Source organism: Carya illinoinensis, chromosome 2, assembly GCF_018687715.1.
Source record: "Carya illinoinensis cultivar Pawnee chromosome 2, C.illinoinensisPawnee_v1, whole genome shotgun sequence".
Lineage (NCBI taxonomy): Eukaryota > Viridiplantae > Streptophyta > Magnoliopsida > Fagales > Juglandaceae > Carya > Carya illinoinensis.
In genome coordinates, this window is record NC_056753.1 from 22,125,878 (window position 1) to 22,270,056 (window position 144,179).

The window sequence follows — 144,179 nt, forward strand, 5'->3', positions numbered from 1 at the left end:
TAGCATGTTTCTCATGTAAGGAGAAATGGTAACACCATAGCCCACTTGCTAGCAAAAGATGCTCTTACCATTTCTGACTTTATTGTAACTATGGATCAGGAAGTTCCTCATTGTATCTCTTCTTTAGTTCAATGAAATGGATTAAGGATATTCCCATTAAAAAAAGAAAAAAGAAAAAAAAAATTCTTATCCTATGATGTGGCATTAGATGATTAGAGACTAGTTATTATATTTCACTTGTAAACCTATCATCTAATGCTACATAATTGAATGATGAATAGATTTTTTTTTTTTTTTGAAAATACGTATATAAAAATAAAACGTTAAGTCTACATGCAAATTTAAAATTGTACGTAAAAAATTGCCTGTATTTTATTATAAAAAGAATTTTACAGTTTAATGAATTGCATAAATCAGTGTATAAATTTCATTATACAAAATTTGTGTGTAAACCAAATAAAAAATTACCTTTTTTCATTTAAATTTTGTCACTAGTCGCACCCAAACAATATTTTGTAATATTTTAAGTGACTTTTAATATATGTGGTCACTAAAACTGTATCACATAATCAATCGTATGATAATAAATAACTTATTTTTACTGATAGATTCACATAACATTACCGGGAATAATGTGGGGAAAGGCCGCCGCAGCTGATAGTACCACACTAGAAACAAAACAAAGACAAATCATGTTTGCTTCTAGCAAAAGATCAAGAGTAGTACTCATTCGAAAAAAGAAAGTAAACAAATGAGCTGTTGTTGCTCGATGGAGCGACGTACGTGAGACCGCCACAGGCATGTACCAATAGGTGACAAGTGGGAAACACGTGCATTATCTAATTTGATTGCGGAGGATGTAAGGAATAGATCAGAAGTGGCATATGATGGCTGTAGGCGGATGGTTGGAGATTCTAGATAGAATGTTTTTACTTTTGGACAAAAATAGAGGACAGATGATCAGGAAACTATGATGAAAGATGATCAGAACAAAACACGAGTGCTAGAAAACATGCATGCTCGGAAACAAATAATTCAGTCAAACAATAATTAGGAGATAATTAACAGTACTGCGGTTGAATCTAGCGATCAGGGGACCCGGTGGATGGGATCGATCATAAGCTATTCCTTGAAATTATTGATCTTTAAATTTAAGTGGAGGGTCCGATCCTGACAATATTGCTAATTAATGTTGAATTATTCTTTGAAGTTTTCGTTGAAGCGAATCATGAGATCCACTTGAAAATTTTCCAAGCAGTAGTAGTACATTGTTTTAAAAAGAAAAGCACTGAACAATGTTGTACGTTATAATTCGAAGATTAGCCTATCTGCCGAATTAAAGCACGTTATATGCATCATTAATTATCAAACCATAGAATACTAACAATCTTCGAAAAAGCTTGAAATCAGTATATATTTAACTCAGTCAAATTAATTAATTCTTTGGTGGACATGATAAATAGCTAGCTAGCTAGCTAGGTTGTTTCCCAAATGATGGCCATGGTGCAACAATCGTGGCAAGTGGCAAGCCCCGCTGTACCCTAATTATTTACTTTCTCAGTGCTTTTCGACTTTATTGTATCACCCAATTAAGATAAAGATAGGAACAAGTAGCTAGGAGATGATCTTGATCTATATATTGTCACCTTTGGCATTTCTTCATAAACATCTCCAACCCCAAAAGGCTAGGCTAGTTGCAGCTTTGTAACAATCATATATAGTATTTGTAATAATATCAGGATCTCGTACCAAGTTTGATTGTCTTGATCATGAAAGCCCTAGTATTTCATGTTCTGATCTTTGTTGCAATTATCCTCTTGATCTTTGCATCTCTGCAAACTGCCAATGCAGAAAGGGCGCTCCCAGTAGTACTGAAGGAGATCAGTAGGCAGAAGCCCAACCGTCGTCTCCTGACCGCAGCGAGTACTACTGCTCTTCCTGATCAAACGGGCAACGCTGGTGCTAACAGCAGTACAAAAGACGAAACTTCCAACAACGATAGCGCAGTAAACACTGAAACTGGGACAGCCGACAACGAAGACGAAGAAGAAGAAGAACCAAACCCAGCGTATAAGAAAAATGGAAGTGTTCCTCCATCATCCACTGAAAGTAGTCGCCGTAATGGCAACTGTAACGCCCGTGAAGATCGAGATGAAAGACATGCCAAAGCTAGTAAGACAATATGCATCGTTATACCCAAATGAACCAAAGGCAGCTTTTTAAGAGGACTCATGTGTCATGCATGTTGTATATACTAGATATACTAGAGATAAGCTAGAATATCAAGTGGGCGCATGTCAATTATAAGTTTCACTGCGATCATGAAGTAGTCGATCGATATGTATATATACAGTACATATGTGTACGCTATATTCTAGCTCTGTGCATGTGACACGGTTTTGGTTAATTTCTGGGTACGTTGTAAGAAAGTGTGTGTGTGTGTGTGTATATATATGTAGTTCATCATGTAATTAGATGTAAAGGTGGACCATGCGTACGTGAATAATTAGGACCGGAGTTGCTGGCATGGCTTTGCGTTTGCTTGTATTAATAGAGATATGCTTTGTCTTCTTGGGCCAACGTATATAGCTAGTGAATCTCATCATTTAATTAGAATTACAATTGGGAGTGAAGAAGATCGATATGAATAATAAACGAAGAATGCTGAGGTTTTCGTCTGGAAGATCATACACTAATTATGATCTGATCGTGAGGTTAATATCGGTGGAAGCATCTGCAGGGAATTATTACTTGGTTTTGGAATGGAAAATTAAATATTGATATTAGTTCATCGTAAGGACGAATAGTAAGGATGAATTGAGAATTTGAAGGGGCAGGACAAGGCAACAAGATCAAAGACAAAATAATTACTATGTGCATTAGTAATCCACATAGACCCAATATTAATATAAAAGATTCTATAGAAAAAGTGTCCCGAGGTCTCCGCTCTTTTCTCCGGAGGACTGAGGTGGTGTCAAACTCTCCTTGTTGACTAGTCACTAAGGATGGTGGAAGGCAAGATTGCGTTTCTTTCAATTGTGAGGTCATGTAGCCAAATTGAGAAGTTACAAGCATTGTAAGGGAATCTAAAACCTAGTGACGAGGAAGATACAGCGATTGTTTTGGAGAATGATGTAGCACTTGAAGTTTAGCGTAAGAGGGAGTACTTGTGCCTCATTGGTAAAATTTGGATGGATGGATCCATTTGGAAGAAATTGTGAAAGCTACAATGGCGAAGATATAGAGGTTAAGTAAATAGGCAACGTTTATAGAAGTTGGAACTAATGTGTTTACAATTTCTTTTCCAATCATGCTAATTGACGGTGTGTAATTGAAGGACGACCGTGACTGTTTGGTAATCATATATTCGTGATCAATCTTTTTGATGTCTTCACTCAACCGACTTCTATGAACTTTGATACGATAGCTTGATGGGTGCAATTTCATAACATGCCATTGTGGGAATGAATAAGGAACGTGGTGAAAAGCTAGGTGGTTCTCTAGGTGAAGTAGAATATGTGGATGTGCAAGAAGATAATGTGGCATGAGGCAATTTCTGAGAGTAAGAGTCAAGTTGGATCTGTACAAGCCATTGGCTAGAGGAAAAACAATTACATTGCATGGCATGAAGTATTGGATTCCAATACAATATGAAAAGTTGCCTTGTTACTGTTTTGAATGTGGAAGAATATTGCATGAGTGGTGTTTGTGTGGTAGCAAAACAAGAGCACACAAACTCTTTTCAATTTGGGGCATGGTTGTGCGCTAGAATGGATGGAAGAAGACAACCGTTCATTGCCCAGGGGAAGAACCAATATGTTGGATAATTGGGCGGCAGGGGATGGTGGTGTGATGGCTGATGGTGGCTCAAATCATTGAAATGTAAGTTGCAATGTTTTTGGCGATAATCAAGGGGACAATTATGATAATGATGTAGCTGTTAATGGCAAGAATACGTTAGATGCAGAAGGGGGGAAAATTGTCTAATGGAGCATAAGATACGATAACTGTTAAGAAAGATGGGGTGGGGATTAATTGGAGTAGAGCAGGTGATGAATTTCAAATATGGTAACAGATATGGGAGGAGTAAATGATGAAGATGATGCGAGTCAAGGAAGCATACCTACTGGGCCTACCTCTCAGAGTCTAGTTATATCACAATCTCAAGCCCAACTACCAGTAGTTGCTAAGCAAGTCCAGCACATGCAATACAAGATCATGGAAGAAACGTGCACCATGTTTCAGGTACAATATCTAATACTCTTGTTGAGATACATAGTAAGAAGAGACATATAGTTGAATGTACAAGAGCTATTGCACTTAAGAAACAAAAGCTTAAAGGAAAAGAGAAGGTGGGGGAAGGGCAAGTTGCACTACTAAATGAATCGATAGAGGTTGTTACACAGCCCTACCAGGATCAATGATCCTCCTAAGTTGGAATTTACGTGGGCTTGGGAACCCATGTGGAATTTGTGTCCTTCTTGACTTGGTCAAAAGGGAAGTTCTCATGATTTTGTTTTTGCAAGAAACAAGGTTACATGTAAAAGAGATGGAAAAACTAAAATATAGGTTAGGGTTTGACAGTTGTTTGGCTGTGAGTTGTGATGGAAGGAAAATGGGTATAGCTTTACTATGGAAGAAAGAAGTGGACATTACAGTACTCAGTTTCTCAAGGCCACATATTCATGCACACGTTATGGGAGATGATTTGGCTAAACTGCTTGGTTTCTTATTGAAATATACGGACATCTTGACGCCACTAAAAGACATGAAACTTGGACTTTAATTAGAGCACTAAAAGTGGCTTCACCTCAAGCTTGGATAGTGATGGGGGACTTTAACAAAATATTGGGAAGCAATGAGAAACATGGGGGGTAATAGAGAACTGAGAGACACATGCAAGCTTGTAGAGATGTGATGGATGCTTGTGAGTTAAGGGATTTAGGATATATTCGCCCTCAATAAACCTGGTGTAACATAAGGGAGTCCACTCATTGTATTAGTGAGAGGTTGGATAGGGTCCTTACAAATCATAGTTGGTGCTCATATTACCCTATGGCTCGAGTTCAACATGGTATAGTTGTTTATTTAGACCATGTGCTTATAATTTTAAGGACTATGAAGAATAGGTTCAAAGATAGGAAAATTGAATTTTTAGATTTGAGGTTATGTGGGTGGAATCCTCAGATTGTAAAAACATTATTGAAGCTTCATGGCAGGTAGAACCAGGTGTTGTTGGGTGTAATGCTATGATAAGAAAGCTCCAAAGATGTGGTGAAAAGCTTACTGTATGGAACAAGTTAAAGTTTGGGCATGTGAAACAAGGTATTGAAAGGGTGAGATCTAAACTGAAGTGGCTACAAACTAGTGATCCATACTGTCAAAGAAGGGATGAATATAGGGAGGCAATAACAGAAATGCAAACCTGGTAGGAGAGGGAGGAGATCACGTGGGACAAAGGTCTAAAGCTTTATAGCTGAAAGAATGGGATACCAATGCAAGATTTTTCCATAACAAAGACTTCTAGAGAAAAAAAGAAAAAATTGATTAAGGGACTGAGAGATGAGGATGGAAGATGAAAATTGAATGAGGAGAGGGATAAGTTGATTATTGAGTATTTTAGTACACTGTTCAATGCTTCTGATGAGGTGGGGTAGTTGGACTTTTTAGATGGTTTGAGGGGAAGGGTGACTGCTAACATGAATGAGAACATGGTTAAGATTTCAGTGCAGAGGAAGTGGTTCTAGCCCTTAATCAAATGGATCCTACTAAAGCCCTAGGACCTAATGGCATGGCACCTCTCTTCTATAAAAAAAACATAGGTATGTTGTTGGAAAAGATATTACTTGAGCAATTCTAATGGCCCTAAACCAAGGTCAGTTCCCTCAAGAACTAAATCACACTTTCATCATTTTGATCCCCAAGAAGAACCAGCCCAAGATGATCTTTGATTAGGGCCAATTAGTTATGTACTGTCATATATAAACTAATTTCTAAGGTCTTAGCCAATAGACTAAAAGAGATTTTGCCTCATATTATCTCGAAGTCACAATCGGATTTTATACTTGGACTATTAATACCAGATGATATACTAGTAACCTATGAGCTTGTGCATTTTCTGAGGCAGAAAAGGAGTGGAAAGAAAGGATTTATGTCCCTAAAACTTGACATAAGTAAAGTATATGATAGGGTGGAATGGAGCTTTTTAAAAGCCGTGATGGAAAGAATGGGCTTAGCTGAGAAATGGATCAAGTCAGTTATTGTGTGTGTCAAATCTATCTCTTTCTCTATACTGGTGAATGGTGTACCAAAGGGCCTTTGTTTCCAACTCGAGGATTGAGACAAAAGAATCCAATTTCCCTTACTTGTTCCTACTATGCACTGAGGGTTTGATTTCCCTATTGCAGCAAGCTGAAAGATCAAAATAGATTGAAGGTGTGTAGATCTGTGTTGGAGCTCCAACACTTACCTGGCATATATGAAAGGCCATTAGGATAGAAGGTGAACAAATAAAAGACCTTGATGGTGTTTAGTAAAAATGTTAACACCAGCCAGCAGGAGGAGATTCTGAATTTTTGGGGAGCTCAGCAATACCAGCAATATGAGAAGTACCTTGGCCTGCCTCCTATGGTTGGAAAATGGAAGAAGCAAGCTATTTCTGAACTCAAACAAAAGGTATGGCATAATTTAATGGATGCAAATAGAAGTTATTGTCCTTGGGAGGTAAAGAAGTATTGATAAAGGCAGTTGCAATGGCCATCCCAACATACACTATGAGCTATTTTAAAATACCATCTACTTTTTATAGTGAATTGGAACAAATGATGGCAAAATTTTGGTGGGGTCAGAATAAAGAGGAACAGAAAACTAGATGGGTAGGCTAGAAGAGAATGTGTGAGGCTAAATCTTTGGGAGGCATGGGATTCAAAGATTTAAAAATTTTCAATCAAGCTCTTTTGTAAAGCAGGCTTGGAGGATCATGACAGATGAGACCACACTACTGCATAATCTCTTTAAGGCAAAGTATTTCCCATCTTCTACTTTCAATAACTCAAGATTGGGGTCTACCCCTTCCTATGTATGGAGAGGCATATGGGGATCAAAGGCAGATATGCTAAAGGGATGTAGATTAAGAGTTGGGGATGATAAATCAATCAAGGTGTGGGCTAATTATTGGATAACTGGTCATAGATTGCTACAGACCTCTATGTAAGAAATTAATGATGAATCCCTAACAGTTGATGATCTAATTGATGAGGGGACAAATTGGTGGAATGTTGAGAAGGTTATAAGGATTCTCCCACCTTCAGTAGTAGAATCAGTGTTGAAAATCATGCTTAGCTCTGAGATGAGGCTCGATTGCCTTATATGGGATCATGATAAGGATGGCATGCTCAATGTCAAAAGTTCATATAGCTATTTTCAAAAGCTAGCTAAACAAGATGGTGGGTGCTCTAATGCTGGGGGTCAGTGTAAGCTATGGAGAAACTTATGGAAGATGAAGCTGTCGAATAAAATAAAAAATTTTGCATAGAGAGCTTGTAGGAATGGACTTCCAACTCGTGGGAAACTAGAGGAGAGGAAGATCATTAGTGAAGCTCAATGTATTTGGTGCATGAATGAGGAAGATGTGGGGCATGCTTTATGATACTGTCTATCAGTACTTTAGTCATGGCAACATCATTTTCAAGGATTATTAAATACTGAAATGAGAAAGGAATTCATACAGATAGTAATGGATGTAATGGCAGCAAGACAAAATGGTGATCTTGAAAAATTCTTTCTCATAGCTTCGGGTATGTGGTATAAGAGGAACCAACAAATCTTTGAGGATAAAAATCTGCAACTTGCAAAAGTTATTGAACAAGTATTGACCATTGCTACTAAATACAAGGAAGTTAAAGATGTTAGGAAACAAAGGGAGATTCCAACTTGCTGCTAGCAACCTCCTTCTCAAGGGGTCTTAAAGTTAAATATAGATGGTACCATCTTTGAAGAACTAGATAAAGCAGGGGTGGGAATGTTGTTGAGAAATGAAACAAGTGGGGTTTTGTTCACTGCAAGTAAAAAAGGAAATGGTGTTACTGATCTAAAGGAGGTGGAACTACTTGCAATATTGAGAGGGTTGCAATTGTGTATTCCAATGGGCATTTCAGAGCTTATCATAAGAGTGATTCATTGCTTATGGTTTAAGAACTAAATGCTGCTACTGAATCAAGGTTTGCTTGGGGTAATCTGGTTCATGATGTGGCACCCCCAACTCCTACATACAGAAAGATGGGAATTGTGAACACCGCGATGATGACAACATGGATCACACACCCCAAACGACAAGTTCTAAGTTTGTATACAAATAAAAAGTGTGCAACAAAAGGTCACAGCAGATAAATAAAAGATAGTCAACTAAGTACCAGAATTTTAAATACAAATTAACAAAAAAAAAAAAAACCATTCCAAATGGTTATACAAGTATCTAGTAAAATACAATAAAAACCAAAATACATACTCAAAAGTGGGAAACAAATCCCAAGACATGAAAAGTGACCCCAGGTCACTCATCCGACAGAGTTGAAACCTCAGGCGCTACATCCTCATCTACATCAAAATTTACAATTCCATAAAACAGAACTGCAGGGTATGAATACCACGTGAGATTATGAGTCTCAGTAAGTAACCAACCAAACAACCCAAGAGATAAAAACTCATTGAGACAACCAACATGTATGCATACACATGTTGAAACATGCATGAGACCAAAACCATCATTTTCCTTGAAAATGATGACTATTTTTCCAACCTAAGCCAAAATCCCATTTGACCCAAAACAAATCCATTAAAAGAAATAGCTGACATTTTTCCAAAAAAAGGCCCAAGTATAAAACTATCATTTTCCCAAAAAATGATCCACATATCCATTTATCAAAATCCGACATTTCCCAGAAAATAACCCATTATCCAAATTATTCTGTATGCGCCATAATTCCCCCTAGGGACCATTCACACACCTTGTGTGACGCTCCCAAATTCTGTTTGGGATCGGACGGACATTTGAAGCGTCGAGACATGCAACACAAGATTACCTGCCCCGGTTCATGACATATAAGATACAATGTTCCTAACATGCATATAACATTATGCAATATTCGCAGCGGATAAATTTTTTCTTTAGCAATACTATGCACTAAATTGAAAATATCCTAAATGCTTAAAGCATACTTCATATATAAAGACCCATTGAATAACTAAGATCACAACACTAGTCCAAAATGCTTATGATCCAAAAAGTATTGGAGATGCAACTCCATAGTACAAGTAGTAATTTACGTTAACTACTATATTAACATTGACGTCATATTGTCGCTCAGTCAACTGTGTCTAGTTGGTCAGCTCCTGATTCTCCTTCAGGTCTTGTAACAAGATCTACCATTCGGGAGGAATGGTAGTTGAGACTACCACAGTGAGATTTGATTACAAATCTCAGTCAGTTAACAAAAAAACTTTCACACAGGCTAATGATGCATGGATGACAGTATAAACACGAATGCATAATCAAATTCATAAGTAATTAAAGCATAACTTGACGTACAACATAGCATAATTGACATAACTTAAATTGAAACGTGAATTGAACTTGACTTGACATGAACTTGATCTGAAACTTGACTTAACATGAACTTGCTCTGAAACTTGACTTAACATGAACGTAATCTGAAACTTATTCTTTAACTGTTTAAATACATACTCCACAGTTGTTGTGGCCCCATGTATTTTACGTGTCACAATGCAGTTAAATACATACTCCACAGTTGTTGTGGCTCCATGTATTCTACGTGTCACAATTGCTATTTCTCACATAGTGTATGCGTCACAATTGCTGTGGCCCCATACTTCGTGTGCCACAGTTGTTGTGGACCCCACGAAACTGAATGTAACTCAAGATGAAATGTGACTAGAATACGAAAGGATAGAAGTCCTGACATAACATAACGTGACTTGAACATAACTTGAAAGACATGATCAACTTGAGATAGGGTTTTATCATAACATGACTTAAACATATAACACACAATATTTCATAACATGATATCATATGTAACGGAAACATAATTAACCTAACATACTTGCAACAGTGAACATGACATGACATACATGTAATAGATGACATATTTAACATTATGTACTTGCAATATATGACAAAATATCTTGTGTAACTGATGAAACTCATGACAGAATAAATTCTGTGTAACAGACAAATATGTGATAACTTAGCATGACCTGCATATATGATAAGACACATACATACACTGTAGTTCATTTACTTAGCACACATACACAGTAAACTGCTAGTAAATTAAAAGCTAACTTACCTCGATCTCCGCGTTTCTTATAAAACTTCAAGCGCGATCACGAGAAACTGTAATTAGTGATTCTAAAAGTCATAACTAAATCACTAATAATTTGAAATATGAAAAATATTAACTTAAAGAGTAAAATGTCCATTTTACCCTCTACATATAGGAAAATGACCGTTTTACCCCTAATTTAAGGATTTTGTATGCTAACTCCAAAAGTCACCAAAATTTACATGCCTCGTGTAAATTTTATCCTAAACTCAAATATTAATTTAAAAAAATTTAAAACTAATCACAACTATTAAAACTCTATAGGGCCGAAATTTCCATATGCTATTTCCATTGATTTTTGTTTATAACTTGTTTTGATTAACCTTTTGATCTATGACTTATAAAGATGTGATCTTCAAACCAAACCATCACATAATTTAAAAAAATTTCCTAAAACATATATAAGCTTCTAATTCAAGATCACATGGCTAAACATTAACCAAAACATAAATTAAGCCGAGAACATCCACACTTAGGCCTATCCAAACATCTCTTTGCATAATATTTCATATATTTGAAACTAACTTCAAATATCTTCAAAATAATATTCTAATATGTATATAAGAGGCTTAAACTATCAAAGATTTAAACTTTCTCAAAACAGAAACTGTTTTTCCTCTTCTAGTTTCTAAGTTTCTAGATCTAAGAAAATCTTTCATAAAAACCTTTAATCATGCAACAATCCTCAACCAATAATCATATACACATGTTAACAATACTCCATAAAACTTTTGGACCAATATCTATCCATTAGCTTGGTCAAAAACTCCAAACTATAACATATTCTCAAGTTTATCTCCCAGAATGAACTTTCTAGAGTTTAAATAATATTTGACTGACCAAATGATCTTCAAATGGAACAAATAAGATATCCACATAAACTAGACTAAAAAAGAAACAACTTGTATGAAGGAGACTTTATGATAAAACACTTATAAAAGTTTCAAAATGGGCGTACAAAAGAATACTTGAAAGCTGTCTGAGAGAGTTTGGTGTTCTTTCAATGAAATGTGTAAAGGAAGATAATTTCGTGGGGAGTGACTGGAGGTGTTTATGAACAAAATATGGAAGAAGATGAGGCTGGAGTGAGAGTTAAGTGTAGGTCTCTCTTACCCAGAGTGAGAGTTAAGTGTAGGTCTCTCTTACCGAAGTGAGAGTCGAGTGTATGTCTCTCTTACCCGGAGTGAAAATTGAGTGTAGGTCTTTCTTACCCAATAATATCTACAAAAATCAACTCAAGATATTTTTACCCAATAATATCCATAAAAATCAGCTTAAGATATTTTTATCCAATAATATCCACAAAAATCAGCTTAAAATATTTTTTACCTAATAATATCCACGAAATTAGCTTAAGATATTTTTATCTAATAACATCCAAAAAATCAAGTCAATATATTTTTATCCAATAATATCCACAGTTTTGAACAAACATTTCGTCCAAAAATATGAAAAAGAGTTATTGCGTCATAAGACCTTAAATAACCCACCGAGTCTAATGGCACAAACCATAATACATTTTGACACTTCTAACTATTTCCAATAATCAAAAACACACTTTTGATACCATAGTAAATAATAACACTAACTATGTAGTTAGACTAAAACCTATACGATTAATGGATTTGTGAAAACTTATGGGGTCTTCACGAGGTTCCTAAACCTAATAGAAATTTCACAATTGAATTTCTAGCGGGCTGTTACACCTTGGCTCCTTTCATCACATCACGAGTAATGACTGTGTGTGTGATTTTGTAACGAGCGATGCCCATCTCCACGCCTAGCGCATTCGTGAAAAAGCATCCTCTATCCCCTGCCAGTAGAGGGGTTATGGAATCGGCACGTGAGCGTTACCATCTCCTCCGATCCTATTGTCGCCCAGCGACAACCCAAAAGACGTTACTCAGTTTTATCTGTTCCCGAGTGACCAGATGAGCTCTACCGAGATAATACCCCATCTCGACTTGGGGTCATAATATGCATGCACCCAAAAGTCATTTCTCAATATGGAAACTCAGTTTTCATCCTTAACACATGAACATGCACGAAACATAATAATGAATGACATGATGTACTACACAACAGATAAAAGAAACCCAAACACCACCAAGCTCCACAAATAAACCCAACTTCCAATCCAATCAAAAAATCTAGACTCCTCGGACTCAAGGCCCGGCATAACCAAACAAACTGTAAAAAAATATGTTAGCATAAAAATATACTTAAATCTCATTAAATTCTTTGAAAAATTACTTACAATGGTAGAAGGAAATTCTGGAAGATCAAGGGTGACATCAAAAGTGGCGGAGCAACGGCGGACAATGCTTTTCCAATGGGCTGGCTGTAGATTTCAAGCAAGGGAAATGGAGAAAGAGCTTGGCTAACTATGGCAGGGAATGACGGGGCTAAGGGAGGTGCTGGGAGGCAAGTGGTGGTGTTGAGGAAGGCGTACGGTGGTGCTATGGCAGCAGATCTAGGCTTAAAGGGTGAAACCCGTGTGATAGAGAGTGAGGGAGTGTGTGGTTGAGAGAGGCCAGTGGTGGTGCTCGATGGGGCTAGGACCGGTGTATGGCGGCGCTAAGGGTGTGCGATGGTGAAGCCTTGTAGAGGGGAAGACCCATTTTGGGAATGAAGGAGGGAGATGCACGTGGGGCTGGGTACATGCTAGAGGTGTTCGCTGATAATGAGGGAAGAAGCCGGCTTAAGGTGGTGGCCAAGGGTTAGCTCATCGTGGCTATGATACCCCATATTTTAGTGTATTTTAATTGAAAGATTATTTTATTTAATTAAATATTGGTTCTCTTGTTTTAAATTTATTGTATTTTTTGTTGGATTATTTTATAAATTTTAAATTGTGAAATTTATTTTGATGTGCTTTCTTGGTATTAATTATCGTTTTGTAATTAAATTACTCTTTACTTTAAATTAGTTTATTGTTGGGTTTTAAATTATTGTGTTGTTGGATCTTTACTATTATTTTATTTTAGCTAGTCACTGTGTTTAAATTATTTTATTCTTTATCGTTTTGAAATTCTTTTCGTTGGATCAATTTTGTGACCCAAGTTGTGAGATCTAGACCTCATTCCTTTTCCTTCATTTATCTTTTTCCTCTTTTCGTTCTTCTCTTTCTTTCTTCTCCTTCTTTTTCCCCTGTTTCTCCCCTTCCCACGCGCTAGCCTCTCCACCCCTCTCCCCCATCTGTTTTCTTCGTCCCCCTATAGCACTACCATCCGCCATCCGTGACCAATACCATCCCTTGCATTTTCTTCCCCTTTAGTTGGCTATCTCACCCACCCATTTTCAGCTCCTCCCTTACCACCGTCAGCCCCCACGTGTAGCCCCAAGCCTCGGCCCATTCTTGTTCCAGCATCGCCGTCACGCCACCATTGACCACCAACTTTTCACCACACCACTGTCGGCCCTTCAGCCACCCAAACCACCTTTCCTCAGCTTTGATCCGCCACCATTGAACCTCATCCATCTCTATCTCCAATTTGTACTTTTAGACCTTCAACTGCGGCCCATACCGCCACCCGCTGCCAACCACCACTACCATTAGCTTCACCCACACCTCTAAGCCCTCCCCTAGTCATCACAAGTTTTCATTTGCCCTCATTCAAAATTGGGTATTTTGAGACCCATGACCTTAGCCCAAATTGTACTGTTACGTTGTTGTGCCGCCATCTCTAGCACCTCCGTGATCCTATGAAAACTATATTTTAGTACTGTAAATAATTTTCCAAATAAATTTTTGAGATTTGAATATATTTTTGTAAGAACATATTTCTTGCAGTCTGGTTGGTTGTGCCGAACTTTGAGTTTGAGGAGTATGGAGGTCAGGTTGGATTGAAGGAAGGGTTAGTTTGTGAATTGGATCATGTTGGATATTTTATATGGGGTGCTTAATGTCATGACATTCATCATTGTGTTTCATGCATGTTCTGTAAGAAAGGATTTTGGGTATGTTTGTAATGAATGAATTGAAAGGATTGAAAGAAATGAAAAAGGGACTGTAGGGGTAGTGGTAAGTAGGGACGGTGGTAGAGTTTCACCTGCGATTCTAGCCTACAGTGTTCTGATAGGTACCCCTTGTGTGGAAAGGAACTGTAGGGATGGTGGTTAGCAGAGATGATAGTAGAGTTCTGCCTATGATTCCCACCTACGATGCACGCAGTAGGGATGATGGTAGTCCTGCTTGCGATTCTCGCCTATGGTGCACATAGTAAAGGTAGTGCTAAGCAAGGGTGGTACTGATAGAGTTCCGTCTGTGATTCTCGCCTACAATGAGTTGATAATTGGTTAATGGGCTATTTTCTGAGAAAATTACGGGTTCTTGATTAATGGATATGTGAACCATTCTGGGAAAATGATGGATCTAATGATTGGGCCATTTTCTGGGAAAATAGTGAGTAGTTATTTTTGGGGAATGGTTTTGGGTCACATGCATGTTTCATGTAGTGCATGCATACATGTTGGTTGCATGAATGTATTTTCATCTCTTTGGCTATTTGATTTATTACTTGTTGAGACTCGCAATCTCATGGTATTTGATACCCTGTGGTACCGTTTTATGGTATCGTAGTTCTTGGTACAGAGGAAGATGTTGAGTTTGAGGGATCAGCATCGCTGGAGGAGTGACATGTGGTCATTTGGATCACGAGTTGTGTATCACTCTTTGGTTATATAAAGAATGGTCTTTACTTTACTTTTACTGGATAACTGTATAATATTTTAAAATACTTTTATTTTGGCTTGCGTGTATTAAAAATTCTGGTACTTAGTCGAATTACTTAACTTATTCATTGCATTTTTGTTGTATACTTTTTGCATGTATACATACTTGGTACTCATCATTGGGATGCGTGACCTATGTTGTCATAATCCTGACATCACGATCCCTGCATTTCCGTACATGGGAGTTGGGGCGTCACAACAGCGATAGGAGCTGCGCACAGTGGAGCCATGTGAGGAGTTACGTGTGTGCATGGGAGAGGGCGGCGGCGAGGTGGAGGCTAGGCTCGGTGGGTGATGGTCGCAGGCATGAGGGTGAACAGGTGTGGTGGGCGATGACAAGGTTAGGCAGCGCCGGGCAAGGTTGGGTTGAAAGAAGGGATTTGATGAAGGGAGGGGGGTGCTGTGCGGGCTGAAGGAGAGGGAGGAGAGAGAGAAAAAAAAAGGGAAATGAGAAAAAAAGGGAAAGGGATTTGGGTTTTCATTCAGGCCTTTCATCTTGGGGTCTTCAAATTGATATAACGGTAAAGATTTAAACATAGAATAAACTAACTTAAAAATAATAGATAAATAAGAAGACAATAAAAAACCAACAACTTAGTAAAATAAAATAGTAAAACCAGCAATAAAAATTATTTGAAATAAAGAGCCAATAAATAATAGGCAATAATTGATAACAAGAAAAAGCACATTAAAAAAATACGCAACTCAAGCAGTAAAAATGATAAATTATAATAATAATAATAATAATAATAATAATAATAATAATAATAATAATAATAATAATAATCAATTTAAAATAAATGAACCAATAAAGTAATTAGTAAAATAACTAATTAAAAATAAAAGGAAATGATGGATGTCACACATGAAGTGCAAGAAATGATTAAGAGGTTTCCGAGGTGTTCAATACAAAATAAGGGCGCATGGCAAATGTTGCAGCTCATATCTTAGCAAAATATGCTAAGCATCTAGATGGTTTCAGAATTTGGTGGGACTTATTCCCTAAATGTATTTTACAAATTATTTGATCAGAATCTTTGATGTAATTTGTAGCTGTTAGTGAATATAAAGTATTATGTTGTTATAAAAAAAAACAATATATATAAAAATTATATATCTCTGCCGCATGATCTTACTGTGAGGAGGTGGAAGAAGTCAAAACCCTAAATCTAAAAGGATTATAAATAACAACGATATTTAGATTTTTTTTTTCCGATCGCCGATCAAAATTTCATTAAACTTGTTGTTTTAATCAAAATATATATTGATATTTAATTTCCTATATATAATAGGGGCGAAATTTTACTAATTAAGAGTCCGTTTGAGATTACATTAGGAGTCTTAAAAAGTTCTTAAATAATATTAAAATTACTTTAATAATAAAATTAGCTTATTTAGTTGATTCATATTTAAGTGCTAATTTTTAATATAAAAAGGCAAAAAAGTACGTTTTAAGAAAAATATCAAATTAATTTTGATTTAATATTTTTCCTCAAATGCACTTTTCCAAATTTATCGGAATGTAGTACTTACACTTTTAAAAAAATGTCAACAGATGAAAATATCTATATAACTTTCAAATAATTATAACTTTACCCTTATATTTATCTTATTACGTGACAGCCCCATTTCATTAGTATTTTTTATTTTAATTGGAATTTTAAATTTTAAATTTCAAAATTTTTATCATTTTTAGTAGTTGACATATCATCAATACGTATGGTTATATAAATAAAATTTTAAAATAGTATTTTTTTTAATTTGTTTATAAGCAAATGTAACATGTTTGAAAATACTTTAGATATACAATTACCAAATAATAAATAAATAATTTTTAATAATAATACTTATTACTTTAAACTCTATAACTATAAGCCTTAAACGAAAAACTATATTATCCACCCAATCCTAAACATTCACCAAGTCCGAATCTTGCCTTTCGAGTAGCTGGCATCAGTGTTGAGGCTTATGCAACAGTAGGAAAGGCTAATGCGAGTTAGATTTTGCAGGTTTGACTCGTTTGAGAATACATTTGTACGACGGATCTAGCATTTAGCATTTAGAGCAATGGATCAATAGTGATGTCGGTACATGATGTGGCTTATTATCACTTAATATACCAATATATTTATTTTATAATAAATTTAATAGTCCTTCTAGAACATCTAAAATTATACATATTTGAGATTAATGCGGTAGATAATATAACTTTTAGCTTAAAACTTATAATTGTACAATTTTGAAAATTAAACTCTATTATTAAAAGGTTATTTGCTGCTTGATAAACTATATATAAAACACTTTCCAATATGTTATATTTGTTTAGAAATAATATATATATATATAAAGTACTTTTTACAGTAGAAATGACATGAAGGACCTATTTGGAGTTGGATTAAGAGTCTCAAAAAGTGTTTTAATAGGCATAAAAGCTCTTTAATGAAAAAATTAAGTTATTTAAATGTTACATATTAAAATATTTGTTAATCTCAAATAAGCTAATAAGTATGTTCATGATTTTCTAATCTCAAATAAGCTATAAGTTTTAAGGATATTTTAAACACTTTTTCAGACATCTTAAGGCAACCCCAAACAAGCCCAAAGTAGTGGTGGCTGCCATACTGAGATGATCATAGATAATTCTAAATCCACACGACATATCTTAATTAGAATTTCTTTGAAATATGGTAATGTTTATTTATATAATAATTTCTAATCATTACAAGAAAATCAGCATTTCCCAGCACCAAAAATGGCTACAAAAGATCCCAAAATCGCTGTTTTAACTCTTTCTCAGCGATTTTTACAGTACTGAATGTTAGTCGCAATTGTCTACTCACTTATTAAGTTATTTACAGTGACTTTTCACGTTGTAAATAGCAAAAACAATCGCCACATTTACCCTTCCATGTTAGTTGTAAATCGCTAAGAAAAAGTTTTGCAACGTTATAAAACCGTTTAAAATAGCATAAATATCGCTGCAAATAGGTTATAATTATTTTCGGCGTTTAAAAATTTGCTGGGAATAATATTTTTCCAAGAGTTTTGAAACGTTGTTAAAAAAGTAAGGGAACATGCATGTTTTTTCACAGCATTGAAAAAATGCTGCAAATAAGATTTGCTACGACTAAAAGTTTCCTTTTGCGGCAACTTTTAGTCGCCGCAAATAGTCTTTTACAAAATAAAAAAAATAATAATATTAATACAGGTGAACCTAGGTTTTCATGCACCTATGCAAACAAGAGAGGTAGGGAATTGTAGTTTCCAAGTACCGTATGCAAGCAATAATAAAGTTTACAGACTCCTAAAGCTAAATGCTCCAAACGTCATGAAAACCAAAAGGAACCCCCTAATCTCCATCAAGTGTAGAATATTTAACATTTAACAAAAAGAAGTAATGCCTAAATAAAGTGAGAAACTGTCCAAAACACAACAGGGAAAAAGTTGTCATCAAATATATTTTGGTAAATTACACATTAACAGCTAACCATTATGTTAACAACATAAAATTTGGGGCCACTACTACATTCTTCCCTTTGGATTTGTTTTGGGTTTTGAACGGCAAGGTGCACATTAGGCTCACAAGCAAGCTATGAAGCCACTAAATTCTTAAGCAAGCTATGAAGCCACTAAAGTCTTCAATTGCTTAAAATCAAGGAAATAAATTTTCTACAATTTCTATGACAGATTTATCCAATAAATTCACATTAGATGCATCAGTTTGATAATATAGCAATACTTATCAAAAGATAGCATGGCAATACTACCATGGAGCTAGGTAAGAGTTTCCCAGCTTCATTTCTTTGATCTAACATTCTAACATTATTCTCAACCTTAGTAAAAGACCACCAATAAAACAACATGATGTAAAAGTAAAAGTTTTAATGATATGAAAATTTGCAGGAAACTTACCCATAGGTCCTGTCCCTTTTTCCCAGCTATAATCAATCAAGTTTTTCATACTATTAACCACTTCTGATATCTGCAAGCACGAGAATGATGGTAAAGAACAGAGTGATCAACGCTGCACATAATTATTAGTAAATAGTTCAAGAACTACTCAGAAGCTATTATTTTTTATCCTCCAAAAAATCCACAGTTAAGCATTTTAACCAGTGTTTACCATTGTGGTCTAATGACATAAAAGAAACTATAGCAATAAGGGATAAGTCCTAGGTACTAGGGCTTTGTGAGAAGCAAAAGCTGTGCAAGGATCCAAATGTCTCTCAAAGGCAGAGAAGATCTGAGCATACCATTGTGTTTGAACTGCTAGATTTTCACATAGAAAGAGAAAATTTCAAGTATTGACCTCAAACAAATGAAAGAACCTAATCCAACTCATGATGAAGTAGTTGATCCTAAAGGAAAAGCATATCCTTGACCACATAGTAACATGGAAAAAGTTCATCATGTCATGATGAACCTTGTCGACAAAAGTAGAAGCTTTTATTAGTAAGGTTAGACTGTGGCGATCATCCCACGATTTCCAAGGAACTCCAAGCTTTCTTGGCTCTTAAATTAAATGCTTTTAAGAAAGGGCACCTATAACGTTATCTTCAATGGTTCTTAAGGTTTGTGACAGGGTGATCTGTTGACTCCATTAGTTTTCATTATTTTCATGGAGTCGCTAAGCAAATTGTTATCAGCCACTATCAATGGAGACTCTCTGGTTAGATGGATAACACAATTGAAGTAAAGAATATGCAGGTACTTAGTTTAATTGTTGAAGGTAATGAAATATTGTATGATATTACTACATATCACTATGAGTAAAATTGGAACATAGAGATCTGAAGAAATTTTTGAAAGGCAAATTATATAATTTGTTCATGGAATTCATTTATGAAGATAATATAGGTGTACTTTTTTTTTTTTTTTTTTTTTTTTAAGTAGGCAAAGTATGTATACTTGTGCTATGCCTTTTGTTTATAGTAAACAAATTCGATTGTCTACAAAAAGATGAAGACAAGTGTTACAATAGGTGACCAAGGTGCAAGGGAAGACTGGGTCCTCCTTCGTATTTGTATTTAGGCAAATTCTTCTTTCTTCTTTAATGAATTTTGGGTCTGTTCTTCAGAAAAAATACCTTTAATTGGAAAGCTTTTAGTTTTATAGGAGGTTTAGGGTGGATGAGAGTTTGCTTACTCTTGGGTGTTACAAGGAGGTTAGGGTTTGATTTTCCTCTAGGATCTATTTGGAAGGCAAAAGTTTAGACAATTAAAGGTGCTTTTTTGAAAAATGTTTGACTTTATTTAAAACCAATTAGGAGCTTATCATGAATCAAAGGGACATTAGTTTGTTGTCAATGACAGTAGCCAGTTATGCTAAAAACTACTTGTTTCTCTCTACCTTTTCTTTCACATCATGCAAAAGCTTCAACAACATGAAAAATAAATTATATTAAGCCTATTGCAAAAAGCATTTACTTCTTTTAGAGACTTTAAATTCCCTAAAAATGTAAATAAGGGCAAAAAATGTCTCCTTAAACATCCCTCCCCTTTTATTCCTAGAAAAGAAAAACATTCACAAATTCACCATTTCTTTTACACATAGCACCAATCCATTACAATAAGTTCACACTTTCTCAAATTGTCCATAGTCAAGATTTTCCCAAAAGAGATAGTCCAAAGTCAAGATTTTCTCCAGCTATAATTCAACTTGGTACTATTTGATAGATTATGTATTTAATTAAAGATGTATTTAAGAATGCATGTAAACACACACCACACATAGAAAGAGGAATGTTGTTAATAAAATAAAACTACTACAAAGGACAACAACATTTGCGACCAAATAACCGAGGACACTAGAAACATACTTTACTTATATGCAATAAAACTGATTAGATACTTAAAAAACAGCATTTAATAATTTAACGCATAATGTGTTTTTGTACAAGTACTTTAATGCATAACATCTAATGAAACAATCACCACATATAACGGTGTAATAGTTCATACCAACAACAGGAATTGGTTCTGGAAAGTGAAGATCATGATTGACTCCTACAAGTCCAAACACATATGGACTACCTAGATACGCATGCTTGAATACTAAAAAATAACAAGTTAGAGCAAGACCTGCATGTAAGAACTTGTGAAAATAAAGATATCCAGCAAATAAACTGGTAAGGTAATACACAAGCTTCAATTTCGAAGCCCCCAATATCAGGAGATTTATTTGCATGATGTGAATAAATGCACAACAGCCATGCAATTTATATATATATATATATATATATATATATATAATTTGCATTTGCAATACATTATGTCTCAGAAGGAAAGGTGACTAATGAAAAATTGTGGTTTTTCATTTATGCCCACTGTAACCATTTCTTTTAATCTAAGATAAAGTGGGAGTAGTGCAATTTTTCAAGGAACAAATGGACCCTATTACATAGGCAAGTATTGGAAAAAGAAAGGAAAAGGGACTAAGTGAAATGAATCATTTTTCTTTTTCTTTTTCTTCTTTCCATTCAAATCCATTGTACTATATGCACAATATAAAATAATCCCACAACATGTAGATGGTACTTAACCAATCAGCTAAAATTATTACTGTGTAAGGAATTTTACAGTTTGATCATTCCCACCTAAGTTGTTCTTTGTTGATAGGTATTGTGTTCTCATGGCAGTGATCAGATGTCTATTTTTCAGTTTTTTTAAACATCTAGACACTGCAATAAGGCATAAAATAACCCCCCAAGAAAAACTAAAAAAGCAAAAAGGTATATGAATCTCATAATATCCTCCGATTGCACATATGTCCAATGACATGGGCACACCTGGCCCATTAGAAAAACATAGAAAATGAAATGCACATATCATGTTGTTTTAAGAAGTATTTTTTTTTATAGGTGAAAGTAAAATTTTATTGATATAAAAGTCGTTTAATGAAGCATTGAGGACATGGAATTTAGAAAGTTCTATATGAGTTCAATATTTGTCTTACCAATTGAAAACAAATTTCATCGAGAGCAACAGCGACACTAACAATCCCCAAGGCTTCCTGCACATCTCCAACCTCTACAACAAGGAAACCAAATCACGCAAGTTCTTACTTGAACTTCTCAAAAATTTCATATTCCACACATATCAAAGGAGCAGGGCTTATCCAGAAACTTAATAAAAAAGTATGAATTAGCAAACCCCCTTCCACCAAAGTAAGCGAGAAAGATACTTATCATTGAGTGCATCATTTGATGCTTTGGAATTTTTGGTGGTTTTTGAGCTTGCCCGCAAAACTTTGTGATTTTTTAAACAACAAGCCTGCTCCAATCGTTTGCTTCTGTAACTTTAAAAATAAATCTCATGATTTAGACATTAAACTAAAGCAAAACAAAAATTGATCATAAATTCAAAAGTCCCCAACCCAGAACAGAGGGTTACTCTGTTCTGGGTTGGCTTACGGCTTTGAAAGGGGAGACAGTGGAGAATGGGGGTGGCATTGCAGTCGTGTGGAGGGCTAACTTGCGGTGGTGCTGCGCCGTGGAGGAAGGCAGTGCAGGGCTTATACGAGGTGCTTGAGCGAGATCTGTGCGGGTTGAGAATAGATTGACGGTGAGAGAGAGGGAGAGCTTGTGGAGAGGCTAGGGACCTTTTGGAGGTAGCTACGCCTATAGCTGGAGGTGGTACGGCGGCTGAGGACACAATGGCACTAGGAACCCAAGAGAGAAAAGACTTCGAGGGTGAATTGAGAGGAAGATCTGCGAGAGAGAGAGAAGTGGCTAGAGAGGGGCTTGGTTGGATGGCCAGCAACGGTGAAGGTGGACAGTGACGGTGAGTCGACGACGACGTATAGTGGTAGCTGCATGGAGGCGTGAAGAGTAGAGATCGAGGAGAGAAGTAGAACAACAATGAGGGGAAAAGAGAGAGGGGAGGGAAAAAAGTGAGAATAGAATAAGGAGTTTTGGCGCCGTGTGATTAAAATTGAGTTTTTGCTACTATATTTACATCACTACAAAATTCTCTTTTTTTGTTTTCTATTATTGCGGCGACTTTTTTGTCCCAATAAGTAAAAAATCGTTGTAAAAGACCAATTTGAAACTTTAATGTAAAAACTTGCCGACCACATCAAAATCGCTGGAAATAAAGGTTTTTTACAGCGATTTTATTTCCATCAAACATAAAAATGCTGAAAAAAGACCTTTTTCTTGTAGTGAATTATTTTTTAAACAACTAATTCATTTATAATGGGCTGGATGATCAGTACTAGTATCAGAAATATTACTGGCTAATTTTAAAACAAAATTATTTTTTGAAGAATCATCCATTCTGATTATCATGTGTCCACTACTAATATTCAACTTGCACATATTGATATATTCACCATATTTAATCGCGCAAGTTGAGGATTATATATATATATATATATATATATATATATATATATTATCTCCATTAATGTTCCCAAGTTCAAACAATGATCATGATGATGATATTGCACGGTCATCTTCCCGTTTGAGGATCCACGTATCAACAAAGATATTTGTAAAGGGATCCAATTACATTAATAGATATTGGAAGCAAAGTTAATTATACTTTTGTATATTAAACATTGAGGCACATTAAGAAAAATATAGATAGGGTCATAAAGAGCAAAACAGAAGTAAAAAAAGTGAATTAACCACCTCTTGAAGAAGATTACAACCGCGTTCATTACCCCATTTACTTCTAGAAGCAGCTAGCTACACGTTTTCAGTTATTGACATCCAAAATCCCAATAAATTTATAAAAGATAGTATCTATTGTTAATTCTAAACATCAGAAAAACAAGAGACTGAATTTGATCCACCTAATTATTTCAACATGAACTGTATAAGTAACTCTAATTTCCATTTTCTTCTCATTTTCCTGCTTTTCCAGCAAATCAAGCGAAGTCTATGTGAGATATGAATAAGAAATTAACTCAGCACTCATTAATAAGTTCCCAATGTCCAAGAAAACAATCATAATGAAAAATTCTTCAAAATCCGAAGGATACCTAGAAGGAGCAACGGGGTTCAAGAGTGGAGGGATCGTGGACCATTTGGAGAATGAGTAGGGCAACAGGTGCCCACGGCACCAGGATGGTAGCCGAGGGAGAGGGATGGCAGCTGAGGGAGAAAACAGAGAAGGAGATTGAGAGTGGTTGGCTATGCGTGAGCCTTGCTATGGCTGCAATTCATGGCTACTAGCAGTGGTTAGTGCGAGAGAAGGGAGGCAAGGGTTGGAAGGCATAGGCTAGAGAGGACGGTGTATAAGTGGGAGGAGGTAGAAAAGAAAGAAGAGAATACATGGAAGGAAAGAAAGAAATAAGGGAAAAAATACGAGCATTAATCTTAAAAATATTTTTTGCAATTCATTAGCACCGCAAAAGCTAATAAATTGATTGCCACAAAAAGCTATAAGCAATTAGATGTCTTATCTGACAAAATTATTTGCATCGCAAAAAGTCGTTTTCCCATAAAGTTTTGCTCACCCGGACATGATCTTTCTGCTAAAGGCTTAATTTTTTTTTTTTCCCACAGATAGTTTTTGTGTTATCAGCTAAGTATTTGCCACAATAGTAGATCTTGGAAAAACAAACTCGTGGAAAAATGTCAAATTGCTTGCAGTATATATTAGGGTTTTTATGTGATAGCTAGCTAGCTCTTTGTGTAGTATACATTTAAAGTCTTCCAGAATGGTTGACGTCCGCCATGCATAAAGGATAAAGGAAATCAACTAGAAAGAGAGTGCCGGGAAGGGGAGGAGGAGATGAGTAGTTCATGTGAGATCACTCAGTGTAAAAGAGATGAAGAGGAAGCCGATTGGAAATACAAAGAACCAATTGGCCAGCCGGTATTGTAGAGATTTTTATATGCTTTTAAGTGAAATCATCATAGTTTCAAAAAAAAAAATTTAAGTTTATTGCAAAACAAAGGGGAAGATGACGGGGGAGGTGTAAACCCATGCTTTCAAGGCAAATCAAGATAAAAGATACATATTCTCAATATATAATTTATAATTGTGTGAAAAAAAAATGAATTATAATGGTAGTGTTTCTTTGAGTTCGAGATAATTAAGTCATATTCACTCACATCTACTTGATCGATTTAATATATTTCAAAGTAACATTTCACTAAAGTAATTGACCTAACATAAAAGAAGAAAATAATTGAGTATTTATAAATAAATATATATATATATATATATATATATATATATATATATATATGACTACATCAGGCTGCATATTTGGGACGGTTACTAATCACTGAAAATAAGCTTATGACATGAGGAAGGAAATATGGTTGCCGTTTTCTAGCAAGGCGTAGTGAGGAAGGTTGTGATAGAAGGTATGACGTATGATGTACTCCCCATGGAAATAAAAGGATTCTTGCAAGTGGAGCGATTGGGTTTGCCGGCGTATATTCGTAGGTAGTTTGGAAATTTTTATGTTTTATTGGTTTTAATTGGGATGAGTTTTGGTTGATTCATTTGTTTATATGGTATTATTCCACTATAAGTAAGAGTTTGTTTTCAATAAAGTTTGGAGGTGCTATCCTCCTTCGATAAAACAAAAAACAAAAAAAAAAAGTTTAAATTTGCAACAAATAGACATACACGTACGGTACCTTATACTCTTATATATGCGTGGATATATGATTAGTTTTTGGACGAGGGAACCCTTCCACCTTGGTGTAAATACGAGGTGGAGAACAATAATCCAATATCTAAGTAGGCCGATACATATAAGAAAAATCAAGATGATCATCAACTAAGTGCAAAATCTATAATGCCATTACACTTAAATAGCAATGCCAACTAGCTAGAAATGTGGATATATTCAGCTTCATAAAGGAAGAACAAAATGAAGTGGACGATGACAATCGATGTAATTTATATAGTACTGTTGTTAAAATCTTTTCTTTACGTGAATCATGAGATAGAGTACTACTAGAAAAGCTGGAGTAAAATATTAGGGAACCTGATTAATGCGATATTAATCGATCGATGGATATTATATATATGTATGTATATAAAATAGGTTTTGAGAATAAGAAAAACATGCGAGGTTGAACGCGCAAGTTGGATTAATTAATAATTAATATATGATCCCCTATCATGCTTCTAATATATATATATGTGTGTGTGTGTGTGTTTGTGTGATCTAAATGATAAGATAAGTCAATTTAATATCTTCACTCTCTAGTTTTCACGATATAGACCTAGAAATTTAATTTACTTGATCTTTTTTTTTTTTTTTTTTTTTTTTTTTTAAAGAAAGGCATGCATGACTAAATGTTAGCTAGCTGTTGTATGTCTTGCAAATAACTTAATTCTAGTGTTGTCATTTCTCCCCTGAAGGCACCTTATTCAGAAAAATCTAGGGTTGTCAAATACATACATTCATATATGAATCAGTAAACGCTTAAACCGCTTCCATTGAAGATGCTAGAACATTTGAGCAATGTTTTTCTTCATGATCTCGGAAAGAGGAAAGGAAGAAGTAATGACCTATTGATCAGACTAGAAAATATGGAGGAGAACGCGCGTAGAGACTAGTAGATCAAAGAGCTTTTAATTTACGTGTGTATATATGTGTGCGCCCGTGCGGCCTTTTGTAGCTTCTTTGACGAGGATTAATTCCATGGAGTCTCTGTAGCAAGAGCTAGCTATATATGATGAACGATCAGTACGGTCTTTTTCATGCAGCACGGAATTCGGTGCTCCTAATTCAATCATGCATGGCATGGATCTCCTCATTGGGATCATTTTTCTAAGTATGTTAATGTTTTACAGGTCGATGTACGAAAGATAAAATTAATGGATTGATTTAGCTTATAGATTTCTACTCATTTTCTAGGATCTAAACTGAGAGATTGATAATTTGTGAGTTTAACCATATTGATCAATATTTTATGATCTTTATAGGTGTCATGAAGGCTGTGATCATGTCAAATTTTAATGTTTACCATGTCAAAACGCTCAGCAAGCGAACATGCATAGAATCTGAATTGAAGTATATATGCTTCTACTATCCAAATTTGACCCAACATTAACCCTACCTATTTAAACGTAAGGATGCACAATTTTTCTTATGGGACTCGAGCATTATTTCAAAGATTCTTTCTTGTTGTCCCTGAAAGAAAACCATTGTGAGGTACCGATCAAGCCTATAAAACTCTTAACAGTTTTCTATATATATATAACTATATATAATATAGACCATCATCCTGTTGATTTTGTATGATCACTTTGTTCTAGGGTTATTGATATGGAGTCGGCCATTAGTGTGGACGTGTTCATTGGTCGAAAGGAATATTTCTAGGGATTTGGACGTTGTTACAAAGATCAAGTTGGCGATCATGGTGATCAAACTATACAAAAGGCCAAAAGGATTTCCCGAACTGTCACCATTGTAGAAATCGACTGGGTTACTCGTGGGATTTCAAGTCAGGTTTAGAGTCAGTAAAAGTTTTGTCATTGTATAAATCTGATTGTAATCAATTAATTTTATAGTAAATTTAAAGGTGGCGGCTAACCATCCAGAATGACATTTCATTTGCCACTACAAGAAATCAGGTTATTTACAGTGCTTAAAATCGTTGCAAAAGTCCCTCTAAAATGCTGCATATACTCATTTCCAGCGATTTTAAATTCCTTGCACGTTCGCCGTTATAATCACGTCTTTTTTGCCCATAGCAGCGATAAAAAAAATCTCGCTACTAAAACTACTTTTAGCAACGAATTTTTTTCCTTGCTAATAATCTCAATATCGCTGTAACTATCCTCACACTCAGAGAGATATATCGCTGAGAAATCTCAATTATAGCATTTGAAATCCTTGCAAATACTCTATAAATTGCTGCAATTAATATAAGGTATTTCTAGCGAAAATTTAAAAAATTGTTGGAAATAGTATTTTGCAGCGTAATTTAGATGTTGAAAATAGAACAAAAAAACGCTGCAAAGAAAAAAAATTGTTGCTAATGTGATCATTCTAGCGTGAAAAAATCGTTGTTAATGTATAAATATTGCAGCATTTTTAATTGCTGTAATTCCTTTTAAAATCGCTACAATTGATTTCCCTATTAGCAATTGATCATGATCAAGAGTTCTTCAAAAGTATTCCTTTCGTGATTGCCCAAAAGTTTTCTGTTGCATGTGCCATGATTTTTCACAAACTTATCTTCCAACTACACAATCTACAATATATTTGGAATAAAACTCAAGTTATTCATAATAATCATTGGCGCTATATTTTTCACCACACAGATTAATATGCATGCATGGTATAATAACCTACATTTATAACAAGTAACTTCAACGATCGATGGTCATGATCGTTTGAATATCGATCTCACAATTATCCTTGGCCGGTCAAATGCTCCTGATCACAAAGAATTATAATTTGGTTATGAAAAAGATTATGCAACGAATTACACAGTAAAATCATGATCCATGATTAATTATTAAACCGTAGAATGGTAAGAACGAAATGCTTGACCATCCATTTGAATCATAATTACTTCTTTGGTGGCAACAGCGCGCGTCTTCCCATGGTGATAGCTAGCCACCCTTACTTTTTCAGTGCTTCGATTTTATTCTAACACGCAATTAAAGGTTTAAGATCCGATCTAATTAGGAAATCATCTTATATATATTGCCCGCACCTTTGCCACCCATTTCTTCACTGCTGCTGATACTTATTATGATCTCCCAACCACAAAAGGATACCTGCAGGTACGTATGCAATATTATTGTAGCCCTAGCTCGCTAACTTCCATTCTAATTATTTAGTATTTATAGCCATGATCATTTAGCTAGTTTCCTTGAACGATAATCGATCCTAACACACACAGCTGCGGCATGCTTAATTCTCAGGATTTGGCCGTACGTACAGAGACTGATCATCATCATGAAAACCCTAGTACTTGTTGTACCCTTTGTTGCAATCCTCTTGATCTTTGCGACTCTGCAAGCTGATGCAGAAAGGCTCCCAGTAGATCAGAAGCCTAGGCCAAAAGCGGCCAATCGTCGGCTCCTAATTACCAATCAGGTTCAGACAGGCGACAACAACACCGACGATAGCAGCCCGGAAGCAAACCCATCGCACGGAAGACCTCCAGGACCATCCTATGATGATACTCACCGTAAACACCCTTGTCCAACAAAAGGTAAGGAAATTCATACTCCAGAAGGTACTACAAAATGCGAACACAGGCGCTTAGTCTAGCTAGCTAGCTAATTAATTAATAAGATGGTGAGGAGATGATCATGATCAAGGGAGATTATTATATTAATATATGATGTGGCTTTCAATAAATAAAGTGGAACCAAGATCATCGATCGATCCATGTTACTTTCCAAAGCTATCAGATATACGTTCTAGCAGCATGCTTTTAGTTTCATGACTAAGACGAAATAAGTCTCTCTCTGTATATATATGGGCTTTGTACGCAACGGGTTTCTGGCAGCTTGTAATCTATATATACATGCTGCATGTGAATTATAGCTGTTAAATAAAGGGACCATGCAAGCATTACTTACGTGCATGCATGGCGCGTGTGTTTGCTTATGTATATCACTGATATATTTTGGATTATTTGGCCTCTATATACTTCCATATAGATCTACTGAATTGGTGGATGTATAAGAGGGTAATATTAATTAAAATTTCAATTAATAGGTCATAATTAAGCTGGAATATATATCAAGGTGATGAGGTTTTTACAAGATTACTTAAAATTGTTTGAGAGAGAGAGAGAGAGAGAGAGAGAGAGAGAGAGAGAGAGAGAGAGAGAGAGAGAGAGAGAGAGAGAGAGAGAGAGAGAGAGAGCATGCATCTGATGCATGCATGGTTAATTCACTAAAACAAAATTACAATTACCTCTTTTTGGCGAGGGAGATTGTGGTGGGAAGAAGCTGCATTCATTTTACCACAAATTTTAGCCGTGGGATGCTCTAAAATAAATTGATGATTAAAAGTATTTTTCTTCACGAGAAGCCCAACTTGTAAGAAATGCATACATTTTCCCACAAGATTAATCACGAGGAAAAAATTATTTCAATATGGAAAATAGCCTTTGGTAGTAAATAGTGGGAAAAAAGTATTTCCAGAAAACTGTTTCGTGGCAAATGATAGTTCCAACAAAACATTTCATCAGAAATACTTATTTATGAAGAAATTTTATCACAGGAAATAATCAATTTTGGCATACACACAAAATGTATTTCCGACGAGTTACTATTCGCAGCAAATATTTTAAGATTTCAAAATATATATATATATATAAAAGCAAGAAAATGATATTGAGATCAAACAAAATTGAAAGAAATTGTCTAATGAAAGTTAAAACATATATATATATATATATATATATGAGCCCTGATGATCCAAATTGATTTAGTTCCCACAAATCACCATGCTTCACCACCATTGTTCTTGCATGATACACTCAACATTTTCAAATCTGTCAAATTCTTGGACGTCATGGTTCTCAATCATATAAATTCTAATCTATAAATCATTGGATGTGAACCTGCAGAATTGAAATCCTTTGAACCCATAATCAATTTGAAAATTCATCCAAGAAAGTCAAAATCAAGTAAATGGGTAGAGAATCTAGACTCAATGAAAACTCGTTTAAAGAATCTAGATTATATTAAAATCTAAGCCCGTTGAATAACATGTCTCACGAACCCAGATTACAAATGAGGAATGTCACAAAAGTTTTGATTTACCTTTAATAAGTTCAATCAAGAACAAGAAGAGTAAACTCAACTCACTAATAAAAATTCAATAATATCTTACATTCTCAAATGAGGCTATAAGTGGTTTAAATAAACAATCTCCAAAAATCCTAAGTGAATAGTATTGTAGGTACTGTAGCATGAACAGTGCACTACGGTACTTTTAAAACCTTAGTTCAAATAAAATAATAGCTTTTCAAATAAGCCTTTGGGCAAAATACAAGGTCTTCCCAAAACCCCTAATTGATAAGAAATATGACATATATGGGCTAAGCATCCTGAAGTCTACTTATTCTAAACTAATAATAAAAATCCTTTAAACAAATTAAAAGTCTTAACAACAACAAGCCCTATCTCTAAGTCATGTCTTCTAAAGCTTGGATCGAGTGGATCAAAACTGGTTCTTCTTCTTTCAAGTCCATCTTAAGTGTTGGACTCTTGCTAACTTCATTCCAATTGGATTGCACCAATCCTTGCATTGATTCCTTGATCTTGGCTCTTGATCTTGTAATTGATCCTTAAGACTTTGTCCGTCTTTGGGCCCATCATTCCCCCTCTCCTTAAAAGGACTCGATCTTGAATCTCCACTTGAATCAAAGGGAAAAATATCAGAAACATTGAAAGTAGCATAAATATGGTACTTACCTAGAAGATCCACTTGATATGAATCATCATTAATTTTCTCAAGAATATGAAAAGGTCTATCCAACCCACTCTTGTCATTAACAAGCAAAACATCAATACTAAAGGAGTAAGTGGATTAAAACCATATACAATTTCAAGATGAGAATAAAAAATGATAGTATGCACGGTCCTATTACATGCAAACTCTAACAAGGGCAGATGATATTCCCGCAAACGTTCATGCGAGAAGTCAATAGAAGGCAAATAATACTCCCATAAATGTTTATGAATCACATCTAAAGTGCTCCTTACACTAAAACGACAACTTCGATTATATGCAACCCCAATGAATAGCAAATAATATTCTCACAAACATTCATATGACATGTCAATGAATGACAAATGATATTGCAAAAAGTGCTCATGTAACACGTCTAAAATCTTTAGCATAGCCAAGTTACCCAACAAACTATCTCCACGTCTATCACACACAAGCAACTCACACATAAAACTAGAAGGCTCACATGTTCTATACACACTAGCAAAGTCATCATCATTAGCATGCAATTTCTTTTCATATTCAAATCTCAATAACTTTGCATGTAAATTAAAGATAAGGACATACTTTCTTGATAATGTATGAACCACAAAATTTTCCCCACCATGTTTGTATGTGATTACATGAGGAAAAATCTCAAGGCAGTGCTCCCACTTAGCATGCGTTCTAGTCAACAACTTACCTTGTTCCTTCAAGTGTGTCAAGAACTCATGTTTTTCAAAAAAAGGTCGGGTAGTAATTCTCATACCCGGCACAAAATCAACATAATGCTATATCTCTCTAATAGGAAGCAATCCACTAAACACACCACTAGGAATCATGATCTCATAATCCTGCAACAAAGATATAACAATACTAGGCAAAGTTTGTCAAGTTCATTAGTAGTAAAATTTGCCTTAGCATAAAAACTCACTTTTCTCTTTATTTTTCTCTCACTTTCTTCACTCTCACTTTTCTTTTCACTCTATTTTTTTCTTGAGATTTCAGCCACACCCTCATTTCTTTTCTCTCTCATTTTCCTCTCTCTCTTATTTTCGGTCTCACTATTTTTTTCCTCAAACTCACTTATACTCTTTCTTTTTTGTTCAATCTCACTTTTACTATGACACCCCCAAATTTCGTTAGGAATCGGACGGACATTTGAAGCGTTATTATATGTAACACAAAGTTACTTGCCCCCGTTCATGACATATAAAATGCAATGTTCTTAACATGCATATAACATTATGCAATATTCGCAGCGAATAAATTTTTTTCTTTAGCAATACTATGCACCAAATTGAAAATATCCTAAATGTTTAAAAGATACTTCATATATAATGTAATACCTTAATCTTACTACGTGAGTCTTTACGTCATTTTAATTTAATCTTTAAGTTAAATATTTTCATGTAAAGATTTTATTAGTTTATTAATTCAATTTATTTTATTTTAAGATGTGTGTGTTTTTATTTTATGTGAATTATTAAAATGAGATGAGAGTATATTTTTATATCCTTAATATACTTTTTTTTAAGTCCTTCACTTTGAATTAATTATGAATTAGCCCCTTTGAACTTACACCCTTGAATTGAATTAGGTATAAACTTTATCTTTTTAGGCTTAATCTAGGACATCCAACATGTACCTCAAGAGATAAGCTTTGACCCCTTTTCATTTCCTAAGGAGTTTCCACTTCTTCAAGCAATCGTACATCTCCTTCTTCCTTCACTTTCTTCTAGTTCAAGAGAAGAACCAATCATTCTTTCCATCACCTAAACCATGTGAGCTCCCAAAAGAAATAAAGAAAGTTAAATCTTTTCAAACAGTGCACTTTATCTATTTCTTTACCACTTTGAGGTTTCTTATAGTTGGAATTTTCAGGTGTTTTCATCTTTCAAGAAGTGAAGAAATTTGGGGTAAGGGTTCCTAACTCATTTCTTAGTGTAAGTGATATATGGATTTTTTTTTAAATACATCAACCATCTTATAAATATATATATATATATACATGGTTTTGAGGTGTTGTTAGGATAAACCGAACGATGTGTTGTATTGTGTCAATTTTTATTTTATTTTCATCTCTTTATGTTGTGGTTTGGTATGTATATATTGGATGTTGGATGAGTATTAACACACTTGTTATTTATTGGATTAGGATTTTCTGAAGTTAAAGAGATTGCAGCAGATCGAGGTAAGTAGCTATGACCATGCGCCCATGCCAAGTTCTCTTGTGGAAGAATATATCTCTATCTCTTTCCAAACGTTCCTCTAATTAAAGAATAAATGAATTTATATTATATACAAGTCTTTCTTGGTAGCCCCTGTTAAGTATCCTATTGATTATAATTGGTTGTATGTGTATATGGCAATGCATGCATATAGATTCTATGTCATGGAACTTTCATACATGCTTCTTGAAATAAATAAGGTTCTATTTATATGTAAACATGACATGAAATTATATTTTTTTTCAAAACAAATGCATATGCATCGGACTAAGAAAGATACTGAAAATGTTGATTTCAAAGAAAGAAAATGAATGAATTAATATACGAAAATATATAATGGCCACATAAAAGGAAATGATATCAAAGAAATGGGTAGATTGCAATGCCGGGTAAGTAGTACTGGTAGTGCACCCAGTGCTACTCCCTGACAGAAAAGGGTTCTAACCTGTGGCCATGGATGGAATCCAGGTCCAATAGGACCGCTAACCCCAACACACGGGACGTAATAGTGTGTTGGCCAAAAGAAAGTGAAAGATTAAATTAGGTTTATAGATGAAGATATGATATATAAGTATGTATGAAAATAAGAAATAAATATTATGCATGAAAGTATGGAGTAAGTATATGCATGGTAGTAAGAAGTAAGCGTATGCATGAGGTTATAAAGAAAGCATATGCATGGAAGTATTGTCAGAATTAGTATTGGTCTATGGATGTATGTTTTCAAAAAAAAATACTATATGCATATTAAGTTAACAGCATGATGTACAGCTTACTAAGTATTAGACTCACTTTGTATTTATGTTTTAAACGTCCAAGTATAGACCAATCTACTGAGGAGCTGAGTATTGCTGAGGAGGGCGGGGTCGACGTTTAGTAGTCCCTGGGTAGTTTGGTTTATTTCTAATGAGAATATATGTTTCTTACGTTTTAATATTGGACCCCACACGGGGATGTTTTATTGAGTTAACTTCTAGTCAAGATACCCTTGGGTATAAGGTATATTTTATAGTGGGGTGATGGAAACCCCTCCTGCTTTAAGTTAGTTTTCTTTTGTAAAGGCTGAAGGGACTGAGTCCCTTTTTGTTTAAAGTAGTTACGTTAAATGAATAGATGACAGACTCTGAGAGTCCTTTGTAAAGGAATATAAATGTATGTCTATTAGATGTTTCTTTCAGTTAGAATTAGAATTTATGCGTGATACGTTCAAACCGTCACATATTATCTTTAAAAAACAATAATACTAATAACAATATAGGCATTTATTTATAAATAAATTTATAGTTATAATAGGAAAAAAAACAGCTACGGGATCACGGTCTCACTCTTGATAGGGTGGGGTTGTGACATATAAAGACCCATTGAACAACTAAAATCACAATACTAGTCCAAAATGGTTATGATAAAAAAGTACTGGAGATGCAACTCTATTGTACAAATAGTAATTTACGTTAACTACTATATTAACATTGATATCGCACCATCGCTTAGTCAACTATGTCTAGTTGGTCAGCTCCTGATTCTCCTTCAGGTCCTGTAATAAGATCTATCATTCGGGGAGAATGGTAGTTGGAATTACCAAAGTGAGATTTGATCAAATCTCAGTAAGTTAACAAAAAACTTCCACCAAGGCTAATGATGCATGGATGACAGTAAAAGCATAAATGCATAATTAATTTCATAAGTAATTAAAGCATAACTTGACGTTTAACATAGCATAACTGACATAATTTAAATTAAAATGTGAACTGAACTTGACTTGACATGAACTTGATTTGAAACTTGACTTAATATGAACTTGTTCTGAAACTTGACTTAACATGAACATGATCTGAAACTTATTCTTTAACTGCTTAAATACATACTCCACAATTATTATGACCCCATGTATTCTATGTGTCACAATTGCTATGTCACACGTAGCGTATGTGTCATAATTACTGTGATCTCATACTTCGTGTGCCTGAAACTTATTCTTTAACAGCTTAAATACATACTCCACAGTTATTATGGCCCCATGTATTCTACGTGTCACAATTGATGTGTCTCACATAGTCTATGCGTCACAATTGCTGTGACCCCATACATAAGTAATCAAAGTATAACTTGACATACAACATTGCATAACTGACATAACTTAAATTGAAATGTTAACTGAATTTATTCTTTAACTGCTTAAATACATACTTCACAGTTGTTGTGGCCCCATGTATTCTACGTGTCATAATTGTTGTGTCTCATGTAGTGTATGCGTCACAATTGCTGTGACTCCATACATAAGTAATCAAAGCATAATTTGACATACTTGAGATATGGTTATGTCGTAACATGACTTAAACATGTATCACACAACATTTCATAACATGATATCACATATAACGGAAACATGTATTCTACGCATCACAATGCAGTTAAATACATACTTCACAGTTGTTGTGGCCTTATGTATTTTACGTATCACAATGTAGTTAAATACATACTCCACAGTTGTTGTGGTCCCATGTATTCTACACGTCACAATTGCTGTGTCTCATGTAGTGTATGCGTCACAATTGTTGTGACCCCATATTTCTTGTGTCACAGTTGTTGTGGACCCCACAAAACTGAATGTAAATTAAGATGAAATGTGACTAGAATAGGAAATGACAGAAGCCCTGACGTAACATAACGTGATTGAAACATAACTTGAAAGACATGACCAACTTGAGATAGGGTTATAACGTGATATGACTTAAATACGTAACACGCAATATTTCATAACATGATATGCTTGCAACAATGAACATTACATGACATATATGATAACACACATACATACACTGTAATTCCTTTACTTAGCACATATACACAGTAGACTGCTAGTAAGTTAAAAGCTAACTTACCTCGATCTCTATGTTTCTTATAAAAGTTCAAGTGCGATCACGAGAAACTGTAATTAGTGATTCTAAAAGTTAGAACTAAATCACTAATAATTTAAAATATGGAAAAATACTAACTTAAAGAATTAAATTTCAATTTTACCCTTTACATGTAGAAAAATAACTGTTTTATCCCTAACTTAAGGATTTTGCATGCTAACTCCAAAAGTCACCAAAATTTGCATGCCTCATATAAATTTTATCCTAAACTCAAATATCAATTTAGAAAAATTTAAAACTAATCACAACTATTAAAATTCCATAGGGCCAAAATTCTCATATGCTATTTCCATTGATTTTTGTTTCTAACTTGTTTTGATTAACCTTTTGATCTATAACTTATAAAGATGTGATCTTCAAACCAAACCGTCACATAATTTAAAAAGATGTCTTAAAATATATATATAAGCTTCTAATTCAAAATCACATGGTTAAACATTAACCAAAACATCAATTGAGTCAAGAACATCCACACTTTGGCCTATCCGGACATCTTTTTGCATAATATTTCATATCTTTAAAACTAATATCAAATATCTTCAAAATAATATTTTAATATGTATATAAGAGGCTTAAGATCCTCCAATAAAATTATCAAAGTCATTGGAATAGGTTTAAACCACCAAAGATTTAAATTTTCTCGAAATAGAAACTGTTTTTCCTCTTCTAGTTTCTAAGTTTCTAGATCTAAGAAAATATTTCATCAAAGCATTTAATCATGCAACAAATCCTAAACCAATAATCATATACACATGTTAAAAATACTCCTTAAAAATTTCAGACCAAGATCTATCCATTAGTTTGGTCAAAAACTCCAAAATACAACATATTCTCTAGTTTATCTCCTAGAATAACCTTTTCAGAGTTTAAATAATATTTTATTGACCAAATGATCTTCAAATGGAATAAATAAGATATTCACATAAACTAGACTAAAAAAGGAACAACTTGTATGAAGGAGACTTTATGATAAAATACTTACAAAAGTCTCGAAATGGGCGTGTAAAAGAATACCTAAAAGCTATCCGAGAGAGTGTTTGGTATTCATTCAATGAAAGGTGTAAAGGAAAATGATTTCGTGGAGAGTGAGCTGGAGATATTTATGCACAAGATATGAAAGAATATGAGGTCGAAGTGAGGGTTGAGTGTAGGTCTTTCTTACACAATAATATCTATAAAAATCAGCTCAAAATATTTTTACCCAATAATATCCACAAAAATCAGCTCAAGATATTTTTATCCAATAATATCTACAAAAATCAACTCAAGATATTTTTACTCAATAATATCAACGAAAATCAACTCAAGATATTTTTACCCAAAAATATCCACAAATATTAGTTCAATATATTTTTACCCAATAATATCTACAAAAATCAGTTCAAGATATTTTTACCCAAAAACATTCACAAATATCAGCCCAAGATCTTTTCTAATGGTAGAGTATAGACTTGGAAGAGTGAGGTAGCCCTTTGATTTTTTTCTTCTAGAACCTTCTAGATCCTCTTGACGACATCTGATTAGCCATGTGGGGGGATGAAATTACTTGGCCAAAATCAATGCTAAGGTGTCCAATTAAAACTTTTCTAACTTAATTTGGACATTCCACACTTCTGATACCATAGTGAGTAATAACACTAACTATGTGGTTAGATTAAAACCTATACGTTTAATGGATTCGTGAAAACTTATGGGGTCTTCACGAGGTTTCTAAAACCAATAGAAATTCTACAATTGAATTTCTAGCGGTCTGTTATATTTACTCTCTTTTTTGATCAATCTCATTTTCTCTCTTTCTTTGTTGATCAACCTCACTTTCACTCTTTCTTTTTTGATCAATCTCACTTTCTCTCATTTCTTTTTGATCAGCCTCACTTTCATTCTTTCTTTTTTGATCAATCTTACTTTTTAATTTTAGTTGGTCCATGAGGACCTGTTCATGGTTAAATAAGTGAACTTGGTTGTTTTGTCATCCTTTACAAAGTTGTACATGTTCATGACCCCATCATGGATTACCCTCCTATCATACTGTCAGGGCCTCCCCAACAAAATATGGCTAGCATGCATAGACACAACATCACAAAGAGCATCATCCTGATACTTTCCAATGAAAAAATAAACTAGCGCTTGTTTATTTACTCTAACCTCCTCACAATCATTCAACAACTACAACTTGTATGGTCTAAGGTGTTTCAAGGTAGATAAATTCAATTTCTCAATTAAAGTAGTACTAGCTACGTTAACACAACTCCCCCAACCAATAATCATACTACATGCCTTGTTGTTGATATGGCATCTAGTATGAAAAATATTCTCTCGCTATCGCTCTGTATCATTCATCTTAAACTGTGTATTGAGAGCACGTCTAGCAACAAGTGACTCACCATACTTTTCATATTCATACCCATTCTCAATACTACTAGGCTCGCGTCTTCTTCTATCTCTCCCACTTTGCAGATTTCTAATTATCGCATCTCGTTGATCCATCCTATCCCTCACTTCTCCAATGCTAAATTCAACTTTTCAAACTTTTGTTGTATGGACAGCAACACAAAGTATGAATCGTCTTCCATCTCCTTTGGTGATGTGTAAGACATCATAATGCACTGCACAAAAAAGTTATTAATGGTAAAAACCTCACACACTCTCTTACGTGTTTACGTTCAAATAATGGCATTTCCCTCATGTATCACTCTTAATTTTTTTTTCCCGGTAATGATCTTTCACTCTCTTGCCTTTTGCCTCAAAAGTTTTCTCACTCAAGTTCTTTAGGAAATAATTAAATTCAATCAAGACAATACAACCTTATTTTATTCCAACTAGAAATTAGGTCCAAAAAACAATAATAGAAACGCAGAAGGAAAAGAAAATGACACGAGACTCAAGGATTTGAAACGAGTGAAAGAGTAATTACAAAACAAGATACTAACTATAATGATATATTCAACCCCCTTTGATGATAAGGCTCAATAAAAAAATAAAAAAAAAATTTGAGTTTAATTTTTCTTTTCTTTTCTATTCTTTTCTCTTTTCTTTTTCTCTTCCTTTTTTTCACTAGTTCAATCACAAATAATTGATTCAATTATGAGAATCAAACAATTAAATTCAAACACACGAAATTGACAGGACTATAAGAGAATTAATAAAATGACACTCCAAGCAATTAACAAACTTAGAAATATCACTACAAAAAAAGACAGAATTCCCAGTGTTGGGTATGCACCGGCAAATATCCAAAAAAATGCCGCTAATTAATGCAAGAAACCCTAGAAATTTCAAACCTTAGATGGTGCAAATTTTGACAACCTCAGAAAAAACAAATTTCTGCACTTTTTTTTCACTTTTTTTTGGTAACCCTAGAACAATAAAACCCTTGAATTAAAGATACAAAAAATAAAAGATAGAATTAAACTTGATTAAAAACCTTGTTCTGAATACCAAATGATGTGAACCCGCAGAATTGAAATCCCTTGAACCTACAATCAATTTGAAAACTCACCCAAAAAATCAAAATCAAGTCAATGGGTGGAGAATTTAGACCCGATGAGAACTCGTTTCAAGAACCTATATTATATTAAAATCTAAACCCGTTGAAAAACCTATCTCAAGAACCTAAATTCTAAAAAAAGAATGCCACAAAAGTTATGATTTACCTTTGATACATTCAAAAGTTCAACAAGAGGAGTAAACTCAACTCACCAATAAAAATTCAATAATGTCTGACCTTCTCAAATTAGGTTACAAGTGGTTTAAATAAACAATTTCCAAAAATCCTAAATGAATAGTACTGCAAGTACTATAGCGTGAACAGTGCACTACAGTAACTTCTAAAACCCTAGTTTAAATAAAATAATAGATTTTCAAATAATCCCTTGGCCAAAATACAAAGGCTTCCCAAAACCCCTAGCTCATAAGAAATAAGACATATGTGGGTTAAGCATCCTCAAGCCCACTTATTCTGAACTAATAATAAAAATCCTTTAAACAAATTGAAAGCCTTAACAACAATAGGTCATATCTCTAAGTCATGTCTTCTAAAACTTGGATCAAGTAGATCACAACTGGTTCTCCTTCTTTCAAGCCCATCTTGAGTGTTGGGCTCTTGCTAGATTCATTCCAATTGGATTGCACCAATCATTGCATTGTTTTCTTGATCTTCTTGATTCTTGATCTTGTAATTGATTTTTAAGACTTGGTCTGCCTTAGGGCCTATCAACTTAAATAAAATCTAACCAACTCTTCAACTAAATCAATATACACATATAAATTAAATCTATTATCCATTTAAGCTCAATATCCAACAAACCCAAATAACTACATAGCTTTACAAATCTCAAACCAATAGAATCATCAACATATATATGGATTCCAATATTCACGAGTCGATTCAATACATAACACACTCGACTACTTGGCACCAAATTCAAAAATTCCTCTACACACTTCCATATACATAATTCAACTAATAAAACATACAACATGCTTGATGCCCATGTAATTTAATCTAGCAAAATCACACATACTCCATCCATCTAGCACTTGAGTTCAACACAAACTCATTACACAACAATATTCATAAAACTTCCTATTACATTCAATATGCATAAAATCTGTCCAACCAACATTTACAAATACTCGACTCAATTTAAAAGCCTCTTGATAATACATACATGTTTCCAAATTACCATCCAACACAAATACACATACTCCATAACAAGCTCCTAATCAATATATCACTTGCTAATAGCTAATCATAACCAACATATTCAATACAACAAATCTGCCCAATTCTTCCAATAGTATCCTTATACAAGTTTATGATACTTAATAGCATTCATACATCTCCAAATGTCCAAGAAATTTGACAAAGAAAATACATTACATTAATCACCATTACAGTTGTAAGACATTCAAAATAAATGACAAACACGTACAACTTATCGCATCTCACTTTTTCTACTTGCAGAAATTGCATAACAAGAAACTGTTAGTAAAACCATGAAGAGATAAATGGGCACTGTTTGAACCATGATGTAAGGTCATTGATTTCACCAATGAAGGGCCATCAGCCTCTGCTCCTTGAAAAGCCACATAAACTGCAAAATAACACAACAAAGACAAGTCAAGTTATAGATCAAGGGAAATAGCATGATAGAAATCGTGTGAAATAGAATTTGATGCCATTTATTTTCTTGTATTATTATAACCTTGGCACTGATAACGGAAGCTCTAGGTATAATCTAGACAACTACCTTGTGCAACTCATCCTTTGTATCTGCAAGTAGAACTTACAATCCTCGAGAAACTCTAAAGCAAGACTAGCCATACACATATTCTTTGAATCTTGTCTCCTTTTCAACTCAAAAGGAAAGTCTTATGGGACAAAAAGCAGAACCATTAATTTTTTTACATCAATTTATGGGGAAAATCATTTTTATTTACAAAATTTTCAATACCATTGAAAGAATATTGACAAAACAATACACAAGTTACAACAACAGTGCTTGGAACAAAATTTTCATACCTGCCAGTACCCTTTTCAGTGACTGGAGCATAAGTGTGGTTTCCTTTGAAATGCTTTTGATCAACACCACCAAAGACAATCTCACCACCTTCTTTTGCATCTGGATCCCAGTTAAGCCAAAAGGAGAAAACCTCCTCCTTTACAAGACCTTGATGCACCATATTGTACTTGTATTCTTGTAACAACTCAATTTAATCAAAGCACCAGATAATTTAAAGAGAGAAACAATTTGAGTACAAAATTTCACATCAATGTATAAAGAACATACCACACTAGCACAACATTCCCAATTGAAATCTCCTAAATTTGAAGAAATAAAAATAAAATATTACATGTAAACTCTTACTGTGGCCACATGAAAAAGCAGTTTCAATAAAAACTTCTAAAAAAAAACAAGGGGGAGGGGGGCCTACTTGATCCTTGATAGTAAAATCCCAAATCCATAATTTATTTTGAAAGTACTAGATCTCTCTTCAAATTTGCACCACAAATCCATGATTTATTTCACAAGATTTTCCTAGATCACAAATCGACAATTATAGATTCAATTTCAAAGCATATAAATAGTTATATGTACTGGACCAGCTTGACCTGTACCTAGAATGGAAATAGCAAGCAATCTAGAAATTTTATGGTCAATGCATACTTTTGTATTTGTGGATAGTGGAAGATGATAAGAAAAATATACAGCAAAACTTACACACACACACAGAGAGAGAGAGAGAGAGAGAGAGAGAGAGAGAGAAATAGAGAGAGACACTGATAGGGGTGTAAATTTTAACCGGTAAACCGGAAAACCGGCCCGGTTGTGCCGGTTTTGAACCGGTCCAGTCCGGAACCGGTTTCATAAAATGAAAAACCGGCCGAAACCGGTCCGGTTTCGGTTCCGGCCATTTTTAGACCGGATCGGACCGGTACTATTTAATATGTGTATATTTTTTTATTTATTTAATGTTATATGTTATATATTTTATGTTATATATAATTTTTTATATATAATATATAATAATATAAATTATAATTATATATAAGATAGTGTTATTTTAATTTATAAAATAAAAGTTTAATCTCAAACATGAAAATTTAATTGATCATATGCTTTAAATATATAATATTATAAATATATATTATTTATTAATAACATTTTATCATAAATTCATAAGAAGTAAGAACCTAAAAAGAAAGAAAATCACTCAAATATTATTACTAAATTTTAATGGCCTAATACACTTAAAACTCTTTATATTTTTTTTGATAAGTACATAAGACATTAGTAGATAAATATAAATTATATATATTAGCATATAATTTATATAAAGCCATACCAAAGCTATACTAATAGCATAAATTTTTTACATAGCACTTTTTTTTTTGCATAGCAGTCTTTTTATATAGTAGTTTTTTTTTAAGTAGAATTTTTTGACATAGCAGTTTTTTTTTTTATAAACAGATTTTTTTTTATAATAAATATATATTTTATTAAAACCGGAAAACCGGACCGGAAACCGGAATACCGGTTTAGGAGGGTAATCGGTGCGTAATCGAACCGGACCGGTTACACCCCTAGACACCGAGAGGAAAAGGGAGGGAGGTCGTCAAAGGGAGGACATCAAAGAGATGGAAGCTCACCGGCGAGGGCGACGCAGCTAGTGGCATTGTGCCTTGTGGAGAGAAACCAAAGGAGAAGAGAAAGAGTTTTGGTGGAGAGAGAGAGAGAGAGAGAGAGAGAGAGAGAGAGGGATGATCGAAGGGATAGGGTCATCGGCATGAGGTGGTGGAATGAGTGATGTTGGTGGTTTATGTGACAGACCTATTTTCAGCGATAACAATTCGCTGTAAAAAGTCATTTGTCATCACAAAAGTCATTTTTCCTCAAAGTTTTGCTCGTGGAATGTGATCTCGTTGCAAAATACTTGTTTTTTTTCCCATGGATAATTTTTGTACCTTCAACTAAATATTTACCACGATAGTAAATCTTGAATAAAAATTCGTGAGAAAAACTCAAATTTCTTGTAGTGATTATAACTATATGGGAAATTAAGCCTTGACACTCTTATATATATATATATGCAACTACGACTTTTTTGAACAACCTATATATGCATTAAAATAAATATCAAAGATATAAGAGATCAGGCCAGGGGAAATTAAGCATCCTCAATAAAAATCTTATTCCAATCGTGAAGATATATATATATATACAGAGAGAGAGAGAGAGAGAGAGAGAGAGAGAGAGAGAGAGAGAGAGAGAGAGTGAGAGAGAGAGAGAGAGAGTTACAAGAAAATATTGATAACAAATCATCCTAGCTAGCTCTAGCTGCAAATAGCTTGACCCAAGTAATGGCTCTCTTTGAATAATTAATATTAAAATTGGAAGCTGCAACTAGCTAGCCTACATGCTTAGCGTTAGTGAGAAGAGGTTGGGGGAATTAAATCTTTTAGATATAGGTATAGTTAGGTCAAAGATCATATCCATTATCATGACCATTCACCCATATACAAACTTGATATGGATATGTTCAATCTCCTCAATAACATGACCTGGCACTACAACAGAAGAGACTTTTTGCAAGAAAATATTTCATTTCTAAAAACTTCTTTTTTATTGTAAATGTCCCTTAGCAACGATCAATGTTCGTCACTCTACTTCAGAATTACCGCATTGGCATTTAATACTATCCAATGAGTTAGATTTTCGTTGCAAATATGCACTTTTAGCAATGAGAATCTTCTATTGCAAATGTATATATTTTTGTTACTAAAGTCCATTGAGAGATTTGGAAATTGTTGCAAATATATATTAGCAACAATTTATATTTATTGCCAAATAGAGTAGCAACGAACTTGATTCGTTGTAAACGTAATCCTGAAACAAATAAATTGCTCAAAAACAAATTTACAACGATTTTTATGCATTGCAACACTTGAATTTTGTTGCAAATGTATAACTTACAACCATTATTTTCATTGCAATTAAGCAGTAGTAACATATTCAATTCGTTGTAATATACCTCATTTGCAATGAAACTAAATCATTGCTTTTTTACACTTGCTACGAACTCATGCATTGTAGATATAAACTAGCAACAAAATCTACAATGCATATCATTACAAATATAAATGTTTCAATGAATCTAATTCATTGGAAAACTTCATTTCTAATAATATGCATTTGCTAATGTATTTCTACACCAAATGGATTCATTAGAAATGATTTTTTGTAAACATGTCATTGCAAATACACGAATTTGTCACATTTATCGTTATAATTATTTGTGTTTGGCTTTGGTAATTTAATTGGTGTTGGATTCTGAATTGGCTTACAAATTAAATGAGTATCAAATAATCAAATTTTAAACAAATCGTCTATATACCAATTATCCATTATTTTACAATGCAATTAAGTTCACTAGACAACTCCTACATATAACATCATGGACTTACAAAAAATACATGTAACCCGAAATGCACCATTGGATTGAAAGATCTCTTACAATCTCATTTCATATGATCTATTATATCATTAATAAATTCAAACATATAGTGCACAAGAACATGCATCATTAATTAGTTCTTACAATAATATTGTCATGTCTATGTTCCACAATCACATGCCTACAAGTGCATGCATTTCATTAATTTTATAGCACAATAGCCTTCATGCAAGCACTCTACATACACCATTTCATTGATGTCCACTACAATATCAAGGAAATCATTCTTGTTCGGCCACACAAAAATATTAATATGCAACTACCCTATATATATAGTCCAAAAAGCAGTTGCATACAAATGTAGTTCTTGCCTTAACCTAATTTCCAACACTAATGGTAAGATTTATCACTTGACTAACATTAAGTTCAACTATAGTAATGTAAGGCTTTTACAAAATATTCTACATCAGGCATTGTCAACCACATATTTACATCATTTTCTTCACTTAACAAAATAACTTCATCCACTCTTTCTTCTCATGCATCTATCCATTGTAAACATAGCCAAACATGGGACAACGATAAAAAAGAGTACTAGTATCCAAACTATCTCATAAACCATGTGCAAAATAACATATGTTCTCAAAACTTGTATATATTTACATTTGGCCAAAATATAAAAAAGAGTACTAGTATCCAAACTATCTCATAAACTATGTGCAAAATAACATATGTTCTCAAAACTTGTATATATTTACATTTAGCCAAAATTCACTGCATGTCCTTTCAAATATATCAAGTTGCCTACCGATTACTTTTGGATTCTCTTTGAGACTCCATGATTTGGGCCAACCTTACACATGCGTTCTGCATAGAGCCTTTGTTTCTCCATAATTGATTTCAATGCCCTTGTTAGTTATTCACACTTCTCTTTATAGCTCAAAACATTTTTTATTAGATTGGTGATCAAATGAGAGATTAGTTTAGGTTCCGGTACAACTGAATGGCCCAAACCTCGGACATACCTAGATCCGTCCCCTAGCACCTCTTTGAAGACTTCATTTGCTACATTTTAATCTGTGTAAGTGGCATCTCTTTCTTTCCATAAGCAGACCATTTGATTCCATTATATAAAAAAAAAACATATACCTTATGTAAATTAATTTTCTTTTAAAGATTGCATAACTAAATCCATGATAGTGTTATTGTTCTCTTCATTGTGCTCTGTAACAAATCTCCATTTCTTCCCAGACCAACTAGATAACTTATAAAAATCTATGAAGTTGTCGATTTTGCCACGCTTCAAAATAATTATAGTTAGATCATTACAATTATAATGATACACATGTTTACTAGCTACAGATACTATATATAAATTCCTTACAGTCTCAGTGATCAACCTAACAAATGACTTCGACTCCGCTACGTGATTTGTTCGTGCCTTCTCCCTATTTATCTTAATTTGACTCGATAATTTCTAGATCATCTAAACTATGGAAATGAATTACTATACTAAATCAAAATTAACATTGTTTTCCATCATACAATGTTCTTCCATAACATGTATTCCTTACAATTTCAATCCTAACAAAAATCCTACATATGTATATACAACCTAAAATTGGGACATTATTCCCACTTGTCTAATTTATTGAAACTAACCCTAAAAATGATATAATTAATGTTTTACCTAGAAGGTAGAAGATATTCATCGTTCAAATAACTTTTCCCACACTGGTGCATCCACCATTGTTGACCCTTTTGCCAAGGCCTCTGCATGTATAGTGCTTCTCTTATATTTTAAGTACAGTTGATAATGAAAAGGCATTGTACATAACTATTTTTTAGCTGTAATAGGACACATTCTCTATGATTTGGGTTATCCCAATCTAGAATCCACCTGATAACGTAATATAAGCAATTATAGTGGGGGTTAAGCAAAACTAGTATGCTCACAATCGGCTTCTGTTGGAAATAGGCATGACTATACTCTCCCTGACACGGTGAACTAGCTCCTCTTCCACCCCATCTGGACCAAACCTTTAGCTAGCATGTATCATGTTTGCGTGGTGCTTCACAATCATTGTCACTTGATGGTTATAAATCTTTGTGTAAATATAGAGGGTGAGGTATGTCCCTCAAGAATGAATCACCGGTGAAGGGGGCCCATAGAACAAAGCTTCGTAAACATCCTCCCACTCACTACCTCCACAATAGGGGTGTACAGAAACCGACGCCACCGGCCGCCTCCGACGGGAACCGATCGGTCGCGTCAGGAACTGGCCGGAACTGCCGATGAACCGGTCGGCTGATGGTAGATATTCTTCAAAACCGACCAATGTCGATTCGGCAACAGTTTGACCCTGGTTCAAACTACTGAACCGGCCGACTTAATAAGGTATATAATTTTTTATTAATACCTTACATATCTGAAGTTTAAAAAAAGAAAAAACAAAACCTAATGAAACGGTGCCGTTTGGCTTACACCAAACAGTGTCGTTTCACTCTAGGGTTTAAACTCCTTCTTACTCATCGATTTTCTTCTCTCCTTTGTTCATCAGACGCCCACCCCCTCCTCTCTCTCAAATTGCAGTGTCGCGACTCGCACCTCTCGGCTCTCGGCGTCATCTCTCACCCACTCGGTAGTGCAGCGTCATCGCCTAAAAATAGGCTCTGTCGCCACCAAAGACACCGACGAACCGACCGGAGTGACGCCAAGACTGATGTAGACGGTTTTCTCCCCTTTAAACGGCCGGTTTCGGTCGAGATTTCTCCTCTTTTAATGATATCGATTCGGTTTCGGTTTTAGTCCAAAATTGAAACCGAATGATCGGTTTTCACCCCTACCCCACAACATGCTTGGTTTTTTGTTGGTTGCACTACATATAAGAACACAATACAAACAAGTGTTTCACATTATACTCAATGTCAATATCTACATCTAGATGTTCTGTAATATGTACATCATCGATAAAAATAAGAATTGAGAAAGTTGTATGTTTCTTATTTTTCTTTTATAGTCAATGGACTGCAATATATACACATATACAAGATCAAATCACGATCCTATTAGCAAAAGAATCAAATAAGATCTCAACTAATTCCCTCAAATGAAGGAATTACAAATTCTTAAATGTGTAGTAAAAATTATCTCTAAATCAAAACTAATATAATCTCAACAAATCTTAACACTCCCCCTCAAGTTGGAGCATGCGTATCAAACATGTTCAACTTGCCTTTTAATTCCTTAAACATGTTTCCTCTAAGAGACTTTGTAAAAACATCTGCCAGTTGCAAATGAGATGGGACAAATTCGGTGACAATATGCCCATCTTGTATCTTTTCTCTTATAACATGGCAATCTAGTTCTATGTGCTTGGTGCGCTCATGGTATAATGGATTTGCTACTATATGAAGTGCAGCTTGATTATCACATAACAACTTTACTGGTCCTGCGGAAATTTGCATGTCATTAAGCAAAAATTTGAGCCAAGTTAGTTCACAAGTTGCTGCTGCCATGGACCTGTACTCAGCTTTCGAGAATGATCTTGAGACTGTTTTCTGCTTCTTTACCTTCCAAGAAATCAATGAATTTTTCAAGAGCACACAATAACTTGTAGTTGATCTTCTAGTCATAGGACATTTTGCCCAATTTGCATCACAATAAGCCTTCAAGTTGAAAGAACTGCTTAATGAAAATAGCAAGCTGAGACTTGGACTCCCTTTAAGATATTTAATAATACGAAGAGTAGCATCTCAGTGAGACTTTCTTGGAGCATACATAGATTGGCTTATGATATTGACTGAGTATGTGATGTCTGATCTTGTAATTGTGAGATATATTAGTTGCCCAACTAATCTCCTATAACGCTCTAGATCATGTAGCAAATCACCTGGATCATCCATGAGCTTTAAGTTCATTTTCATTGGAAACTTTGGGGTTGAGTACCCAAGTAACCAACATCATCTATAATCTCTATGGTATAGTTTCGTTGAGAGATAACGATACCTGCTTTGGACCTTGCAACTTCCAACCCAAGAAAAATTTTAGAGAACTAAGATCTTTAATGTGAAATTGTTGATGTAGAAAATGTTTGAGATTTTGTATAGCAATTGCATCATTGGCCGTTATTACGATTTCATCGACATAGATGAGTATCATAGTTATAGATGAACTTTTAGTCTTCACAAATAAAGAATAATCTGAATGTGATTGAACAAAGCCATCCTTTTTTATAGCATGAGAGAATTTTGCAAACCAATTACGAGGGGCTTGTTTAAACCCATAAAAGGACTTATGTAGTCAATATACATGATTCTCCCCTTGTCGAGTGGAGTCATATATACCTCTTCCTCTAAATCACCATGGAGGAAGGCATTGGTTAGATCCATTTGACGCAAGGGCCAGTGTTTGGCAGTAGTAATAGCAAGAACACATCGAACAATTGTTAACTTGACAACAGGGGAAATGTTTCAGTGTAATCCAAGCCTTTTTGTTAGCAAAATCCTTTAGCAACTAATCGTTCTTTGTAGCATTCAATCATGCAATTAGAATTGTATTTGATAAGATATATCCAGTTGCTACCAATGGGACAATGACCAGTAGGTAAAGGGACCAAAGGGTTTATTTGGAAGATGTAAACTCCAAATAGATTTCTAAAATAGTTTTTCAATAAGACCTTTTAATACTTGACCTAGCCCCAACGGAGTGGAGAGATCAAAGAGGACTCTCACGCGGAGAGATCGAAGATTGAAAATGTTGAATGGTTTGAAGTGTTTAATGGTTTGATTGTATTTCACATCCATCAGCTTCTTTAATTAATTGTCATCCGTATTATGCATAGTAAGAATGAGAATGAGAAGGAAAATGTGACCTAAATTGTGAGATTATATGAACAAATTAACTAAGAAATGCAATTGATAATATAAGCAAGTGGCCAATCCATTCTACTGATCTTAACGAAAGCAAAACTCTCGAATTCATCAATGTAAGTATCATTATATATTTATGCTCTCATGTTATTTATATCAGTTCTATTGATGTGTCATTATCTATTAACCATTAAATATATTCAATGCAGTGATAATTAGGAACCGTGACCTATCTTAATTCTCATGTTTGTGACTCAATTCTTATTGGACAATTTCTTTCATTTTGATTATTAAATAGAGGGTAGTTTTTTTTTTTTTTTTCCAAATTTCAATATCTATAAATATGATATGTCTTTATGAAATATATGATAAGTATATACTTAAATAGAGTTATTCTATTCTCAAGCTGACATGTAGAGCATACTATCTACATCACTTAAATTGTAATATTTGATTTGTAAAATTTAAATTTTAAAATTTATCTTTTAAATCAGATTATGGTTAAAGAATTATGTGTAATTTAGAGGGCTTAAAATTATCAAGTGCCACTTCGTTAAAAAGGCATGTATCTCACATACTTAAAAAACACATTAATTGAATTTTGGATGGCCTGCTTGTAAGGATAATCTATCCACAAAATTGAATTTGCTGAAGATGGGCATTCTTTCTAGCGCAGTTTGTCCTCGTTATATGATTGTAGTGGAAGATTGTTGTCACACTTTTAGGGGCTGTCCAAATGTGAAATTTTTTTTGGTTGTATGTTGTCCTTTTGTCTTTTGTTCTACCTTTTTTGGGGACTGTTGGTAATTATTTTGATTTGGTATGGGCTTTGATGCAAGTTAATTTCACTTTAGTTCCTCAATTTATTACTATTTTTTGAGATGTTTGGGAATATAGGAATATGAACTTATTTCAAAATTCTAATTATACGTTTCAAGATGTTGTTGATAGTTATTTGGCATATGTTAAGAGATGCACTACCATTAAATCGCATTAGTTGATTGTATGAAAGAAAACTATTCTCTCTTAAAAGCCTCCCTTACCAGGTATGGTGAAACAATTTTGATGGTGTTTTGTTTTATTCTTTTGATTTTGGGGGTGTAGGGGTTGTTATAAGAAATGACAAATAAGATATTTTATTCGCTTTGTTTGAAAAAGAGTTCAGGTTTTTTGAAGTGGAAGACATTGAGTCTTTGTTAGCTTTAAAGGGTTTACAGATGATCTTGCATTTACGTTTTTTCCAGTTTGGTATTGAAAGGAGATTCTTTATCTGTGATTGAAGATATTGGCTCCAAAAAGCCTAACTTTTCCATGCAGTGAAATATTCTATCTGAGATACAAAGGCTTCTATCTTCTTTTGAGAGATCTGATGTACTTCATGTTGGAAGGCAAGGAAATGAAGCAGCTCATTTACATGAGAGGCATGCTCACCTTATGGATATTACATTTCAATGGTGGTCTCAATGCCCGAATTTTATTCAGTTTAGAGTCTTATTAGATGGTGATTCGTAATTCCATGAATTTTGTTATTGTAACCATTTTTTCTATTACTGCTATAAATGAAATTGTTTCTATTATGGGTATAATTGATTTGATCAGGTTCAGGAGGTCCTGGATTGAAAATTTCGGTCCACCTTTTTTGCCAGATCAAACCGAACCGATTACATCTATTGACCAAGTCAGACAGGATCGTTAACTATCGGTCTGGTTAATCCGATTCAGTCTATGAACATTTTTTTACTCTTTGTTTTGGAAGATAAATTAATATAAAAAAATTAATTAAATTAGTAAAATTAAATTAAACATACTCTTTAATGTGGATTATATAATTAACTTGTTAAAAAATAATTAATTATAATTATATTTATGATGTTAATAGTTACTAATTTAGTACTTTAGTATTCATAATGACTTATATTAAAATTCTAGCATTTTATATATGGTTAATGAATATTAAGTAATTTAATTTTTTGTAAATTATTCATGCTTACTTCCAATCTAGGTATCTTAAAAAAAATTACCTAATTATTTTAATTAGGTGTAAATAATAGAGTATTTAGTTACATATAATAACATATATTATTATATGACATATTAGTTAATTGATATCATATATTATTTTACATTTTATATTGTCTAAAGGAAATAAAATATCTCAAGCCTAGATAACAGGTTAGGCCATCACAAAGGGTCCTAACTAGAAGAAGAGAGGAATGGGAGATAAAGAGGGGACAATAAAAAATAATGTGTCAAGAGGAAAGTAAGGAAGAGACAAAAAGGAAAAAGTAAAAAGTAAAAAGAAGAGAGGATGCCAAACACAAGGGAAAAGGTAGTCATTCCTCACCATTACCAAGAGGCACGCGGAAAGACGGGTATGATAAAAGGAAACAATTAGACGACTCTGGGGGGTTTCAACTTCTTCTTCGGCTTCTTTAACATGAGGAGAAGGATACAATGATGGCATTTCTTATATAAAAAGATAGAGTTTCGATCTCCATTATATATTGACAATGGGAGACAACAAAACAAGCATATTATAGAGGACTTCCCATCCCCAAACGCCCCATAGACGTAAGTAATATGGCAAACTATGTAAATCTGAGTGTCTACTCTTTTTTATTTTCCTTGCCTTTACTTCTTATTCATTATCATGAATGTACACATCGATACCATATAGTTGCATTGGACCACTACGAGGGGTTACAAATCACATCGATCGATGCTCCAATCGCCATAGCAAGTCGAGAATGACTCTTTTTTCCATTTTGGCTTATCGTGTAGTTTTTCAGAATTAACATGGTCAATGGTGATATGAACAATGCTACATACAGTCGTGGAATTGCAAACGCAGCGCAATCGCTTTGAAAAGGAGTGGGGTCTACGATTAAAAAGTTAGTTTTTTTTTTCATGTGGGTTCCATATTAATTCATTTTTTTCAAAGCGACTGCATGCCGCTTGCACAACCACGACTGCAAATATCATTTCTCATGGTGATATATTAGATGAAAATTACATAATTAACTTACGCAACTATTAGATAAAAAAAATATATTATATATAAAAAAAATTATAAAAATTTATATGTAAATATTTCAGTCTAATTCGGCCCAAAAAAAAACTATACCCGAGACTGAACAGAAAATCAAATTTCTTATACACAATGGATTAAGACCAACCAATATGATTTTCGGTCCGGTTTAATCCGGTTGATTTTTCCAATCTAGACCGGAAATCCATCCCCCTAGTTTTTGTTCTAAAAAAATACATTAATAATTTAAATAAATAAAAAAAGTTTTGAATTTTTATTTTGATCTCTCATGAATTTTTAAAATTTTTTACCTAATGATTAATGAAATGATTGTTAATAAATTTATATATTTTTTAAATATTTAAAAAGATTACACAAATGATATGGCTAACAATAAGCGCAAATAACACAGTTTAAAAAAAAATAATACTTATAATTGTGATTATGCAAGTGTTATATAATTACTTTAATAAAAATAAATAAATATAATAGCCATATTAAAAAAAATTAAAATTTTAATTATAAATTTCCCTCTTCTTTAAAATAATTGTACGTTATTTGTAAATTTACGTAGCATTATTGATCTAAGTAGAGGACATTCCTGTGACGTGTTAGATTCGCGGAGAAAGGGTGATCTGGTCTCCACCGTGGTACCTGTCTTCTCGCTCACTCTCATTTTCATTTTTTTTTTGCCGCCAATTCGAGTTCTATTTCGGTACTGCTCAGAGGGAAACCAAACCTCCCTCCCTTTCTCCCTTTTCCTCAAAAAAGAAGGTAATCGGACAGACAGGATGACATCGGAATCGGCGTCAACGCCTGGGATTGATGGCGATTACGAGGCGCTGATTTCGACTACCGACGTTGAGCTCCTGAAGAGGGCGTGGCGTAACGAGAAGGCTGCCCCGGAGATTCTTCACTTCGAGAGCGCTCTCATTCAGCGCATCAGAGGGCAGATCCAGTTGATGGTTATTCTTCAACCCGTACCTAGAAAAAAAAAAAAAAAAAAAAACCCTAATCTCCCCTTCGTCTGGTTCCCAGGAAAATTTAACTTAACTGCAACGCTAGATGTTGATAAGTAAAGTACCTGTTTGGTTAATGTTGTTCATAATGAGCCATGAATTGTCTGAATGGCTATTCTGACTTAAGTGTTAGATTGTGGTTTATCTGTGCTTTATCTATGACTTTTGAGAGCTTTGGCGATAACAATCGGGGATTGCATTGCAGTTTTCTTCCTTTGAAGGTTTAATATAGAACAGATTTATCTTTGAGTTTGGATTTTCATCTAGATGGAGAGGTTTCTGTTGTGATCTGCTGCTTGAAATTGGGAAGCCTAAAACTTATATCTATTTTAATTCACTTGACATATTGCATTTTTGGCTGAATGATTCTTTGTTTGAATTAATGCACTGGATAATTATACTTAAGTATCATGGATGCTTTTCAAGGGTTCTTTTATTGCAAAAGATAAGGCTAATCTTGAGTGTCATGGATGCGATGGGGGCTACTTCACACGCCTTGTTTTCCTTACATGTGGACATCGACTATGGAAATCGTCTGGACCTGTATTTAGCGTAATTATGGCATTCATATACTGTATCCACGACATCCTTTAAATCAAGTAGTGCCCCTTCCACGTAGACCTGGTTCTAGTGCATTTATGTTTATCTTCTTATTGAGACAAAAATTTTGGTGTTTACAGGAAGAAACCGTTGAGGAATTTTCGGGTAGTGGCATTGATCCTCTTTCAGTATCACTCTATCAGATGGACTTGGATAGGACTCAGTATTTATTGAGATCATATCTTCGGATTCGCCTCCAAAAGGTGGTGATTAATTAGCCTTTCTGTTGTATCTTTGTTAGTATCTCTATAATGTAGCTGCAAAGGAATAAATACCTGTACTAAACAACACAGAAAAGATAAATTCATTTTAATCTTGCCAACATGAGGAAAAATAGAACGTACTGAATTAAATTTTCATTCCCCAAGATCCTTTGCATCAACTTAAGATTAAATTTAATTCCCCGAGATCCCTTGCATCAACATAAGATTACATTGTGTATCTTGTTTCCTAAGTTAGTTTATTGCAGATTGAAAAATACATATTCCATATCTCAAATAACTCCGAAGTTCAGAGCCGGCTTTCTGGACAAGAGAAAGGATTTGCAAGAAGGTAGAGGCTGTATGGTTTTATCGATTTTGCATTTCTATCATGAAAGCACATATTTAAGTTTTTTTCCTCACAGTTGTTGAAGTTGAGGTTATGGTTACAGGTGTACTGAAGATATGGAGAGACATCTTGAGGAGAGTGTTCTGTCAAAATTGCCTGATAATTACCGGGACATACTAAAGCAGTCCATAATAAGTGAAGAGAATGACATGGGTACTCAATCATCCATTTTTTTTTTTTTTTTTGCATTTTAATTATCTACGGGCCTCCCTCCCTTCCTTGTCCCCTCTCTCATGTCTGCATGTAGAAGTTTGTGCATGCCTTTGTTATTGCTCCAATTCTAATGACTTTGGGGGTTTCGGTTCGAGGGTGATCATGGAGACCCAGAGTTTAGATCCCTTCTCTATGGGAGGAGGTTGCTTTCATATCAAGAGTATGTTGGGGAAGCCAGGGAAGACAGATTGGATCAAGAGGCGATGCTTATGCCTCTTCTTTATTGATAGGATTCCCATTATTTGCAGTCTCCATGCATAATATCATGAAAAATGGATACAAATTTTTGGTTGCTACATAGGATTCAAAATTTTCAAGTGGCTTTAATATGAATGTTTAGTAGAACATTGACATGAAATATGTTTCAGATTCAAGTTTATATGTCCAATATATGAACTAGAAGTGAAATATGAACTTCTAATGTAGGCATCTTAAAATTTTTTAAGATGTTTAAACTCTTGATTCTTCTTGTTTGGGGTCAGAGTTTTTGATTTTGTTTATGAGAAGATCTGGATTGCATGGGGAGAAATTATTTTCATTTACACATTTTATTAACATAACCATCAATAAAACTTTGTTGGAATGAGCTCTAAATCATTTTTTTCTAGGGGAATCACCATATGAACATTAATTTTGCTGAATTTTTGAATTTTTATGTTGGGGAACCTCTCCAAGGCAGGGCCTTTGGACCCACCCCTGCAGAGTAAACCTTGGTCCTGTGCACTGCACCCTCGGGCCCTTCTACTATCTTTACAGTAAATTTCTTTATGGTTGTAACATCTCTATTTCTGACAAAGTCTTTTCTTTCTTTCTTTTTTGGTTGGTCCCTCTGTCTGCTTTCTTTCATTTCCTGGTTGGTTGGAGATTTTTTTAGTAACAGGATGTTTCCAAATATATTGCACCTTTGCATTGTATGCTCGGCAGAACTCTCTCATGACTTTAGTCAATGACTAAAGATGCTGATATTGAAGCTAGTGGTTTAAAAAGGATTACTTGTTATGCTACTGGTGGCTACATGTTTTGTCTGCTGACCAGATCAACTACCACGAGGCTCTATTACCTGTGTTGGTTGAGCATTTAAGAAGTATGTGAGGAGATTGGAGGATTAGGAGGTGCAATGGATTTTTTAGGGGAGGATGGGGATAGAAAAAAGGGGTGATTATTGAATTGGAGACTATATTGTTAATGGAGGAAATTTCTTGGAGGCAAAAATCTAGGGTGTTGTGGTTGAAGGAGGGTGATAGGTGTACTAAATTTTTTCACCAAATGGCAAACTCTCATAGAAGAAACAATACCATTGAGGTTCTTCGAGATGGGGATCGATTTATCTCGGATCAAGAAGAAATAAAGGAACATATTGTGAATTTTTATGAGAAGCTATTTACGGAAGATTTTTCTTGGAGACCTAAATTGGATAGGCTATTTTTTTATTCTATTAATCAAACTGAAGCAGAATGGTTGGAGAGAGTTTTTGAAGAAGAAGTTCTTGATGTTGTTAAGGGGCATGGAAAGGGATAAGGCTCTGGGTCCGGGTCAGGACGAGTTCTCAATGTCTTTTTTTCAAGAATGTTGGGACATTGTGTGAGAAGATATTATGAAGGTGTTTCTTGAATTTCATATATGAAATTTGAGAAAAAATTTAATGCTACTTTCATTGCACTCATTCTGAAAAAGGTAGGGGCTGTGGAGATGAGAGACTTTCGGCCTATTAATTTGGTAAATGGAGTGTATAAAATTATTTCAAAGGTGCTGGCCAATTGTATGAACAGGGTGATGGAGAGGATCGTTGTGAAGTCTCTAAATGGGGAGACAAATCCTTGATTCAGTTTTAATGCTAATGAATGTTTGGAGAGTAGAATTAAATTGGGAAAATCTGGAATTTTAATTAAATTGGACATGGACAAGGCTTATGACCATGTTAGTTGGGAATTCCTCTTGTACTTGCTTAGGAGATATGGTTTTGGAGAAAAATGGCATTTGTGGATCAAGCACTGTGTTTCAACGTGGAGATTTTCTATATTGGTGAACGGTTCTCCGGTTGGATTCTTCAACAGTTTGTGTGGTTTGAGACAAGGTGATCCCATCTCTCCCATCCTTTTTGTTATGATTATGGATGCTTTGAGTAGGATGATTGAAGCTGCGGTGGATGGTAATTTTATGTCTGGTTTTGTGGTGGGTGATGAGCCTCGGAATTGTTTAAAATGATGATTATTTATCTTTAGTGAACCTAATACAGATCATCTTCATGCTTTAAGAGCATTATTGCTGTGTTTTGAAGCTGTTTCCTATGAGATATCTCGGTCTTCCCTTGGGGCTTCACATAAATCAATTACAATTTAGGATGGGGTGATTGAGAAAATTGAAAAGATATTAGCTGGTTAGAAAATGCTTTACTTGTCTAAAGGGGGAAGAATAACCTTTTGATAAAAAGCACATCATCAAACCTTCCTACTTATTTTCTCTCTCTTTTTCCTTTGCTGGCAGGGTAGCATGAAGAATTGAGAGATTGTTTTGGAATTTTCTGTGGGGAGGTAAAAAGAAGAAAAAAAGTTTCATTTGGAACAAGGTTTGTCAACCGTTTTCTTGTGGTGGGCTGTTCAATAAGGCACCTCTAGGGAAATGGCTTTGGAGATATCGATATGCCTTATGGAAAAATGTTGTTGATGTTAAATATGGAAGTTTGTTGGGTTTTTTTTTTTTTTTTTTTTTTTTTTTTTTTTGGTGTTGGGGGGGGGGGGGGGGGGGGGGGGGGGGGTGTTGGTGCTCTAAAGAAGCTAGAGGTGAGTTCATTCGAAAAGGTTGGAGAGAATTTTCTAAGGCGAGAGATGGGAAGAGGATTCTTTTTTGGCATGGCATTTGGTGTGAGGATTCTACACCTAAGTTGGAGTTTCCTTCTCTTTATAGGATTGCCAGGGACCAAAATGCAGCAGTGATAGATTCTTTCTCCTGTACTGATAATAATATTCAGTGGAATGTTGACTTTGTTAGAGATGTTAATGATTGGGAAGTGAATGATGTTACTGTTTTTTTGGGAAGACTTTATGGGTCAAACGTGGTGCTGGAAGGGAGGATAGTATGCTGTGGGATCATGCAGCAAATTACAGGTTCTCTGTTACATCTTTCTACAAAATATTAACGTGTCACCGGAGCTGTGAGTTTCCTTGGACAAATATTTGGAGAGTGAAGGTACTTACAAAGTTGGCTCTTTTCAGTTTGGTGGTATCCCTTGCCAAGTTTTGACCACTGGCAATCTTAGAAGGAGAGGTATGTTTATAGCTGATTGGTGTGTCATGTGCAAGAAGGATGGTGAATCTATAAATCATCTTTTTCTTCACTGTGAAGTGGCCATGTCTTTCTATAATGAGGTTTTTACTCAGACAGGTATAGTTTGGGTAATGCCTAAGGATGTGGTGGATCTACTTGCAGGTTGGTATGGATTTGAGGGAAGAAAACGTGGAGCTGCCATATGGAAGACGAGTCCTTCATGCTTGATGTGGTATCTTTGGCTGGAAATGAATGAGATGTTTTGAAGACAAAGAACGCTTGATGGGAGAACTTAGGGATTTCTTCTTTAGTACTTTGTGTTTGTGGGCTAAAACTCTTGTACTGAATGATGTTAATTTTCTGGATTTGAATTAGCTTTTCTTCTGTTTTCTAGAGAGAATTAGGTATTTCCGTTGTATGCATCCTGTGTACTTGGTTTTTGCCTATTCTTGGTAATAAAGTTTCTTAACCCCATGGGGTTGGCCCAAGTGGTGAAGGTCTTGGGATATCACTCCCTTCAAGGTCTAAGCTTCAACACCTCATGGGTGTAAACAATCCTTTGGGGCTACAACCCCTTAGTGACAAGCCAGTGATTTAACCAATTTTGTGTAGGAAAACTTCCGAGGGTGTGGTGCATGAGACCGAGGTTTACTTTGCAGGGGTGGGTCCAAAGGATCCAGCCTTGGAGAGGTTCCTCGACAAAAAAAAATTAAAAATTAAAAATTAAAAAAAAAATAAAAAAGTTTCTTATTAATTATATTAAAAAAAAGGTTTTTAGGTAGGGCAACATAGCATGTCTGTAGTGGCCTTCGGCCATGGACCATGGTGAAGGAAATAAATCAAAGGTTAGGAATTAAAGATAGCAGATTGATGTGGACATGCAGGTGATATTGTGTCAAGTTGTCTGTTGAAAGGGTAAGGTGCGGGTTGGCAAGAATTCAGAAGGGAGAGACAGGAAAGATGTCTGCAAATGAGGGAGCATGTCTAAAGGATGCGATATTAGGGTTTGAAGGGACAGCTGGGATGGATAGCCAGGACCCAATGGAGATTCAAAAGCCACACTTGACGTGGTGGTTGACAGCTGGGTTGTAGTAAGCAGGGCAGGCGGAGATGGCAAGGTCCCTAGCTGGATATCCGATCTTTTAAAATTTGAATTTAAATGTGTGGGGCCTGTGGTCAGGTCCACAATATGAGAGCTGTAAGACTAGGGAGAAAGACCGTTGAAAATCCTCAGTTTTCTTGTTAGCTTGGAGGCCGGGACTATCTCAAATTAGTCTAGAAATAGTCATTTTCAGTTCCTTAAGTGGTAACTCAGTGATTCACTTCAATAAAATTTTTTGTTTTTACATTCAACTCGCAATTTCTTCACCCAATCAATTAGAGCCCCATTGCAATGTATGTGTAGCCTTACCATTGGTAAGGCATTAGTATGGCTGTGTATTACCAGTAATGGACTTATCCCCCTGCCTTCCCTGATCCACTAGAGTTAGATATCTCTTCGTGCTAGCTACCTGTTCTGTTAATCTGCACTCTGGTCTTTGGTTTGATTTTCTAGCGTTGAGTATTGTCATTGGTTACAGTCATGATAATTTAGCTGTTGCCATATTTATATGAGAAGCGGAGCACATCCCCTGCTTTTCTATCTTGACTAAAGTAGTTACTGCTCTGATCAAATGGTGATATACACAACTTTCCAGTTCTATTTTTGTTTCAATGATCATTAGTTTATTGTTTCTCCAAAAGTAATCAGTTTGGAAGATCCTATATACATGTTGTAACTGCTGTATCATATGCTTGAGTGAAAGAATTGAGAATTCAACTCAACGTGACTTGGAATGAGATTTGGCTAGCTCGAGTTGTAACTGCTTGAATGACACATCACACATGTGAACCTTCAATCCATAAGGTTTCTCTGTTGTCATTTGCAGTCCCAGAGCCACATTTGGACACATTCGTTGTCTGCAAAAGCAGGAGATTTCTGGGTCCTTTCCAACTTGATGGCAGGTAATCCGTCATTCGTGCAATTTTCTAGTTTGGGCTCCTACAAATATTTCATCTTCTTAACCGAACCGGATCTCATTTTTGGCAGTGATGAACTCCTGGAGATGAAGCCTGATGATCTATGCATAATACATTACAAGTCAATAAGGGAGCGAGTACAGGAAGGAGAAATCGATTTGGTCTGAGAATTACGCGACTTGGCAGGGTGGGTTGTGCTAAAAGAGGAAAGGTACTCCTCTACAAAGGATGCTGCAACACGTGTATTTATAATTGGAGGTTTGTCATCAATCAAACACAGAAATTTTATTGGCCTTTTGTTTTTGAATTGGTTCTATGACATATTGACATTCATCACGAGGTTCATTTACTGCCAAGAATGTTGCGACCCAGCTTTCATTGACGAGGTTGTATACCTACCTATTGTCTGATTAAGCATATCCGCTAGGTATGATGTGATTAGCAGTCTAAGTGAAAAGATGGGGGGCCTATCTGACTATCTTCTACCAAAAATGGCAATTTTCAAAGGTTAGTGAGGTTACTACCCTATTACTAACCCGGGTAGTTCATTTCAAGCTTTTTTTTTTTTTTTTAAAGTATGTTTTTAACATCCTTAATCACTAAAAAAAATTAAAAAATATATATGAATTTACTAATAATCACTTTCTTAATCATTAAATAAAATAAAAAATTAAAATCAAATCAAATACAAAAAGAATAGTAGATGGGTAGTAGTAGAACAGTAACCTTATAATTATTCATTTTCAAATGTAACTTCCATCGACTCGCATTTCCCATCAGCCCTCCATATGCATTACATTGCTTTTCGTGAAAATTTGTTTCTTCATACCAAATACGTGTAAATGACATACAATGATAGAATATAGGCACTTTTTTTTTTTTTTATTTATACAATGAGAATGGTGCCATTCATTGTACCGTTAAGTGTAAATGGATTTATTTTATTTTATTTTATTTTCAATCAATTTTTTGTATATCTTTAAATATTTAATATATATATATCAATTAACTAATAGTCACTTCTTTAATCATTAAGTGGAAAAAAAAACAATTGATCATGCTTCTCGATCCATTAAGCATTTTAATAAGCTTATTATTAAATTGACAATACTTTCAAGAAATTAATTTTTTAGAGTATTAGCAACGGAAGACAATAGGAAGAATATATTACAAAAGAAGATAGGATGGAAATATTTTTTGAATGCCCCTTCTCTCTCTCCCTTCACGGGACTTCATTTTATAGGCATCTTAATAGTGCATTCGATAATGAGTAGCGCTAGAGCTACCGAAAAAAACATCTCAAAAAAAGCTCCTGAATGCACCTTTTTTTTTTTAAAGTCATTTTTTTATTCATTTTTTTATATTCTTAATTTTTTTAAAAAAAAAATTCACACCATCACTTAAAAAAATTTACTTAATCACTAAGTTAAATAAAAAAAAGCATTCGGTAAAAGAGAAAGCTCCGAGCTTTAGCATTTCTCTTCAATAATTGCTCTTGACAAAAACAGTGAAAGATATACAGTAACGTGATAATTGAAAGATATACAGTAATATGATAATGGTTACTAAAAATTATTTTATCTTAATGTGTCCATTGAAACAATAATAATAATAATTATTCTTATCTTGAAGTCTTAGCTGGCTTGAATAATTTTACCCTTTCATAATTAAAGATCCTACATCTTTATTTTGTCTTTTATGAAAAAAGATGTGGATTATAATCTCAAAAGTCTAAACCAAATGGGTCTTGAGCGTCTTGGAGAGGAGAAGCTTGTGATGGGTGCTGGGTTGGATAGGCCTGTCGAGCTGGAAATAATTGGGTCTGTTCAGAATGGCTTGATGGTAGACTTTTTCATCATCATTGTTAGAAACTTGTGACATACCTTCTACTACTTTCTTTAAATCCTTTTCCCACCGGTACACTGAGATTTGCGTGCTAAGAAATTGATATTGTTGCAAGAGGGATGTGGAGTAAATTTAATGATATACTCACACTTCCTAATCTAATTTTATTTTATTTTTATTTTACAAAGAAGAAGAAGAAGAGGAGGAGGAGGAGAATAATGTTCCAATATAGGAGAATAATAATTTTGAGAGAAGATTTTTGAATGCCAATTCTTCCATTACAAGCTTTCCTTCTATACGCATCTTAATAGTGCATTTGATGATTATTCTTGGCAAAAACAATAAAAGGTGTACAGTAACATAATAGTGGTCGCCAAAAATTGTTTTGTCTTGATCTGTCGGTAGAAACAGTAAAACGTATATAGTAACATGATAATGGTTGGCGAAAGTTGTTTTGTCTCGATTTGTCAATAGAAACAATAATAATAATTATTCTTGTCCTGGTGTCCTAGTTGGCTTGAATAATGGTACCATTTTATAATTGAAGATCGGAGTATATCATTATTCCACATCCATCTTGCAACAATAACAAGTTCTTAGCACACCAAGTCTCAATGAAATAGTGTGAAAAGTATAATTACGAGCATATTATTAAGATGCTCTCACAATTTACCAAACCTCTTGAAGTTTTAGTTCAGTGCAGCAGATTTCAAACCCAATTAGTTTCAATAACAAGCAAAAATGAACTTAAGAAATTAGCATAAGGTATGTCACAAGCTTTTGATAATGATGATGAAGAAAGTTTGTCATCAAGCAATTCTCACTAGACCCAATTATCTCTAGCCTAGCTGGCCTCTCTAGTAGGAGTGTGACAAGAAAAGGGAAATGATATTTCCACCGAGGAATATCACCGACAAAAGGTACCAATTGTAATATTTTTTTTACTTAATGGTTAATGAAGTGTTTTTTAATAAGTTTGTGATTTTTTTTTTCTTTTTAAAAAATGATTTAGGGGTTTAAAAAAAATGTTTGAAAAAAAAAAAAAAAGAATTTGAACACTCAGTGACTCTTCTCGATGGCTTTTGTCCGTGGATGTAGCAGTAAAAAATAAAAACCATAAAAATCGTTGAATAGAATTGAATTGGTGCGTTTGGTATCGGCTTTCATATTTTAAAAACTAGTTTGAACCAAATTAGATGAATATATATATATATTAATTTTTTATATTATATATAAAATACTTTTTATATTATATACAATTTTAGTCTTATTATTCATGCCTATTAATCTTACAACCAATAAGTTTTTTTTTCCAATTTTTTTTTTCTAATCAATTACAACTAATAAGTTAATCTCACTAATAAGTTAGACAATACAACAAGTATATAATTAGACACTAATGAGTTAGTAATTATTAATAATAGATACTAAATTCTAATAATTAAATTTAATATTGAGAAAATTATACTATATTTATACAGTACCACACATATAAATGGTAAATAAAAAAAAAAAATTGGATTGAACTGAAATAAAAAAATAAGAAAGTTTCAATTTCGATAATGAATCAAATCTCAACAATTCTTAAACTTAATATTTCGTAATAATATATATCAATTTAGTTTCAAAATTTATTTAAAACCAAACTGGATACGTTCATATTCTCTAGCCCAGTAGGCCGTCCCTTCACAAGTTTCTCCTCTCCAACAAACACAACTACTCCAAGATGCTAAAGACCCAAGCTTGCGCTACAAAAGACAAAATAAAAATGTTACGTCTATTATTATTATTTAATAATTAATATTATATTGTCATCTGCAATATTATTTTTTTATACATCCAACCCACCATTTGGATTGAGTCTCACAATAATAATAATAATAATAATAATAATAAAAGTAACCACCTCTTGATTATGTAACTATATTGTAGATTTAGCCATTTAGCTAAAAAATTATTAAATTTTTCTACTCATTATTATTATAACACACACCTGTTAAGAAAAAATAAAAAATAAAAATCAGTGTTTAGTGTAGAGATAATAAATAAAATTTTTCTTTTAATATTTATAATATTATTGAAAACAAATTTAAAAAATTGAAGAAATTCTTAAAGAACTAAAGAGCTTTGAATAGAAACGGTCATTTCGTAGACCACTAGTCTACTATTTCTTTTTATTTTTAACTTTTTCTAATATTTAGGTTGTCATTTTTATGAATCTAAAGACAAGAAAGAACCAAACGGGCTGTTGCAAATCCAATCGCTTGAGCCTACTACGACTCTGGACTATCAATTGGAGGCCCATGACGTAAAGCAGTCCAGAGGTCCAAAAGATTCACCCCGTCTTTCGTAATTTTAAGGATGATGAAGGATCTTCTAGCCAACACATTTGTGCAAAACCCTAATTCTTCTTATATTCCAGTATATAAAGCTATGAACCTAACAACACCACGCCTTCATTGCCTTGTGGCGTTACAAATTACCAAGCTCTCTCTCTCTCTCTCTCTCTCTCTCTCTCTCTCTCTCTCTCTCTCTGTGTTATATGTATTCTTGTTTATAATTGATGAAGATACCTCTTATTTGGATGCCTTTGATCTGATAGCCAATGGATTCAGGGTGTTTCCTTCCATTCTTATTATGGAGTATATAAGAGGCATAGTCATGTGCAAGGGAGTTGAGTCACTTTGCCTTAGTAGCATTTCCCAGGCACAGTGAATAACACCTTGCCAAATCCCCTTTTGTTTTTATATCTTACAAGAAAGTAATTAATTTTTTTAGTTAGATTTGGTTGGTCCTGAAGTTATCTCTTGTTTTCTGCTAATTATTTGTAGTTACCATTGTATATGAATTTCCTTCTCAACATCTTAGCATATGGGGGCTCCAATGATGGCATGAAATCTTTGAGACCTGATTGTCCAATTTGATGACAACTATAAGCATATTTTCTGAGGATGCCTTCCAATTATTGACCTTTTTTTTGTTTTAAACTGCAATCCTGGTTTTGGCTCGACTGGTTAATTACTTATTATTCTCGTTATCCAATCATTTTCTATGTTGGTATATAGAGGATAGTGTCGAGTTGACTATCCATGCAGATGATGAATATGCACTGGGCTCTGAGCAGTTGATTATCAGCTGTTAATTGATGGACAATGCAGCCCTAGAAAGCTATATCTGATGTTGTCCCTTTGTTCATCCAATTTTGTGTTTTTTTTTCCTTCTTCTTCTAATTGGGGTTTGTTTGGAATTAAAAGTTTATTCAACCAAGCTTCAGCCGAAGTGTTTTGCGATGCCAACATTGGGCTGAAATGTTCTGTTTAACGGGTTTTAAAATTGATATCTATTCATTTTGTGGATGGGATATTGTAAGCAGATTTATGCACCTTATCAATTGTGTATTTTGGTTTCGGTTATAAAGTTAAAAACTGTAGAGCCTCATGGAGAGAGAGCGTAAAGGGGTCGGTTTTATAACATGGTCTAGGTCTAAATCTTTTGGGTAGCATTAGATGATTGATAATGAGCTAGCATTAGATCCTGTTTATTTTTTCTGCCACAGGTTGCTCTCTTAAACGCTGGAGCATTTGCAATCTTTTGTCCCACACGCATTGATTAGAAGTTAGGTCCTTGGGATTAAGCTAACCCTCAGGGAATTAATGTGTCGCAATTTCAAAACGAATTTTGATTTGAGCTATAGCTATAATATCTTAATAGCTGATATAGCTCTTGGTACAACAGTAAGTAGCAGATTTCGTCAACAGGAGCATCTGAGCTTTGAAACAATGTCTAATTTTCCGTTCCATACAGGGCTTGAGGTTGGTTTGAGGTCAGTGCACGGGAGATGAAAAAATAACGACAAAAGGAAATATACGAAGATCCAGCAATAAAAATGCCCCCCATAGATGCAATTTGGGAAGATTCGTACTGGATCTTTTCCTTTCATTGACCAAGACGGTGTCTGGCTGCTGGGGGGATATCGACAAGAATTGAAAAGAAACTACTCAACTCGGTATAGCAGATATGTAATGGCCTCTTAACATTTGTTGAGAAGAAAAGAAAACACAAGGGGAATGATTGACTACAGAAACTATGCAAGATAACTTTGTAGAATTTCTGAACATTTCAAATTTGCATCTTGTAACCGGTGACAATAACAAGGACGCCAAATCTACCCCCAGTGTGTTTTAAATCGCATGACAAGTGAAACAGAGAACTTGAATTGAGGCTCGTGAATGACTTGCATCTGAGTACTTACTCTTAAATGCTAGGAGAAAGGTTCTGGCAGGTTAGTCGTTTGTGTAAAACTTCTCCATCCAAGTTCTAATGATACAAATAAAACATGCTTGAATGTAGGTTAATTCACCTGTAATGTATCACAATTCTGCGAAGTTCTGAATCTACAAGTGCATATATTGTCTTCCTCTGCCTATGAGGATACATATTGACTTCAGAGACTTGTCCAATAGAATATACATAAAGAGACATCTAATGTCCAGAAACATTATTTAAATTAAAACGACAAGTACTTTCTATTCATAAAACATTATGATGATGATGCGAGATAAACCAAATGGGCCTTACCAAATGCAAGATAAAACATTATGATGATGATGGATGATAAAACATAAAAGAGTATTTTCATGTCATAAGATGTGCCTTACCAATGCAACATCTTGAAGCAATTCACTGATTTGAGAAGTATTTGAGAATGTGACCCAAATGAATAACAACCAATAGCCCAAAGCCGACTGACAACAGCCCTCTCGTGTTACATAACAAGCCTTTTAATATGGGGAGCACTCAATCCACCCACAGCTTCTCTACCAACTTATGGTGTTGTCTATGATACAATTGCCTGCGTTCTCTTCGTTTATGAAACATAACTGCCCAACAAGACAAGCAATATTTTTTGAAAATCCTATTCTCAAAGGAAAGCCAGACAGACAATAGCATACTCAATCTGAGCTCATAGTGCAAGCAAGGAATGAAGAATGCCTGCACATTTACATTCTTATGAACATGCACTCCCGTCCAGTGCTGAGTGCCATATAATATGTGCAGAAAGGAAGACCTGCAACTTTGTTTAGTAAAATAACCACATCGACGAAAACAAGCAGCTCAATGTGGCCTGGCCATTACCATTCCAATATCGGTTCAATGATCCTCCGTCCAGAATCGAGTGACAAGTGTCAGTCCAAAAAACAAAAACGTAGTAAAGAACAAAGATGAATGACAGCTAATTTTTGTAAACACTTTTGTTTAACACATTTTTTAAAAACCTTTTTCAAAAATATGTAAAAGAATGGGTACCAAAGAACAGGGGTTCAAAAATTCCAAAGAAATATAATACAATTTTTTTTTGTAACACTCCCATCACAAACGTTCATATGATATTATATTCGAGATCAGTTCTTATCTTTTAAAATAAAAACAAAGTAATTAAAGTTTAGTATCTAGTTTTTTGTGTATGCACACCACTTACAGTTAAAAAAAAAAAAAAAAAAAGAAAAGGGAAGCGAGACTAAGCAGCATGGCCCTGTTTCAATTATCAACCACTCGTGAGAAGGCAATACTGTGAGTGGTTGGCTGAATAATCATCACCTCACCTCACCTCACCTAGTGCCCATTCAAACCCTCCCCCCAGTTAGACCCCTTGCTAGGTTAGCAAATCCATACATCATACCATAAAAACACAGCACAAAGCACAAGTTTCTTTCCACGTCTAAGTGATTTGGAAATCAAAAGGGAACATGCATTTTAAATAAACTATATCAGGGTATAACATGGTATTTGTAGTAATCAAAAGTAATTTCTCACAACATTATACAAATTTTTCAAAAGCCTCTTCAGATAAAGTAATCTCACTATAAGTATCCATGTCAGTGCTGCTCTGCTCTTCACCCCATGCACCATAACATGTCTTCTGGCGGTTGTGTGGGGTTTTCTCGCTTTTGCTTTTTTTCATGGATGTTGGCCAAAATAAGAGGATGCGGAAACGTGTTTGTTTTCCTCACATTATCACTGATCTCGAACAAAGCCTCTGGATATAAGGTCGTGCTTTAAGAACAAAACAATAACAGTTATATCATCGTGAAAATGGCGCCGAACCTTCTTGTCAATCTTACAAAGATCCGAGTATCTCATTTCTCGTTTCCTTGCCGCTTCTTGTAGCGCAGCCTTGACAAGCCTTTTGGCACTTCCCTGCAGTTAAGAAGCTGGTGAGCACAATAAGACCCCACAAAAACGTAATTAATGCAACAATATCCTACGAATAAGTACAAGCAGGGGAATCAAATCCACTCAAACCACCATGAATGAAAAAAAATATATAATAATTCAGCTCTGCTCCAAATATACATGGGATCTAAGTTTCTATCTTGGCATTTCGCTCACTGTAACAAAACTATACGAGTCCTACGACCACCATGCTAACTAAATGAATATAATAATGCAAAACCAAGAACAAGAAAAATTACAAATAACATAAATCTTAAGCTAGCACATATCCCCTCAGACACTTCAAAAAGGTTTCGAAAATAAATTTGTGCGCATCTTTAAAATGAATTGAATCATTAGATACTCGCAATCACAAAATTTATTTATTAGACATGCTTGTTTAAGATGAACACATTATATATGAAAAGATAAAAATACAGGAATTTTAATTTACATGAATATAAAAAGAGGAAATATTAAAAGAAAGAGATAATGTAGCGCTTCTGATATCAACAGTTTTTTTATAAGTAAAATAGTCAAAGTGCAATAGTGAGATACGAGAACTTCTGATATTAAAAGTTAATTGATTTTTTTTTTTTTCTTCCTCTTTTCCTTCATGGGTTGCTTTTCTTTTTTTCTTTTCTTTTAAGTATGGCTGAGTGGCAAGTTTCAGCCCAAGACATTTTTTGTGAGAAACCAAAACATGCTGAGGAGGCCGGGCTATGAGAATTTAGAAAAGATACATAATATTCTCACCCCATCCTTTTATCTTTCCTTATACTACTTTCTCCCCAGCCTAAGGGAGTGGGGTGGGGGTGGGGGGGTTGTGGCTTTACCTCTACAGGGAAGGCTGCACTTCCAGGCTAATATTATCAGAAGTGCTAAAGCCTTCCTAAACCTTCTACACCAGAAACTCCTCAAATAGGCTTTAGTAGCAATGCTAATTGGAAGCTAGCTTTAAATAACCACACTTTCATTCTTCCAGAAGAGCCAGGGGAGAGTTTGTACAAACTGAGAGTTAATAACATTACCGAGTACGAGACTGGCAGAAAACAGCAACACAAATAATTTCAATGATCAATAATTGAGCTATTTACAAGAAATTTTGTAAACCAAGCAGAACATTGTAATGGTCTTCACAGCTCATACACATGAACAATGAGAGTACGTCATGTGTAGCAAGAAACCAACAAAGAGAAACATTGGAAAGCATAGCCAACAGACCTGAATACAGGATGAAGCTAGATGACCACATATGAACGAGCATATGAAATTGTAAGATCAATGAAATAGGATGTATACAGGATAAAATCCCAGTTTTGTCGAGCAAAAGGAATATTGGCACATGAATTATGAATGCATGTTCTTTTTATAGCTGTATTAATGCATGTAAAATTAATTCCAGTAAATGGATTGTTATCATCCAACAGCTAGATGTTAGAAAAGTTATCAGGCCATTTACTGGAATTGATGATGGAAATGTCACAGTCGCATCTGACATGATTCAGCAAATCCCAATCAGTCAACAAGCTTACTGCACCCAAGAAAATAATGCTGCAATAATAACAGATTATAGTGAACAAAGTCTTACTGCTCGTGGATGACTGTGAACAATATCCACGGCCTTTTCATTGGTCAAGTGTTCCCATAAACCATCAGATGCAAATATAAGGAAAGAATCATCTGGATGGAGCTGATGAGAAAGAATAGTTGGAACCGCAGTCAAGATTGGCATGTTCATTGGTTCAGGAAGTCTGAATTTTTCATTTATCGGTTCTCTATTATACTGCGAATATTTCAGATATACGTCACCTATGGATCTAGAAACCTGCATCAAATAAAAAAATAGTCGGTTACAAGAAATCACTTTAGGAAGGAAAATAGTCACAATTTTTTTTAAAATATATTTTTAGATTGATGCAAATTAGAATAGATGCAAAAAATTCCTCAAAAGAAAAAAAAAAAAATACAAATCAAACTGTCGTTTCCATACTGAATTAGTTCAGATTTTCTTTCAGTCGACATACAGAATCTAACTTTTCTAAAATTGTAAGATTAGTATGTCTAGCCATTTCATCCATTATGAGAAAATGGGATATTCTATGGTCATCCAAGTCAGTACAACTCCATTTTTTCCCGTATTTTTCACTCTACTTAGACAAGGCCATTGAAAGATAAGGAACAATTAGGTAATAACACGGGAAGCGCCTAAGATCTCTTATTCAAGTCATTTCTGGAATCCAAAGCACAACGGAAAAACAGCATTCTCTCTAATCAAGGATATGTTGGAGATAACAACCACATTTACACAAACTCTAGTCAGTAAGTAAAACTCTGAAATAACCTGGATGATTCCTTTTACTCTCCAAACACCATGCTTGAGAACAACGATTTGAGGATCATTGGGGTGCAACTCCTTAAGCTCCTGCCTGACAGCTTCGATGTTAGCATTGTGTTCTGTTGATAACTGTATTGGGGCAATTCCTCCAGTGTTACCAACTTTCTTGCCCAACACAACACGCGAATCTCCAAGGTTTGCAATGAAGAGAGTCCGCTGAAAAATAACTCCAACTAGACAGCATGACCCAACTGTTGCTATGCTGGGTCGGGTACTCCATAACCGTGACACAAGAGCAGTAAACCCTTCTTCTGTTTCACGGAAAGCTCTTTGAATGGTATCGGTTGTCACAACTCCCTCCGTCTCAGCTGATACTGCTGCATAAACACAAAGCCTAAGATAGCCAACATAAGGGACTCTCCTCTACAGAACTAATAAAATTAAAATGGTAAAATCCCGCGGGAGAACTTCATAACTTCATGTCACATAAATTATTGTGAATCCGAAGAACTTTTCTTGCTTTTGAAAGCGAAAATTACAGTTCTTTAAACTATTAAAAGCAAGAAAAGTACTGACACAGCAGTACCACACATTTGAAAGCCTCTTGGAGTTTCAACCGTACACGAGACTCCGCAATCCAAAATCTCAAAACGCCCAATAAAAAAACTAGCTTTCCTAAAGCTCACGTAAAGTAAATTTGATCCCAAAAACTGCCGGTATAAGAACAAACAGTTGCAATCCATGAAAGCAAACAGATAACGCGCTCGCGCGCGGACATCCATGAGTAAGTTTGAGACGTGGCCAATTCAAGACCACAACCCTAAAGTTACTGTATATAAGAGGAAGTCAAATCAAAGAACCTTGGAAATGCCTGTACAAGTTTTCACAAACATAGCGAGCGGCGTCAGGGCCACCGTGGCCGTCGTAGACGCCGATGAAGGTCCCGAAGGGTCCAGACTCGATCTGGCTCTGATCCTCGAGGACCTGGTTGGCCTGGACCACGGCCATGGAGAAATCCCCGGCCGCGCACTTGCCCATATCGCGAGACCAAAGCAATCCATCTCTACCTTCAATTCCTCCACCGCCAGAGTGGCTGCCGATCACGGAGACGGAATCGTATCTCTCACCGACGTCCTGCCCGCCGAATGGCTTCCAGCACAGAGAGATCATATTCATCAATGCCTGAAGCATCCCACATCTCTCAAAAACCCTAACCCTAACCCCAGCCGGAACCCCGAACCCTCTTCGTCTTTTTCGCAATCGGAGTCTCCGTCTGGGAAAGGGTCCTCCAAGCTTTTGACGCAGACTCCAGAGAGAGAGAGAGAGAGACAGAGATAAAAGGAACAAGTAAAACCTCGGGTTATAGATGGAGTGTTGGGGGGGGCGATGCGTAGGTTAAGAGAGGGAGGGCGCGTAGGTTAGTAAGCGTGTTCGGTGGTAGAGGAACAGGAAAAGGTTCATTCTCTTGTGGGGAAGAAGATGGTGTGGGGAAAGCCTTTTGTTGGGTGTTATTTTCAACCTCTCTGTTGCCTCTTCTGTTTGGAAAACGGCAAATGCTCCTCCCCAACTCTTCCTACTTTATTCCTCTCTCTCCTCTCTCTCTCTTCTCTCTCTCTCTCTATTCTTTAATTTTGTCAAAATGTTAAAATAAAGAATGTGCATTTATCATTGTCTAGCTTTTCTATATCTTTTTTTCTTAAATAAAATTCTACTAACAAACGTTTCTTCTTTACTCACTGTAGATCATTAACTTTGGTTGCTTGAGGTTCTGTTCGATGTTTCTAAGAATCATAGATTATTGAAGTTAATAGTCATGAAGTTTGAAATTTTGAATTTGTTGCCCCCTCCCATCTTTTCCTTTTGGGGATAAATTACATTTATTTGCTGCTGACTTTCCTAACATTCGCACCTACATGGATATCTCAAACCAAAGTTGGAAGGAAAAGAAAAAAAAATGAGGAGTTGAAATATCTTACCAAACACTAGACACCCTTAACACTATTTAATGGGTGGTGATAGTCTATCAACTTTGATAGCTTGGCGTGCTATTAGTATAAATTTTTTTTGAAAAAATTTAGTTATAAATACAACTGCATATTAATATGTATATTAATATAATGTGATTGATTAAAAAATAGATTTTATTGAAATAATACTAATTTAAATTTTGAATATGAATGAATCAGTATTGGTACACATATTAGTATGCGACTTTGCTTCTACGTAACAAAATTTATTTTTTCTTCTTTCATTTTTATATTTTTTAACATATTTTAATATTTTTAAAAGTAAAAAAGTATATTAATATACTAAAAGTTAATTCCTTAATCATTAAGTAAAGAAAAAAAAATATAAATACATAAGCAATCAAAATGAAAGAGCAAATGTAGGACATATATTAGCATTTTCCTTATCATATTATCTAGATATTTTTAGAAATATTTAAATTTATTTTTTCTTTTATTATAATCCAACCCAATTTGTGGTCAAAAGTAGTTTATTTCAAATTGAAGAATTAAGGTGAAATCGAACCGAATCGAGTCGAAATTATACTCATTGGCAGCATTGTATTTAGAGTAACTCCGGAGCTGGGTCGGGTAAGTAATGTAAACTCTCTTGTAGGCCAATGCTCATTGCAATTGGAGCTTTTGCAAGTGTTAAAAGTTCAAGAAATCTAAACCACAATAACTTAGAAACCAGATAGTAAATTGAATTGAGCAAATATTTCTGTGTGCCTCCCTCGAGGATTTTGTAGAACATAGCAACGTGTGAGTGAGCAACGTGTCTTCTACGAGTTGTAGGTACGTGGGGTCGTTTAACCCACAGAAAGTATATATTACTTTCCATTCAATATACAGTTGCAGGTGCTGCACTTTTGCGGGACATGGAAACCGAAAACAAGCTGCACCATACATGATTGATCTGCTCATGGCACTGTCAAGGCTCTGTGCTTGGTTCCTACAGCACGAACAATGCCGACGCCACCCTGCAAATACTGGGCCACCTTGACAACATTCTGGATAGCAGATTATCGGTATATGCAAAAACTTCTAGGACATGACATGGGTCGAGTAACCCTTCGATATCTTTCGTTTTCAGTGTTGCTTTCTTGCTTATGTCATGGCCGGTTTGGTCGGCCGGTCGCCTGCTTCTAATTGGTACGCAGTAGCCCATGTTATCTATCATATTCGATGCTAACATGATTTTCGACACAAAGACTAGTCACTTTTTAGCTTGTAACCTTAAAACTCGAAGAAAATAACCTAGGGTCACTGTTTTTTTTTTTTTTTGAATGACCAAGGATGCCTTGAAATTAAGTCAAGGTACCTACAAGAAGAGAGTGTGGAATCACTGCAAGAAATCCTAGTTTTACTGGCAATTTTATAATCGCCGCAATATAAAACGCTGCCATATATATAAATTTGGTTGCGATTAGAAACTCGCTAATGAGTTCTAAAAATAGCCTGGCGCCATGTAATTAAATCTTTTTAGCGGTGACTACAAAACCATTTTACAACGTTCCACGCCGCAATATAGAATATTTTCATTTAGTGTCGGGATAGGACCCAAGGGCACCAAAACTCTTTCCCCCCAACTTATTTCCCCGCCCTCATCATCGCACGACCAGCTTTGGCACTTCGAAGCGGAGGAATCAGTGACCAAAATTGTCGTCGGCAGCCTCCCCCGACTGAAACCCCACCTCATTGGTGCCCATTTTCCACTCCTCGTTTTCCCACACCAGTCTTCTCCTACCTGTTCTAAAGCTTCCCCTGTTTCATTGTTTCCAAAATTCCACTGGTGTAGAAGACCCTCGTTTGCACACGCCGGCTGCCCAGGAAGAAGCCCAATCGTTTCTCGTCAACGCAGCACCACGCAAGGCAAAACCCAGCCATTTTGAAGCTGCTCAACATCTAGAGGCGCCTTAATCTTTGAAGCCAAAGCCACGGTCGTAAGTCCCTCCTCCTCACTTACTGTTAGGACCCCCGAAATTACTATGGTCATTCCTCTCCCGCTAACCTCCCAACCCCATATGAAACACCTTTCTTCCTCAAATCATTTGCCAGGAAGCGAATTTTGAAATAATAATTTCTCTTGAATTTTTCGTGTACCCCCTTTGTTGGTTTATAATTTTATTTTTCTGGTCTTGAGTGGTGGTTATGTAATTAGTCAGTGATTAAATTTTGAAGCTTGTTATGCTGATTGAAATGTGTTTATCAGAAAACACATATTTTTGAGATTTATTAGGAATTCATAAATTATTGGATGAGTAAATATCACACATATTTGTGGCCACACATAACAAATAAATTGGGGTTTCTGATAGATCAGTTTCTTGGTTTGATCAGCTACACCTGATAATTCAAGACATTCTAGGAGTCCACCTTCTTGATGCCCATTAGTAGAATGGTCGGCCTTCTCTCTTATCCCAGATTTAAATGGATATCCCACTGTCTGAAAGTACGGATTAGATGGAGGAAATGGTCTGTTAGTGCCTCTAACTAGGACATAATAATTCGATCTGTAATGCCAGCCAATTAAACTAAACAAAGGGAGAAATTACAGGTTTTTTTTAAATCTCTTGGTTGGAAACGTTAAGTTATTTGATTCTATATGTAATTCATAAGGCTTTCATAATTGTTCAACCCGTTTTAGCAAGGTATGATCGAGTGCTGCCATGTACGCTATTAATTTCTATAAAAGAATCAATGTTTAAATCAAATAGCAGAACCTGGGAACTCTTTGACTGATCATGATTAGCATCCACAGAGTTTTCCCAGACCCAGGAAGTAGATAGATCCTTCATTTTCACCTTGCTAATTTGAACAACACCAGAAGGATCACTGGATGCTGCAATGATGTTAATATCCTGTATGAAACGTATAAATATAAGCATCATTGTTATATATTGAGAAAAGAAAAATTCTACAATTACCTTTTCATCTGGATGATTGCCAACTCCAGTAGCAGAAGAATAATCTTTCTTCAAAAGGTCTGGGAAGAGATTGTAAGATGCAATCTCTTCCCAGACGTTTTAAGATGCAATTGATCAAAAGAATACAACTGATCAGATGTGTAAGATGCAAGACTTGTAAAATAAAGATCTGGAAAGAGATTGTATAACTGAATGCTTCAAAAGGTCCTATCAAGTCTTTCTTTTGTGAAATTGCTCCCTACTTTATTATTGCATGAGGTGAAATTGTCCCCTTTATAAATTCAATTCACTTAGTCCACAATCCTCCGCAACTTCCTTGAAACTCTCCATTTCACTATAAGGTCTAGGTGGTCCCCCATATTTCTCATTTAGCTAAAGGATTTCATTGAAATCCCTTATGCACAACCAGATAGTAGGACTATAAGGTTTTAAAGCTCTTAATAGCCTCAGCTGTCGATTCTTTTGACAGTAACTGGATCACCATAGAAACCATTGATTACACAGTCTTGCCTAGTTTCTTCTAAGGTTTGTTTAACTAAAATATGCTTTTGAGTTGAGTATATGATATCATTTCCACCTGGATATGAGAGGACCAGAGAAAGGCTAAACCACCACTGCTACCCTTACTCTCTACTACAAAGCTACAAACAAAGCCAATTCTATTTCTAATTTGTTCCACTTTCACTCTACTACTTTTTGTTTCAATTAAGAAAACTATAGATAGGCGCTTAGTTTTCACCAAGCGGTGAAGTTCTTGAACTGTACGAGGATTTCCAAACTCTCAACAGTTCCACCTTAAGTAATTCATTATTAACTCCACCAAATCATCCTGAATTATGCTCACATTAGGCTTGAGTTTTGTTTTGGGTTTCTTGCTAGGAGAGTGATCCATGCCCTCTTCTATATTTCCAAGTTTGTCACATTTCTTCATGTTCTTTTCATTAATCACCAAATCCATATTGAAAGAGTCAGTTTGAAAACAAACTTGATTTGCTCTAGCTCTCCTTTTCCATATAGAGTTTGTCACAACTTTGGTTGTCTGACCAATTTGGATCTCACATAAAGGGTCATTAGGCCTTACTATGTTTTCCTGTAGGATGGGTGAAAGACTTCCAATTTGGGGAATAGGTGAGCTATTTCCAATCTTCAGTACCCTTGTGCTCCACCTTTCTGGTGTTTATCTAAATAAAACATGCTTCTCTCTAAATATTATTTGCCCCTTAGTACTTGAGAGGCATACTCAAGTCAGGAACGTCACTCCCTTCAGTAACTTGGGAGCTGGAACTTTTGTTGTTTTATAATTCAGCCAGAGGTTTTGCCTCAGCTATCACCTCTTCGGTAACCCCAGTTCCTAGTTCCAAACCCAACTTAGATTCCCTTTCCTCCACTGTAACAATGGTGGTTAGAGTCACCATGCTATTTTCTTGGTCACCAGTTGAAGGTATCTCTTTATACAGTTATCGTTCATATTTCCTAGCTCCCTTCATACACATTTAGAGATACTTGTGCAGCTCGAAGCCATTGCCCATATTGTACTCTATTGTCTGCTGTGGATGAGTTTCTTTGATTCTTCATAGGACAACCTCTAGAATTATGTTTAATGACTCCACAGCTAAGGCAAAACTCTGGGAGTCTCTCATACTTAAATGCAATCTAGCAATTATTAATATTAATTTTTAACAATCTGCCTCTAGCCAAGGGTTTAGTAATATCAAGCTTCACTCAAACCCTTAAAAATTTACCCCATAGTTGACCCTATCATTGTGCCAACATCTTTTGTCATAGTAGCCAAAGGCATATTATGTAGTTGAATCCAAAACAGTTCCCTTGTAAATATTATGTCCGTAGGAGGAACACTACCACGAAATTCTTGAATATTGATTAGAAATGTGTCAAAATTCCATGACCTGCTAATCAACATCATTTCTTTGACAACTTTATTTTAGAATTCAATCAGGAACCTATTATCCCCCACTTCCTCGAAGATAATCCATACCTGAGTTCCAAACCTTAGTGATAGTTGATCTAAATGCTTCTTTATTCATCCCTTTCTCCGAAACAATCGTCACAAAAGAAGATAGTGTTGGCCTCTATTAAAGGATTTAATAACTACTTCTTCTGGCAGTAGCACTTCCATTTTCTCCTCTTCTATAAGTCAAAAACCTTCCCACCTATGAACCAATTCATCTGCCATCTCTAGTAATGTGTGCAATCAAAACATTCTATATTTTGTCCGAGCAAAGACTTCACCTTACCCTTCAGACACTACAAGAAATCGTAGTTTTACTGGCGATTTTATAATCGCCGCAATATAAAATGCTGCCATATATATACATTTGGCTGCAATTAGAAACTCGCCAAGGAGTTATAAAAATAAACTGGCACCATTTTCACCCTGCTAATTCGAACAGCACTAGAAGCATCACTGGATGCTACAATGATGTTAATATCCTGTATGAAATGTATAAATATAAGCATCATTGTTATATATTGAGAAAAGAAAAATTCTACAATTACCTTTCATCTGGATGATTGCCAACTCCAGTAGCAGAAGAATAATCTTGTTCCTGCTTAGCCAACATTTGGCCATAGGTCAGTAAATGCAACAGTTTTTGTAATGTCACAACTGAAGTATAGTGGTAATGATTTGAAAATTGGAAACAAGGGTGAGTGGTCGGGTGTAGGGTGAAGGATTGTGCATGTCAAAATTCCTGCCACATTAAACCCTTTTTAGCCATACGACTTCGCTCAGAGTCATATTTTGCAGCCAAATAACAATATCCTTCCTACCTTCCTTCTATATGTGGCTGTTTACACTTGATAGAAACTCTTAATTTACTGGTTCTCTTTTCCAGATATCTCTCTCCTATAGCAACTAAAATACATAGAGCCTGTTTGGAATTAGTCTATTAGATATCACCATCTGTATCTGGTACAGCTTCTAACAAATAAAGCCTACGTCATAAATGGGATAACTCAAGAAACGCCATTATCAACATAAGAGGTTTAAAGAGAAGTCATGGCTTTTTGTTAAGATGTTTAAAAAATTATAGATGAGTTTGAGATTGTTGAGACAAAAAAAAAAAAAAAAAAATCCCTTAATATTTCACAGGACCAAACCCTTTTTAGCCATATCTTTAATTTCAACATGAAGTATTATCCTAATCCCTCGTATAAATGTCGAGTATTTATTCATACGGAACTAAGACAAAACATCTCTAAGAAATTCCAAACTCCAACTTCTTTGATGGTTTACATGCTTAGCAATTTCACCCAAAGATATAGGTCAAAAAATTTCTCTCTCTAGAGAACAAAGCCGATAGTCCTCCTAAGAGGGAGGAGGGAGCCTCGGCTCCCCCTCCCTCCCATCCCTCTGTTTACTCTCGTCTTTGGTTTAGATCGTTTTTAGTTCTAATAATAAGGCTGGAGGTGGTTGTTTTATCGGTGGATTTAGGCTTTTTGGTGTATCTCTCACGCAGTGGTATTTCTGTGTTCTGGTGTTTATTTGGCCTCCGAATCGTGAGCTCTGCTCTCACCTTGGAAAGCAGAGGTTTGTTCACGTCCGGCTCTGCTCTCACCAAACCGAAGCATGCTTCGCCGGACTATTTTATGGACGTACGCTGAGCACATTCGCCGGACTGGGAGACTGGACGAACGGCGGCATGAGGGCGTAGTTGCTTGCGAGTGGTCTGTGGAAGTCGCTTGTGAGTGGACCGTGCCTTCCGGAGTTGCGTGCGAATGCGCCGGACTTTTATGGACGTTTTCCGAAGCATGCTGAGCAGATACACCGGACTGGGGTAAGACTGGGCAAACGGCGGCATGAGGGCGAGGGCCGGGCCGATCTTTCAGTAATCTTGTGAGGAGGCCTTCCAGTACGCTGGTGCAGGGGACTCGGCGGGGGATGATGCAGAGGAAGGAAAGAGGAGATACGGGTGGCGGCGGCAGTTTGTTTTTGGAAACCCTAACGAGTTTGGGCCGGGCCCCACTAGCACTTAGTCTGGGCTTTTGTCTCAGGCTGGGCCATTTGATTTTACAGCCCATAAGCCAGTTTTATTTGTTTTTGTATTTGTTTTTTGTTTTTTTAGTTTAGTTTAGTTTAGTTTAGTTTTTTTAATAAAAAAGAAATGGGTTTGTGTCCCACTCCTCTTTTGGAGGTAGAATGTGGGTGTTAGTCCTACTCCCCCTTTGGAGGAATGTAGGTGTTTGTACTCTTCCTCCTTGGGAGGAGAGAGTGTGGTGGTACTCCTCCTCCTTGGGAGGATGGAGCTTGAGTGTACCTCTCTTCTTTGGAAGAAAGGTCGTTAGCTCTGTTTTGACAGAGCGCTTTCTCTTTTGACTGCAGTCAAGAGTGAAGGTGTTAGAAGTTTAGACAATGTCCGTCACAAAGAAATTTGTTGACGGGGAAGCTCCTGAGCAGTTGCGTTAGTTGACTTATAGTCTGGTTTTCCTGTATTGATAAGTCACAGTTGTAACTTCGTTTATGAATGAATGCAGTGAAGCATATTCCCAATCAAAAAAAAAAAAAAAAATTTCACCCAAAGATGATCTGAATATACCACGAATTATCAACGTAATAAATAATGCTTCGAATGGTGAAGTGCTCACACTAATGCATAGGCAAGATCATATGTTGAGTACCTTTTATTTCATTCCTATTGTTGTAAATTAATGACGTAGCGTTACTGGCTTGAAAATGCTAGGAAACATATATAGACAACAAAGGTAAAAACTCTTGGAAGTTTAAAATTATAGTTTCCAAGATACCGTCCAGAGTTCCTTGGAAGTAATAGCATACTCACCTTCCTCAAACGGCACTGCTCACAGTCATACAAGGGCCGAAACTCTTTGGATTCTCTTTGACCGGAACAAGTAACAGAAATTGCAATGCAGAACACCGTCAGTCAGGAAAAAAATATTAAATTAAGCAATACCCCAAAAAAAAAAAAAAAAAAAAAAAAAAAAAGATAAAATTATAGTCTACCACATCTTTCTTACCACATCACATAACCTTTATATATTTGATTTACTTGATTGATTTTTCAGCAACTTCGGTCCATATGCTTTACTAATTAATATGTTACAAATTGTCTCACCAATCTGACAGATACTATTAATTGATCACTTTCATCTAGCTTGGTGTTTGTATATATGTATATGGCCAGCTGCCATTAATTATTGGAATTTGTGTAGCATTTATGACCTTAGATACTGGTTTTTAGACTTCTAAGATTGGAAACTTGTTGCTGCAATGTTAACAATCTCTGTTGTTACACTAACAACTGCTGGTGTTTGAATTTTACTGATATGTAAGTTATATTCCCTCCATCTTCATGAGCTATATAGGAATATGGCTTTCTCTGACAGACTTTAGAAGCATCAATACTTTCTCCCAATTCTGCATGATGTCTTGTTCTGTGTATGGACAGTGATTCTTCCCCTTTTCTTTGCTGTTAGCCTGTTATCTGCCTCCAAAAAATTATTACGACATTGGCTTCTCTGAAACTCTTTCTATTTTGATTCATCTTTCTTTCTACCACTGCCCATACGTTCATCAGATTTTTACATTACTTAAACTTGATTCTAGTTGGCCTACTTGTAATGGCTGCTTTGATATTTCTTTTTGGTTTATTATGAATGATAATATGGTCGAGTCGAAGCATGTTAAAATTAGGTTCACGAAAGCCAGACACAATATAGTTTCTGCAAAGCATGCTTTTAAGTGTATTTGTATTCTAATTGCAGCTTAAAATGGCTTTCCTGATGCACTAAGCACATATATTTTTCTGCACATGGGTTCTAAGTATTAGTTAAAACCCCAACTAAGCATCAAACTAAGCCCAAAATTACATCTGCACATGGGTTCTAAGTATTAGGTAAAACCCAAACTATAGACTAAGGTATATATATGGAGTTTTTTTCTTAAACTCCAGATTCTTCATTACCATTAAGCTTTCTCCACCATACTCAGCTCGACCGTGATTAGTGTAAAACAATTAGCTTAATCTTGATTGGTTTTTATTTTTTAATTTTTTATTCCCATCTCGAGTATATGTTATTCAACTATGGACAGTGATTATTTGTAGAGAATTGGCTTCATATACTTGATTTTTTGTCTCCTTTGTTTTCCATCATGAAACTCAATTATCATATAGATATTAAGTACCTAGCTATAAAAATATCTAGAGATGTTTCTATCCTTTTCAGATAGCTATAAAAATACCTTCTGGTTTCAACCTATCCCCATTTATTAGTTCACAGTTCTATTTCAAGCTTTTCAACTAAATGCAATGCTTCTCATCTTGCTTTTCTAGAATTTCTGAATACCAAGTCCAATACATTCTGAAAAAATGTTTTTTTGCAGCTACCCAGATCAGCTGCAGCATGTAACTTGAACGTAAAATGAAGCAAATGGCTCGTACTTGGTTATAGCAGCTGAGCATTAGAGAAGGCGTGTGCAAATTGACTCGGGTCTGTGCAGGTACTGTATTCTGAACCCAATTCCTAGTACTCATTTCTATCTTCCTCTAATTTGCACAGTAGAGATAGGGTCGTTCAATGCATTTCCAAGCCAAAAGGCACCTGTTTCTTGGGTGTGAATTAAACCCAATTTTGTAGCTCTTTGAGGAACTATGTTGATTCATCAAGTAACTGCCTTTTGGCTTATAAATTTGCATGTTTGATGTCTTCACCCTTTTATGAAAACCATAATATATAATACAACGAATTTTTAACAAGAGGGTTATAAATTTACTTAAAAAGTTTGAATGGGTGCTAAATTGCATTCTATGGGGAATGGTTGGTCTCTTCTGACCATTCTTGCTTTTGATATTCTGAATTTGGCAAAAGCAACTTCCCTGCATGACTAATTCCTCACCTCTTTGATGTTGGTGACTGGAAATGCCTATAAGAAATGCTTATCTTGGCCTACTATATGCATACCCCACGAACAAATCTTTGGTCTTTAAATATTTACTTGTATTTATGGATTAATACAAGTAAATGAAAAAATGTTCATGAACCGTGATGGGTTCGAGGTAGCTAATTGTAGTAAGTAAATTTTGTGAGGAACTAAGCTAACTTGTATTGGGAATGCTTAGTCACTTCTAGAAAACTGGGATATGTTATTATCTGCATCTTGCTAATGTATATCATAAAACTTCCTTGTTTTTGATTGGACATTACTTCCTCTTTACTTCTATTAGCTAGAGGTTGGTATCTTTGTTCAATCTCTAATATTACACGTTAGTTTTTTTCAAGACCATTGGTGACGCTCTATAAAACAATTGTGATCATGAGTAGTGCCTGAGGGATTTTGTTTTACATTTGTGGACAATTAAGAGACCCAAGCAAAAAGTTATTATTTTCTGTTTCAATAATAAGATCCTTGGCATGCCTTCGTTTGTGGACAATTATCTTCCACGTGGCATGGTTTTCATGCACCGAAATTTCTGGTAATGTGATTTTTTTTTTTTCTTTTTTCTTGCTGGTGGAATTGGGGTTTGCATAATGGACTTCCATACGTCTTGATGTGGCATCTGATTTTTCCTAGTGATGTCTCTTTTGTATGCCTTAATTAAAGAAAAATGATCTATGTCCCACAGTTTTTTTATAAGAGTAGTGTGACATTTACTTATAATTTTACTTACAAGATTCATTTTAGTTGTTTTATTTTGAAATTTAAATAATAAATTTCACTGCCAACAAGCACTACACGTACACGTACTTGTCAACATGTATAGGATGATACCAAGAGATATATGGAGACGGTGCTCACACTAAACTAATTTGAGTGACATCGATCATGAGTTTCTTTCATCATCATGTTCAGGAATGATGATCATGTTTTGCAGTTTTAGTTTCGAAGAGAAGGACAGAAACTAGGAGATTCTCTTCTCCCCACATTATATATAAATTCATGAGAAATGATATTTGTAGTCGTGGTTGTGTAAACGGCGTGCAGTCGCTTTGAAAAAAATGAATTAATATGGGACCCACATGAAAAAAAAACTAACTTTTTAATCGTGGACCCCACTTTTTTTTAAAGCGATTGCGCGGCGTTTGCAATTCCACGACTGTATGTAGCATTGCTCTAAATTCATATAGCCAACCTCCTCATGCACCTTACTGGAGATCTAGTGACTTTCCATTATGCCATGGCCAATTTCTTGGCACAGCCTTAATTAAGGCGGCTCTTTCCTCCTTAGAATATTGATTGAACTAAGCATCATGCTGCATGCTAAACAATTATAGTACTGAAAAATGGAGATTAAAACTGTATGTCTTAATTATAATTTACTTGTAATTTTTAATCTTCATGTTCCAGTATATGTATTTGATGGGATCGTAAAAACCTACGCAAGCTGTCTCAATTAGTACCTGATTGTGGCTATAATTTATCTAAAATGGGGATTGTGATCGAAACTTGTAGCTGGATGAGATTAATTTTCCTCAAGATGACATGAGTATTTAATTAGCTGGAAGAAGAACATCATATTTAATGGCTCTTACTCTTCACAAATCACAGGAACCATCAAAAGTGCAATGCTTAGAATCTGAAATGATATGCATTGAGATTCCTTTGTTACTCATCTAATCAAAACAGATTTCCTTAATACCCATAACTGCACCGAATCTGACAAATTTCCTAACTTCACTTTTCTACCAGTTTTTGGGCTTCATCCACATTCTACCAATTGCAAATTATTAATGAAGAGTATTTAACCAAAAACAGCAAGATTCAATCTGCTACCCATCTGGTCACTCCCATCAAATCCTTATGGGCTTAGGAATTTAAATTAGCTGTTATGGTCTAGCCTTGAATCATAGGTGCATAACAAGTGTGTAATATTAAAACGCACTTTTTGTTCGTATGTTTACTTCTGCAAATATTAAATTAAACTGCTATAAAAAGAATTGCAAACCATGACCAGGATTCCATAGTAAGTTCAAAGGATGCTATGTTACTATGAAAAACTATTAAATCAAGGGAAATGAAACACACCATCTTCAAACTTTAGCTCCTCATTTAATTATTTGGAACAAGTTCCTAATAAACTATTAGACAGAGAATTTTGGTTAAAATTTCAGATTAAATGGGAAGCTTACTTGTTCCCTTTCATTTCTAATTAATTTCCAATCATTAGAAAATTCTTATCACCCTTTGCTTCATTTATCTGGAATGTATAAAACTCAATGTCCTTTACTGGACAGCAAGCATGCTATTAATTTCCTTCATCAATTCCTTTACCATGATATGAAATATGGAGTTATAAACATTTGGCAATTTATGCTGAATGTATGGACAGCAAGTTAAATGGGTTGAGGTTGTGTTTCGTTGTTTATTTTCCCCAAGTGAAGAGTAGGCCAGGAAATTTGGAGTAGATGATTTTCCCAACTTAATTTATGTAGTCCATATTGTGATAACAACAATCTTTGTCTATAGTTTTCTAGTGCATTTTTTTACCCTGAATTCGTGATAAATATATTCTGGTTTGCCCTGAAACTGAAAATGACTTGGATTTTCCCCTGTAGATTGCAACTGAACATCGAGTTTCTTTTGATGCTAAAAGGTGTGACGCCCCCAAATCTCCATGCACGGACACGGGGAAATCGAGACGTCCGAATGATGACAACTCGGGTCACCACCCTAAGACGAGTGCCAAATGTGTGTAAGAGCAACAAATGTGTAAAATGAAACGCAGCGGATAACGAAAGTCATATAACTAAGTACCAGAATTTTTCTTAATATAATACAAGCTGTTTAAAACATACATAAATAAAATATTACATAACACAAATACAGTTCAAAAGCCAAATACAAAACATAAATCAACTCAGAACTCCGGCGGAGCCGCATCCTCGGGCTCAGCCTCCTCCTCCTCCTCGTACTCTGCACCAAAATCTACGGAACCAAAAATGGTACCGTAGGTAAGTAAAATCCAAATACTACTAGATAAAAACATATATAACTCAAACAACATGTATGCAAGAAAAGCCAATGCATATGTCCCGCAAAACCATAATTTTACCACGCACGCCAAAAACCCATTTGGCCCAAAAACATATCCTTAAAACCAAGTCTTGCCATTATCCCAAATAATGGCCCAAACCACCATTTTCCCAGAAAATGGATCAAAAACCTCGGAAACCAAGCATCGCCATTTTCTCAGAAAATGGCCCACATCCGAAAACCATAAAAACAATCCGGTTATGCATGCACCATGATCTCCCCTAGGGATCACCCGCATACCCTGGCTCTGTGCCACACCGCAGGTAACGACTACGCATGTGACACCTAAACGAGCGATACCCAGACTCGCGCCTCGCGCGTACCTAGCCAGGCCACCCTCTAGCCCTCGCCAGCGAAGGGCCATGGAGTCGGTGAGTAGAGCGATGCCCAGACTCGCGCCCAGCGCGTACCTGGCCGGGCCATCCTCTAGCCCCGCTCCCGTCGTCGCCCAGCGACAACTCAGGGGACGTCACTCAGTATTATCCACTCCCGAGTGACCAGAGGAGGTCCATCGAGATAATAACTCATCCCGGCTTTGGCTCGTGAGACACACGCACCCGAAAATCCATTCACGCCAGCAAAACAGGATTTCTCAAATAAAATAAAATGCACGTGCATGCACCATGTAAATGCAATTTCAATGCACAAAACAATCAACCAACCACAAATCAATAAATCAAGCAACTCCGTCCTCCATCCATCCGACCCTCGAACTCGTCGGACTCAGTCCGGAATCAACCAACCAGCAGCAATAATTTATTGTAAGAGAAAAATATATTTAAATCTAAAAGTAGGGTTTGGAAAATACTTACAGCGCTATACGGTATTTTTAGAAAGCTTGCGGCGTTGCAAACGGCAGAAGGAAAGCAACGTAACAGTGTAATTTATACTGTGGCCGTGGGTTGTAAAATACCCACTTTTGAACGGGGACAAACCAAGGCTCGGAATTGATAGGGAATGGCCTTGAGATATTTATGAAGTTAAGGAAAATGAGTTTTGGCCGTGGATGGTGGTGGAAATGGCGGTCAAAGGCCAAAAAGGGGCTGAACGGAGTTGAGCTCGTGGGAGCTGCTCCGGCAACGGATCGAGGCCAGAAATGGGTGGTTTAGGTCGGCAAGAGGTAGGGGAAGAAGCTGTGAAGAGATGGTGGCCGGAGGTGGTGTGACGGCGCCGGAAACGGTGAAAAACCGTATGGGTTGGAGGAGCTCGTGGTGGCTAACGGTGGCTCGGATGGAGGTGAAACTTGGTGGGGGTGTTCACCGGTGAGAGGGGAAGAAAACTGGGTGGGTGGTGTAGGCCCCGCCGCCGGCGACCGGCGGTTCTGGGCTGCGAAAGCCACCGGCGACAGGGGCAAAAACAGAGCAGGTGCAGCGACTTCCGGCGGCTCTTGAAGGCTAACGGCTGGTCTGATGGCTCTGAAAATTGGTGGGAATGATCTCTGGTGGAAGGAGAAGAGAATGGTGGTGGCGGTGCACTAAATGGTGGCCGGACGACGGAGAACTGGCCAGTCAAAGTGGAGGCGACGGGAAGGAGAAAAGAGAGGAGCTGCGCACAGGGAGAGGGGGAAAACGGGAAGAAAAGGAAGAAGAAAAAAAGAAGAAAAGAAATAAAAGAAGAAAAGAAAAGGAAAAAGGGAAAAAGAAAAATAAAAGAAAAGAAATGAGGTCCAATCCTCACCTCTGGAGTCCAACAACTGATCCAACGAAAAAAAGTTTAAAAGCAATAAAACTAAGAAAATATTTTAAACACAACGTAAAGCTAAAATATAATAATTAACTAGTAAAAACAAACTATTTAATTTTAAATCCAAAGACAAGCTAAAATAAATTAAACAGCAATTTAAATTCAACAGCAATTAAAATCCAATTAAAATCTGATAATTTAAAATACAAGAACTATTATATTAATTAAATTAAAATATTTCTTCAGTGAAAATACACATAAAAACGGGGTGTCACAAAAGGCATTCACAATAGCCTTTGAGAATTGTCATTTGTTGAGCCATTTCAGCTAGGGGTGAGTCGAAACTCGACATAGTCTATTGGTTATTGAAGGTAACCACAACATCTGCATCTGCATCTGCAATTCCTCGTTTTACTTTCGTTTCCATGAACTCTCATTTCATATATGGATGTTTTCTGGCTTTGTGAAATAAATAAAACCATGCTTCCTCGTTACGTTGTATAGTTCTCATATACAACTTGTTTCACAGTTTTACTCATTACTTATGATAGTTCTATTCAAGTTCTAGGGTATGTATGACTATACATATACAGATATATATATAGTTATACAATGCCTATATCAGTATATTCCTAGTGAGGGTGGTGGACATGTAGTTGTTTTAGATAGTTAATACTATCACATTCCCACATGTATTTTCTTAGTATTGACATGTGATGAATTATCTTACTTCATGGCTTGATCTAAATTGTCAATTGTTAATGCGTTATCTTATTATCTATTACTAATTATTTTGTGTAGACACGGTAGTGTTGGCCATAGCTTAAGGGTTGCCCAGCCATGAATATATATGGGTTTTTCTCCTTTTTTTTTTTTTAATTTTGTTTTATAAAAATCCCTATATATACAACTACAGACTACGTAGCCAGTGTTATTCACACCTTTTAACTGATCTTAATGCAGATGACAACTTATCCAATACCATTCTTGACCTATGATAACAATGATGTCATAAACTAAGGAGACGTTTCAAATTTAGTTGTCCAATTGCCCCGATTATCTTCATCTGGTTCATTTCTGTTTAGACAGTCAATTATCCATGAACCATACATGACTATAAATGAAGATTGTGACCCTTAGTATCCCCTGGTAATAAATGTTTGGGAAGTTAAAAATTTATCAAGGTTTGAGCCATGACTATATTCGATGAAACCATCATGATTGCGCAACATCACTCAATCCATGCACCTCTTAGGGGACTCATGGATATAACTTTGTAACATGCACCCCTTTCTCGTATGACCCGAACTCAAATCGCATACACTTGCTAGTCCTATAGTGAAAATCTCATGTTTTTATTCCATGCCTTTATGAGAATGAATCAATATAGTTTTCAGCCTTCATCAACTATCTATGTTGATGGAGTTTTGTTTATCTAAATCTCTTTCCCACCATATTTTTCTTTAGATGGACAAAAGTTGGATGAACGAGCCCGATAGACTCTTATCACCTGTATATGCCGAGGGTGTTAAAAATTTCCTCACACAAGCACAAAATCATACAAGTGGACGGGATCCAATTCGGTGTCCATGGCGTACATGCCTTAACAATCTGTGACTACCTATATTTGAGGTGGAAACCCATTTGTTTATCAAAGGGATAAATCCAAATTACAAGCAGTGGATATTTCATGGGGAGGAGGAGACGACCTTGTACGTCAGTGATGATGATATTGGTGATGAGGTTATACCAGAAGATGATTACATAGATGACATGCAGCATATGTTGGATGACATCCAAGCAGGGACCTTTATTAATGTGCCCCAAGACAACATTGTTGCGCCAAATAGGCCACCAATACCTGAAGATTTACCAACAACTACTTTTGACAAGCTACTAGATGATGCCCGACGTCCTCTTTTCGAGGGGTGTACAAAATTTACGAAGTTGTCATTCATTGTCAAGTTATTACATATCAAATCAATCGGTGGATGGTCAATTAAGTCATTTAACATGCTACTTGATCTGTTGCGGTCTGCCTTCCCTGATGCACTCTTGCCACAATCATATGAGGAGTCAAAGTCTTTGGAGCGCGGGTTGGGTTTCAATTATCACAAAATCCATGCATGCCCCAACAACTGCATCTTATTCTGGAAGGAAAATGCCTCACTTAATGAATGCCCTGTATGTAAGACTTCGAGGTGGATGCCAAATACACACGAATCACAAGTTATACCTCAAAAAGTGTTGCGCCATTTCCCGTTGAAACCGAGATTGCAGCGTCTCTTTATGTCTGCGAAGATAGCAGGTGATATGAGATGGCATAAAGATCAACGGTCGATAGACGATATCAGCCTAAGACATCCGGCTAACTCTAGGTATTGGAAGAAATTTAAAGAACATCATAGTTGGTTTGCTGCGGATCCGTGCAATGTTCGGCTCGGTTTGGCCTGTGATGGCTTCACTCCCTTCAACAACTTGACTAAACCTCATAGCATTTGGCCAGTGATCCTTATCCCATATAACTTGCTACCATGGTCATGCATGAAAGATCAATTCTTTATGACATCTTTGATTATTCCTGGTCCAAAGTCACCAAGGAATGAGATCGATGTTTACTCGCAGCCGTTGCTCGATGAACTGCTTGAACTTTGGGAATATGGGGTCCCTACATATGATGCAGCAACTAAGGAGACGTTTATGTTGCATGTTGCATTGTTGTGGACAATAAATGACTTCCCTACCTACGGGAAACTCTCTGGCTGGTCAACAAAGGGAAAATTAGCTTGTCCATCTTGTAATGCTGACACAGACTCCAGTTGGTTGAAATACGGTCGAAAACATTGTTATATAGGACACCGCCGTTTCTTACAGCCAGATCACATGTGGAGAAGGAGGAAAGGGTTGTTCAATGGCAAGGAAGATCATCGCATGCCACCAAGGGATATAGGAGGATACGATATTCTAGGTCAATTGCAGATGATTGGGGATGTTCAATTTGGCAAATCTCATAGGAAGAGAAAATGTACTGCTGAAGAGCTGAACTGGACAAAGTCTAGCATATTCTTCACGTTACCTTATTGGTCAACACTTCGACTTCGACATAATTTAGATGTTATACAAATTGAGAAGAATATTGCCGAAAACATCTTATTCACTTTAATGAATAGTCCAGGAAAAACTAAGGATAATATCAATTCAAGGCGTGATCTTGAGATTTTGGGCTATAGAAAAGAATTACATTTGAGGCATGAAGGTGATTATGTAACAATGCCACATGCACTGTACACATTACACGGAGATGAAATGAATAAATTTTGTGAGTGGCTGTCCAATATCAAATTCCCAGATGGTTCTCTTCCAATATCTCGAACTGTGTTTCTCTACGTGATTGCAAAATCAGTGGGATGAAAAGTCACGACTGTCATGTTTTCCTTCATAGACTACTCCCAATTGCTGCTAGGGGGTTTTTAAGAAGTGACATTGCCTTGGCTTTGACTGAACTTAGCACTTTCTTCAAAGAGTTGTGAGCTCGAACACTGGATGTGAATCGCCTATCACAGCTCCAAACTGATATCATAACCATTCTATGCAAACTGGATATGATATTCTCTCCATCATTTTTCGATGTCATGGTCCACCTAATTGTTTATTTGCCCCGTTAGGCCATACTTGGGGGTCCAGTACAATATAGGTGGATGTACCTATTTGAGAGATATCTCGGCAAATTCAAGTGGTATGTTAAGAATAAAGCCCGACCGGAAGGTTTAATAGCTGAGGCCTACATTCACATTGAATGCCTGACATTCTGCTCCATGTACCTCCAAGATGTTGAGACGAAGTTCAATCGAGCGGACCGAAACATTGATGCTGAAGAAGAGGAAACTATAGATGGATTCAAAATTTTCAACCAGAAAGTCCGTCCCTTGGGTATAGCTTCTAATGTGCAATTAGAAGACAAATTGTTTAAGGCAGCGATCTGGTATGTGTTCAACAATTGTCCGGAGATTGGACCCTATATACAGTAATAATCAACTAATTTACTTGATCATCTACTTCCATTTCTTCATATACAAAATTTTATACATGCAATGCCCATAACGTCAAATATTTTGCTTTGCGATTCCGTGCTCCATATGTAGGGAACACTATGAGAAATATAAGGTGCAACACCCAAATTGCATCGATTGCACACATCAAACTGACTTTCCAACTTGGTTCAAGCATGGTGTAAGTTATTTTCCAACCTTATCTACGTACTGAAAACAAACATGTTTCCTTGATATGTTTTTTAATGATGAAAATATACGTTGTGAATTTTCAACAATTTTGGTATAGATCCAAGAATATCGTATCAAGAATCTACATGATGTGTCCGATGATCTTTATGCGTTAGCTTGCAGGCCTAATCATTGGGTTACATCATATGCTGCAAGCATAATAAATGGAAAAAGGTTTCATACGAAGCAGCGTGAACTTCGTTGTCGTACGCAAAATTCTGGGGTGTTGCTGACTGGGGACGAGGACACAAATAACGCTGAATTTTACAGTGTTATTAATAATACCATAGAGTTACGCTACATGGAGTGGCGTCGGGTGTACCTATTTCAATGTGATTGGTTTGACGTTGATGATAAAAAACGAGGGGTGCAGGTGGATGACCATATGATTAGTGTCAACATGAATAGGACTTGGTATAAGGATGAACCATTCGTGTTGGTGAATCAGGCTGATCAATGTTTCTACATAAGAGATTTAAGGGAGAAAGGGAATTGGGGTGTTGTGCAGAACTATACAAATAGGAATGTATATTACATTTCGTCAGTGTCGACTACTATAGAAGATATTAATAATGGTGATTCAAGTATTAATGAGGCCGATCAAGAAAATGAGTCATCATGTTATTATGAACCAGTGTAGAGTGATAATGAAAATCCAGTGTCAACTCCACTTGATAGGCTTGATATATCACCTAGCCATATTGATGCACGAGAAGTCATGGCTAGTGATGGTCAATGCAACTCTTCATCCAGGTTTATTAATGATGACATGCTTACTTCTGGTTCTGGAAATGCAGATAATGAGGGGGAATATTCAGATAAGGATGACCTATCAACAGACGAAGAGTCTATGTCAGATTTATAATCAAAAGCTAGAAACTTCACATGAGTTGAGGTTGGTACATTCATTTACCTATTCCAAATTGGTGCTAGTACATAGACAGCTCAATATTATTTTATATGAAATACCAATTTCTGCTTTACTTGCTTAAAACCATCAAGTATCAGATGTTTGAATTCTAGGACTGAACTAATATGTTGAAGATAACATTTACGTTTTCTTATATTTAATACCTAATAAACTTATTTGACTTATGATGTGTATCATATTATTCTTGGTTAGGTTACAGGAAAACAAAACTGTGTTGCCATCTTCAAGCTTTACAATTTATCATGCAATCCCATCTTGAAGCTTGAGGCATGAGAAGCACTATTAATTATCAAGGTATATACTTTAGATCGATAAGTTATTCATTTGTATATAGTATGCTCATAATGTAAGTAAGGGTTATTCTAGCCAAAAGTAATTAAAAATGTAGGATATTAGGAGTTATTCGAACCATGTCTGTGCCTTTCAGATTATTTTGTAGAATGAGATTGATTTTTATTACAATCATCATAACTCATACACATGTAGGTGACTGAGAGAGACCTAGTTCTAGAGGCGGAGGGAGAATCCGGGGTATTAGTGCAAGGCGCCATGTACCGTACTCGGCTCACCACAACCGACCATGGGGAGCAAAAATCTCCTCATATCATAGCCCTGATGAGTGTAATCAAGAGTCCTCGGATGATTCCACACAGCCCCAAAGCCCCCCACCATCCACCAACCCAATTCCCACACCAGCAACTATTCAAGAATCCTCACCGGTGCGGGAACAATCACCTACTAGAGAACATGCAAGATTGGAAGACTCTAGTATACCTCAAATTGGTGGGTGTTTTTCATATACATATTTAATGCATTGACATATTTAAACCCATTTGTAAGAGTTTAGATAATTTATAATTACATACACTAATCATCTGAATTTTGCAATATAGTTGCAGATGCCCCCACGGAGCCCATATTAACGCAGCAACAGAGGAAATGAAAACATGGGCCTGCTCGATGCATTGAGTTTGAGAAGGTGAGAAAGAACGGGAAAGTACTTTTAAAGATAAACGATGGTGAGACTGCCCCTTGTTGTGATCATGCTTCTATGTTCACAACACGAGTATCATGGATTGTTAAACAATATTGTAACATGAGTTATGCGCGATGGACTGATGTCCCACAAGCCATGAAAGATGAGCTAATTGACCACGTTCGGGTAAGTTTTATGAGTTAGTAGTGAAATGTTACTATGGAAGTGTGTTATCTAGTATAACCGTAGCACATATACTAATTCGCTGATTATTGTAGGTTGACTTTATGTTAGACTGGGAAAGGGAAACCACCGGTTGACGATGACAAAGGCACTTCGTAAGCGCTTCAACTCCTTCCATCATGAGTTGCACAAGATTTATCAATCCTTTGGAAGCCATGAAGAAGCTTTAGCTAATGGCACAAGCTTGGTGGACCCACTTGTATGGGTCAAGTTGTGTGGCAGGTGGGGCAGTGATGCCTTTAAGGTATATATGCTCTTCAACTATACAAACCATAAGACCTTTCATTAAATAGTGGAGCAATGTAGTTGAGGCAAATCCGGTTGTTTATTATTGCTAACATTGGGTGTGCGTGCACCGCAGAAAATGTCATTTCAGGCAATTAATCACACTTCAGGATGTAAATCATTTGTCCAAATACTTGAGCAAAAGGTATGAGGATGCCGCCCTATATAAATAAATACACTTCAATACACTTGTCCAAATTCCAAACTCATAGGCCACAATAAATATTGGCATCCTAATCCGTTGAAATTAGATTCCTTTTTTTTTTTTTCCGATATTATTTCCTTATTGATTGGGTAGTGGTCTCATTTCAACCTCATTGAGATTAATTTGCAAATGGCAACCACAATAAATTAATTTTTCGAACTACAAACATATTTTGATTCCCCATATGTCACACATGTAGCGTGCTGAGAATGGAAATTTAGTGGACTTCTATAAGGAGACACGCTAGTCGAAGAAGAAGAATAAGTTTGAGACAAATGCTACTGAAGATACTTATGTGAGTAGTACACTAGTCCTTCCACTAGTATAGTAGTACTAGTACTTATAGTCTTGGCTACTTGATCTATGTTTATTTCTGATAATAATAAATAAGAGCATAGGGTTGTGTAGATTGTTAATAATCGTTGTTTTGCATTTGTGCAGAAAGAGATGCAAAGTAGATTGGATGGCCTAGAACTAGAGGAACGAAGTGGTGAGACAGCAGCAACGGTCTTTAGGGAGGTCCTCGGACATCGACCTGGATATGCACGAGGACTCGAGGAGATGGTCATCCTCGAGTCAAGTAGACAACGTGACCAAGTTAAAATGCAATGCTACCAGTCAGAGATTGAAAGATACAAGAAAGATGCTGAACAACATAAGAAAGATGTCGAAGACTATAAGAGTCAGCTGGATGAAGTGAGATCAGAGGTGCGGGCTCTTAGGGAGCATGCGATTCAAACTGACAGGCTGTTGCAAGCGTTCTTTAAAGATCATCCCACATTCACTGAGTCATATCGCTAGACTCAGTGTAATGATTCCCCCAACCCATAAGGGGGGGTCGAGTGTTTTTTGGCATTTTGGGTGCTTTTTTGTTAGTCAAAAAGACAGCTGGGCAATATATATATATATATAGTATATATTACTATATATATATATATTAAGGGGTATATGTCAACACTGGGGATATTGGGGAAGTTTAGGCCCGACGACTGGATCGTGAGAAGTTTTTGAGCAAATGGTTAACACTTCATTACCATTGATATTTATTTGATGGTTCCGGTTCCTTGTTTCAATGGCAATTTCAAAAGACTTCAAAACCAACATGTAAGTACTCTTTAAATACAAATAAACTTGGCCGAGTTGGCCACAACCCTAGTTTTAAGGATTTACATATGAATTTGCATGCACACTAATTAATTTTAAGTTCATTTGTTGGTCTAGCCCTTTCTATATAGATAAGAAATATAAATTTTAAGACAAATGAAATAGGTAACGCAGATTTCTTTATAGCCCTTTTTTATATGCTAGAAAAATTTATAAGAAATTTATACTAAGACAAGTAAATAGGCATAGCCCAATTACTTGTCTTAGGATTTTTCTATAGGGAAGCAATTCAAAAGTTTTAGAGAAATATAGGATTTTAGCGATCTTTATAACTTTTCCCGAGATATCCTAGCATGATGTTCCAGCTGACAGTCAGAAGGATTGGAAGCAACCAACAAAACAGTTTAGGGAATATAGGCTACAATGCTAGCCATAGGTGAATTTTTCTGGGCGTGATTGCAAAACAGCAGCCATTTAATTTTTTCCCCAAATCTTTGGTCAGCCTTTGACATGTTATAAGTGATAATCTGTGTTACTTACTGATAAGTAACAACCATATCCAAGTATTTCATATAGTCCAGTGTACTTGAACGTAACTAGATCTATATCTTGTCCAATTTAATATGTATCAACTTGGCTTCATCAACGATTTTTATTGTTAATCGTTTGTTCACTATCTGCTGCTCACAGGTTAAACTGTTAAGACATCATAATATTTTCTGATGTCTCCAAGTAGTATTAGTAAAAAATTTGTTTTACTAGATAACAATATATATTTTTTCCAGATATGGAGCTTTGCAATGAACTCATAAGTGATGCAAGCATGAGATTGTAATTCAGACAGAGGGAAAACAACGTGAGCATGATGTCATCAGTGGGGCCCAAAAGAAGACTAAGGATGCAGCGTCCTTTGAACTTACAATGGATGAAAGTTGGTTTGCACTTCTTTTGACCTTGAGTTTAATTTAATATTTGCAGAAGTAAACATACGAACACGGTAGTGCATTTTTATATTACACACTTGTTATGCACCTATGATTCAAGGCTAGAACATAACAGCTTATTTAAAATTCTTAAGCCCATAAGAATTTGATGGGAGTGACCAGATGGGTAGCAGATTGAATCTTGCTATTTTTGGTTAAATACTCTTCATTAATAATTAGCAGTTGGTAGAATGTGGATGAAGCCCAAAAACTGGCAGAAAAGTGAGATTCTTCATTTGTCAGATTCAGTGGAGTTATGGGTATTAAGGGAATCTGTTTTGATTAGATGAGTAACGAAGGAATCTCAATGCACAAGTAAAGCTAATCTGTTTATCATTTAGTAAATCTGTAACATCAAATGGATAAAAAAAGTGCTCATTTCTAAAGCTTCACATTGGTGGTTGATATATGTATTATTCTAGCTATACATACTTTGGCCTTCTATTAGGTTGAAATTCAACTGCCATTGAGTATGGACAGATGTTATTTCGTGGGGTGAGTTTTATTCTTAAGGAGTTTTGATTCACGGTCTGAATTTACTATGGTACATTAAAAGGAGAGTGGAATTTGAGGTGGCATATACTTGATTATACAGGAGTGACCCCTGAAAGACTTTTTTCCTTTTCATATGGAATAATATAGGTAGATTAAATTTGGTGGTTCAATTAATGGGAAATTGCATTGGGATATTTATAGAAAGAAGTCCTGTATATATACAAAATCTTCAAATGAAGGATTTCAGTAATTTATAATATTATCTTTGATATTTAAAGATAATTGAAGGGAAAAAAGGGTTAGATGGATCCATTATAAGAGTATATGTTATTTTCCATGATGTAAGTGTTTGTGATATGATTGTCCTTTATACTGATGGTACTTAGAAGGTGGGGACTAGTGGTAACTTTCGAGTCTTGGGGTCCCCAACCAACACTTTTTTTGTTACTTGAGTTTTGCAAAGGATATGGCGAGCCTTGTTCTGTAAAATTCCCATAGAACAACTTAATTTACTGTTCATGGATAGGGATTCTATTTGAGGTTCTGTACTTTCCTCTTCGCCTCCTTCATTCTGTTCCTCGACTATTTCCTATTTTTTCAATAAATTCTCTGAAACTCTTTTAGAAAAGTAACTCTAAAAGAAACAAGCCACTGAGCTTTCCCTACAGAGTGATACTTTACATAAAGAAGCCTTAGTGCAGTGTTTCTGTTCTCCAAGTAGCTGGAAAACACAACGACTTACCACACAAGATTGAAGTTGTATTATTTGCAAAGCCAAATTTTGTCAATGTGTGATTTTACTATGTCAAGTATAATCTTAGATTCTGCAACAAAATATACCTGGAATCCTGAAGCTTTGTTATCAATTATTGGAGATGGAATCTTAATGGAAGTGCAGCAAGTGTAATTTGTGGAGTAGGAACCAGAAAAGAGAAGCTTTTGTTGTCTGCAAAACTTTTGTGGACCATGACCAGGAACAATCAAGATCTGCAGAAGCAGATTGGGTGCATGAATGGATTCTTTCAGCTCTTTGACAGCCGCCATTTTCTCGCTGGGCGACGCATCAACAGCCATGACCACAAGAGACTTCTTCAAGGTATTCCTCTATTCCATGATGGTGTGTTTCAGGTTCCAGCTAACCTCAATTATCATAATAATGTGGACCTCCAAGTAATTATTTTTGGTAGGAATGTGCAGTTTAGGGTTCGTTTAGCTCCTAAAGATTTGAGTTTTTGAGATGCTTGTAAGATAATTTGAGGAAATATCTTACAACAGTTTTTAGGATTTGTTGTTGGAATGATTTATTAGACGTTTCCATGAGCTGTTCTCTCTTACTTTAGCCTTGAAGGAGCACACAAATCTTCATGAATGAAACTCATATGGTCAATTTAATGTAATTCTTTGGTAGGTTAACATCAAAGCATCTATTATTTCCCATCACCATGGCTCTGAACCGCTTACATATATGGCCTCTTTGTTTGCACAAATAGGGGTTTGAGAGTTCTTCTTGAAACATAACATTGTAGTGGCTTCCTGCGGATGAGTGTGTTATGATTTATGATATTGCAACATAAAATCAGTGGAATTTTATGGTGGTTATAATTGAACTTGGAACAAATAGGTAAAATTGTTACTCTTTTTGCAAAACCTTGTTGGAGGAAATGGCATATGCTCAACTCACTTGGCCAATGCATTTAGATGTGCTTACACATTCAGACTTGCAGTTTGTTAATTGATATTAGTTCAGCATTTAGGTTGTATTTAGCTCCAGCGATGCACATGGAATACTGGTTTTTAGGGAAATAAATCTCCAAAAAAAAAAAAAGGATGTCCTCATTATTTGTGAGGGTAATACATCAATGTACAAGCTTGGTTGGGGAGTAAATAATGTGCCATGTGATAAAAAAGTTGAAAGTCTTGCTTTTGGATGAACTCCGTGTAAACAAAAATGATTCCAGGGAAAAACATAAGAAGGTTTTGTTATTCTGGTATAAGAAGGTTAGCTTTGCAAGCTTTCCATTTTCCTAGAATTTTATGACATTCTATTTGAATACCTATAAAATCTTAATTCTACTTGAGTATGACAGAATGAAGATAACAAAATCCATTGTAGTATTTCATTTTTATTTTTTATTTTTATACAGGATTTATATTTTTTTAATCCATATAGATTAAAATTAACTCACACAGGAATTGCAACCAAGACATGCACGGTTTGGGTTATAAGAGTGCTACAAGCTTATTACTATGATTTCATTACTTAATCTTGCTGTTAAAATGTTTAGAAAAATTTTTATAATATACATTCTAATACAAAGTGTATAGAGAAGAGTTGCTTAGTAAAGACTCAAGGAGAAGATGCTAGGAAATCCTAAACCATTTCTTTAAGCATGAATAGATTATACTAACTCAAGCAGATAATTACATATCCATCTGACCCTTGGTCCATTGAGTTAATGATTGGTGATGGACAGGTGAACTAAATTGCAAGAAAGATTAATAAACAATTTATTATTTTTTTGAAGGGGGGAGAGAGATTGTTGACATATGTTAGCCTGTTCTAAGAGTTAGTTGTTTTTTATTGGATCAGGTGGTGTACTTCTTGTAACTCAACAGGAAAATTGAGTCTTTAGCCTCTTGGTGCTAATATATATATTTATATATTAGCACTTTGTGAAAGGAAACAATATAACCTTTAAGATCTAGTGATTTTAAGGCCTGTACTAAAAATATAACTTGGGAGGATAATTCTACATGTCTGAATTATTCAAGATTGAATAAAAAAACCAGTAGTAGGATTCAGCAAGTAATGTTTCTATTACTCGTACAATTAATATTGCAATAATGGAAGTTGCTTGGGAATCATTTACATTTTTCTGTTTGACAAGTTGGTAGAGATGTTATTAGTGTCAATAGCTAGAGATGGTGGCAACTTTTGATCCATCTTCCCTCTGGCATGCTATTGTAAATTATGTTCTTCCTTGGATAAGTTTTATTCTGTGTGCAACAGAGATATATAAGGGGTGCGGGTTGAGAGATCATGAGCTCCCAAGCTTAAGAGTCTTAAGATTCATTTCTTGAAATTTAATTTATCTGACTGTGCTCCAACTCCATGTATTGGTGCATCCTTTTATCACCCTTTTAGTTTGTGCAGTTGCTATATTTCAACAGAAACTGAGATAGTACTCTGTTTCAACTGCAGATTACTTGCCGTTCTTGTCGCTGGATTGTGCTGTTAATACAGAAACTGCATGTGGAAGAGAATCAAATCTTGCATCTGTCTTTGATGGAGATGGTTGTGTAAATGCCCCCAAGTTATTGTAGTCTGCACTTGCCACTTTTTCTCAAAGTGTGAGCTTGTGGCAAGGTTACCATTCACTGTAGACTAAGGTAAACTTTTCTCTGTTGTACAATCTTTGAAGGGTGGGGAGTGCAATTTATTTATTTCTTCATATGAGCTGCGCACTATACCATAAAAAATTCTAATTCAGGAAAACATCTTCACAAATATAGGCAACACTAGCACAATATAAGTCTCATATTTCAAATCGACCAAACAATAAATTTTAGGTAACTATACAATATCAAGGCCCCTAATGACATTTTGAATGAGGCTTTTGTTGTGGTGTGAACTACTGAAAGTAAGAGTTCTGAGGTTTCTGAGGTACTTCCATCCCAAATAGGTTAATTGAGAGTTTCTAGTTTATTTATCGATATATGGATATATTGTACAGTCACATTCCAACTTATCGATATTTAAATGATTTGTACTAATATTTTATGATCAAGAAAGAACTATTTATGTCATATAGGCTGCTCATGAGTTTGTCTTTGTTTCACTAATTTTAAACAGATGGGAACATTCTTCAAAACTTCAGTGTTGTTCATTGGCGTGCACTGAAGGCACCAACAAGCACAACTTGGTAGCTCTTTGATTTTGGATGTAGTAGAGGCTTGAACTATAAAAATATTAGTGATGATTATCTCTTCACATAATCAGTAGCTTAGCTTGTACTTGATATGATCAATATAAAGCACCACCCAGTGTAAAAATATATATGACTTTGGTCTCATTGACAACTTCAGGTCAATATTGATATTTGACAAATTTGTTGATGTATGGATAATTAATTAGGTACTCATGTCAATCAGGTACATTTGGATGAATGGCGAGAAAATATTTAGTTTTCATGATTAATGATGGGTGAAAAATGAGACCCAATATTCTTACAAGGTTTCATTTAAATGAGAACTCATTGGTCTCATTTAAATGCGACCTTTGTAGGAATACTGGGTTATTAAAATTTCAAATTTTTAGGATTTTTCAGCGATTTTTCAATCGCCGCCAAAAACTTACAAAACACCATAAATAAAATTTTCATGAAAAAAATTGCTGGTAATTCAATTTCTAGCGATTCTGAAATTGCTGGAAGATAATCAAATGGTTGTGATAGTATATAGCGGCGATTTATGAATCACTGCTATATTAAAGAGCAGCAATATTAAAAACGCTGGAAAATAATTTAATGGCAGTGGTGTTAAATACCGGCATTTAGTAAATCGCCAGCTAATATATTACCAGCGATTTCTCAAACGCCGGTATATAAATTTCAAAACGGCAATATATATGCCGGTGTTTGAGAAATCGCTAGCAATTTATTAGCCGACGATTTACTAAATGCCAGAAAATGAATGTCAAAACGTTAATATATATACCGGCGTTTGAGAAATCGCTGGAATTTAATTTGACGGTGATTTCTTCATTATCAGTAACTCATTATCCATTTTTAAATTTGTTAGCCGGCGTTTTAGAAATCGTCAACTAATAAATTGCCAACGATTTCTCAAACGCCGGTATATAAATTTCAAAATGGTAATATATATGCCGGCGTTTGAGAAATCGCTGGCAATTTATTAGCCGGTGATTTACTAAACGCTGGAAAATAAATTTCAAAACGTTAATATATATACCGGCGTTTGGGAAATCGCTGGAATTTAATTTGACGGCGATTTCTTCATTGCCGATAACTCGTTATCCGTTTTTAAATTTGTTATTCGGTGTTTCAAAAATTGCCGGCTAATAAATTGCCAACGATTTCTCAAACGCTGACATATATATTACCATTTTGAAATTTATATACCTACGTTTGAGAAATCGTTGGCAATTTATTAGCCGGCGATTTTTGAAATGCCGGCAAAAACTTATCCGTTTCTAAAACTAGATGTCGGAGATAAACAAATTGCTAGAAAATAATTATACGGCGATTTCTCAAACGCCGGCCTTTAAATTACCGTTTTATAATTTAGTTCCCGGCGATGAGTAAATTGCCATATAATTATTTTCCAGCGATTTTTAAATCGCCGGCATCTAGTTTTAGCTTTTTGAAATTATATTCTAGCGATTAGGAAATCGTTGCCAAAAATCACACATTACACTGCAATTTTAGAAGTTCGCGGCAGTATAGAAGAAATGACTGAATAGTACCAGCGATTATGCGGCGAGTCTATAATTTCTGGGATAGGCATATAGCGGTGATTTTTATAGTTTTCCTGGTGAAAAACTATAAATTGACTGTGGTGCTCAAACTCCATATTCCTTCGCCGGGAAAAGTGCTTTCTGTTGTAGTGAATGTGGAATGCCTCATACAAAAAACCTCATTACATTGACTGTGGTGCTCAAACCCCATATTCCTCTGCCAAGGAGGGAACCGCCATAGGTGGTTTGCTTTGATCCAATAGGTGAATTGATCAATTGTGGTTTGAAACCAAAATTGGTAAAAAGACTTAATTTGCAATTGTTTGTTTTGGTGCGTTTTGTAGATCTCTACTTGCACTACCTTGATCTGCGTCCTCGATATATTTTTGATATTCTCCAAAAGACCAAATGTCTAATGCAAAGCTGATATCCACACCCATGTCTTCATCACACACACACACACACACACACACACACACACACACACACTCTCTCTCTCTCTCTCTCTCTCTCTCTCTCTCTCTCTCTCTCTCTCTGTGTAAAATTATAGAACCAGGAAAAATAGAGTATTTGAGGTAAGCAAATTGTATCGTTACTTTTCATTTGTTGAACTGAAATTACATCTCTTACAAAGGTCATGTTAGTGTATATTTCTATACAAAGGTCTTGTATTTATACACTAACATGAACAATTAATTATTGACATCTGTACTTGTAGAATAACTAACTTAACTGCCAGCTAACAGTTTTAAGCTAGTTGACCTAATGTAGCCTTCAAGTATCGAAGGACTCTCTCTACTGCTTGGAGATGCATTGTATGAGGGCTAGACATAAATTGGCTGAGAGCCTGTACTGCATATGCTATGTCTAGTCTTGTTATTGTAAGGTATAAAAGTCTGCCAATGAGTCTTCGATATGAGGCTGGACCAGGTAGTAATGGACTTGAATCATTTGTTGTGAGTTTAAGATTGGATTCCATGGGGAAGGCAATTGGTTTGGAGCCAGAAAAACCACTGCTTTTTAAGATATCCAAAGCATATTTTCTTTGGCATAGAGTGATACCCTTGGCTAATCTAGCAACTTCAATGCCTAAGAAATATTTTAACTCACCCGAATCTTTTATAGTAAATCTATCATGGAGAAACTTCTTCACAATAGCTATTTCTTCAAGATTATCAGAAGTTATTATAACATCATCAACATAAATCAATAGGGCCATGAAGCTAGTTGAAGTTTGTTTGATAAAAAGACTTGAATCTAATTTTCCTTGGCGGAAACCAAGATTGAGTAGAGATGAAGACAATTTGGAAAACTACTGTCTTAAGGCTTGTTTTAAGCTATATAAACTCTTCTTGAGTTTACAAACCTGAGGATCATTTGAAGTAGAGAATCCTGGTAGTAATTGCATATAAACCTCATCATATAGATCTCCATGCAAGAATGCATTATTTACATCAAATTGATGTAAATGCCATTGTTTAATTACAACAACAGCAAGTAAAACTCAGACTGTTGTCATCTTGGCAACAGGAGAATATGTATCAAAGAAATCAAGCCCCTCTTGTTGAGTATAGCCCTTGGCTACTAGCCTTGCCTTATACCTCTCTACATCACCATTTGCTTTAAATTTCACTCGTTATATCCACTTACATCCTATGGCAGTTTTGTTTGGAGGCAAAATTGCAAGATCCCAAGTTTTATTATGCTCAAGAGCTTTAATCTCTTCTGCCATGGCATTTTTCCAATGTGGAATAGAGCTAGCTTGTTTGTAGGTTTTGGGTTCAAATGTAGATGAAATGGCATAAACAAAGGCTTTATGTTTTGTTGATAATTTTGAATTCGATAAGAAAGATGAGATGCAGCAAGGCTTACCAGCAGAATGACAGCTTGAAGGTGCTTGAGATGCTGAAGTGATCTTGGTCAAGTCACCACAATAATAGTTTTGTAGATATGTAGGAAAATGCTTAACTCTTTCAGATCTTCTAAGAATATTGTTGTCGGTATTTATCTAGTCTTCTGAAGTGTTAGGGATTGAAGAATAAGGAACTGAAGCATTAGGAACATAAATATTAGAAATTGAGATATTAGGTACTGAAATATCAGGTATGGAGTCATAGATTTGAGGAAAATCTGGAAATACAAATGGTGTATGAACTATATTTGGAATGGAAGGAAAAATGGATTCATGGAAAACTACATTTCTAGATACAAAGGTTTTAAGAGTAAGGAGTTGAATAATTTGTATCCTTTGATGTTAGGTGAATAACCAAGAAAGAGACATTTTGTGGCTAGCAAAACATAAATAACCAAAAACTTTCAAGTGATTATAATTTGCTAGTTTATGGAATAGAAGAGAAAATGGTGTTTGGTTGTTTAGTATAATAGATGGAGTTCGATTGATCAGATGTGTAGCAGTTAACACACAATCTGTCCAATAGGATAAAGGCAATTTAGATTGAAACATAAGAGATCTGGCCACATTCAACAAGTGTTGGTGTTTTCTTTCAACCCTTCCATTTTGTTCAAGTGTTTCAATACATGATAGTTGATGTATAATGCCATGCTCTTGATAAAAAGTTGGCATATTAAACTCTGGGCCATTATCTTATCTAAGAGTTTGAACATTAGTATTGAAATGAGTCTGAAGATAAGGCAGGAAGTTCTTAATGATGAATCGAGTTTCTGCTTTGGTTTTCATCAGGAATAACCAAGTGAATCGAGTATAATCATCAACAATTGTAAAACAATATTGATAACCAGAATAAGATGGAATGGAAAATGGACCCCAAATATCAACATGAACTAATTGGAATGCTTTATTCGATTGACAACTTGAAACATGAAAGGGTAATTTCTTCTGTTTTGCTAGTGGAAAAATCTCACAAACATTATTGTGAACAACTTTTACAGAAGAATCTAAATTGCTTATGAATTGTATCTTTGCAGAAGGAAGATGGCCTAAACAAAAATGTCATATATCAGAATTGACATTACAAGTTTCAACAATAGAAGTAGAAGATGAAAGAGCTAAAGAATGCATTTCATTATTAGCTTCAGCAGAAATGTTTTGAAGATGGTATAGACCAGATTGAACTTCAGCAAGCCCAATCATCCTCCATTTGCTGAGATCCTGTAAAATACATTTGGATTGAAGAAAAAATAATCCAATTGAATTGTCATTAGTTAATCTTGATGTTGATACAAGATTAATATTGAAAGATGGAACATACAAAGCATTATGCAGAATTATATAAGGTGAAAACTTGGCAGAACGAGTAAAAATGATAGGAACAATTTGACCATTTGGTAAATGAACATTAGAAGGGTTTTTGGGCAAAACAATAGAATAAAAAAGGAGAGGAGAACAGATCATATGATCTGTTGCTCCAGTATCAAAAATCCAAGTAAATTGATTCTTTGATACTGAGGCTATGTTGCAAGAGGAGAATTTACCTGAGGTAGAAACAGCATTAGCAGATGCATTAGTGTTTGTGTTCGAATTTGAGATACTGTTTGCAAGGGTTAGCAAATTTTGAATTTGCTCTTGAGAGAAAAAAATGTTGGAATTACTTGAATTTTACTCCAAAATTGAAGTATTATTTGCAGTGGGCAATCTTTGGAAATTCGAAGCTACATTTAGTGTAGATATGGATCTTTTTCCTTTCGGTCCCTTCCATGCAGGTGGATATCCAATCAACTGGAAGCATTTGTCAGCAAGATGACCAAAGTAGCCGCAATGAGAACAAACTAGATCTGATCTTCCCTTCTGCTTTGTCAGTCGATTGTTGTTTGGTGTTGGTTTTGATGATTGTGTAGCAATCATTGCATGTGAATTAGTTGGAATGCCAATTTTATTAGTTAAAGATCTTTGGCTTTCTTCTTGGAGAAGTAAGGAGAATACTCTACTCATGGATGGCAAAGGGGATTGCAACAACAACTGACTTCTGATTGCTGAGTAAGAATCATGAAGACCAACCAGAAACTTCATCATGTAATCTGGTTGTTGTCAATCAGTGAGATTCTTTAGGATATTGCACGAGCATTTGTCAAGATTTCCACATTTGCAATTAGGAATTGGACGATAACTGATATATTTGTCCCATAGAGTCTTGAATTCATTGAAGTATTCAGTGACATATTTCGAACCTTGAGAAAAGGAGCTGAGAGACTTTTCCAAAATAAACACTCTTGGACCATCACTCCTAAGATATCTAGTTTTGAGTTCTTCCCAGATATCAAAGGCATTTGTGAAATATAGAAGGCTTCCACGGATTTCCTTGGCAATAGAATTCATCAACCAGGATAGAACAAGATTGTTGGCTCTTAACCATGCAACAGAGAGACGAGCATCACCATCAGTAGCTTGCATCAAAGATCCATCAACAAAGGCAATTTTATTCTTCACTATAAGAGCAATTGACATCGATCGGCTCCATGCAATGTAATTCTCACTAGTGAAAATTTCAAATACGAGAAGTGGACCAGGATTATCAGAAGGGTGTCGATAATAACAACTTGATGAATCGTCAGAGAAATTCATCCTAGAAGTAGCTGCTGCCATAGAGGCACTATCAGAATTATCGAAAGAATTTTCGATAGAACTATTTGAATGATCTGCCATAGAAGCAGAACAAAAATCAAGAACGATCAAGAATGATCAAGAGAGTATGCAGAAGAGTATTCATTTTCTACTGATACCATGTAAAATTATAGAATCAGGAAAAACAGAGGATTTGAGGTAAGCAAATTGTATCATTACTTCTCATTTGTTGAACTGAAATTACATCTCTATACAAGGTCATGTATTTATACACTAACATGACCAATTAATTATTGACATCTGTAGATTCTGTACTTGTAGAATAACTAACTTAAATGCCAGCTAACAGGTTTAACTAATAAATGAATTATTCAGATGAAGCCTTCTATTTGGCTTCCTGAGATTTTAATTGTAATTCATCTATATAACTTTGAATACTCCAACACTCAATTTGACGATGATTCTTTCTCAAATCCCAATATCTATAGCAATATAGTTGGAGCCTTGTAGTATCTTCTCCTCACTCAACCTAAATTATCTTTTGCTGTAAATTGAGTGTGTCAATATATGCAACCTCCCACCACCAACCATTAAGCGAATTCTTTGCTCTCACAAATCCACTCAAAATCATGGGTTTTTTATCAATAAAAAATCACTATTTCAGTTACAAGCCTTCTCTGATGTAGATTAGACTGAGTGCCCTAATGATCGCCAGTCTACTAGTGGTTATCTTATCTATTTTAGGTAAAATCTTATTTCTTGGAGTTCCAAAAAGTACAAACTATTACTCGCCCAAGCACTGAAGCTAAATACAAGGCACTAGCAAACTCAACTGCTGAACTCATGTAATTACAAAGTCTTCTAAAGAATCTTGGCATTTTTCTTCATCAGCCACCTACACTGTGGTGTGAAAACATTGGTGCCACTTATCTCTCAGTAAATCCAGTATTTCATGCTCACACTAGACATGTGGCTATTGATTTTCACTTTATCCGTGAACATGTGGGTTGACGGCAACTCATTGTCTGTTTTATTTATGGAAATGATTAGCCGGTAGATGTCCTTACCAAACCATTAATCACGGTAAAATTCTCCTCCTTATGAGACAAACTCAACATTCGCTCACTCCCGTTGAACTTGCAAAGGCATGTTAATGCACACCCTGACACCACCGTAAATCATGAGATGATTGCCTCTCCTATCAATGAGAAGATTTCCTCTGCCGAAGATCAAGGCCCACATATAAGGCAAAAATCAATTTTCCCCAATTTTGCATGACAACTAGCTTGTTAGAATTTTGTCAAATGTATCCATGTACTTTTGGTTATCATTTATTGACTATAGTGTATATATATTGTATTTCTCTGTAAATTTAAAGTGTGGAATAAAAATATATTCTTTCCATATCTTATTTTATCTTTTCAATTATAAACTTATTTTTGAGATGCAAAGTTGATCGCCATTTGTCGTAGTTGGGCGAACAGCCGTGGGTGCCAAATGCCAATCATCCCTAGCATCTCAACGGGGGGGCCCACTCAAGAAGGGTGGGGCTAGGGCCCAAATCGACCCCCCTCCCCAAAAAAAAAAAAAAAAAAACACCCATGCTAGCAACCCTAATGCCTAGCCAAAGAAAAAACAATCAATGCACAAAGAAGTCTCAAATAGAAATTCATTGAAATACTTATAATAAACTTAATAACACATCAAAAATGGAAACAAACAATCCAGTAAAGCCTTCCCTGCTACTCAAGTATGTCACTTGGATCTCGAAAACAATCTACTTCCTGATGTATTTTACTTGGAACTACTGTTGAATCATGGAATTTTGTTTTACTCAAGTAGTTTCACTTTCATTCTATTTTGTGAACCGGTTTATGCAAACATCTTGCTCTAGTCTAAGGACTAGAACTGAGATCAACATACCCATGATTAGCTTTGGACGTATTCTAATAGTTCTAATTAATGTTATAATTGAAGTTCTTTAGAGTCATTATAAAAGGTTAAATTTAAACCGCTAATTAATATAAGATCTCATTCATCAACTTTTTATATTATAACTCCAAAGATTTATCTCAATATGTACGTAGCCGAAATCTCTAAAGCGGCTTTATTTTGAAGAGGGGTCATAGCACTTACGGCGAAGAAAATAATAAATAAATTACGTGAATGCAGAAGATATAAATTGCATTATACTTTAAATTTGGGTAACAAATTTTTATTTATTTATTACAAATTGATTTCTCCTCAACTCACAACAAGATTTTGTAGAAAGAAAAATTTAGTTGCAAGTACAACTGCGCATTAATATGTGTATCAATTTAATGTGATTGATAAAAAAGTAGATTTTATTAAAAATAGTATTAATTTAAATTTTAAATATAAAAAAATCAATATTGATACAATTAGTATGCGACTTTATTTGTATATAACAAACTCTTTGTAAAATCTTTGTACAATAAAATTTCTTTAAGGGTGATATTAATAGCTGATATTTTACACAATTTATTGAATTAAAGTCTCAAAACGTACACAGAGAAAAAAACATTTCAATTTTTCTCCTCTCTCTGGATAGAGTAGGGGTTTTTCCTCTCATCTCTCGTACGAGGTGTTCGGCATGGCGGATGCATTAGATGAATTGTATCAAGTTTGTCGTTAACTGAGAAAGAGAATTAAGCAATCTCGGTGGAGATTAGCTGGCTGGGGGATGTTTTAGAACGTGGGGCAAATTGTTTGATTATGAAGCTTTTGATTAAAAAGCATTATAATCACGAGGCGTTTAAGCAGACAATGAGGAAAGTTTGGCGTCTGGTTAAGGGTGTGAAATTTCGTGATCTCAATTCTGAGTTTACGTTGGTTGAGTTTGATGATATGAGGGATAAACTCAAGGTTATGCGTGAGGGTCCGTGGTCTTTCGATAAGCATCTGGTTTTGTTGAAAGAATTTGACGGTAGGTTGCAGATTGGTAAGATAGAATTGGTGCATGCTCCTTTTTGGGTCCGTTTACACGATTTACCGTTAATGGCCCGTAATGAGTATATCGGGAGGTTAGTTGGGGGTGCGTTGGGGGTGGTTTTGGAAGTAGACTTAGACAACGGTGAGATGGAGTGGGGGGAATATATGAGAGTCAGGGTTCTCATCAATATTTCCAAACCTCTTTTACGTCGGAAGAGTATGATCGTGGAGAAGGGGGTGTCCTATTGGGTGAGGTTCTCTTATGAACGGTGGTCATTCCTTAAAGGAATGTGAGGATATTGATGCAAATCAAGTCGATTCCCATAGGCTTCCATATGGTCCTTGGCTACGGGTGGGATTTCTTAATTCTCATAGGAGTGAAGGACGTGCTACTACAATGGCTGCTACGGCTACAGCAGAGGTGGCGACGCTTGATCCGGTTGAGACAGTTTCACGGAAGGATAGTAACGGAAAGGGGAGTGGAGGTCAGTCCGTTACGGATCTTGTGGGGGAGAAAAATCCAGAATTTGAAGGGGCCGAAATTTCTGCAAATAAAGGATCTTCATCTGACCCGACTGTTATGCCGTCTGCGTTGAAGGAGGGGGTTGCTGTTTTGGAATCACCTGTGGATGTGGGAGGCTCAAATAAGGAAGTGTTTGAAACGGTGGGTTTAAATGTCGTTCAAGAGAATCAAGTGGAAGATGGGCTTATGGATGTTTCGGTGTTGGAGGCCCCTCATATGTTTGTGGGCGTTGATTCTGGCCCATTGGGTAACAACGGTTCTAAACTTGTTCGTGGGTCTGGCTCCAAAAGCAGTGCTCAAAGGAGAAGGGGGCAGAGAGTCGGTTCTAGGGCATTGCAAAAGATTCAGACCGAGTCAAATGAAGGCAGTTCGGTGCCTGGGGTTGAGGCAACTTCCGTCCTTTAGTCCGACGGGTTTTTCTACTCAAACCATGGCAAGAAACGGAAGGGTCTTTCGATTGTGAAGGCTGAAGCTAAACGAGGTAAATTTTCTTCCACTTCTTCTATTTCGGTGGAGCTATTTAAAGAGAGAACTGCGGCGGCTGATGATCAGCCCCGCCAAGTCCAATGAAGATTTTATCTTGGAATCTCCGTGGGCTTGGGAACCCACGGAGTATTCATACTCTACGTGATTTACTCACGTGTGAAGCTCCCGAAATTATGTTTTTGCAAGAAACGAAAGTATCATCTCGCCAGTTGGATTTTTGTAAGTTGAGGTTGGGTTTTCGGTGTTGTTTTGGTGTTGACAGTGTGGGTCGAAGTGGAGGTTTGACTCTCTTTTGGAAGGATAACATTCATCTGACGATTGTTAGTTATTCTAGAAATCATATTCATGCATCTATTAAAAACTGTGATGGGGTGGAATGGTTGTTGACAGGGGTGTATGGTCATCCCGAGAGTGGGCAGCTGTCTGAAGTTTGGAGTCTTTTGAAATTTTTGGGCCGTGGGGTTGATCTACCGTGGCTAGTTTTTGGGGATTTCAATGAAATTTTAGATCATTCTGAGAAATTGGGTGGAAACAAAAGGAGTGAATCACAGATGAGGGAGTTTCGAGAGGTTTTATCGGACTGCCACTTGAGAGATTTGGGTTATGAGGGGGCCCCTTTTACTTGGAGTAACCGTAGGGGAGAGGAGGGTTTAGTGAAGGAAAGGTTAGATAGATTTCTCGCTAACTCTTTGTGGTGTGAAATATATCTAAACCTTCGAGTTACACATGGAGTTGCAGCCTATTCTGATCACATCCCGTTATGGTTGGATACTAAAGGGGCTTTGATTAGAAGGAGGAATAGGAGGTTGTTTAGATTTGAGGCTATGTGGGTGGGCGAAAAGGAATGTTCTTCGATTATTGAGAGGGCTTGGTGTCAGAGAAATGGTCCTAATTCTTTGGATCAGATTATGGGAAGGATTTCTCGCTGTGCTACAGAGTTAGGACGATGGAATAAGACTTCTTTTGGCCATGTGCAGAAGAATTTAGCTACTGCTAAAAGTAGGCTGCAATGTTTAGAAGCGAATGACTTGGGATCACATTTTCTAGAGGAACATAAACAAGCTTGCCTTGAGGTTCAAAAATGGCTTGAAAGGGATGAGTTAATGTGGAAGAAAAGATCTCGAGTAAAGTGGCTTAGAGAAGAGGATTGTAATTCCCGGTATTTTCATTCTAAGGCATCCACTAGACGAAGAAAGAACAGTATTATGCAGTTGCAAGATGAGTCTGGTCGTTGGCAAAAAGGAGATCAGATGGATGCTTTAATTACTAAATACTTTCAGAATCTGTTCACTGCTGCAGATCGTGTGGATATGGAGGATATTCTTTCGGGTGTTGAGGCTAGAGTCACAACTGAGATGAATGAGGCTCTGTTAAAACCTTATGTTGCTGAGGAAGTGGAGTTAGCTTTAAAACAGATGCACCATTCTAAGGCCGCTGGACCTGATGGTATGCCTCCTCTTTTCTTTCAGAAATATTGGGGTGTGTGTAGAGGTGCTCCTAGAATAAATCACTTGTTATTTGCGGATGATAGTGTCATTTTTTGTAAAGCCGATGTGAAGATCCAAGCTTTGTTGAATAAGTACGAGGGAGCTTCGGGCCAATGTATCAATAAGGAAAAAACTTCTATGTCTTTAGCAAAAATGTGAATGATGACCTGAAAATAGATATTATGCAGTTGTGGGAAGGTAGTTTTACACAGCAGTATGAGAAGTACTTAGGGCTGCCACCCATGGTTGGGAGGTCAAAAAAGCAAGCTTTTTCTAATATAAAGAAGAGAGTGTGGCAGAAGTTACAGGTATGGAAGGGGAATTTGTTATCTCAAGGGGGTAGGGAGGTGCTTATAAAAGCTATAGCTATGTCTATCCCTACTTATGCCATGAGTTACTTTTTGTTTCCTAAAACTTTGTGTCATGAGTTAGAGATGATGATGGCAAAATATTGGTGGGGTGATCACTCTCGGGAAAACAAAATACATTGGTGTAGATAGGAGAAGTTGTGTGTTTCAAAATTCCAAGGTGGGATGGGTTTTTGAGACCTTCATCTTTTTAATTTAGCCCTTTTGGCAAAGCAAGGGTGGAGGCTTTTAAGAAATGAGGATTCTCTTCTTTACAAAGTTTATAAAGCCAAGTATTTTCCGAATTCAAGCTTGTTTGAAGCCAAAGTTGGTGCTAGTTCATCTTATGTTTGGAAGGGAATTTGGGAAGCTCTTGTTTGTTTGAGAAAAGGTTGTAGGTGGCGTGTGGGGAATGGGCAAACTGTTCGTATCTTTAAGGATCCATGGTTACCGGATGGTTCAAGTGTTTCAGCTTTGGTTGAGGTTGATGAGAACTTAAAAGTTCATTCTTTGATAGATGCAAGCACAGGTTGGTGGAATGTTCATATGGTGAGAGCTCTATTCAATCCAAATTTAGTTCAACAGATTTTAAAACTACAAATTTCTATAAATTCTGAAGACTCTTTGAATTGGAGTCACGAGAAGAATGGTAGTTTTTCTGTTAAGAGTGCTTATAGATTCCTTCAACAGAGTCAACATCTTTAACTTGGGCAGTCTTCTAGTGGCAGCTCTGAAGCTGTGTTTTGGAAGTTATTATGGCATCTGAAACTTCCTAAAAAGATGAAGATTTTTGCATGGAGAGCGTGTCAGGAGAAGCTTCCAACCTATCTGAATCTGAAGAAGAAACATGTATTGGATGATGCAACCTGTGTGCTATGTAATCAAGGTATGGAAGATGTTGCTCATGCTTTGTATTTTTGTTTGGAAGTAAGGAATGTGTGGGGGGTGTTTTGTTCTCAAATGGATAACTTGCAATCTGAGTTGTCTTTTTGGGATCTGGCACATTTGGCCCGAGTTAGAGGCTCTGATTCTTTGTTGGCCAGATCTGTAGCTATAACGTGGGGTCTTTGGTATAGAAGGAATAAAAGGATTTATGAGAACATTTCTATGCATTTTAATGTGACTGTCAATAATGCACTTTCTTTAAAACAAGAATATGAACAGGTGCACCTGTTTGATGTTTCAAATCCAAAGATTAGCAAGGTGGTAAGATGGCATCCTCCTCCGAATGATTTTCTGAAATTGAACATTGATGGGGCCACTTTTCCTGAACATTCTGTTGCTGGGGTTGGAGTGGTCTTGAGGAATCATAATGGGGAGGTTGTCGTGGCTTGTTCTAAGGTAGAGAAAGAAGTCTCCTCTACTGAGTTCATTGAGGCAGTTGCGCTTCTTAGAGGTTTACAGCTGTGTGTTCAATGGGGTGTCCCGAAGCTTATGCTTGAAACCGACTGTTTGATTTTGGTTAATGCTTTGAATGAAAATTCTGAATGTTTAACAGATTTTGAATTTATTCGTCAAGATATACGAAGACTAATGGAGGCCTTCCAAGAAGTTAAAGTCGTGCATGTCAACCGTTTGAGCAATTTGGTGGCTCATTTTCTGGCAAGACATGCTTGGTTGATTGATGATATTTGTATGTTGTGGGATTATTGTCCTTCTTTTGTTAGTCAAGCTATATGACTTTATCAACTTGCTATTTGTAAGGATCTTTGAGCTTAATGAAAGGAAAGTCTGATTATCAAAAAAAAAAAAAAAAAAAGTCTCAAAACGTACGCGGCCTGCCTTGGTTTACCATTGGTAGAACCACCCCATGATCAATTTCTAAATTCCATTTAAAAAATAAAATAAAACTATAAACTCCATAGAAAGACTCGTTTTGACAAAGTTTTCTTCCAAATGAGGCTGAAAGAAACTTCCTGCAACTAACGTCTCATCTACAAAATTAAATAATATATGTTCTTTTGAGTGTGCGACAATTAAATATTTTTTAAAATGTTTAAATTAAAAAAATGTCATGTGTCTCATATATGAATAATGATACATATAGTTATAAAGTGTGTAAGTTTCGTGCAGTCGTTATGAAAACGAGTGAGGTTTATTATTAAAAAATTATTATTTTTTTCATGTGGGTCCTGTATTTATTCACTTTTTTTAAAGTTATTATGCGGCGCTTGTATACTTATGACTATAACTATCATTTCTTTTCAGGTATTAAGGGATACATGACAATTTTGTAGGTGTTAATTTGAATGAAAATTTTGTTTGTGTTCTAATTGATCTGTTTTGTAGGAGAGAGCAAGAGAATAAATCGATAAGAATTGATCAAGTGATGAGAACCGTATGATATGCCCCTCGCATGCATAGGGTAAACAACAATTCCCACTGAATTATGAACATGAGAGAAGAAGTAGAAATCTAATTAGACCTCTAAATGCAAATCAACAACAAAGAAATCATGGTATCAAAATCAAAGTGAGAAAAAGAAAGAATCCAACCCTACATAGCAGAATAAAGAAGAGACCTCCAAAATAAAGATCGAAGAGACAATACAGAATCCAACCCTACATAGTTACATGGCAATATCTAAAGACACTCTAGATTGAATAAGTTCTAGACATGAATACCACCATTATAACGTGTCATCAATAAAATAAGCATGCCTTGCAAGAAGATAAGCAGCCTCATTCCCTTGATGACTAACATGGAGAACTTTAGATGAATTGAAACAACAAAGAAGGTTTTTAATCTTAGTGATCACAATTCCTTGCTTAGAAAAGTTAGCTTCACTAGAACAAATAGATTCAATAATAATAAGCGAGTCACCTTCCAAAATCAAATTAAACAAACCCATATGAAGTATTAACTGCAAATCCCTCAAAGCTGCTAAAGTTTCAATATCAACAACTTCAAGTATTAAATGAATGGTATTTTTATAAAATAACTTATAAAATTAGTAACATCTTTGTAGAAATATCTCAAATTTAAAATATAGTTGTATAAAGAATAGTAAAAAAAAAAAGGATTAATGGTAGCACCGCACAAACTTTTTGCAAAAAAAAAAAAATAGGGTCTATTATAAAAAAATAATATATATATTTTTCATATAGGTCCAATATTTACTATTTAAAAAAAATTATACAATATTTATACACTTCACGGCTATAAATATTATTTAACAAAAAAATAATTTTATGTGTATTATGATTCAAAACAAATATACGACTAGTTTAAGCCAATCCCGAGGAGGAATATTGATCGAAGTGGGCTTATTGCAAGCATGGTACAATGCAATTGTATAATAATTTCTTTTTCCTGGCCGCAAAACAACTAATTATATTTATTTTATAAATATAATTAGTTGTATATTAAAAAAATTAATCCAATTAATTATATTAATATATTAATAAGTATACAAGAAGTACATAAAAATAACTTTAGGTAAATTATTCTATTTAATATTACACTAGAAAATGGTGAGAGAATGTAACTAAAAGAATGATAGAATTTATAAATTATTTTCTTTCTTTCAGCGTCTGCATATGCATTTGAAAATTAATTGGAAGAATGAAAGGTGAGAGCACTAGCCAAATGGAGTGGGGGAATCCGATGGGACTGTAACATAATGCACCTGATCATCCACAGCAGCAGCCACAAGCAGCCTTTGGCAGCACAGGGGCATGTCATTCTGCCAGATTGGGACAAATTCTATTCTCATCATTTACTAAGTGCTGAATTCCACGCAAAAAAATTTAGTTATAAAAAATATAGTTGTAATTATAATTATGTACTAATATATGTATTAATTTAATATAATTAATTAAAAATAAATTTTATTAAAAATAATATTAATTTAAATTTTGAATATAAAAAAATTATTATTGATACGTAGATTAATATGCGACTTTGCTTATATGTAGCAATACGAATTCTACGCATACTTGGTCAACATCCATTTGTATGCACCAGTCCCTATTTCCTTTTTCGATTAAATAATAAATATGCTTTTATACATTATATTTATTTTTATTTTTATATTTTTTTTATTTATATTAAATAAATTGAATTCTTATCATCCATATTTTAAATGTTTAGTAAAAGAAAAAAAAATATAGTGTGTAGGCTTATGTTTATGGTAATTTTATTTTAAATATTACTTAAATTTAAAATATGTTTTTAATTTTTAATTTTTAATATTTTTATCTCATCATTCTTCAAACAAAACAAAAAAATCAATACAATTGTTTACGAACATCAAAACAAAATACAAAAATCAATACAACTTTTACAAATTTTAAAATAAAAATATTATTCAAATTATTTTTTAATTTTATAATATTGTTATTCAACATTTTCTTTTTATTTTCTCAAAACTCAATAAAATATCTTGACATAAACTATTTTACTACTATTCACAAAATTATAAAATATTCAAGTGTCCAAACATAGCCCAAGACTAGATATCAGTTCAAAGGCACTCTTGTCCAAACCCTCCAAGTTTCTTAACGTGGGTTTCAAATTTATCAATTTTATTTTAAAATGGAATGCGTGAGATTTATACATTATAGTACTGTACAAATCAATTTTACTATTATTTACAAAATTATGAAAAACTTCTAATGTCCAAACATGCCCCAAGGCTAGATATTGGTCCAGATGCACTTTTATTAAGCGTTTGAAAAAAATATTAACGTTAGATATATTTTAAGATATGTAAATCTTATACATTTTCTTTAAAAAAATAGTAGGATTCAACATTAAAAACTGAATTTTTACATGTGATTTACTTATTTTGTTTTCAAATGGAATACAGGAGACTTGTATATTCTAATATTATACAAATCATTTCCTAAAAAAGGGTCTCACTATAGAAAATAGAGGTTTTTTAAGCAGTTTTTACTTGTTATCAAAAGATTTGTATGGACATGCACGAGTTTTATTATATATAATCACTTTTACATGCTCATTGCTTATTCTATTGATGTGATTTGTTAAAATAATTATTTTATATTAAAAAATATAATATAACTAATCATATTAAAAGAATATGTAAGAAATACTTAAAAGTAACTGCACATAAAAATTTTGTAACGGTATATATTGGAAAATTATCCCTCCACCTTGAAAGACACTTTCTTGTATGGTTTTAAAGATGAGAAATGATATTTATAGTCGTGGTTGTGTAAGCGGCGTGCAGTCGGTTTGAAAAAAATGAATTAATATGGAATCTACATGAAAAAAAAAACTAACTTTTTAATCGTGGATCCCACTTTTTTTCAAAACAATTGCACGACATTTGCAATTCACGACTGTATGTAGCATTGCTCTTTAAAGATTCACATGAGTGTTAACTTTACATTGCAGACTATACTAAAAGCAAATTAAGCAATGATGTAACTATTTGGCTAAAGAAAACTCTGTATACAATCGGCTCGTGCAACCGTAGGGTAGTTGCCAGTGCCATATCAGATAAATGAAACACACCGTTTCATTTAAAATTTTCAACACGCTGCGAGATGAAAATCACACTTAAAAAGATTTCATCTTTAATAATTTTTTAAAGATGTGTTTCATGTGAAGTCACCGTTTTGACTTTTCTCTAATTTGAAGCTTCTCTTTCTCCCATCTTCTTCAACTTTTTCCTTCCTTGAGTTTTTCTTTCACTGCGTCCCTAGGTTCTATTCTTCTTTGTTTTTTTCTTTTTTAACTCTCAAAACACACGCACATGCAATTGGGCAATCAAAGAAAAGAAAATTAATTATGCATTTTTAAAAAGTGGATAAAAAGACAAGAAGAAAGTATTTTAAAGCACTTAGACATAGACAAGCTTAGATAAGAAATGGTTTTGGGATCTGGTTTCTCTTCTTAGTCGAGGGGCATTTTTCTTCTATGTTGGAAATGGGTTTGGGCGTTTCCTTCTCCAATAGGTTTCGGCATTTTGGTGTACCGATATCTCTTTCTCCATCGAAATTCTCTGAGTCAAAATGGGTTTTAGCATTTTTATTCTTAGATTGTCTTCTTTCTTTCCGTAGAAATGAGTCTCGACATGGGTTTTGGTGTTTTTATTCTCAGATGGTCTTTTTTCTTTCTGTCAAAATGAGTTTCGGCATTTTTCTTTTCAAATGGCTTCTTTCTATTCATTGAAATACCCTCACTTGAACCAAGTCTGGACGTTCTTCTTCTAAGCAATTTTACTACCTGAGTTTTAGGTGGCTTCTTCTTCGTCGAAATGCCCTCATTGGATGGCGTCTCATTTTTTTTTTTTTAATTTCAGTCAGACGTTGACGTGGCAGCCGATTACACGGCGATTGCATCCTGCGGTTGTACATAGTAGAATTGATTGGTTTAGGGTTCATTTCGACAGTTGAAATATCTCAAAATTTTATAAATAGTAGTGTAATAATTTTACTATTTAAATAAAAAGTAGTGCAATAATTTGAGTTAAGATGTTTGAGTGTATTTTAAAAAATGATAGAGAAAAAATTGAATAAAAATATTATAAAATTAAAAATTTGTTTGAATATAATATTTACTTGGAAGTTATAAAAGTTGCTTTGATTACAACTTATTTTAAAGTTTTTATTGGTTTTTGTTTGGATAATGATTAGATGAAAAATTTAAAAATTTAAAATTGAAATGTATTTTGTGTATAAGTAATATTTGGGAATGAGAAATTTTGAGAATTTATATTTTATCTCTTTATTTAAATGTCCCCTTATTCTTCTTGCCCATTTAAAAAAAGAAAGAACAGAAAAATGCAATGGAGGGTCATTTGAATTAAAGGACAATGCCTGGGACTGCTCAATATCACTAGTTGTGCCCCTAGTGTATTTAGTTTTTTTTTTTAATTTTTTTAACATTTTTTAATATCCTTAATTATTAAGAAAAGAAATACACAACTTTACTAATAGTCAAGTCTTTAACCATTAAGAAAAAAAGAAATAAAATATTTGAACGAATGATAATTTTGAATGGTAACTTTGAGAGGAACAAGTATCATTTTCAAAAAGAAAAATGCTAGTATGACTCTCAAATATGTCTATTAATATAATTTAATTTTTTAATTTTCTTAGTAATTAAAGAAGTGACTAGTAATGAGTTTATATATTTTTTTTCCTTATAGAAATGATAGATGGAGCCAAAGAAAAATTGTACTCATATTTTGTATCGATTTTTTAAAATTGTTTTATTTAATAGTTGAGGAAGTATTTTTTAATACTTTTTTTTATTTTTTATTTTTACTTTTGAAAATAGTGAAAAGGGTTTTAAAAATGGTTGAAAAATAGAAAGAAAGAAAATTTACACTATTTGGTATCTATTATGTAGGACTGTTCATTTGGACCAGAACCCGGATAACCGGGTTCCCGGTTATGGTTTTCGGCCCGGATTTGATCTGGGCCGAAACCCGAATGTCTAAACCCGGGTGTACCCGGGCCAGGTACCGGGTTTTAAACTCGGAACCCAGGTTTAAAACCCCGGTACCCATGTTTCTTCAAAAACTCGTCTAAGTTCCTAACCTAGTTTCTAAAACTCGGCTTGCACTCGTTCTCCCCTCTCGCTCTCTCGCACGCTCTCACCCACACCAAAGGTTCGAAACTGTAGCCTCCTCTGCCGATCGAAGTTCCACTCCATCGTCTTCAGCCTTGTGCGCCAATCGAAGTCAATTTTCTCCTTCTCTTTCTCTTTGGGTCTTGCTTTTCATTCTGTCTTTTGATGTATCCACTACTGGTAGCTGGGTCGATGCTTCATATTGATTTTTGATGGATGTTTGCATTATTACATGAACTTTTATGTTTGGGTTATATTTTCATCAAAATTTTCATATTGATGTTCGGATAAACGATTCTACTTGTTTAAGGGTTACCGAGTATTATAAAAGAAATTTTAATGGAAAAGTTACAAATTGTTTGTGAAAATTTCTTAATGAAAATAGTATTCTGTAGATAGTTGTTTTTTAATTTTTTTAATTTAACTATAAGTTACCTTATTAAGGTATTTTTCTTCTTATATATTGCCTTTTTTTTTTTCCTCTATTTGGGTTTTCTAGAAATAGAGGTGAGTTCAATGATGTCAAGAACTATAATTTTTCATCATTGTTGTTTAAGAACAGAAAATGAAAGGGACAATGACCTGTTTAAATAAGTGTAATTCTGTTGGTTTTGATTTTTTTTTTTAATTTTAAAAAAGGGTATAGTTGTTATGGTGGTTGCTGGGATTTTTTTTTTTTTTTTTTTTTTTTTTTTTTTTTTTTTGTATTAGTCGAGTTAGTGGCATTCTTTATTGATTATACTCATCATAACAGACTTGGGTAATGATTTTTTGTTTTTCTTTTTTTCCTTTGTAGTTTGGAAACAATTTGAATTGGCGTAATGCATTCTTTGGAGAGACATTTTTTATGCTTGCATTTGCTATTTTGAGTTTTGTGATTAAGCATTTACAATTAAAATGTACTTGTTTTGGAATGCATCATTTTTTCTTACTAAGTTTTGATTGTTCCATCCACACTCATCACAATTGGGTAGTTTTACTTACCAAAAAGGGAAAAGTTTCTTATGGTTTGGATACTTCTAGCCCATGTTATGGTTTAAAAGGTCTTTTGATACTTGGTTTGGATACAACTCATAGTCACGACATTGGATGGATGGTGGGGAAGGTGGTAACAGTTGCATTACTGGAGGTCATAGTGTTGGTTGCCAATTATAATGGCACAATGATTTGGTGTCAAATGCGTTGCCCGAGACAATGACTGTAATTGTGTGTAGTGAAGGTGATGTTAAAATGTTGTTCAGGCAAAAAAAAAATACTATTATACTTGTAATGGAGCCGCGGTAGTGATGATGATGCTAGTCTCAAAAAGCCGTTAATGGTAGTGGATGATAAAGGCAAGTTCACAGTAAAACACAGGGTAGGCGATACTGATCACACTGGATGGACCACAACCATCAATGTAGTAGGTAGTTGTGTTGTACATTGTTTTGTTTTGTTTTGTTTTGGGGGGGGGGGGGCGCGGGGGTGGTTTCTCTCTCTTGAAGGATTAAGGGAATAAATAACATGGCATACCCCAAGTTAAGTCATATTAATTGTAATATGACTTATTATCTACTATATTTAGTTTATTATATAAATGATCAACTAATATCAATTAGAATCGTTGATTAATTGTATTTTTTCATTTTTTCTCTAACCTCATTTACTTAATTATATATAGGGACAGATCATGTTATGTATTGAATAACACTTGATAATAACAATTAAGATGTAGCCTCTCTCCCTCCTCCTATCTTCTTCATCTCCTTTTCTATTTTCTAACATCAATAATTCACATAAAAATAATAAATAAATAAAAATTTATTTATAAGCACTTTTTTTCACACCCAATACTGCTGATTTGAAAACATTTCACATTAATAGTTTTAAAAATTTATTGGTTATTCAATTTTTTTTTTTAAAGTTTGAATATGTCCCATAACATATGCATAAGAAATTTAAACTCTTAGTTACACCCTGTTAATATCTATAGTATTTCGAAGCATACAAATTGTTAGGGTACTTGTGTTACATTCTCTTGACCAGTACTTCCCATGACAACCAACTTCCCCCCTCAATTTAATGAAAATAGTATTCTGTAGATAATTGTTTTTCTCATATAATCTATAAATGTAGTGTTTTCAAGAGTTAGTAATAGACCATTTTTTATGTTTTCATTTGCTGTTTTGGGTTTTGTGAATAAGCCTTTACAATTAAACTTTTATGGTGGCATTAATTTGGGAACTTCAAACTTTAAGCAGCGCCCTTGAGTTTCTTTGTACTTGAGTCTATTGTGAGGGGCCAGCTACGTAAATTGGTGCCTACTATATAGCCATTACCACACAGTAAAGCAAAAAGACCAGAGAATGCCTTCAATAGCAGAGACCACTTTATCAAATGAGAGTTCTCAATCAATGCTCTTGCCACCAAAGCACTGCAAAACATATTAGACGTGAAGCTTAGTCCAGCACCTGAATATTTCGATAAAATTGTACTGTACATAGATAGATTCTACACAGGTCCAAGCAAAATATGTCTAACTTGAATATTTCGATCGACAAATTGATCAGTCATGCCTATAAAACTGTAAATACACTACAACTTGTTGCTGTGTTTGATTGTTTATCAGTACTTTCAAATTCAGTTATTTTTTTACTGTGTTTGATTGTTTATCAGTAATTTCAAATTCGGTTATTCCTTTCTGTGTTTGATTGTTTATTCTACTGTATTTATTACTCAATAACAGATGGAAGAAGATTCTGTGAGTTGTAATGTCGATACAACTCAAGGGGTTGGTAGTGACTCCTTTTCTCTTTCAGTTGATGTGGAGGAGCATGAGAATCTTCCAACTCCTTCACTCATATATACACAACAGCCTACCCATTCCATCCCACCCTTACCCAAAAAATCCAAGAAAACACCTAATAACCAATCGGTAGTTTGGGAACATTTTGAGAAAGTGCTACCTATTGACTCCAATAACCCAAAAGCTAAGTGCAATCATTGTGGTAAGCAGTATAGTTGCCACTATAGGAATGATACTTCTTCAATGAATCACCACCTTTATAATGTATGTGAAAATTTTCCTCTTAGGATTAAAGGATCTGGAAAAACTAAATCTTCTAGTGGTAAAAAGGATACGGAGGGAAGAGTATTGAGCCCACAAGTAAAGTATGATGCTGAAAACTTAGGTTGTCAACCGCTAAGTTTTTTATTAGGTGTGAATTGCCTTTTAGGCTAGTGGAGCACTTAGGGCTTATTGAGTATGTGGCCAATTTAGAGCCTCGATTTACATTGCCATCCCGACTCACTCTAAAAAGAGATTTTATTAAGTTGTATAACGAAGAGAAGATACAGCTAAAGAAATTATTAGATGGTCAAAGAATTTATCTAACCACCGATACCTAGACATCGGTGCAAAACAAGAACTTCATGTGCATTACTGCACATTTTATTGATTGCAATTGGAGATTGCATAAGAAAATAATAAAGTTTTGCCAAATTTCCAATCATAGAGGCGAAACTATTGGGAGGGTGTTAGACTTGGGGTTGCATGATTAGGAGATTAATAAGATTTTGACTATTACAGTTGATAACGCCTCCTCTAATGATGTTGTTGTTGATTACATGAGGAGGAGGATAAAGGATAGTGAGGTACCATATTGGGTGGTGAGTTGCTTCACATGCGGTGTGCTGCCCATATATTGAATTTGGTTGTTAATGATGGTTTGAGAGATGTTAATCAGTTAATATCAACTATTAGAGAAGCCGTCAAATATGTAAAGTCTTTACCTTCAAGGTTTTCCAAGTTCAAGGCTTGTGCAATAGAGGAAAATATTAGCGGGAGGATACTTTGCTTGGATGTTTCCATTAGATGGAACTCCACATACTTGATGTTGAGCACTGCTATAAAACACAAATTGGCCTTTGAACGCTATTATATGTATGTAGATAATGAATTTGTGAACCCCACTAGTGATGATTGGAAAAAAGTACAGTTTTTTGTAGAGTTACTGAAAATATTTTATGATGTCACATTGAATATTTCTGATGTATACTTTCAGGGACTGTGCACAATCGAAAATACATTAATTGATATGTGCATGAGTAATGATAGCATCACTAGAACCATGGGCACGAATATGAAAAATAAGTTTGAAAAGTATTGGGGTAGCACAGATAAGTTTAACCTAATGATATATGTTGCATTTGTGCTTAATCCAAGATACAAAATGTTGTCAATGAGGTTTTGGTTGCGATGATGCAAAGGGGATGAGTTGGGGGATAAGATAGAGGCCAAGGTTAAACTCTTGTTAAGCCGCTTGATTGAGCAGTATAACAAATTTCATGTGGCTAATGGGGGGAGTTTTAATGTGGCTCAAGAGAGGCCAAGCACTACTTCTACTTCTTCTAGTAGTTCAACTAAATTTGTTAGCAAGTTAGAGAAATACCTTGAGGAGCAAGGGTTTATGGAGTTTAGATCAGAACTAGATAGGTATTTGTCAGATGGATGTGCACCAAAATCACTCAGTTTTGATATCTTGATTGGTGGAGAGTTAATGCCGCCCATTATCCTGTTCTTGCTGAGGTAGCACGTGATGTGTTAGCCACCCCTATTTCCACTGTTGCCTCGGAGTCCGCATTCAGCATTGGATGACGCATCTTGAATCCTTTTAGGAGCTCATTGTCTCCAGAGAATGTCAAAGCTCTCATTTGCATCCAAAATTGGTTAAAGACCAAACCTGTTGACATCTGGGAGTTGGAAGAATACATAGAGTTGATGGACTTTGAAGGTAAGTTTGAAACTTGAAATATTTTTTTAATATCTAACTTAGTTTATTATATATTTAACTCTGTTTTTTTAATATTTTTTTAGATGATTATCTAGCTTTATCTTCATAGCAGGCTGTTGTGAATCAGCCTTTCCAATCATGTTGACAAAAAATTAGAGTAAGTGAAACTTTTCTTACCAGTTTGGTGCGTACTAATGATGCAAAGAAACATTATCGAATATGCTTATTTGTGATCCTAATGAAACCATGGAGCGATGGATTATATATATAAAGAAAAGGTTGCTTGTTTCTTTTTCATGTGTGTTCTGTCCCGTCACACTTTCCTTCGTCTTGACTCTTGTTATCAGAGCTGGTTTAAGCATCTTATACGTACTCAATTACCCACAAAAATAACCAAGTCGTTGTCAGTCATTCAGCATGCAGGTCACACCATCGTCATAGCTAGCTATATCAACTACTCAATATATATATATATATATATATATATATATATATTATAAATAGATTCTTCCAGAATAATTAAATAGAATGATATTCTTATAATAATTAATTCCCAGGCCAGGTTAGAAAAAAGCTAGGATACTAATTAATTTGTGGGATAAATAATTGAATCGTGAAACACTTCTAACCGGATTTTGCTATTAAGTATAAGATAACGGAGACCAATGGAGTAGTGCTATGTAAGGGTACATGGTTTTGGATAATGAGGTGCGCTGTAGAGGAACTTCGTGTATTAAGGGTCTGAGTTGAGCCCCACCTCTCTCTCTCTCCAACGTCGAGGCCCCCTTAAGTCGAAGGACTGCACTGCAAAATCCTCTCCAACGTCAAGGCCCCCAAGGCCGAAACCGCGCTGCCAATGCCAAAATTAGTTCTAAACTAGACCTTCATGCCTCCATTAATTTCCTAGTAAAAAGTTTAGACAAAGGTTCCGCCTATCATTACTTGAATTCATATTGATGAAGTGTAAAATGTATTTGGTACAACATGAGATGACACTTGTCGCTGTAAGGATATAGTTTCACTTTCGTTTCTTTAAGTTTGGTTTTTTTTTCCTTTTTTCCATTTTTTCCTTTTAATGGGAAATGAAGCATGTCATAAATGGATGTTCAGGGTGCTATTAAAGTTGAGCTTGTTGGTGATTTCATTGTCTTGTTGCAATTGATTGGTTTTGGTTTTGAAAGTATATATGCTGAATGGTAATTTAGTTCATCAAGTTGTGTAGCCACTTGGAGGTAGTGTTTCGACCAAAGTTTTCTTATTTGGCCACACAAAGACACATTCATTGGAGAAGAGTAATGCAATGAACAGGGAAAGACAACTAGAGAATTATACCATGCTTTTGATGAAATGCAAGCCCGTAATCCACTAGAATATAGAAATCTTACCAGTTTTTTTATCCTTCAAGTTATCATTCTGTTAACTTACATTAATAATGTAAAATAAATAAGAAACTAGAATTCACAATCAAAAGTGTGTAAATTCTTGGCCTTTGCAATGATTGATGCTAAATAGGATTGAATAGAAATGCTTTGCAATGATTGATGCTGAATCGGATTGAATAGAAATGCCAACCTATTCAACGTGAGTACTCCAATACTTCTTTGCATATGCCATAGTTTCAGGATTCCATGTTAATATATCTTCTTTGATTCTTGTTTTGCAGTATGATGGATTGTCATATGCTATTGCTCGTGGGCCTCTTCACTGGATTTAAGCATATTTTAAGAATTACTTTTGGCTAGTTGTATTATGGAAGTGTTTTTCCAGATTTATTTTGTCATTTTGTTTGTAAATCAAGTGGGTGCTTGTAACTTTTATAGCATTCCATCATTTTTATGGTTGGTTTATATTTTGATAATTGTTGTAAAAATAAAAAAACATGATCAATTTATAGTCATAATCACATAATCAGAGTGCCTACAATGACACTGGATTAAAAAAAAAAAAAAAAACTGGGTTCAACCCGGAATCTGGTTTTTTCAAAACCCGGATACATTTGGATTTCGGATTGGGTCTGATCTGGATGAACCCAGGCCGGGTTTCAGCCCGGATTTGACATCCGGTTCTCGGCCTAGATGTACTCGGATTCCCGGGTTAGAATCCGATTGAACAGTCTTACAGTATTATGTATTGAATTTTCTGTAAGAGTAGCAATTTTTTTTTTCTTTTTTTGTCCATTCCGAAATATGAATATGGAAGGTGATAGAGACGGCTTTGAGCTGCGCAGAATTTGGTGGACCAGAGCCTCTGTTAGTGACAAAAATGGAAGCCATAATTCTGATCTACTTTGATGGTGGTGTTACCACTTACCATACTCGACTGCCAGCATTGTGCGCTTCCTACTTCCCACCAGGGAATATTCCCTCCTATTTTCAGTTAGAAAAATTTAGTTACAAATATAACCATACATTAATATGTGTATAAATTTAATGTGATTGATCAAAAAGTATATTTTATTAAAAATAATACTAATTTAAATTTTGAATATAAAAAAATCAATATTGATATGCAGATTAGTACTCGACTTTACTTATATATAGCAAAACTCTTTCAAGTTTTTATTTTTTGTTTCTTTTTAACTAGTATTATATGTAGTTATTTATAATTTTACGTCATTTTTTAAAAAGTTTAAATTTTATAATTTTTAACATATTAATAATTGATACGTGAAGATGATAATTTTTTGTAAATTTTACTTAAATATATTTAGTATTTTTCTTCTTTTAAATAGCCCCAAAATCAATATTTGGTAAGTAAGATACCCTAAAACTGATAAATCTTAGCATGATATTTAATTAAAAATTTACAAAATTTATAAAAACATAAAAACAAAATCCTTCCAGTCTTTCTGAAAAACTTTAGAAAAAGTATGGCTCCTCTTCAAAAATTCCCTTCTCACCCTTATTCATTTTCACAAAATTTTTTTATCCTATTTCATTCTGTCTTATTTAATTATTATAATTTTTTTAAATTTTTACATAAAATAAAATAAAATAAATAATTCAACTTTTTCAAATTTTAATATTAAAATAATATATTTTAATAATATTTTATTTAACTTTTAATTTTAATCTTAACTTATCCCATCTAATCTCTCAAAACAAACGAATCTACTGCATTTTGCCAAGAATGTTTTCAGTTTCAACTCTATAAAATATAGCCTACGTGGTTTGTCTTAAAGTCAAAATGCTCTGTATGTTTTAATTGAAATTTTTGCTCCAAGTGCTTTACCATCAATCATTCCTATCGACATATGTTTATTATTTTTGTTCTTCTATTAATATATATATTTAAATAAAATAATAAAAATACTAAATCACATATTAATTTGTAATTTAAGAAATGATAAGTATAATTTTTTATTTTAAAAAAAAAACCTAAAACCCTAAATATAAAATCTTATAAAAACTTAAAAATTAAAATTAAAATTAAAAACAAAAGAAAAGAAAACAATAAAAAAATCTCAAAAGCTGTTACAACTTTAAATATATATAATTAAAAACTTTAGAAAATCAAAAATTTGAAAAAGGCAAGGGCGTGGAGGAAGATAAAAAAAAGGATGTAAGAAATATGAGAGATAGAAAAGCAATGAGTTATTTGACTCATCATTTATACATCATACATCGATTAAGAAAAAAAAATAAAAATAAAAAATAAAAACATGTATATAATATAAAGATGATGAGTATAATTTTTCTTTAATATTTGAGAGTATAAGATTGGAAATCAGTTTTCAAAATCTTCAAGCTAAAATCAATTTTCAGTCAATTATTATGATATAGATACAACAATGCATTACTAGTTCCGTCAAAGAATTTTTTTTTTATCTAAAATAGATTTCATATATACTTATTTTTTTAAAAATATTTATACGGTATTTACGCATTTTATAGACCATAGATATCATTTAGAATGGTCTTCAATCGAGATGAAGTTTCAGACTTGAATGACATATGCCATAAGTTTCCGAAGACAAGCAGCAAAGAAGCTGACGTTTTGGTAATGGGAATGTCAACCTTCTGGTCCTTTCTTGCCATGACAATTTCTTACCACAAGTCGTTCTCTTTTCCTACCCCCCACCCTACTTTTTTTGGGGAGGCCTCCGAGATTCTTCATTTGCAGATTTAGCTGTAAATACGTGGCTTCTGTATAACATCACCTTACCACCAAACCATGCGTACGGCCCATTGTAATCGGGACCAAATTAATAATTGTAACTTGCAGCTGTGCTTTATAGTGTATTCTTCTCTTCTTTGCAGCAACAAGCTGTGGTAATTAAATGTTGCTTCCAATTAATGGATCTATTCGAGCCTTTCTGACTTTAAAATGATACATTTAAATTTGGTGAAATGTCATATATGGATTGTAATCATCATTATCTAATTCTATATTATAAGATGATAAGAAAATATTAAAAAAATAAAAAATAAATAAATATTTTTAAAAAAAAAAAGTAATATTATTTATCATCTCAATTTTCATTATCCTATCACAAAATATTATAAATATGCTAAATTTGTAAAGATATCTCAAAAAAATAAATGCAGTTTGAGTCTATTTTATGCTAAAAAAAGTTTTGAAATCTGATGCATCACAGCAATACATTTGTGAGATCTTTTGTAAACTAACCATTTAAGGAAATGTTTGGGAATATATTTCATCACATTTCATTTATTTATTTTTTAAACATTATTTAAATACAAATTTTTTCAAACTAATTATTACAACTTTCTCAAATTTTTAAATAAAAAATAAAAAATAATTCAATTTTTTCAAATTTCAAAACAAAAATTATATTAGAAAATTATATTTTAACAATATTTTAATTTTATAATTTTTTTATTCAATTTTTTCTTTCTCATTTCTCAAAACCAATAAATACTTGACTCAAACTATCTCACTACTATTATTATTTATAAAATTCTCATATCATTTCATTTCTCAAACATCATCTAAAAAAAAGTAAGGAAATATAATACGATTTGGATAGTGAGTTGAGATGAAGGTTAAAAGTTGAATAAAATATCGTTAGAATATTATTTTTTAATATTATTATTATTTTAGAGTTTGAAAAAATTGAATTGTTTATTATATTTTTTTGTAGAAACTTGAAAAAGTTGTAATGATGAGATTAGATAAAATGAAATACTTCTTATATCCGAAATGGGTGCATCAACTCACCAAGATATAATGCAAAATTAAATAACTAAGTTCTCATTCAATTATACAGATAAAATGAAAATTGAATAAAATATTATTAGAATATAATTTTTTAATATAATTTTTTATTTTAAAGTTTGAAAATGTTGAATTATTTATTATATTTTTTGTGAAAATTTAAAAAAAATATATTGATTAGATAAAATATAATTAGATGAATTGAGATAATTTATTCGAGTAAATGAGGCCAAATTAGGAAGAGAAAGCAATAATTTATAGGAAAAAAATGAATGAAATAAATTTTCGAAGTACCATCCATTATAAAAGTGATTTTAGCCTTTAAATTAAAGAGTCACATCAAGTTGGGGGGACTAAACTATATACCTTAAATCTGAATCATCACACAGCCCATACCTAAGAAATAACCCTTTTTTTCCACAAAAAAAAAAAACAAGGTTAGTCCTATTCTTTACCTTGTCTAAAGTGTCCCCATAAAGAAAAATAATGCCAATCGTGTCCCCCACCTCATTTTTCTCTCACTCTCGCTCTGTTTCTTCCACCGCAGTGGTGGATGTCCGCACCTTCCGAGAAGAAGACTTCTTTTTGGTCACATCTGCTTTGCTTTTTCCACTCTTCTTCAATCCCAAGACCTCCATCATTCTCCGAAGGAACTTCTTCGTAAGCCCAATTCCACGCGTCCTTTGACTCTTTTTCAAAACCACTCGAGCCTTCGAGGAAGGAGCCGTTTTGCTTTCCGCCTTCAACCGCTCGACGAAATTTTCCACGGAAGCCCCAACCCTCTGAAATGCAGCAACAAGCTCCGGGTACAGCTTCCCTATCGACATTTTGAATTTTTCCGACGCATCAATGATCGTTGAAGACGAAGAAGACGATGACCCATGTATTCCATAATACCCGACTCTAACACTACCAGCTCTATAAGCATCACAAGCCCTTAGTATTATGTCCCCTCGCTCCCGAAAATGTCTGGCCACGAAGCCCTCATAATTCTTCGGTGGCCTTCGAAGCAAAAACAGCATTGTCTTGCACGATAAGATGAACACGTCCTCGTTATATGCCTGCGACCTCTTCTCCCAGATAGACCGACCCAGCATCCCATGACCGGGTTCGTTAAAGTAAGGTTTTTCGTTGAGAACCAGCGCTTGGATGGAGAGCAAAACCTGGAGAACAGTGGACTCGGAGGGGTTCCACTTCTCGTTCTTCTTGCCGGCCCAGGTGTTGAGTAGGGACAAGCACACCCGCCCGTTGGCGTACAGGTTCGGGTTGAGTCTCATCCCGTAGGAGCGGTAATGGACCTGGGGCGGGCGAGTCGGGTAATCGGCGGGGAAGGCGATGTCGAAGAAGAACAGTCCATCGTGGTAGGGTGTACCAGCGGCGCCGACGATCACGGCCCTGAGCAGATCCACGCGCTTCTCGTATGCTTGCACGAAGATCAACTCCGGGAGATTCTTCTCCAGGATCCTCCACTCTTGCATGATCTTCTTGTGGGTCCTAGCGTTCCCATTGACGAAGCAATCTCCGCAGTCCTTTTTGGGAGGGTTCAGGTTGAGGTAGGAGTGGTCAGAGTCGTCAGAGACGACGTCGAATCGGTTGAACGACGAGTCCACCATCTCTTCTATCTCGCCGTTCACGGAGAGAGCCATTGTATTTTTTCAGTGTTTTTTGTGTTTTAGTTAAATATAGAATTTGATCGAAGGAACAGATGATATCATGATAGAGGTGTGAGTGCTGAGAAAGACGAAAGTACCTTTACGATATGGGAATGTTCTTTTCCGTTTTTCTTTTCTTTTTACTTTCCTCGGTGATTCTAATGGGAAGAAAGTGGGCCCCACCACCGATGAAAATGGACGGTGATGCAACGAATAACATTATGGTTGACATGTGAATGGATGTGCTTAAGCCTATTCCATTTCTCTTAATCTGATTAAGGTATTCATGAGAAATGATATTTATATCAGCCACATCTTTTTTAAAGAAAAAAAAAATAGTTATCAGATTTATATAAAAAAAAATTAATTTTTTATAATAGATCTCATTTTTTTAAAAAGAGTGAACAGAACTTACACAATTCGTGATTATGTCTAGCATTACTTAATTTTTATCTCAAATTTTTTGTAATATTAGCTATTTAACAATTAAAACGAAAGGTGGCAGAAAAAAATATATAAATTATGATTTTTTTTTCCATTTTCCAAATTAGAGAATATACATACTGTTTGATTTAATTTCTTGATTTTTCATTTATGATTGAATATAAGTATTTGAATCCCTGAAATAAAAATATTGCATCACTTTTATATACACTTTTGCAAACAGTGACAATCAAATAAATAAATAAAAAAAAAGTGGCATTTAGATTTAGGAAAATAATTGTGATAGCCTTTGGGTTTTGATCTTTTTTCAAAATGATCTTTGAATTACTACCCATATATTATAATGGTGATCCATCCATTCAAACTTCTTTATTTCATTAAGGAAAATTGTTGGCATGGCACGCACTTACCATCATGTCATGATCAAATATATATATATATATATATATGGTCGATTTTTAAAAAACCAAAGAATGTATAGTCACATGTCACATCAATATAAAATAGTTTAGTCCAATTGTATTGAGTGACATTAGGGCATGAATATTCTAAGTTGAATTAAAGAATATCATATAAATGAACAAAGATAAAACTAAAACTACAATTAAGAATCTCATCTGAAGAGGAATGGAATATGATAAAAGCATCAAACTTAACTAGTATTTCATCAAATAGGTGAAGAAGCTTGCATATAGACAAAGATTTTCATGTGGAAATTTATTCTCTCTATTTTACTTAAAATAGTAATATTACGTGTATTTATTTTTAATATATTAATAGTCGTCAATACGTATTATTATATATATAAAGATTGTAAGTATTTTCCTTAAAATGGGTGGTATCCATTTATTGAGAAATATTGAGTGTTTTAACTTTTAATTATTTCACTTGTCAGTTTAATGATTTCATGAGGACATTGATCAGTCTCTTCCATGAAACTTCTTGGAAATTCAATGCTGATGAATGCACAATTGATGAGTCTCTCCCTTGAAACTTCTTAGAACTTTGGTGGTTAATGCTTGTCAACTAAGGTAAGGCCCCGTTTGGATGTAGGGGTGTATAGGAGCTGATCGGATTGGCCATAACTAATGGGAACTGGCCGCTAGAGTCTGGAATTGGCTGGAATCGGTGAAGAACTGGTCTGCGTGCAGTATAAACTTGCTTAAACTGAGGTTGGCTGATTTGGTCCTAGTTTGAACCAATGCCAAACTGCCGAACTAACTGATGGTACATATGTATTTATTTGTTATATATGAAACAACACCGTTCCACTTGAAACAACGTCGTTTCAAAGCCAATGTTTAAAAAAAAAAAAAAACATATATGATTTAATACACCAAACGATGCTGTTTTAGGTTAGGGCTTCAACCCAAACCCCCTGTCGTTTCTTCCTTCTTTTTTCTTCAGCTTTTCCTCTCCTCATTCTCATATCTCTCATCCCTCGAGTCTCAGCTCTCTCTCTCTCTCTCTCTCTCTCTCTCTCTCTCTCTCTCTCTCTCTCTCTCTCTCTCTCTCTCTCCGATGCAATCTCTCAATCTCCATCGCAGCTCTCTCATCTCCCTCTTAGTCTCAGCTCTGCCTCTCATCTCCCTCTCAGATCTCTCATGATCTCATCTCCCTCTTTGCTTTGAGTTTTTGACACACGCACTCCGTAGTCACGCAGTCCATAGTTAGTAGTCTCAAGTCTCCATTTCAATTTTTTTTTTCAATTTTTTGGTTATTTGCTTATTTGTAATTTGTTGTGTAATTTTGTTGAGTTAAGCCGATGAGATCTCATATTTGTGAGATTTTTTTGTCAAGAGTAAAATCGACAGGGACACCGATGAACCGAGGGTAACCGACTGAAACTATATTGGTTGTTTTACCCCCCTTTATCGGCTGGTTTCGATTGAAATAATCCCTTGAAAAATATATCGGTATGCACTGATATGGTTGGTTTTCACTCCTATTTGGATGTTGAACTGAGTATAGATGAATTTTATGGAGTTTACCTAAAATAAGTTTATATTTATTTGAATGTTAAGATGAGTTTAGATGTATTTATGAGAAATTGAAAAAAAGTTGTGAGTCCCACATGTAAAAAGGTGTTGAATTGAGATAAATTTAATAATTTAAGAGTTAGGTGTTTAAATATTAAATTTAACTTAAAATTAGACTAATCTCAATTCAGTACAAATTAAAAAAATTCTAAACAAACACTATAAGTCAAGTTAATTTGGTCAAAAGTCTCCGTAAATTGGTCATAGATATCACAAATTTCTAAAGAAAAATGATATTTACAGTTGTAATTGTACAAACAGCGTGCAGTCATTTTAAAAAAAATGAATTAATATAAGACCTACATGAAAAAAATTAACTTTTTAATCGTGAATTTCACTCTTTTTTAAAATAATTATGCGATATTTATAAATCTACATCTGCATATAATATTACTCGTTCCCAAAGCTTTCTAAGTCAAATCCATGAAATTAAATGCATTCAATCGCTTTTCCATCCGAGCCTTTTCTACTTTTTAATAAAGTGACTTAGAACCAAATGGGTCTTGAAGACTTTGGATAAAAGCGGGAAAAAGTAGTACACCAAATTACACGGTGTAGACCACCGTAGACACAGACGTGCAGAGCACCGAATAGATCGCTAGGCACGCTACGCATCTAAATATCTAATTACCTCCCTTGTAGTAATATTAATAACTTTTTTAATTATTTTTATTGTGATATTAAATAATTAATTAATAAATAAGTAAATAATAAAATAATGAAAGGATGGTGATTAATAAAAGAAGTAATATCATTACTCTTTTTTATACAATAATAACAAATTATAAGATATTTTAGTCATATTACTTATAATATATTTTTAAAATATTATATATATATATATTTACCTTGTATTATGCATCTTGATGTGAAACCTGTCTTGGGTATAAATATTTTTTAAATCAAGTCGGGAAGTCTTCTACCCGACACTACGCGTAATCGCTTATAAAGAATGATTTTTTTTTTTTTTTTGGGTTCATGTACATCGTATGCATGCTCGTTTGTTCTTTGCATCAGCAAGTTATGGAAATCTCTTGATGTGTCATTCTTATCGGTTCTTATATATATGTATATATATAGACCATCCCCGAAAAAGATATTCTACTCTAAAATTTTAGTAAAGAAGAAGTTAGACGACTCCAATTGCAGATGCAAATCCTTGAAGTCCTTTGGACCTGATGGCTTTAGAGCTGGTCTCTTTAAAAAAAAATTGGGTTACAATGGACGAGTCTAAGCATCCTTCAAACATATGCACGTACATATGCTAATCTTCCTTCTTTGAATCATATTCATGATATTTCTCTTATCCCCAAAGTCAAAAGTTCCATGAGTGTAATTGAATATAGACTAATTAGTTTATGTAATGTCTTGTATAAGCTTGCATCATAGGTTCTTGCAAATAGATTGAAGAAATCATTCCATCCACTATTGTCGAGGAGTACTTTCATTTTGGCCAAATTGATTACAGACAATATTTTGGTTGCCTACAAAGCACTACGTACACACAATGAATTAGATATATATAAAAAAAAAGTATAAAATGGGCATATGGCCATAACATTATATATGCCAAAAGCTTAACATAATGTGAAATGGTCATTTATAGGAAGCTAGGGTTCTGTGAGAGATGGATTGCTATGATCATGAAATTTGTGCACATGGTTTCATATTCTATCATTGTAAACAGAAAAGCGCATGGGAAGATCCAGCCTACAAAAGGAACATGACAAGGGGACGTAGTTTCCCCCTTATCTTTTTCTTTTATGTATAAAAGGACTGAGTGCACTTGTAACTCAAGTAGAAAAAAAGAAATGAGAAAAAATGGGTGACGGTTTCTATAAGGAAGCTTGAGGATTAATCATTTATTTATTTTTTATTTTTACAAATTATAGTCTTTTGTTTTATAGGGGCAACCTTGAGGAAAGGAGAAAGATAACAAAAGTTGCTTTTGACGTATGAAAAAGCTTTTGGCCAGTGTACCAACAGGCAAAAGATGTTAGTCTTCTTTAGATCTAATACAAATCAAAGCAACAGAGATCAGATCTTGACTAGGGTAGGAGTGACAACTTGCAATAGTTATGAACGATATTTGGGGTTGCCTACTTTAATAGGAAAATCAAAGTATAGCTATTTTAAGAACATCAAAGAGGATGTGGCAAAGGATGAAGAATTGGAAAAATAACTTCCTATGGAAAAATAACTTCCTATCTCAAGCTGGCAAGGAAATTCGGCCTATTAGAAGCAATTATTTAAGCGAGTGCCACACATATGGCGAGTGTTTTTAAACTCCCAAAATCCTTATATAAGGAGATCACTTCAATGATAGTAAAATTCTAGTGAATTGTCAAAAAATAAAGGAGGCTTGGAGTTTCGAGATCTAGAATGCTTCAACATGGCTTTGCTAGCAAAGTAAGTCTAACGATTCTTACAATCCCTCTAGTCATCAGCAGTCAGAGTGTTCAAAGAAAAATATCACAATAAAACTCAGCTACTAGATGTTGATCTAGATTATAGACCATCCATGTCTTGGAAAAGTATCCATTTTGCTATTGGTATACTCTAAAAAAGTCTTATGTGGAGAATGGAAGATGGTAATAGCATCGAGATCTGGAAATATAAATAGTTACCCTAACCTAATTCATTAGAGGTGCAATCACAAGTTAAAGTCCTACATGAAGAAGCTAAAGTTTAGGGACTCATAGACCCAAATACGGGATGGTGGAATACCTCTCTCATTCATGGAAGCAAAAATGATGTGGGTTTCCACTAAGGCTCTATTCGGATGTTAAAAGTATTTCAAATCATCTGTAAATAGTAATGAAATAGTAGTATAATATTTGTGAATAATAGTGAAGTAGTCTGAGAATAATTGTATTCCCAAACATACCCTAGTCTAATAAAAAAATTAGACTCTATAAGTTGGTCTTATATTGAAAATGGTTCATTCTCAATTAGAAGTGCATACCATATCGAAAAGCACCTCGCAAAAAGGAAGGATGGAAAGTACTCGACCAACAACAAAAAGGACTTTTGAAAGCAATTTGGAAGTTCAATGTTCTAGGATTGATAAAGAATTTTCTATAGAAAGCATGCCGCGAGGTTTTACCTACAAAAAGAATCTTGCATAAAAGGAAAATAACAAAAGATTTCTTATGTCCCATCCATCAACAAGAAAAAGACTCAATTTTTCATATCCTTTGAAACTATGCAAATGATGTTTGGTCAGAGGGAAAAAGAAACATTCATAAGAGATCAGATTACTCAAATGATTTATTGGATCTTCGGGACCAATTGCAAACTCATTACCATAGGGAGGCTTTGGACTGGATAGCAGTTACAATAACGAGGCAATGTTTTCGAAGAAACTCTTTCATCTTGGAAGGGACCTTTACTAGCTCAAGATAGATTGTTAACTCTGTCGAAGGTACAATAATAGATTACCATCTGGCAAAAAGTGAGATAACGGTCCTCTACAGTGACATAGCAGGGGTAGCATGGATCAAACCAACTACTAAGGTCGTCAAGTTTTACTAGAATGGAGCTATAAAGTCCAAGCAAAATTTCATAGGATTGAGAGTCATGGTGAGAGACTCGGAGAGGAAAGCCTTGGCTGTGAGGCACATATAGGGCTAAGCAAAAATTTGAAAATCTGACTTCGAATCCAGCTTTGCTTTGACTCCACTCTGGCTCTGCTCTGACTCCAACTTTGTTTTGTTGGAGTTGGATTTCTTTTTTAATTTTTCAGCTAACTCCGATATTGTACATACGTTATAAAAATATGTATTTATCTATATATTTATGATATATAGGCCTGAAACCCGGCTAAACTGCTTGGATTTTTTGGCTGACCCGACCCGACCCGTGATAGCATGAAATAGATGCAGTTCGACCCGACCCAAAGTCAGATCTACCTATAAATCAAGATCAGAATACACCAAAACCCATTCCACCATTTTGCTGACAGCGGACACCGATTCCTCTCGTTCTCTCTTTCTTGCACATATTTTGCAATCTCGGCATATTCCACAGCAAAATCAACGGACGAAAAATATAGATCTCATGGGGCTTACCAAGATCTGAAATGTTTGGTTAATTTTATAGCGGAATTCAAGCAAGGAAAAGTTGAATACAGAGTGGACAAAACTGAAATTGTTCATCTACCTTTTGGAAAGGCTGACCTTTTTGAGGAAGATCTTCTTATTAATTTGCTGGCTGCAATAGTACGATCTTCCCTTTATTTCCTAAACTTCTTTGATTTCTAAAATGCTTCATAATTCTTACTGATTGCTGCCTGTATCCAATAGAGATCGGTAGAAGCCAACAAGCCATTGGGTGCGAAAGGTGTGTACTGAAAAAGTGCGCATATTTGCTCATCAATGGGGCCTTCTATTCAGTTACATATAAAGGAGATGCTCGAACACAAGCTTCTGTCAAAGGTTTGAAGAACATTATACTCTGTAAATGCTGTCTTCAATTAGTTGAATAAAGCCCATAGGTGCCATCAACTTTTCCCTCCACTCCACGATAAATATTACTTTGCTCTTGACTAGTGGAGGTTGGTTTTTGTTGGGAGTAAAACGAAGAAGAATCACAGTGTGAAAGAACAGAAATGGTGAGAGTCGGATCGTTTTGACATTTAGCGGGTTCAACCCGCAAGCTGGTTCAAACCGTTTTTCTCGGTCGGGTTGGGTCGGGTTGAGTCTCATGGATGGACCAAGTCACCAGCTTTTCTGCACAACCCTAATGATATATACTAGTATAGTTACATAGTCATATAATTGGAACTTATATAGTTAAATTTAATAATATTCTAGTAAGAGCTAACTATTATAAATTAATACACATATACCATAATATAAGTAGACTAATGATAGTTTATTATACGTAAACATCATAGTATTACTACCATATATAATCAAGTATAGAAATAAGTTAGATGCTAGAATTTAAATTAAGTTAGATAGTCAGTTATTAACACATATACTAATTTACTAAAGTATAATAACATGACTTAGACACTCGAAAGTCTAGTGTATAATTAAGTTAGAAATTAATAAGACATTAGTATAATAACATATAATTAGACACTATAGTATAAGTCTTGTATAGAAATAAATTAGAAATTAGTATAGAAATAACTAATAAGTTTAGTATAATAAGTTAATACCACATGATACTAATTTACTAAAGTATAATAACATGTAATTAGACAATAGAAATAAGTCTAATGTAGAAATAAGTTAGATACTAGTATATTATAATAACATATTATAATAACATGTAATATTATAGTATAATACCATGAAATTAGACACTAAAAATGATATGTAATACTATCAGATAAGAACATGTCATTAGATACTATAGTATTAATCTAGTATAAAAATAAGTTAGATATTAATATAGAAGTAAATTAGCAGTGAATGATTCAGTTTTAATTTTTAATTTTTCAAAATTAAAATTTGAAAGCTTACAAAAATTCTTTTTTAAATGGGATAAATATGAAACTAAAAAAAAAAAGCTCAAAGTTGAAAGTCCAAATCCGACTCCACTCCGACAAGTTGGAGTCATATTCAGAGTTTGGATTTGAACTTTGAAAAAGTCGGAGCTAGAGTTGGATTTAGGGAAATCTGATTACGTTTAAGTCGGTGCTCATCCCCATGCACAAACAAATTCCTTTCATAACATAACCTAAAGTGGCTGAAACCTTAATATTATGGAAAGCGATAGTATTTTATCGAGGCCTGGGAATCCATGAAAACTATCTTTGAATGTGATGCTAGAAAAGGGGCAAAATAGAGGTCACTGTGGACAGTTGGTTATGGACATCAAATCTCAGCCCACGAGCAGTGAAAATTGGGGTCTACAACATGTCAAGAGAAGCCAAGAGGGTAGCTCACAAGTTGGCAAATACCCTGACAAGTTGGCAAAGAATCTTTATAGAAGACTATCCTATGGCACTACATGATATTTTTATGGCTGAAAAGTCTAGTTGTCATTTGTAACTCAGAATATCTTGAATTAAAGTTCTATTGTTTCAATAAATAAATAAAATAAATCATTACTCTAATCTTTTTTTATTTTAATTAAGTTTCCAAGATTTCATGAATGTGAGAAAATGAGACTATAGATATTGGAAACCCAATATTTTTCAATTATTATTTGGATTTAAATTGACTGAGTTACTAATCTAAGATCAAAGTTAGAAAAAAACAATAATATGACAATAAATGTCCATGAGTATTTATCAATAAAATTAGAGTACTGACATTCTTTATTTTGCATATTACCACTTGCAATGATCAGTTAAAAAAAGATTAAAATCTAAATTTTCAAACAGAAAAGAATTATTTAAAGAGTTTTGCCACTCATCATCACCATTCAATAGGGCTGTACACCAAACCGTGAAACCGACAATCAAATGCTTGAATCATTCGGCGGGCGAGTTAAATATATAGGAACCAACGTCGGATGTCAGTCGGTTCAATTTCGGTTCTCTTGTATGAAAAACTACTAAACCAGTCAACTGGTTCTTATATGTATATATATTTTCTCTTTATACATATATAGAAATGACACCGTTTCACTTAAATGAGTGAAACAATGTCATTTGGGCCCTCTAACATAGAAAAGAAAAGGAAAAAAAAAAAAAAAGAAGTGAACAGTGCCATTTGGCTTTACCCTAATACGAAATGCGTCTAATACAAAACAACACCATTTCGTATTGGGGTAAAACCCCCTTCTTTTTTTTCTTCCTCGCCATCACTCTCAATGCCTCATCTTTGATTCTTTGCACTCGCATAGTTTCTCTCTCACCTTTGCTCTCTCTCTCTGTCTCTCTGTCTCTCTCTCTCTCTCTCTCATGCCTTCTCTCTCTCACTCAAATGCTATATTCTTTCGATTCTCACACTCACATTCACAGCCTCTCAAGCAGGCCGCAGCCACCACCTCCTCCCCTTCTCTCTCACAAGGCAGGAAATGGGTTCTCTGTGAGTGAGTCATGACTTATTTTTATTCATTTAATTTTTTTTTGTTGAGTTTTGTTGGTTGTTTGGTGAATCTATGAGTGGGTTTTGTAAATTTGGTTTTGTGGATTTGGTTAGTGAATCTAGAATGAGGGAACTGATTTTTAAACCGTTGAACCGATCGACATCGGCCAATCAGACTAGGCATGTTCTCTTTCCCTTTGTCGATTGGTTTCGGTTGAGAAGAGAGGCTTTTTCATGTCTTGATGGGGTTTCAGTTTGGAACCGAAATCGACGCCGACCCCTTCGGTGTTCACCCTTACCATACACCACACGCTACACTTTTTTTTTTAACTTTTTTAAAAAATGTTTTAGTTTTATTCTTTCTAAACTAATTGAATTCTTCTACTCATCATCCATACATCACACATTTGGTAAGAAAAAAAATTAAAAATTAAAAAATTATGTATGATGTGAGGATGATGAGTAAAAGCTTTATTTTTAAAAACAAATTCAAAAGTTGATAAACAATGTCACTTCATCATAATAAGTTAGAAGTGAAATGAAGATGCAAGATATAGCATTTTTCATTTATAAAACGTTGGTCCTATGTAAAATGTCTTAATTAATAAGCAAAAAATTAAAGCTAGCTCTTAATTTGTTTTCACTTCAAGCTTTCCACCTTAATTTTAAATATTGACTGAAGAAAGAAGTAAAATAATATATATTCGAACAGTCGCCAAAAAGGCGATCGTTAATGAGTGTGGCTATTGTGTTTTAGCCTAAAGATTGAAAAAAAAAATGATAGTAAAAATAAAAGCAAACAATGATAAAAATAATAATTAATTAAGAATAATTTACTAAAATACTATATTAATGACAAGTACCTGAATCATTTCAATAAACTATTGTATTTACGATCATTAATATATATTCTATTTCAATAAAAATTTTTAGCTTTAATATCAATATTGTCTGCATTGATTTACTAATTACTATAATTTTCTAAATAATAATTGAATGCAAAGTAATAGTCTCAAAGACAGTATTACTTACGAAAGTTTTATACTATATATATATAGCAACTTGTTCGCTTGATACTCTCATATAATAGTAGAATAATATATATATATATATCTTTGTGTTGTGGATGTATTTCACTGCTACTCGATCACACACAATTACATGCAACCAAAGAGTTGAGTTGGTCCACAACAATCTGAATTTAAAAATACTTATTATTATATGGCAGTGTCACGCAGGCATACTACTGTGTATTAATAATTGTGTAAAAGTTATGTCCATATCATTACTCTATCTTTAACAAGAACCTAAGAGATCATGTTGATCCGCTTGGTTAAAATTAAAGCAAAGTATTTTGCCAAATGCACGAATTAAAGATGCAAGGTATGGTGGGGGATGATCTACTCTCTCCCTCTCTCAAACCAAATTTCAAGCAAAAAGAGGCAAAGCTACTGCTAGAAGACAACTACTTTTGTGCCCAATATCCCACTAAGGTACGTACGTGTTGGATTGCATTGATTTTTATCTATATTATCACGTAACAAAGACTACAATTCTAATCTTTTTAGGGGACCAATTATTGTCAATTTTGTTAAGCAAATGCGCATTGCATATCATCAATAAGCATAAAGGCATGAATGATGAGTGTGATAATTATAGAGCTAGGCTTCTGTGTATAATTGGTTGGCGAAACATAAGAAAATTGAAAGGCAACTTTAGAATATTTTCTATCGTCTGTTCATATTCCAAATTCCCAACTTATAAAATTTTATAACTTGAAAGAATCAAAATATTTTCAAATTGGTACGTAAAATACACTATCTACATCACTTAAATGATAAGATTAAATTTGTAAAATTTATCTTTTAAATCATATCATAAAAGCAGTTTATTAAGTATACTCTACACATTAACTTGAGAATATAATTTTTATAAAAAGATATATGACTCATAAGAGCATTAGTAGTGAGCTTAA

The 144,179-nt window shown here is 34.9% G+C and overlaps 7 protein-coding genes and 2 non-coding genes across 12 annotated transcripts; 5 read left to right on the plus strand and 4 right to left on the minus strand.

Moving 5' to 3' along the window:
- Positions 1-28,777: 28,777 nt before the first annotated feature.
- Positions 28,778-29,711, plus strand: LOC122294600. The gene is made up of 2 exons (XM_043103492.1): positions 28,778-28,849; positions 28,991-29,711. The coding sequence occupies exons 1-2, from the start codon at positions 28,818-28,820 to the stop codon at positions 29,340-29,342; spliced, it is 384 nt and encodes a 127-aa protein (XP_042959426.1). The 5' UTR covers positions 28,778-28,817; the 3' UTR covers positions 29,343-29,711.
- Positions 29,712-41,625: 11,914 nt separating this feature from the next.
- Positions 41,626-42,354, minus strand: LOC122301788 (cardosin-H-like). The gene is made up of 3 exons (XM_043113168.1): positions 42,194-42,354; positions 41,962-42,020; positions 41,626-41,765 (listed from the first exon to the last, which is right to left on the minus strand). The coding sequence occupies exons 1-3, from the start codon at positions 42,352-42,354 to the stop codon at positions 41,626-41,628; spliced, it is 360 nt and encodes a 119-aa protein (XP_042969102.1).
- Positions 42,355-54,142: 11,788 nt separating this feature from the next.
- LOC122300354 (DNA replication complex GINS protein SLD5) lies at positions 54,143-61,633 on the plus strand. The gene is made up of 6 exons (XM_043110939.1): positions 54,143-54,492; positions 55,227-55,349; positions 55,616-55,698; positions 55,799-55,908; positions 61,161-61,236; positions 61,322-61,633. The coding sequence occupies exons 1-6, from the start codon at positions 54,319-54,321 to the stop codon at positions 61,416-61,418; spliced, it is 663 nt and encodes a 220-aa protein (XP_042966873.1). The 5' UTR covers positions 54,143-54,318; the 3' UTR covers positions 61,419-61,633.
- A 4,342-nt stretch (positions 61,634-65,975) lies between these two features.
- LOC122302068 lies at positions 65,976-66,049 on the plus strand. Its single transcript, XR_006240316.1, has one exon. It is a non-coding gene; the product is annotated as a small nucleolar RNA R66 (small nucleolar RNA).
- Positions 66,050-66,187: 138 nt separating this feature from the next.
- LOC122302101 lies at positions 66,188-66,277 on the plus strand. The gene has a single exon (XR_006240346.1). It is a non-coding gene; the product is annotated as a small nucleolar RNA snoR118 (small nucleolar RNA).
- A 2,546-nt stretch (positions 66,278-68,823) lies between these two features.
- Positions 68,824-73,291, minus strand: LOC122300355 (probable protein phosphatase 2C 42). Of its 4 annotated transcripts, none has more exons than XM_043110943.1 (4): positions 72,715-73,291; positions 71,654-72,021; positions 70,901-71,137; positions 68,824-69,294 (listed from the first exon to the last, which is right to left on the minus strand). In XM_043110943.1, exons 1-4 carry the CDS (start codon positions 72,836-72,838, stop codon positions 69,112-69,114), a joined length of 912 nt encoding a protein of 303 aa, XP_042966877.1. In that variant the 5' UTR covers positions 72,839-73,291; the 3' UTR covers positions 68,824-69,111. The 4 variants fall into 4 exon arrangements, with proteins under 4 accessions (XP_042966877.1, XP_042966876.1, XP_042966875.1 ...); XM_043110942.1 differs by having other exon boundaries at positions 71,654-72,024; XM_043110941.1 differs by having other exon boundaries at positions 72,508-73,290.
- A 16,754-nt stretch (positions 73,292-90,045) lies between these two features.
- Positions 90,046-91,683, plus strand: LOC122301789. The gene has a single exon (XM_043113169.1). It carries the CDS (start codon positions 90,046-90,048, stop codon positions 91,681-91,683), a length of 1,638 nt encoding a protein of 545 aa, XP_042969103.1.
- Positions 91,684-107,256: 15,573 nt separating this feature from the next.
- LOC122301790 lies at positions 107,257-107,871 on the minus strand. The gene has a single exon (XM_043113170.1). It carries the CDS (start codon positions 107,869-107,871, stop codon positions 107,257-107,259), a length of 615 nt encoding a protein of 204 aa, XP_042969104.1.
- A 23,509-nt stretch (positions 107,872-131,380) lies between these two features.
- LOC122300356 (putative ubiquitin-conjugating enzyme E2 38) lies at positions 131,381-132,923 on the minus strand. Its single transcript, XM_043110944.1, has 2 exons — positions 131,565-132,923; positions 131,381-131,508 (listed from the first exon to the last, which is right to left on the minus strand). Exon 1 carries the CDS (start codon positions 132,724-132,726, stop codon positions 131,599-131,601), a length of 1,128 nt encoding a protein of 375 aa, XP_042966878.1. The 5' UTR covers positions 132,727-132,923; the 3' UTR covers positions 131,381-131,508; positions 131,565-131,598.
- Between the last annotated feature and the right edge of the window lie 11,256 nt (positions 132,924-144,179).

Coding starts and splice junctions, on each gene's coding strand:
- LOC122294600 (XM_043103492.1), top strand. CDS start 28,818: ATGATCTCCCAACCACAAAAGGATACCTGCAG. Junction 28,850..28,990: donor CCACAAAAGGATACCTGCAG/GTACGTATGCAA, acceptor CTTAATTCTCAG/GATTTGGCCGTACGTACAGA.
- LOC122301788 (XM_043113168.1), bottom strand. CDS start 42,354: ATGGTGCATCAAGGTCTTGTAAAGGAGGAGGTTTTCTCCTTTTGGCTT. Junction 42,021..42,193: donor ACTGAAAAGGGTACTGGCAG/GTATGAAAATTT, acceptor TGAGTTGAAAAG/GAGACAAGATTCAAAGAATA. Junction 41,766..41,961: donor TTTAGAGTTTCTCGAGGATT/GTAAGTTCTACT, acceptor GTTATTTTGCAG/TTTATGTGGCTTTTCAAGGA.
- LOC122300354 (XM_043110939.1), top strand. CDS start 54,319: ATGACATCGGAATCGGCGTCAACGCCTGGGATTGATGGCGATTACGAG. Junction 55,350..55,615: donor TTCGGATTCGCCTCCAAAAG/GTGGTGATTAAT, acceptor AGTTTATTGCAG/ATTGAAAAATACATATTCCA. Junction 55,699..55,798: donor GAGAAAGGATTTGCAAGAAG/GTAGAGGCTGTA, acceptor TTATGGTTACAG/GTGTACTGAAGATATGGAGA.
- LOC122300355 (XM_043110940.1), bottom strand. CDS start 72,838: ATGCTTCAGGCATTGATGAATATGATCTCTCTGTGCTGGAAGCCATTC. Junction 71,138..71,653: donor GAGTAAAAGGAATCATCCAG/GTTATTTCAGAG, acceptor TATTTGATGCAG/GTTTCTAGATCCATAGGTGA. Junction 69,295..70,900: donor TTCACAGTCATCCACGAGCA/GTAAGACTTTGT, acceptor TCTTAACTGCAG/GGAAGTGCCAAAAGGCTTGT.
- LOC122301789 (XM_043113169.1), top strand. CDS start 90,046: ATGCAGCATATGTTGGATGACATCCAAGCAGGGACCTTTATTAATGTG.
- LOC122301790 (XM_043113170.1), bottom strand. CDS start 107,871: ATGGCAGATCATTCAAATAGTTCTATCGAAAATTCTTTCGATAATTCT.
- LOC122300356 (XM_043110944.1), bottom strand. CDS start 132,726: ATGGCTCTCTCCGTGAACGGCGAGATAGAAGAGATGGTGGACTCGTCG.